We start from the raw sequence: 144,179 nt of genomic DNA on the forward strand, positions 1-144,179 counted from the left end.
ATATTTTTCATTTGAAAACTAAAAGCTTCATCATCAATAAACCTGCTTTAATAACTCCACACAGGGTATAATTTCTGCATGTTTTATGTTGCAGTTTTGTTTACATAAGATGTGGATAATGATTGTTTCATAACCACTCAGTACATCAATAAAAGCAAAATAAGTAATGTAACAGATAACATTGTGAATGATGGTTAAACCTTGCTCATTAAGGTTGTCATGGAAATGTGTTAATAAATAGGTTACTTGCATGAATTAAAGGTTCTGCTGACACTGTTCATTAAGTAGTGGACTCTTCACCCTTAGTGACAAAGGTTCATTATAAATACCTTTTGCTTAGCTTGAGGTCTTGAGCACTCTGATCATATACCTGTTGTTTTTCTCTCTTCCTGCTCACTGTGTAATTTTTAAGTATTGTTTGTACATCATGGTAAAGCTTGTGATTCCAAATCCAGGACTGGAAAGAAGGATTCAAACTTACCAAGAACTTGAAATATTAGAAAAAGAAGAGGCAAATGAGAGACCAAAATGGGATAACAAAGCTCAGTATATGCTTACTTGTATAGGCTTTTGTGTAGGACTAGGAAATGTATGGCGATTTCCTTACCTCTGCCAAAGCCATGGAGGAGGTATGTGTTTTCTTTTATCATATTGTTAATGATTCGTACTTCTTGTTTTATATTTTATAAACAATTAGAAAATCAAATTAATCACAGAAAAACCTAGAAAACATCTTATTGATGTTAAAGTTGTCATGTCATTAGGTAGAATGATTAAAGCTTAAACTTGATCTTGCAGGAGTAACAACTGCTTTTCTATGGGGCACCTAACTTTGAGTATTGACTAGTTTTGATGTTCATGTGTTTGTTCACAACAAGATATGAGATCCTCCTGTTTTGGGCATTTTATTTTTCTAGACATTGTTTCATACTACTAGTCAGTGATACAAGCTTTAATTGCGATCAAGTCATATAGGGAAATTGTGTCACCTAGTTTGACCATGTTATCCATTTCCCTTGAAGTATGGAAAAGTTCAAATATGTAAATGTATGTATTTTTATATTATGCTAATAACTGTACTTGGCACCTTTCAGAATAATTTTTAGAGATATAATTACAGTAGTCATGCTGACATTATGATCAGGATACAGTATTTGGCTATAGTCTAAAACTAGAGGGGTCACCTAAGACCATCGGAAAACACATATTTCACAATATATAATTACATATTGTTTTTGCGATTAATCACTATGCTTTAATTATGTTCAATTTGTAACAATGAAAATACATCCTGCATATCAGATATTTACATTACGATTCATAACAGTAGCAAAATTAAAATTATAAAGTAGCAACAGAAATAATGTTATGGTTGGGGGTCACCACAACATGAGGAACTGTATTAAAGGGTCGCGGCATTAGGAAGGTTGAGAACCACTGCCTTAGATGTAATATGAGGAAGTTATAAGTGCTAGACTTACTGCTGGATAGTCAGCAATTAGCAGCTAGTTTTTAGAATGAAAAGCTTGAATTAATTATTGAACAGTTAAAGAGTTAACAACAAACTACTATACCTAAACCTCAAGAAAATCTGGAAGACATTAAATCAAGCATTAAACCAAACAGACAATTAAGTTCATCTCTTAATATGTAATAATAAAATGTTATAGGGTTTATAAAGATACTGTTTATGTTTAAATGTACTAGCCATTGCTGGTTTGGAGACATATGAGGCGTATATAAAAGGGGATTTGTCATGAATTGTGAGATTTAATTTAAATGTTTGTTCTAAATAAATCTGAATATTATTCTGACAATAACAACCAGTTAACCAATATATATTATGTATTCTCCTTATTCTCCTTTTGAGATCAACGATCTCACATTTTACAGATAGAATGAAAAATCAGCACCTTAACAGATCTCACAGATTCCAAATTTGTTCTACATTGTTCTGAAAAGCAGACAACCTATTCCGCTTTGAATGTTGCATTTTCTTGCATTATTTTTATGTTTATTTTTCTTTAGCTGAAAACAGTGTGGGTGTTTGGGAGGGGGGCAGCAGCCATGTTTATTTGGTCAGTTGCTGGGCAACATCAGAGATGCCAAAAGGGTGTATACATCCCGTGCTTAGTCTGTATGACCTTGATGGAAATGTAAAACCCCTTGCAATATACCAGTGCTCATTTTGAGTGTTCCATATTTTTTTTATAAACAAGCAGGTGCCGATGCTGGCTCCTACTTTTAGGTGAAAGTCCAGGCTATCATCAGTCTTACATGCAAAACACTTATAGTATGCCTCTGACATTAAATACTGGCTCCCAGGAATGTAAAATATCAAGGATGGTTGTCACTTGTTCATTCATCATCATGATTTACCTACCTGTCCCTTTCACACCCCTTTTTCAGAACCCTCCCTCTCATTTCAGTCTTTCCCCTGAAAAGTGTTAGTTTTGATGAATTTTAGCATCTCCACACTACAATTGTAAAGACAGTTCTATAGTCATTAACAATGTATCAAACTGTATTAAGATTTGAGGGTAGCTTTACATCAAAATACAACCATGTAGGCTGTCATGCCATAAGAATTCAAGTGGCTTTGCACTACCTAGTGAACAGTTGTCCTGTATGTAAACAGTTACCATGGGAGCTGCTTTTTAACTACACCCTTACATGACAGACAGTTTGTTCTTCTTAGTGATTCAGATCCCTACTTTAATGAGTTTAATGAATGTTCCAACCATCATTTCATCAGGAGATAACAGCAGTAGCCATGCCCCTTTCTTTTTCTACAAACAAAAACGGAAACATATCAATGGCCAACATTTTAACTAGCAGTCCACTGTAATGACTTACTCTCAGATGACACTTGGGGTACCTTAAACCTTTGAAGTAGACTCACTGCCACCATAACTGGCAGTAGCAACCATTTGGCCAAAGCTTTGTGAAATCCTAGAAATTCTGGTTGGTGTAAAGCACTATCTTTTTTCCCTGCAGCTTCTGTAAATTCAGTACCGTATGTATCAAATTACGTGGAAATAAAATCTTAAAGCAAAAGTAGTTTAAAAAACCTGATACAAAGTTAATCTAAGAACTTTACCCACAAATCCTAAGAATTGATATTTGAATACATGTGCCTTATTAATGTATCATTGACTATTTATGTGATTTTTTTTTTCTGCAGTTGTTTAAGCAATAGGGTTTTATTTTTAGTTTTACCAGTATTTTAATGGGTTGGGGTATTACCCTAAACCCATCAGCAGTCTATATAGTGTTAACTGCCTGCTGGTGGATTATTTCATGCATAATCTTTAATTGGCAAATGGTAAAAAAAAATATGTTATAAGCATATTTTCTTCAAACTATATATGCAGTGGATTATTTCACACATTTTGTCCATTAGATTAAAAAAAGCATTTCTTAGAATCTTTTAGGCAGGGCCAGATTAAGAGCATCATAGATTTGGTGCTGAGGATTTTGGTGCCCTTTTTATGGAAATAAATACAAAAAGCTTTTCAACCTTCAACTTCAACTGTCAGGCAGGACTAGCGTCAAAGACAGCAGGAAACACAGCTCTTTGGGAACCTCGGCGGCACTGTAGTATATAGAAGCATAGCAATACAGTGCTTTACTGCCCTGGCAAGGGCAGCACTGAGGCTTACCCCAATTTTTTTTTGGAGAGCCCATGGTCGTGCTCTTCCGTCTCTACTGCCATGCATTTATCAATCGTGAAGAAGGTGATACGGAGTCCCCAATCTTCGTCTTCTGGGGCATGCACTCTCCGAAAGGATATGCATCCCCTTCCTTCCCACCCAGGCAAAAGCCTTGGGTGGGCCAGATCTTCGAGAATCTCCCTGAGAGGGAAACCACTGAAGTCTTCACGTCCTCCTTTATGAGAACATTTTCTAAGGGGAAATGGGGGCCAGAAGGCACACACCACTCCCCCCACCAATCACTGTGGCATCAGGCAACCCAATGGTGCTTAACTCATCCGAAAAGGGAAAAGTGTCGGTGCCAAAACAAGTGCCAGTGAAGGTATCAGCGGCCCCAACCAATGGATGGTAAGATAAAAAAAAAATCACCCGCCACAATCAGCCAATGGCCAGGGCAATTTAAGAGTGGGTATAAAAAAAGTGCATCATGAGGGGATCCAAGGTGAATACAACATGCTTACCAACCCGTGCAAAGTGAAAAAAAGTGTGCCCCACCACACACTCATCACAGTGCCAAGTGCCCCAGCAGATCCATGCTAGGGGACACTATAACACCTGTCAGGATCCACACTGCCTGCCAAGACTATGCACTAATTATTCACTCATGTTTTCCAACAACTACTAGTGGCTGCCCTTCTCTCTCTGGAGCACCCAGACCTCGTTATTGCAAGCAGCTGGGCCTTGTTACCTGGATTACCATGCCTTTTTAAACCTGCCCTTCAGTCAGGGCCTTTACATTGAAGTTATTTGTTTTGCTCTGGCCCTGTATCTGATCCTGACTTGTATCTGATCCCGAATTGTTCCTGGCTTCCAGCCGAGTGCCCTGCCAGTGGGTTGTCAAGCCGAGTGCCCTACCAGTGGGCTCCCAAGCCGATTGCCCTGCCAGTGGGCTCCCAAGCCGAGTGCCCTGCCAGTGCGCTCCCAAGCCGAGTGCCCTGCCAGTGGGCTCCCAAGCCTACTCCCGTCAGCCCTGCCATCTGGCTTCCTGCCGTGCGCCCTGCCATCGGGCTTCCTGCCGTGCGCCCTGCCATCGTGCTTCCTGCCTGGTGCTCTGCCATCAGGCTTCCTGCCGTGCGCCCTGCCATCGTGCTTCCTGCCTGGTGCCCTGCCATCGGGCTTCCTGCCTGGTGCCCTGCCATCAGGCTTCCTGCCTGGGGCCCTGCCATCGGGCCTCCAGCCGTGCACCCTGCCATCGGGCTTCCAGCCATAGAGACTTATTACCTGTATTTACTTGTCTTGCCAGATCCCTCAATATAGCCTATATCATAGTATCCTGCCTGTGGTGTCTTTCTTTGCGCCTGTCTGTATCTTCCCTCAGTTATGAGGCATTGTGGGGTACAGACTTAACTCCAAGTTCCCCTGCGACTGGGCTCGGTGTATGGTCTATAGTGACCAACAAGGGCCAGGCCTGAGCCACGTCCCGCAGCACGGGAAGAATCTTGTTGCGCAGCACCAGCACTTTCCCTTCGATGGTTAGGTATCTGAGGCTCCACTGTCCAAATTTCGTCTTTACTTTAGCAAGTCTCTCCTCCTAGCTTTTCAGGGCCACGCCATCTCTGCTGAACTAGACTCCCAGGATCTTTAGTAAGTCGGTTTTGATGGGAAACAGGATCGGGTCGGAAGTCAGGTCCCACTGCACGAAAAGCATGGTCTCTGACTTCCCGCAGTTGACCTTTGCGTCTGAAGCTTTGCTGAAGCTCTAGCACGGCTGGTAAGCTTTCTCGCTGGCGGCGCTCTACACAGAAGATGGTCACGTCATCGAAGTAGAGCAAGCACTTTATCTCTTTCTTGTCTCTGCCCGGTACGGTGATCCCTCTGATCTCCGAATTCCATCTTATGCACTTGGCAAAGAGCTCTATACAACAGACAAAAAGAAGAGGTGAAATAGGGCAGCCTTGTCTGACCCCAGAGAGGCTTAATGAAATTTGATGGGCACACGTTCACGTAAAACATACTCCCAATACTAAAATAATAAAAAAGTAGAGGATGTTAGAAACTATAGAACAATTTCTCTCATTAATGTAGATATTAAGATCTATACAGCAATTTTGGCAGAAAGATTGAAATTGGTGATAAGAACTATAATTCATTCCTATCAGATAGGATTTGTTCCCGAAAGACAGGCATATGAAAATATTAGGCGAACTATTCATATTTTGGATTTTGTACATTTAGAAAAAAACATTGTGCTTATTTGCACTTGATGCAGAAAAAGCTTTCGACCGGGTAAATTGGGATTTTATGTTCCAATCGATACGTGCCTATGGAATTAAAGGCCAATTTTTGTCAGTAATTCAGGCACTATACTCAAAACCCACAGCGAGAACAATTGGCCAAAATATTAAAGCAGACTGGTTTAATTCGAAAAATAGGACTCAGCAAGGATGCCCTTTATCACCTTTGCTAAATAGAATGTCTATGTTAACCCCTTCAATTCCAGGGGTTTTTGGTACCTCAAAGCCCGGAGCAATTTTGCCATTTTTGCGGTTTTGTCGGTTCAGCGATTATTCTCTTTTCCTGGGAATAGTGTACCCATGTAAACTATATATTGTATAGTTGAGAGATTGAGAGATAGAGCTTTCTTTTGATACCATAGTTGGATGATTAGCTGAAAATTTAGAATGAGAAATTTAGTAAAAACTAGCAAAATTAGAAAAAAAAAATAATTTTCCCTCTGAATCCTCACAAAATTAGGTAAAGTGATGGAAAATCCCCTCCAAGTTTATAAATTCAGGTGTCCTGATTTCAGAAATACCTAATTTATATAGATTTTCCATACTTTCCCAGCACCAGGGAGCATACTATAAGGTGTACATTTTTTGTATAATTTTTATGCCTATGGCTTAACGTGTTTGGGGGTTGTGAACGGAGGCAGGAGGGTTATACTGGCTAGATGCCATGCTAGGGCAATGGGATGTAAGGTTCTTTAATTTTTTTTTATTCTCTTTTTTATATATTTTTTTTAATTTTTTAATAGAAAAATCAGAAATTCTGCCACTAAATATCACAACACAAGTAAAAAAAATTAATTCAACAGGAATATACATTTAGATGGAAATCATCAGAGTTAAATTATTTAGGATTAAAAATTACAGCGAAAGAATTTTTTTTCACTCTTCGAAACCAACCATTCATTGTAAGAATGGAAGAATATGCAATTATCTTGAATTAATGCAGTTAACTCTTATATATTTCCCAAATGGATTTATTTTTTTAGACATGTGCCTCTAAAGATTCCGAGACCTTGGATTAATATGTTACAATCCAGTTTCAGTAAATGTATTAACAATGGTAAATGGTTGAGTTTGGGAATTAAATATTTGATTACAAAAATGAATAGAGGAGGTTTAAACTATCCTAGAGTTGAAAGCACATATGAAGTCTTTTAACCCATATATATAATGTACAACTTCAAACAAATTATGACCAACCCTGATTTAAGTTAGAAAAGTTTATGATAAATAATGAAAATGTATTCTCATATATGTGGCAATTCGATAGTAATGTGGAACATAAGCTTAGTGAAACCACAAATTATATAATTAGAGATATCTTTGGTGAATGGAAAAGGATAAAAAAACCTAGCCTTCGGTATAAGATCTTAGACAATGCAGATCTTCATCTTATAGAAAGTAATGTACCAAATATGAACCTTAAAAATTGGAGAAATTCAGGAATTATAAAAGTAAAAGATATTATGTATGATGACATAATAAAATCTTTTAATCAATTAGCTCTGGAATATAATTTACCTAACTCAGAACTTTTATGTACTTAAGAATAAAATCTTTTCTATATCATGCACGCTATAAGGCTGACAGAGATACACACGGAAAACTCGAATGTATATTTAGTAAGAGAAGTATAAAAAAAGTAATGTCTAAATCTTATGAAGTGATTAAAAAAAATAGATGAGACTACACAAGAGCTATTTTTAGCTAGATGGTCAAGGGATTTAAGGTCAGAGATTTCACAAAAAGATTGGTACACAGCAATAAATCAGACAAATAATACAATACATTCCATAACAATTAGGGAAAATTACTTCAAACTTGAAAGAAGAAAATTATGTATTCAAACTCATCGGATAAATGCTGGAGGTGCAGTGCGGAAAGGGGTGATTACAAGCATAGCTGGTGGTTTTGTAAAGAAATAAGATCCCTTTGGGATGATACATATGAAATATTGGAAAAAATTGATAATATTCAAATAAAAAAAATATGAAGATCGCTCTTTTACATGTTCTCCCCATAAATGTATCTTTAGAAAGAAAAATAATAGTTGTACACGCATTGGCGGCCAAAAAGCTACTAATTGCCAGATCCTGGAAATAAACCAATCCTAGTCTACCACACACCCCTCCTGACTGGAGCGTATAGAAAAAAAATCGCTGATTAAAAACCTGCTTAATGATGCCAAAACTCTGATCTCACTACATTGGGGAACCACTACACTTCCCTAGTTCTGGGAGTGGGTGATGCGTGTGGAGAGGACAAGAATCATGGAGGAAATGATTCTTAAGGCTGAGGACCAAACCGTCAAATACAACCACAAATGGTTCTATTGGATGCAGTTTGTCAAGGAGCCCAGACCCAAACATTAATAGCTGATTCTGTTTCTGTGGGCATGGCGACTTTGGTGTCTTGGCGACTAATCACAGCCTCGGTGTCGTACAGACTGCTCACTCCCCCTACCGTCCCCCAACACCATCCCAATCTATCCCTGCCCTTCCTTTACCTCTTAGCCCCCCTTCCCTATAGGATCTTTCAATTTTACCCTGATGGTTTACTTTTCAACTTTCAAATTTATAGTTCGTTGTTATGATGATCGAATGTTGTGTTTTTCATACCTAATTGTGATATTATTTTTTCATTTGAGTCTGCTGCAACATTTTTATATTTTTCATTTTTTATTTTCCATTGTTTTTTTTTTCCTCTGTACCCCCAGCTTGGGTATCTATTGATTTATTTAAAAAAAATCCAGGGAGACCAATTTTAATTGATGTTTTAAAAGGTTTAATGTTCATCTGATGAATGTATATGTTTCACCAGATAGGAATGAAATAGTGGAAACATATTTCCTTCTTTGCCACAGATTCTTTCCTTCTAATAATGGGAGGCGGTTTCCGTTATGTATTACTTGGCCACAATTGAAGTGGAGAGGATGAGAGTCAGAAAGTAGATAGGTCTTCCCATCAGCTTAAAACTGTTATTATTGATTTTGAATTTAAGGTTTTGTATAACTAAAACCTACTGATCCTGGTCTAATGGCCAGGTCAGCTCCCACGTCAATTTTATGTCCTCCTCTACTGGTTTTGTCTTCAGGATGTTTTTTTCCAGAAGATAATATATTCTCAGACCATAGGCCTTTAAAAACTACCTATAGTGAATCCACTATTAGTGAATCCAAAACTAAGATTGGTCTGTTGAAACTTAATTTTTTGTTGCTAGAGGGCGAACAAGTCACCAATAATTTTAAGGTCTCAAATGGGCGATGGTGAACCCAGAAAGGCACAAGTCAGAACTTTTTGGACTGGAAGGAGGAAGATAAAAAAAACTAGTTTTAAAGATCTTAAAGTGTGCTTACCAACGCTTTTTAAACTGAAAGAGACTGGTGTAAGCAGTACTAATGAACTGATTTATTAAGTTCCCCTCACCGGGGAATTCTCTCTGACAGCCGGGAAGGTCTGCGCGAAGGACGCAGACAACCCCCGCTGCTAACCGCACCTCCTTCCGTTTAGCAGCAGGGGTTATCTATGTCCATCGGGCAGACCTTCCCTGGTTGTCAGAGATCAGAGTTCCCTTCACTGGGGAATTCTCCGCTGCTAACCGCACCTCGTTCCGGCTGCAGCGGAAGTTGCCTACGCGAATCGCGTAGACGTCTACACACTGCCCGGACAACACACCGGGAGTCAGAAGCACCGGTAATTTTTTTTTTTTTCCGGGGTGGGTTAAATGGGGGGGCATAAGGCATTTCTGTAGGCAGAGTGCTCTATGAAATGCCTTTTAACCCCCTTAATGCCCCTCTGCCTCCAGAAATGCCTTTCAACCCTCTATACGCCACTTTGTCTCCTGAAATGCCTTATACCTCCCTATATGCCACTCTGCCCCATAATATGCCTTGGCTGGGCACCCTGTGGAGATAATCCTGTCTGGTTTACAGAGGGCATAGTGGGGCAGGAGGCTATTCTGGCCTGCTCAATAGTTCCAGAGGGAAAACCTGTATGTCCCGGTACTGGACCTGGAGGTGTAGGCAGCAGGGAGGCAGCTTCTGGGTCGGAGCAATACGAAAAGGGGTATAACATAAAAACTGGGTACATAGGGGGACAACGGACAACAAATGGTTCCAACACTTGGGGAAACTACACCGAATGCATATAAGGAATGTTTAGCAATATTTTTCCTTCCCAGTATTAGCGAAGGGGTGGTCGAGCCGGTATAATATCCACAGGCGTGTACCTGAGGGGACGAGTCCGTCAAACCCGGCATTCTACTGGGCTTGCACACAGCATGGCTGTCTTTCAGTTGTTTAAAATGTAAAACCGGAACCAGAGCCCATTTAGTACCTGCCAAACCTGTATTTTGTGGACATGTTGTTATTTTTTTTATCCTTCTATCTTCTCATCTATTATTCTTCATTGATAAATAAACATTGGTGACACAAACATATATATGTTCATTTGCTTTATTATCTTTCTATCATCCCACCTATTATTCTTTGTTGATAAATAAATCATGGTTATAAAACCAGACATTCTACTGGGTTTGCATACCATGTGACTGTCTTTATTTGAATAAAATTTAAAACCTGTTCCTGAGTAGTTTAAGACAGTTGCCCATTTATGCTAGTGCCATCCAAACTTGTAATTTGTGGACAAGTTAATATGTTTTATTTTCTTTCTATCATATCATATCATCTATTATTCTTCATTGATTAATACATGGTGACAAAACAAGGCATTCTATTGGGTTTGCATTCAATGTGGCTGTATTTTAGTTTAAAACCTGTTCCTGAGTAGTTAAAGTAGTTAAGAGCCAGTGTGTATGTAAAAGGTCCTTGACAGTGAAACCAAAGGGAATGGTCCCCTGAAGATCATAATGAATTACCATTAAATTGGGTTTCACAGACTCTGAAGATCCCAAACACCTTCAAGGTTTCTGCAACTATACCTTTGTAATATAATATGCAGATTGAAATAGAGTAAATAACCCAATACCTTTACATTTCTTCTCACTGATTTCTGGGCCTAGAAAGTTTTGTTCTTTTGAAGGGATCTACACATTCAGGAGGATGTTTTATCTCTGGAGAAGTAAAAATGAAATAGTTCAATGTATTCTTACAGTAAGTATAGTGCAATGAAATGGATGACCAAATACACACCAGGACAGGCTCTGACACACCGACACCCAAACACACACACACACACACACACACACACACACACCAGGACAGGATCTGCCACACCAAAACCCAAACACACACACCAGGGCAGGCTCTGCCATACCAACATCCACGTCAAGATGGGCTAAGCCACAACAAGGCTGAAAGGTGAAAGCACATTTCACCAATTCTGGAATTGATCAACGTCTATGTAAACACCAGCTTTGCTTGTAATGAAAACTGAAGGCATTGGTGACATCAGCAAACACACAACATGCGCCATGAGCAGCAGCTGCAAGACGAGGGTGTGGTGAGACCTCAGCCTTCTTGAGGAGAATGTGACTTATTCCCAGGGACTGGTAGGGCACAGACATCCACAGCACCAGCCTACCCTAGAACACTTTGGGGCTTTCCATTCAAGGGGCATGCCAAAGCAACATTCAAATAAGATGAAAGAATTGGTTAGGTTATCTCTGTTGTAGGTGGTTCTTTTACCATAATTGAGGGGGAGCCCTTCATGCAGTTGCTAGAGGCTCTCCCCACTACTGCCTCCCCTGTTGCACCACCTTCCTATTTGGAAGACAAGACAGGACCACTGTAGCCGGTGAAGACAGAGGCACATGGGGTGAAAGGAGGAGTGGCACTGCAGCAGAAGGGCAGGGATATAGATCCGTCCTACTCCCTGCTGTGGTTATGGTTATATGTGAGCAGCACACCTCAGCTCATATTTTGGCAGCTCTTAGGAAGTATTAGGGACTGTGTGTGTTTGCATTGTGCATGTGCCTTTTGCCAGTGCCTGCCTGGCCAGGCCCAGTATCTGTGCCATACTACTGCTGCTACACCTCTTTGATGGTCCTTACTAGGGCTGCAACTAATGGTTATTTTCATAATAGATTAGTAGGCCAATTTTTTTTTTATTATTAATTAATCGGATAAAAAGACAATATGCAAAGTTTTAATTTATTTTAAATCATTTAATGAACAAACTGGGTGTTAGAAACAAACAGCAGAATAAAAAACTTAAAATATTATACATTAACATGTGTCATTGTACTCTGTGCACACAACGCTGTCTATCACAATGGCTCTGAAAAAAAACTCATCTTATATTCGATCAAATCGATTCAATTAATCGATAATGAAAATTGTTGACAACAATTTTCTTTATTGATTAATATCGATTTTATCGATAAGCAGCCCTAGTCCTTAGTCTAGAGGAACCTTTCTTTTTAAATTTCTATAATACTGTGGAACTTCAGTAAAGCTCCATGGGGTGCATGTGCCTATCATCTTCCAGTGTCTGCCTGCCAAGGCACAGTGCCCAACTACTACTGCTGCTGCACCTCTTTAAACCATCCTTACTCTGGGGGAACCTATTTTATAAATTTCTATAATATTGTGGTGGGAATTCAGTCCTGCTCCACGGGGCTGCATTTGCTGCTGCCTGTCTGCCCAGGCCCAGTGGCCTACTACTACTACCACTGTTGCTGCTGCACCCCTTATTAGCAGTTCATACTCTGGGAGACCTTTTTTAAAATCAAGTCCAGAAGGTGTCAAGGACCCACAGGAATTTTGTCAGAGCCGATCAGCCAGGAACTAATTTTTTTTCCTGAAAACAAATGTGCCAAAAGCGTCGAAGCGTTATTGCTCACTGTGCACAAGTCTACTTATTACGCTTAAAAAGCTAAAAGTGTTTTACTCTAGGTCTGATACCTGTATGTACTATTTCTATAGCCCAGGTAGAGTAATTCAAAATGCTTGGCCACTAGAAATTTATGTTGAGGTACCCCTTGGGCATTTATATATCTTTTTTTTTACATCTTAATAGCTGTGCATTGGAACGATGTTAGCCTGTGAGTATATTATGGAGCAAATGAACACAAGGAACTAATTCTGCTTACCTGCATAAATAAACAAACAAGTAATACACCTTAGGCATGTATACTAGTAATTAATTATGTAAATAATTAGTAGCAGATGTGCTAGTTTCCAAGGAACTACCTGTGAATCAAGTCTTGGGAGCTTGCTGTTCAAATGCAAGTCTCAGGAGACTATGCTATATACCTAGATTCAATTTTTTAAATGACGTTTCCTTTTTCAAATGTATAAAGTATATTTTGGTATTTAAGAGTTGAGAAACAATATGCAACATAAAAAATATAATTAATGGTAACATATTTTTTTCTAGGAGCGTTTATGATTCCCTTTCTTATTCTATTGGTTTTGGAAGGCATCCCGTTGCTACACCTCGAATTTGCCATCGGACAACGCCTAAGAAAAGGCAGTGTGGGGGTGTGGAGTGCAATCCATCCTGCCTTAAAGGGAATTGGTAAGGCTTTTTCAATATTAATACTAATTGTTATTCACCTGATGTAAAATATAAGTGCAAGCATTATAAATGGGACCATTTATTCAAGCTACATATGGTGAAACCATTCCTTTTTTCCCTTGGTGTGTGTAATTATACATATTTACATACACAGTCCAAAGTAACTGTACAGTTCTAGGAGTCTAGATTTATACCTGGCTGCAAGCCAAGGCGATATAAAAAGAACAAAAACTTGATGCTTCAGCCATTAAAATATCAGAGTAAAGAGAGCACACCAAGGTTTTTTTTAGACAAGGGGCTTTAATCAAGAGATATTATTCTATGCATTTGTTTAACCAGCCAACACACAGGAGATACAGTAATTTCTCTGCTAATGAAAAAGGCTATAACTGGTCCTTGGAGCATGCAGACTAAAATAGCTGCTTGCTACCATGGCAACAGATGCTGTGGTATAAGGAGATTAAACTAGCAGAATGCTGCTAACGGATTTATTTTGGCTGGCATGCTTGAAGAAAAACTTGAGTCCCCTTTCAAAAAATGTCCTTAATGACTTTCTTTCAGCATAAGCACAATGCAATTGACCTTTTTTACACATAGCTATGAAGTTTGCATTTCTTCTGCAAACTCCAGGGTTACCAGTGATCTTCACAAACCAGTGAGGAATAATTATGTAACTGTTGAGAACAAGAAGTTAAGATTATTTCTGCCACTGCTAGTGTGTGTGTGTGTATAGTCTATGTAACCAGGCTAATACTTATTAGCATATGTGTGAATGCTCCGGGTTTGACCAGGAGTCTCTGAGAAGCCCTGTATCATCAGTTTTCTAGGTCAGCTTCTTCATTGTCTGGGCTGTCTGGGGCTAACTCTGCTCTATGCATAACTAAGTAGGAGAAGTAGGAGACCACTAGGTGTAATCATATATTTAATGTGTATTTATCAGCATTCCCCTCAATTCCAAAGCCACTGTCATCATATTTTATTGGGCTTTATAGGCATATAAAAGAAAATCCAAAATAGTATTAAAGAAGACAAATCAAAAGCATCTACAGCAGCCACATCAGTTACTCAACAGCTGTCTGACAACACCCTATTTCTGATCATTTTGGAGCAAATATCAAAAAGGTTTGTAGTTGGAATATTGAACAAACACCCCATAAACCACCAACAAAAGTATATATTTCTTCGAAGCAGACCACTTAGTCTATGTTTCTAGGAGCATTTGAACACTTGTCATATAGCCATTTGTCCTACAATCACTGCCAAAGAAAAACTCCTTGGTGTCAGGAGGTAAAGGTCTGTATGAGTGGACCAATTCCCGCTCCTGTTAACCCCTGCGATGCTGTGTAGACAAGGTAGGCTAGAAGGGGAAGGGACCAGGGAGATTAGTTAAGGGATATTAACGAAGATGATTCTTCGTGTTGTGCGTCTTCCTCTTTTTTTGCTGCCGCCATGTTCGTTTCTTTGAGTTCGTTTTCATGTTCGCCAAATACAAATGCACAAGTCTAGTAATTTCCTATGATTTTCCACCAACATTTCTGTGTTGCTTATGAATTTTTGCATGGGTTATTTGTTGTGGCAGAAAAAATCAGCAAACTTGTTCAGCTGCATCTCAAGATTAAGAAAATTGGTTTTGTGGAAGTTACAGGGCAGTAAATTGTTGAGAGCTTGGAATATTTTTGTAGGTAATATGCTAATTCCAAATACCCTCAATTTTCCCCTTGTTTTACTTGGCCTATGACTTGGTTGCAGGACCCCACAAGATAACAAGAGAACAAAGCAGAAAATGTAAAAAAGATTTCATAGTAAACTCTTATATGGCAATTCATAAAACTGTTGTCTGTTGTCAATGCATTGTCATTTTTGAGTGTATGGCGCCAGAGGCTACAGTGTCAAACATCTACAAATCCCTAAATGGTCCTCGGCTACTGTAGTAGTTGTCTACCCAGAGGTGGTGGTCCTTATTTAGAAAGGGCAACGTTATGTCCCATGTAGATTTAGCTCACTGTTTTTTCCTTCATAGATTCAGTGTGTATCCTGTACTGCTTTCACAATTTAGAAGAATTTTACCCAAATTTGACCTCTTAAAAGGGATTTATTGCCTCTGACAGGGCCACTCCAAAAGAAAGATTTTTTTAAGCCATTCTGTACTAGATTTACTTTGATGTTCAGGCTCATTGTCCTGCTGGATCACGCAACTTCTACTGCCCTTCAGCTGGCGGAAAGCCATCTTGATATTATCCTGTATGATACCTTGATAAAATTGGGAAAATTATTATCCCCTCAATAATGGCAAGCTGTCCAGGCACAGAAGCAGCAAAGCAGCCTCAAATCATGATTGGGATGATGTTTTCATGTCGGTATGTGGTGCCATTTTTACACTATACGAGATAACGCGTCAGCCGCTAGATTCTGCGTACCCGGCTGTCACAAACTGGGTGAACAAGTCTGATAGGAGCCCAGGTGCAGGGGATACGATGGGCTCCGTCTGTACCCCACGACACATGATGGCTTGGGGTCGTTACAGACAGGTGCAGGAAATAAATCACAGACAAAATATGCTGATAAGAGCTGTATTGCAGATGATGGTACTACAACATATACTGATAGAAAGTCTCTTGGCTGGAAGCTCTCTGGATGGGGCACACACGGCAGGGAGCCCTCTGGATGGGGCACACACACGGCAGGAAGCCCTCTGGATGGGGCACACACACGGCAGGAAGCCCTCTGGATGGGGCACACACACGGCAGGAAGCCCTCTGGATGGGGCACACATGGCAGGAAGCCCTCTGGATGGGGCACACACACGGCAGGAAGCCCTCTGGATGGGTCACACACGGCAGGAAGCCCCCTGGATGGGGCACACACACGACAGGAAGCCCCCTGGATGGGGCACACGACAGGAAGCCCCCTGGATGGGGCACACACACGACAGGAAGCCCTCTGGATGGGGGCCACACGGCAGGTTGCCCACTTGCAAGGCACTCGACTTGGGAGTCCGGATGCAGGGCACTCGTCTAGGGAGTCCACTAGTGGGGCGCTGGCCGCAACTCAGGAACAATACAGGAACCAAAACTGAAAACGGAAAATGAGCAGCACAGAGATTAAACAATTCCAGACTGCAAAGGGTGGACGTTACACCGGCACATGCGAACATCTAATAAAGAATTTATGATATAACGATAACCAAGTAAGTTTACGCATAAACCCCATAATGTGAACTGAGGATGACCTTCCTCTATTGACAATCTCTGCTGTGGCCATGTTATCCGTGAAAAAGGTGACTGTATCACCTGTCCACTTGCTGCCTCTATACAATGGGATAGATTTCGAACCGGGCCGAGGTGTTGTGAAAGCGGGGAATCTCAAGCATCTGAGAAGGCCACTTCTCGGCTAACCACTGAACCTGGCAAATAGCTCAAAACCCTAGGGACGGCATCGGTAAAAACCCTCGGGGAAGAAAGACTGGGTTGGGAAATAAACATCTGTTCCAAGTCTTAAGGAACCTGGCCCACATACGATACGCAGGTCGGACCTAGCTGACTGATCTATGACCACTGCCTCCTCAGAACTTTGGGACGCCGACAGCAGAGACAGGAGATGAACCTGCCTTGAGGAATTATCCGCATTGCAAAATTAAGATGACCTAAAAGGGATTGCAATTGAAGTTTGGAACAAGTATCAAATCTCATGAAACTCTGGATTATATCCTGAATTCTCTGGAGTTTCACACTAGGCATGCTGGCCTCCATCCTATTAGGATCCAGCACTATCCCCAGGAATTCTAAAGTGGTAACTGGCCCTGCCGTTTTATGTTGGGCTACCAGGATAAGAAGCCGTAGACTGCAAGGGGATAGATTGGGGGCCTCAACCGTTAAGAAATCATCCAAGTAATGAATAACTACAGGGCAACGGGAAGAATTCAGCAGGAGCCAAGCCAACATTTCAGCTAAGGTGTCGAAAAGTTTCGGACTACTTCTAGAACCAAAAACTAATCGGGTTGCGAAGTAGTAAGTCCCACCCCATTTAATCCTATGAAGATGCCACAAATCTGGATGAATCGGTAGTCATTTGAACGCATCTGTTATATCCGGCTTGGATAACCATGCGCCTCAGAACTCCTCGGCCGGAATGAGGGAACTAATGCTGGGACACGCCGAGGAATAAGGGGCAGACAAAATCCACAATGAGTCTCTTTTCATTGGAGAATTTGCTCACAGCAATACCCACCGGGCTAACCCTCCAAACCGGAAAGGGAGGGGAATGAAAGGGGCCGATGATAAACCCTTTAGCCAGTTCTTGGGACAGCAGAAAATTCACTGCCTCTGAGTCCGATAAGGCTGACCTGAGGTTTGGGCATTCCCAAGATTCCTGGGGCATGGCCACTACTGTCAGAACCCACGGCGGGATTCTCGCCGACACTACTCACCCGCTCCGGGTAGACGGTCCCGGGCCGCGTCTGTTCCATCCTCCTTCACCGGCCGCGTTGTCTGTTCTAGGCGCACGCGCGCCCTCACCAAACTTTATGTGTTCCCCGTCACAAACGGAACGCGTGCGATTGATGTCACGTCTATGGGAGAGGCGATCACTAGTGGGAAGTATAAAAACTGAGCACTGAGACTCATTCAGTGCTCAGTTATTGTGCTGTGTAGTACCCGTTCCTTGTGTTTTTCTTGCTGACCTTATCGTGTACCAGACCCTGGCTATCATGACGTGCTCTCTCATGTACCAGACCCTGGCTATCTTGACGTGCTCTCTCATGTACCAGACCCTGGCTATCCTGACGTGATCTCTCGTGTACCAGACCCTGGCTATCCTGACGTGTTCTCTCGTGTACCAGACCCTGGCTATCTTGACGTGCTCTCTCATGTACCAGACCCTGGCTATCCTGACGTGATCTCTCGTGTACCATACCCTGGCTATCCTGACGTGTTCTCTCGTGTACCAGACCCTGGCTACCCTGTCGCATCCTATATTTGAGGTGTGCTCCTGCTGTTACCTGCATTCTGGGTTTCCACCTTTGATTTCTGGCGTCGTATCTGCCGCCTCACATAATAACTGAACCCAATGCAACCCGCTGACTTATTAGAGGAAATCACGGCTCTGACTCAACAGATGGCTGTGATGAACCAATCTTTGCAAGAAATGCAATGCATCTAATCGTTTTGCCACCCTATTGGTTATAATAGATCAATTTACTAAGATGGCCCATTTCCTTCCTTTTGATCATCTCCCCTCAGCCATGGAGACAGCACGTTCCTTTGTTAAAGACGTTTTTCGACTCCATGGGTTACCAGAGGACATTGTTTCTGACCGTGGATCCCAGTTCACTTCACATTTCTGGAAGGCTTTCTGCGAGCAATTACACATCCAACGCTCTCTGTCGACAGCTTTCCATCCACAGAGTAATGGTCAGACAGAACGAACTAATCAAACAGTAGAACAATATCTTCGTCGTTACACCACGTATCTGCAAGACGACTGGAATCATTACCTACCTTTGGCAGAGTTTGCCTATAATAATCATTTTCACCATTCTATTAAAATGTCACCTTTTAATACTACCTACAGATTTCACCCATCTATGTTGCCTGGATCACCGCTTCCCAGTTCCGTCCCATCAGTCACCGAACATGTCAAGAACCTTACCAAAACCTACCATTCATCCAGTATTTCATGTCTCCTTGGTTAAACCGTGGACAGCCAACCCCTTCCCTGGTCGTTGACCTACTCCTCCTCCTCCTATCCTCGTCAACAACAACGCAGAGTACGAGGTCGAAGACATTCTGGATTCCCATCTTTATTGGAGACGTTTACAGTATCTCATCCGCTGGAAAGGATATGACCCTGAGGAAGACTCCTGGGAGTTTGCTTGCGAGGTCCACGCTCCTCGTCTTGTGTCCTCTTTTCACCATCACCATCCACCATTATTGCGCCATGTAGTACCCGTTCCTTGTGTTTTCCTTACGGCCCTTATCGTGTACCAGACCCTGGCTATCCTGAGGTGCTCTCTCGTGTACCAGACCCTGGCTATCCTGGCGTGCTCTCTCGTGTACCAGACCCTGGCTATCCTGACGTGCTCTCTCGCGTACCAGACCCTGGCTACCCTGTCGCATCCTGTATTTGAGGTGTGCGCCTGCTGTTACCTGCATTCTGGGTTTCCACCTGTGATTTCTGGCGTCTTACCTGCCGCCTCACAACTACTCCTGTATGGAAACCAAACGCCAAGCCCTGAACCAGAAAATTCACTAAATCGGGGGGGGGTGGAAATGCAACTTACTCAAAAGGCCCTCTGCATTGATAGGGGATAGTCATTGTTTAGGGAATAAAGACCCAGGGCACATGGTCTGGGGGTGGGCCCTATAGCATTTTGTGCAAATATGGAGAAGCCTACACTGACTGAAATGGCAACCAGTGGAGTTGAAATTGTTGCAGATACGGGACCTGCCTGGAAATGATATGGGTCTACCCAATTTATTGTGGGTTTTGGAGAGTGTTTTTTGGAGAGGGCAGACGGAGCGGCCGAGCTGGTGGAGAGTGGGCTGTTGGTAGCTTGACAAAAGTTAGCTGCGTGGGCCGTGGACTGGAAAATATGACACACTGGGGTTTTGACACCTGCAAAATGCCTGCAAAACAATTCCGTGTCTATTCGACTCCAGTCAGTCGCATAGTTAAGCTGGGCGAGCGCTGCAGTTGCTTTAGCGGAAAACGACCTGTGATAATCGTAAAAAGCATGACCCCCATATTTATAACCTAATTCCACCACTTTATATAAATATTGATCAAGCTCTTCCCTTCTGGACGGGAATACTGAACACAAGACACTCCTATAAATGCTAAAGGCGAGGACAAATTCCGGGACAGACAACTTTTTGGCCAGTCTGGGGTCTTTAGCTGTAAGCACTACTGAAACTTCGCTGCAGGAAAAGGCTTTATTTTCCGCCAGGTCACTGGAGCTTATTAGAAGGGAGACCAAGTTAACGTCTTTCCTTTCCAGTATATCCTTCCTAAGATTACCCTGGATAAAATGTGAAGGGGAAATCGTAGGAGAAACGCCAGATGACATACCTGACCCTGAGGTCCCCGGAGGGGCGGGCCCGAGCTAGGCAGGGCCTGAAAGGGGGGGGGGGAGGCACGGGACAGTTGCAGACTGCTGGGCTTCTAAATTGGTTAGCCTCTCATGGATTGACGAGACCGATGCCACCAGTGAGGTAAGCATATCTCTCATCTGGGCCAAGTCCACTGAAGTGGACTATCGCAGGCTAGATCTAGTAGGAGGAGAAAAGTTTCGCTTTTCTAGCGGAGGTCGAGAATGGATTGCCCCTCCTAGTTAAGTCGGCCATCGATTTTGGAATTGTCCATGCTCGGAGGGAAGGAGAGGTGGCCACGTCTGACCCTGGCGCAGATGAGCAAGGCATGGAGGACCTGTCCTCTTGATCGGATTGCAGTGACATTCTATGAATACATGGAAAGGAACCTCATTAGATCCCACATGCCCAAGAACCTATCTTAACTAACTTCTAGCTAATCAAGCTCTGCGATAGAGCGGGACAAAAACGTAGGGGGAGGCCTAGCTAACTACCTGTGAGGCACAAACTACTATCTTGAGGGGCGTAACCTCCAAACGAGGAGGGGATATTGCCTCGGGGTGGGGAGGTGGGCAACTGGCTAATGTAAAAGAGGCAGGCTACCTAGGCGGTGACGTAACAAGATCTAGAAAGCCTCCTAAATTGCTAAACCCGTTGTTAGGAAGATAAAAAGGGGTTAACACGTAGCAGAGTACTCAGCTGGAGAAAGAACACCAATTATATAAAAGTGCAATACGGGTAGATTGTCCCTGAATTGTGGGGATGATTTGTGATATAATATTGGATATGGATCCATTAAAATATGTAAAAGTAAATAGCAAGGTCAATATAACTGGGTTAGATGGAAAAACAGCAGCCTGGGACCATTTTCCTACTTATCTTACTACGTTTTGAATGTTTCCACCTCGGTTGTTGAACAGAAACAAAAGACTAGGGAAGACGAGGTGTGTATGGTGGATATTTACAGTAGTGTCCTGTCCCCTTCAATGAGACTTGACAGCATGTTCTACTGAGCAAACATAAACCGGTGTAGCAGACCCATTTAACAAACACACAGCTAAAATCACAGTGAACGTCACAGCTTTGTTGTCTGCCAAAGCAGAGAAAGGAGAGGTATGTCTGTCAAACTAGACTCTAAATGCAGACTTTACATTTGCTGGGAAAGAAATTGCACAACTGGATAGCAGACCTCAATTGAGAAACGGATTAGTTTGAAAATCGGCCAGCAGAGGGCAATGTGTAAATGCATTGAAACAATCCTTCTGGAAGGAATACGACCTAAGCTGCAGGAGTGAACCAGAGCTTCTCCCTGCTACAGCAACCGCGACGTCGTAGAACCGCCGTAGGACTGCTGGGAGGAACCGCCGCCAGAACGCACGGAAGAACCGCCGCCGGGAATAACCACCGCCGAGACGCCAGGAAAGAAACCGCCACTGAGACGCCGGAAAAGACTGCTGGACCACCGGGAAAAAAACGCCGAAGTGCCAGGAGAAACGTAAGTGTCACTTCTGTAAAGCGTCCTCAATGTCAGCAGCTGAAAGGGAGAGGCGTTGGTTAAATAACCATAGCCCCTCCCACAACTACAGGCTAATATCCCTTAGCCTTAGTCCCCAACCTGCCCCTGTCATGTTAGAATAATTTGAGAATTTTTGCTTTTTAGAAAATATTAGTCATGGCTTCAAGATCCATTGGCTCTGTTTTATAGAAGTTACTAAAATAGTCCACAAACATCTTCTCAGGATCTTCTGAGATTTTTCTCAGGGTCTGTTATCAGGGATTAGTTACCTTTTCTTTTGTAACTTGAAATTTGATTAAAGTACCATTCAATGTTTCAAGTACGTATCTTTTTGCAATTCTATATGTACAGTATGTCCAGCACAATAGGCATCTTTGGATAATTAAGGTATGATAAACCTTAATGGTATTATGGATTATCGATACAATTTGAAAATAAAAGAAAACCAAATTAAAGACATTAAATTATGTAGCAGAGAAAGAGCAGCGGTGCATCACTGTTTTAGTGCCCTGTAAGAAAGAGGTTTAAGAATCACTAATAGCCTGAACGTACCAGAAAGTATGATGGGATAAACTGGCGGAATGAGACCATAGTGTCTGTCATAGAAGTCATCCCACAAATTCCACGTGGGATGAAAAACTGGAAGTGTATTTGTCGTTTTATGGCATGTACTTACTTGTAGTGGCAAGAACGTCATGTATAGTTGAAGGTAGAGTTGTTTCATCTTCTGGCGATACAAGTCTTAGCCATGATCAGGCCACAAGATCTAATTTCTGTTTATAATTATAAAAAAACCCAAGCCTTTTCTATGGCCCATACATCATACATAGGCTTGGGCTCTACAGTGTAGCTGTATCTTCTGAGTTATTTTGGGCTCAGAGCAGACACTCTTTGTTAAGAAGTAAGAGCTTCCCGTTGGCCTACCCTCCTTTGGCCCACTACAAAGGCTATGTAGATGCTTGAGGTTATCATCAACATACTTAAGTAATTCCCTTTCCTGTAAGGACCTAAAAAATCTGATTGGAGGAGATTAGAAGAAAATTGGCAGGAGGTAAGTATTGCAAGGTCCAGCCACACCGGTGTGTGAACAGATATAGCTATAGAACCTATTTGCATGTCTCTGACCCAATGCAACAAAGTATCAGGGATGAAAAGGTAATCCAATCTACAAAAGGTGTCACGAGGGTGAGAATAAATGTAAAATACTTGTCTATAGGGTGGGAGTGTCTCCAAACATCTGTTAAATTGTAATGGTCCAACAAAGTGTCACACCTACAGTTGACCGGAGCACTCACCGCAGAAGTTTTTCTCCCAGAAGAGCTGTACCAGAGGTTACCCCTAGTAAAGCTCCTCAGATTTTCGATGATCCCAACAGTGAGGAGGCTCTGAACAAAAAATTTTTGTTTTCTGGGCAGAATAACTCCTGCGGTGAGTACCTCTAGTGATACAGACGCGCCAAACAGACTCCATCTACCTCATTACCCGCCGGGGTGGGTATTCACCTACTTACACGCAACTTACACTTAGTTGATCCTTGGCGAGCAGCTCATCGAACAACTCATCAAACAACTTGTGATTACACTCATGTATCTAGCGCACATCACACTCATCATTATTACACCTACTACTGATTCTAATACTCCTTATAGCTCCAATATCTCACTTGGACTTCAGCTATTAACTCTGGGGTAAGAGAATTGTACTCACCGGTATAAATCTGCCTACCTGCTTTCATAAGGTCCAATTGGATTTACTCCTAGACTTCATGTGATCCAGAGGGAGCCGTGGTTGGGTAAACCCTGGTCCTAATGATGGGTAATAAAACTAGAGTTCCCAAATGAGCTCCCTCCCCATAACCACCCCAAGTGTTGCCCACCATGAGCATAGTGTAACCCAAAAGAGCAATGTGGTGGGATAACAGATGTCCTTTCTATCTTCTCCCTTTTCTTCAATCTTCAGTACTTCATTTTCTTTCTTCATCTGCATCTCTGCAGACATAACCAGGCAACTTCCAACAAAATCACAATGATAGAGTAAATTGGTAATGTCACAGAGCTCAAAAACATGGGATCATTATGATTGGCATTTTGGCACAGCTTTGAACAAGGTTAAAATCTATTCCCAAATGGGTGGGGCACTCTTAGATATCCAGCATTCAATAGATCTCTATTAAAGAACGCTTATCGACAGAGATTGGCTGGTGAGTACCATGGAGGAGCATTGCATCTGTGCGATAGCAAAGGTCTCTTGACCTGCAGTTTTTTGGTAGAATGAATATTCTAGCAGTAGGTATTTGAGCAGGTAGCCTTTTCTCTGTATGCATAAAAACTGACATGGCGTCTTGCTCCCCAAAGGAGACCAACCTTCATATGTGTAACATTGCTCCAGTGTGAGCAAGAAAAGCATTGAAGACAAAGGGTATCCCTGCCATATCCCGTTAGATATTTAAAATGACTGACCTCTTATTAATCCTAACTGTTGCTGCTGGAATTTAGGATAATACAAAATCCATTTTTAAACAATTATCCCCAAGTCCATCCTAATTGACTATTAAACTGCCACCTCTGCTAAATGAATTATATTCAGATCCTCCAAGGTATTATCCCTTGCCTCTTACCCATGGATAAGTCCTGTTTGGTCCAGATGTATGATGGATGGTTGGATTTTCTGCAGACACAAAGCCAACACAGATCTACATAAACCAGAGATATCGGATGGTAGGTTCTTCTTTCTTAGACAAGGGTTTGAGGATGGTCTGTCCCATATGGAATTAAACGTAGCATCAAAATGGTATACTAGCATCTGCCACATAGCTTATAATACCATAAATGGCCTTCAGGTCCATGGGTTCCCCCCTCCTAAACCTCCAGCTCCACCTGAGCAGGATCCACTAGTCTCTCACCTGCTACACCCTTTCGGTCTCTCTAGAGTTAACCTGTAACTGCAGCAGATTATATAGGGAGCTACAGTAATCTCAAAATATTTTAATTATCGCTGCTAGTTTATACACCTAATCAGGAGAAGAATTTAATCTGAGTACATATGATTACTTCTGGGGTTTTTTTTTTACCAGAGGCTCTCCCACATAGGAGTCCTTGTCTAAAACTCTACCTGTTAATAAGTCAAAAATCCAGAGAAGGTCTTACACTACCTGACTACCCTATATATTTCTGTGCATCGCACCTATCGCTGGTGCTGGAGGGGGGATATCATCCTCCAAATGATATTCATCTAATATACCATACAGAAAAATAACACTTGGGACTTGGATTTATTTATGATGAAACCCACAGCCCCACCAAACTTATCGAGTATTTGAAATATATGCGGTTTAACCAATTGTGGATGTGCAGTATATAGCAAAACATCATCTGCAAACGCATTAAGTTTAACCATACATGACCCTATCTGAATCCCCAGTATTTCCCTAGAGGAAAGAAGCAATTTCAAAAGAGGATCCAAAGCCAAATTAAACAGAAGGGGTGAGAGAGGGCATCCCTGATGCACCCTTTGACCCATGACAATAGGGGTCGACAGGGCCGGCCTTAGGGGTGTGCGACCTGTGCGACCGCACAGGGCGCCATGGTTGCAGGGGCGCCTGACCGGGACTTAGATTAAAGCATCGTTTTTTTGTTTTTGTTTTTTTTTTAAACTTTATTTAACATCATTGATGTTAAATAAAGTTTAAAAAAAAAAAAAACGATGCTTTAATCTAAGTCCCGGTCAGGGGCGCCGAGCGGTTGCTCGTGAAGTTCTCGGCAACCGCTCGGCGCCCCTTACTGTCCGTGACTCCGTCGCGGTGCCAGCATCTCATGTTGAGCGCCGGACTATACCGGCGCTCAACATGAAATGCCGGCAGAGCGAGAAGACGGATGCCTCCCGCTCTTACCGCAGGACTCCGGCAACAAGGTAAGTGGGGGGGGTAGTTTGAAGGGGCAGAGGGGGGGTAGTTTGAAGGGGCAGAGGGGGGGGTAGTTTGAAGGGGCAGAGGGGGGGGGTAGTTTGAAGGGGCAGAGGGGGGGGTAGTATGAAGGGGCAGAGGGGGGGTAGTTTGAAGGGGCAGAGGGGGGGTAGTTTGAAGGGGCAGAGGGGAGGGGTAGTTTGAGGGGGGGTAGTTTAAAGGGGCAGATAGGGCGGGTAGTTTGAAGGGGCAGAGAGGGGGGGTAGTGAGGGGGGGCGCCAGAGGAGTAGTCCACACAGGGCGCCACAACGCCTAAGGCCGGCTCTGGGGGTCGAGTCCAATCCATTGGTGCAGATGACAGTAGTGGGGCGATCATACAGTCGGTGGAGTAGAGTAAGGAACGTCAGCCCAAAGTGTTGGCGTTTAATAACCCTAAACAAATGCGGCCATGAAACTTGGTCAAAAGCCTTCTTGGCATCAAGACCCAAGAGGGTGTTACACAAGGTAGATGGCTGGGCCTGAGCCACCAACATAGCTCCAATCGCAACCCTAATACCCTTCACCAAATGTTGATCACGTAAAAAATCCAGCTGTTGGGGGGCACAAGATATCAGGTAAAAGCCCTGCAGCCAGTTTGCATATACCATTGCCAAAATCTTGATATCCTGATTGAACAGGGTAATTGGCCTATATAAGAACCAATCTGGCTTGGATCTTTATCTTATTGATTAATATGGTTCGAGCCTCTGTGAGATTGCCCAGGGAAGAGCCCTCATGCAAGACACTACAAACAGGGAGGTTAGAGTAGGCACCAGGTGAGGTTTCAATACCTTATAGAATTCTACAGGGTACCCATCTGGACCTGGGGCCTTCTTATTATGTAATTTAGAAATAACAGACTGGACCTCCGCTTCCGTGACCCGGGAATCCAATATATCTCTGTGGGCTGGACCCAGCTTTGACAGGCCAGCCTTATCAAGCAGTTCCAACCCCAAGGGGAAATCATCAGGGTCGGCCGTGTAAAGCATAGCAAAATAGTCCCGGAAGGCCTCATTGATACTTGTCGCGCTGACACCAACTGATTTGGGGAGACCTCCAAGTGTGTAATATTATGCCTAGGGATTTCTGGGCCTTGCCAAAGCTGCCAAAAGTCTCCCTGACCTGTTATCCCATTTAAAGAACTTCGACCGGGTATATTCTATCTGAGACTGTGCTTTTTCCTGTTTGGTGTGTGTGTAGAGGTGTTTGTTTTCCGCTGTTGGGTCTTGTACGTACTTAAAGAGCGCTGCTGCAGCATCCCCTGTAAGGCAATTATATTTAGCATTCCACTGTTTAGACTTTAGTGCGGAGTATGAAATGATGTGCCCCCTAATCACTGCCTTGGCGGTTTCCCCAAAAAAGCACAGGGTTCTCCACATGCTCTATGTTGTCATCAACAAAATTCCCCAACGTTGTCTCCAAGGACGTAAAGTTATCAAAAATTAGATATTGGGAGGAATCACCAATGTCTAGTGTAAGATGTCGTGGCCTGAAGATCCAGGTGAAGTAAAACGGGTGCATGATCGGAGATAAGGATATCACCAATAGAACTATGTGAGATATGAGGAACAAGAGAGGGGGAGACCAGAAAGAAATCTAACCGTGAGGAAGTGTGATGTGCGCTAGATACATGAGTGTAATCACAAGTTGTTTGATGAGTTGTTCGATGAGCTGCTCGCCAAGGATCAACTAAGTGTAAGTTGCGTGTAAGTAGGTGAATACCCACCCCGGCGGGTAATGAGGTAGATGGAGTCTGTCTGGCGCGTCTGTATCACTAGAGGTACTCACCGCAGGAGTTATTCTGCCCAGAAAACTGCTGTATAGGGAGAAGCCCCAACAGCGGTAATCCAGGATTTAGATGATCCCAACAGTGAGACAGCCTCCGTGAACACAGGTAAGTACTGAGTATGAAAAACAGGTACACAGGAGCTGGTAGTCAGGCAAGCCGGGTCGGTACACAGGAGCAAGTAGTCAGGCAAGCCGGGTGGGTACACAGGAGCAGGTAGTCAGGCAAACCGGGTCGGTACACAGGAGCAGGTAGTCAGGCAAGCCGGGTCGGTACACAGGAGCAGGTAGTCAGGTAAGCCGGGTTGGTACACAGGAAACACGGGCAAAAGCACAAAATCACTAGGCAAATGGAAGGTCAGGCAGGAATCCCTGTCAAAAACAGGAATCAGCAGTAATCTCAGGAACATAGGTAAAAGACCACAACAGGGTGCCTGTGAGAAGCACAGCAAGGAGGATTCACTGCGCCCCCAGTGGACGGACCGGAGACCGGACGGCAGGTAAGGGAACCCTTCCGGGAACTCCTGCATTGCCCGTCGAGGAGTTCCCGGGAGCAACCTCCCCCGTCGGGAGTTGGTCTGCCTGCCGCCGGCACGAAGAGAACGTGATGGTTTCTCGGGTGCCCAGACAGGGACAGTGTCACGTCCTCGGGACCTATTGGCCGCGGGTGGGGGTCTGCTTGCGGATCACGGGGACCCGATACTTCTCTCTCCAGTCCTAATTACCACTTTTATTGTAAATTGTTTGATCTGCTCACGAATACTGTCTTCACAGATGTTTTCGTTGGTGGAGATTTCAATACGGTGCAGGATGTACGACTTGACAGACAGGGACAGTGTCACGTCCTCGGGACCTATTGGCCGCGGGCGGGGGTCTGCTTGCGGATCACGGGAACCCAATACTTCTCTCTCCAGTCCCATGACACTGTCCCTGTCTGTCAAGTCGTACATCCTGCACCGTATTGAAATCTCCACCAACGAAAACATCTGTGAAGACAGTATTCGTGAGCAGATCAAACAATTTACAATAAAAGTGGTAATTAGGATCATTAGGAGCATAAATATTAACCAGCAGTAGACGTTTACATTCAAGTGTGACATTGAGCAATATATATCTACCCTCTGGGTCCAATGTTGTGGAATGCACTTGACATGATAATGACTTATGAAGCAAAATAGCCTCCCCCCATCAACTTTGTTTTGTATGGGGCCGAAGCACACGTTCCCACCCAAGGTGCTCTGAGCGTGGATGCATCTGTATCTTTCCTGTAGGAAGACCACTTGGGAACGCAGTCGCCTAAGATGACTCAGCACCTGTTTGCACTTAGCTGGAGTATTAAGTCCATTAACATTCCAGGAGCATGAGGTTTAGTTATGCGTCATACATGGGTCTGAACTAGCCAATACCCTGTTTCACCAGGACATATGAAAGAAGATGCGAGATAGGTTCACCAATACCTGTGTCCCAGCCCCCAGGGGAGTACCAGAGATGAGGACAAGAGCGTGAACCATGAAAGAATATGCAAGACATTAGCAACGCAAAACCAGGAAGGGGAACCATGAAGTCATAATGATAATCAGAACAAAAACAAAAAATATAACAAGAACTATTACCTTCACCCTGGCTAACAATCGCCATCTAAACTAGCACATACCAAAGGGTTCCCTACCTGTGTGTGGAGCAGCATAGCTCCCAAGAAGGAAAACCCATGCCAAATCAAGAAAAGTCAATAGTATAACCCTTATGTTAGTATTTTAACCCTTTCCATGCACTAATTGTACTACCACCCTTTATCAAACTTTGTGGTAGTAATTTATTTTGTGTTCACCAAAAAATGCATTTCATGTATGGATTTACAGCTCCTGGTATGTGCCACTGTCAAACAACACCCCATATGTGCTCAGCAACATCTCCCGAATACAGTAAAACCCCCATGCATGGGTTTGTTTGGGAGGTAAAATGCAACATTTGAGAAGTGCGCTTTTTCCATTTTGGTCAGTCTGTGCCTATGCCCTATGAACCTGACCACTCCAATTTACCCCATTTGTAAAGTAGACACCCCTTGGGTATTTGAAATGCTTTTATTTTAACTCTTTCCATGTCATAATTTTTTAGCACTTGCTTGTTTTTTTACATTTTGCTGGAATTGGATGGTACCTCTGATGGTGAGATCACTGCATAATTATTTTCAGTTGTTACCACATTTATTTTTTTTATTTTTTTCATATGTAAAATCTGAACAGAAACACTAATTGAGGTAGTCAGCTAGACCTTTGTCCTCTTCTACATACCTTCTTTGTTTTGTTTTTAATCTTACCACTCCTTGGTTTACTTTTCTCATTTATATATGTAAAAAAACATTTTATGTCCCTTTTTACTGACAAGCAATTTTCTCTTCTGTGTGTGCTTTGGCAGCGCTTATAGATCTGTCTATGGGGTTTTTTGTATTTACTAAATGCTAACTTTTCTGTTACCTTCAATAATTCAATTTTTAAATAATCCCATTTCTCCTGCACTCCATTTCATTTTTTTTTCACCTACAGTAATATCTGGTAACAAATCTCCATTTGTGAACATGAAATCTAATATGACCTCCTTACAAGTTGGTTCCTCAACTACTTGTTTTAAAGATAATCCCAGTAGGGAGTTAGGAGTATCTGCACTCTTGGCACAACCAGCTACTTTGGTTTTCCAGTTCACATCAGGAAGATTAAAGTCATCCATGATTATAACCCCCCCCTTCACTTTTAGCTATTTCCTCTATTAGTAGATTATCTAGCGCTTCTATTCCTCCAGGGGGCCTATAAATTATACCTACACGAGTTACTGTACGCTTACCAAATTGTAATGTAACTCAAACTCAGGGTCGGCCTAAGACATAGTGCCGCCTGGGGCTTAGTTTGAAATGCCCCCCCCGCTCATTATCTACCCTTCCTACCCCCCCCTTTGTACTTCACTTACCTTCCAGCAGTCCTGCGACGAGTCTCCCTGCTCTGCCGCGGTGCGCGCTGCTTCACTGCTGAGCACCGGAAATGACGTCATATTCCGGCACTCAGCATTACAAGCTGGCACCGAGACCGAGCTAGAGGAGAGGGGCGCCAAGCAGGTACTGAAAACTAAAATCTCCTCCAACTGTCTAGCCATCCTCTCCTCAAGCACATTGGACCCACTTGCGTTTAGGTGCAATCCATTACAACTATAGAGATCATACCCCGATGCAAAATCAGCCCAGTGTTCTAAAAACCCAAAGCCCTCCTTCTTACACCAAGACTTCAGCCATGCATTTAGCTGCCTTATCTCCCGCCGTCTTTCTGGTGTTATATCTTTCCCCCTAAATCCCTAAAATTACTTTTAAGACTAACTTCCTCTTACTATGTGATTGGTGCCGATGTGCAACAAGACAGCTGACTTCACACCAGCCCCTCTGTTTTCTCCAATCAATGAGGATACGGAATGACAGCACAACACACAGCAATTTGATCATGTAAAACTTTAATAGAACTCTTACTACAGCAGATATAAAATAGTTATGTGTGTCAACTTATATATCTATATATCTATATAAAGATATGTGTGTGTGTGTGTGTGTGTGTGTGTGAAACAAGTTAACCCATTAAGGACCAGGCTGTTTTTTACTTTCTGTACCCTTTGGGACTGAGGCTGTTTTAACACTTTTGCGGTGCTCGTGTTTAGATGTAATTTTTTTCAGTGGGCGTTCCCGTTGACGTTTTAAAATACCTTGAGGTGTCTAGTTTTCAAAAATATATGGTTTGAGGGGGTAAATTGCATTGGCTGGCTTCAAAGATACCTGAAATAGCACATGGAGCAGAATGACCAGCTTTGGGAAAAAAAAGGTTTTGAAATAGCAAAACGCTACTACGTTTTTTCATTAGCTTTTTTGGATGGGTAAAAGATTTTTTGGGTAAAAGAAAATGTGTTTTTTTTTCAATTTTTCCTCATATTTTATTATTTTCTTATAGGAAATCAGATAATATGATAAAAAAAATCTGAAGAAAGCCTTTGAAGCCAGCCAATGCAATTTACCCCCTCAAACCATATATTTTTGAAAACTAGACACCTCAAGGTATTTTAAAACGTCAACGGGAACGCCCACTGATGTCAGCAGGACCTCCCACTGACATCAGGGGGAACTCCCGCTGATGTCACGGGACTGCCCGCTGACGTCAGTGGGCAGTCCTGGCCGCGTCCCGCAAGGGAAGGCTTAAGGTAGCCGTAGCCCAGAAGTTCCCAGGTATGCTAATCCTTTTTAAAAAGCTATTTTTGGGCCTAGAGAGGAAAAACCTCTAAAGTGATAAATTCAGGAGGCATTTTATCTCTGCATAAGTAAAAATTAAATAGTTCAATTTATTCCTACAGTAAGTTAAGTGCCAGGAAACAGATGACCAAATAAACACCAGGACAGGCTCTGTCACACCGACACACCAAAGACACACACCAGGACAGGCTCTGCCACACTGACACCCAAACACACACACCAGGACAGACTCTGCCACACTGACACCCAAATACACACACCAGGACAGGCTCTGCCACACTGACACCCTAACATACACACACCAGGACAGGCTCTGCCACACCGACACCCAAACACACACACACCAGAACAGGCTCTGCCACACCAACTCCCAAACACACACACTAGGACAGGCTCTGCCACACCGACACTAGGGAAAATGACCCACCTACCTTTAAAAAAAAAAAAAAAACCTACACTTTTATTAAAAGTAAGTAACACACTAAAATTGGACAACAAAATTCAATATTAATCTATATATGATTGTTAACAGCAGTCACACTCCTATCATGCCCAGGCAACCAGTACATACAATCATTAGCAATCATTTATATATATTCATATTGTTATTGCATTTTTTGTCCAATTTTGATGTGTTAACCACACTTATTAAAAGTAGACAACACACCAAATTGGACAAAAAAAATCAATATATATATATGTGTATATATGTATATATATATATATATATATATATATATATATATAATTGTTAACAGAAATCGCACTGCTATTATGTCAAGTCAGGCAGTACATGCTAGAACCTGGGCATGATAGGAGTGTGATTGCTGTTAGCAATCATATATATTTAATACAGCAATCACACTCCTATCATGCACAAGCCTCCCTGTGCCATGCCCCCCACTTACACATCCATGCTATCTATCACACACACTCATTCATTCAGATACTACTCATTCACAGATACTCATTCATTCCCTCATTCACAAATACTAATCATTCACAGATACTCATTCATTCCCTCAATCACGCATACTGTTTCACACACTCTCCCTCACCCCCTTACCTGAACTGCAGATCCGTGCGAACAACTTGTCTTGCCCTCCGAGGGAAAGCAGAAACGGAGCGGAGTCATGTGACGTGACGTAAAGTCATGTGACTCCACTGGGTTCCTGCTTCCCATAAGGTAAGCTGCAGGTCCCTTGCGGAAGTGAACATTTATCCTGCCCTGCATCGGGGGTCATGTCTGGGGACATAATTTGCCCGTGGACTGTCCCAGGAAACCAGGGAAGTCTGGTCACCCTAAAGTAGAGGTAAAAGTTTCAATCCTGAACCTGTGCTTTTGGGGTTAATGTTAAAAGTTATTTATGTATAGTATAGCCAATAGTTCTTGGGACGCATACAGACAGATCACATTGATAATGCAATATACTGAATTAAATGCAGCACAGTGCATATTATTTATAGATAGACTTTCTGGCATATTTTGACCTAGACAGAGTAGGCATGTCCACTTTGTCCAGGAGGTGGCTGCCCCTCTGCTGCATAACTGGGAGCCAGTCACCTTAAAAAAAAAAGTGTTCCAAATTATTTTCTTTGGTAGAATGGGTATAGACTCTTAATGTTTTTCCTTGTTTTTCAGGTATTTCTTCCATGATGGTATCATTTCTTGTTGGTTTGTATTACAACACTATCATAGCCTGGGTGATGTGGTATTTTTTTAACTCCTTTCAAGAACCATTGCCATGGAGCAATTGTCCAATTACGGAGAACAGAACAGGTATAGTATTTATTTCTTCATTTTTGTAAAATTACATATAAAGTAATCATTTACGTACAGATCTCTTAAGTAGTGACTGCAAGCATAACTCAGGATTTAAAATCTTTAGCTATAAGGAGGCCAGACATTAGTTCTACATGGCTGCAGTTTTTGGTGGCTACTCGTGGTTTTACAGTGTTGTCAGTCATGTCCAGTCTCCAGTATTTGACCTTGGCTGGGCCTCGTTTATTCTGACCTCCAGATTCCTGCTAAACACCCCAATATGTGTTCAGCAACATCTCCTGAATACAGTGATACCACCCATGCATAGGTTTGTTGGGTTGTTTGAGGGCTAAAAGGCTACACAAATTTTTCAATTTGGAATTTTGACACCTGGCCATCCCTTCACCCATTTCCTATTTGGGACATCTCTGAAGCAGGCCAATTCAATTAAACCCCATGAAACTATATATATTTTAAAACTTTACACCTCAAGGTATTTCAAATACTGGTATTTAATTGCAATTCTTGGGAAAAACAGAGGGTATGCTGATAAATAAAAATTGAGAGTTTATGTGATTTTCTTCTTTCTCATTTCATGCTCCCACACATATTATATATTGGTTTTTTTTCAGGACAAACAGGGCTTTCTTTAGATACCATTATCACATCATCTAATTTACTGTAAAAAAAATTATAAAATATGGTGATTTTTTGTTAAACAATGACTTTTTCTCATCTGCAAAAAAAAATAATGAAAAAACCTGCTAAATAAATTCTAATATTTGTCCTGAGTTTAGAAATACCCAATGTTTTTATGTTTTTTTTGCTTTTTTTCTGCATGTTGTGGGGCAATAAGTACCAGTAGTGTTTTGCTATTTCAAAACCATTTTTTCACCAAAGCTGGTCATTCTGCCCCATGTGCTATTTCAGGTATCTTTGAAGCTGGCCAATGAAATGTACCCCATCAAACTATATATTTTTAAAAACTAGACACCCCAAGGTATTTCAAATGCTGGTATTTTAACCACTTCCATGCACTAGTTCTACCATCAGCCTCTGTCAGACTTTATGGTAGTAAAAATAGTTTTTATTTTTTTTCACACACATTGTACTGCCAAACAACACCCCAATATGTGTTCCGCAACATCTCCTGAGCGCAGTGATACCCCACATGCATGGGTTTGTTAGGTTGTTCGTGGACTAAAAGGCCCTTTTTGAGAGGTGTGCATTTTTCAAATTGGAATTTTGACTTTTCAAAAAGTCTGTCCACATATCCTATTTCAGGTGTCTTTGAAGCCGGCCAATGCAATTTACCCCATCAAAATATATATTTTTGAAAACTGGACACCCCAAGGTATTTGAAATGCTGGTATTTTAACCCTTTCCATGCACTAATTTTACCACCAGCCTTTGTCAAACTTTATGGTAGCAGCAGCCGCCATGGAGGAGAGGGAGCCCCCCTCCACAGCACGTCCTCTGCCACAGTCCCCCGAAAGGCCACGCAGGAGAGGGAGACCTCCTGCTGCGTGGTAATCCGCTTAGGCGCTCCCAAACTGCAGGACTTTATAAGGGGAGATTACGCCACACACAAGATGGCTGCAATTCCTGACACGGAAGTGAAGTCATGACCGTTTTGGCGGCAAATTCGAACTTCCACTCCGGATTCCTATTTAAACCCATCAAACTGAAGTAACCTTGTCTTCTGATGGTCTTTTGCTAGTTCCACAGACTGCGTTTATTCATTTCTGACCTTTGTGTTGACCTTGGCTTGTTCTTGACTACGTTATCTTCTGGCATCCTGACCTCGGAGTGTTTACCGTTTATCCTGTCCTCTGGAATCCTGACCTCGGCTTCTTTGAACTTAATGTTCCTTCGGGTCGTGCCTGACTCAGGTGTCTCCAATACCCCTTGTTACGTGACAGTAATATACTATAATGCAAAACAGTGTGTACTTTACATCTTTCATTGTTGAACATAACCTGCCATTCCAGGTGTGTAAGCACACCGGCAAGCTATTCAGGAAAATGTTTCCACATTGTGGAAACTGTGCTTGCTCATCAACCAAGACAGCAGCTATTGTGAACATGGGACTGGATCCTGAATGTTCAGAGGATCTGTACAAGTTCATCCTGACAGAAAAAAAGGCCATACAGTATTTTGCTTGAATGTGCTATTTTAGCCAGGTACTTTAATGAAATACAGGATAAGATAGCAGTTGGATTTGTAGACATGCCCGTGTGCAATGATGCCAAAGCTGAAAACATATTCAACTGTATTGCATCATCCATACATGACAAAGACATTGAATGGTCTAACTGTGTAAGATTTAGCAGTGACAACTGCAATGTGATGATTGTCAAAAACAACTCTGTATTGTCAAGAGTGAAAGCACCATTTACAACGGTCAACATTTGTGCCAAAACTGTTGCTAAGGAGCTCTCAATGTCACCTGAAGAACTGCTCATTGGCATCTACTACTACTTTGATATATATATTGTTTGGCACAAAAAAGTTTTCTTTTCATCACTTAATGATAACTTATAAAAATAAGAATTGTTTACATAAAAGCCATACAGGAAAAAAAAGGAAATACCTGACTCCTGTCTGTATTAAAATTCCAATTATTCAGGCACTAGGGCTAGAATAATTCCTAATTTTAAGGCAATACAGGAGGCTCATATTTGCAATTTTAACGCTCCGAAACCAGACCTAGAGCCGCAGAAGGTAATGGGTGAAAATCAAGTGACAGATGACGAGTGGGTCTTGGTTCGTCCACGAAAAGTAAAAAAAACCCACGCCCTGCAGGGGGAAAAGTTGTTGCATCCGCCTTTAACGCGTGGACATCCGAAATGATAGGATAGGATAACAAACAGCACAAGAGCAGAGAAAGCTTTGCCGATAATTGTTGTAGAGACAACAAATCATTATCTGGCAATGAGCACAAAAATCAAGGACAACTGCCGCATCCCAGATTGTCTAGCGAAGAGCTAGGAAACTCAGAAGGCGACATACTAAAGGGCCCGTCCCTACAGGTTCACCCATGGAACCTACGTGGTCGCTAGAAATAGCTGACCGAAACAAGTTAATAAAACAATAGGATTTATCAAAAGGATTTATCAAAGAGACCTGCCAAGAAATTCAGGACATAGGTCACATGTGCCGAATGTGCCAAGCACCTAGAATGCAAGACTCTCCAGGCCGCATTATAGGATTTATGCCTGGTGCTCAGAGCAAAGTCTCAGCCATTTCCTATAAGCCCCGGTCAACCCCTGAGATTGTCCAGGAGACCAAGGACAATCACCCTTCTAGGATTATAGGATGGAGCTGACCTTCTGGACCTGAGAGAAGTGGAGGGAAGACTGGCAGCGCCAGTGGACCTCAGATGGAAGTTTCCAGGAGAGACGGAAGAAAAGGCTGGGACAGCCACAGATGAGCCACCTGAATCAGCAATGTCCTGCTGTGCTGGAGATGCTGAATAACCCAAGGGATAAGGATGAATGGGGGGAAAGAGTAAGCCTCCTCTTTGGCCAATGCTGGAGAAACACATCAGTCGCCAGCTGAAGAAATCCCTTCAACCTGGTGGTTGGTCCTGGAAGCAAAGAGGTATAAGGACACGGGACCCTGCAGACGAGGGAGATCAAGAAAAACTTGTTTCTGGAACATCCAGTCCCTCCAATCCACAAACAGATTCTCCGTACCCAGAAGATACTCTGGAGGAAGATGTTGCGGTTGAGGCAAAACACGAATATTTCTTTCATCAACGCCTTGAGGCCTTTGGACTGTGTCCCCCTAAACAATTGATTTTTCTCCCTGCTGAAATATTGTCCATCCAAAGGAGGAGATAACAATTCGTCTGATATTTGGACAGGCTGTATATGAGCCTGCGATCAGCTCCAGGCAAGATGATGAGCCTTGAGACGCTGTTAGGACACAGGAATATGGACTGAATCGAAGAGGAGAGGAGGCCTGGTCCGTATCACAAAATATGTGTGGTCGCAAAGGGTGTCCCTCTGTTGACAGCACCTCAGTGATGAGGGGGCTGTGGTACTGGGGGAAAAGACGGTTAGAGAGTTGGAAGAAATTTTGAACTAGAGTGTGTGTGGGGGGGGTGAAGAGCCTTAAAAGGGTAGCTGAAGTAGGTTCAGGCCAGGGCAGTTGGGGAAGGAATGGTGGGATCAGTTTAGATATAGAAAAAGCTAAACCACAACATTTGTGACACATAGGTTGAAAAATAGCTTGGTGGTGATGTGTAAAAATGCCCATAGTTTAAAGAATAAGATCCTTCATCGGGACTTTCATTTCATTTCTTCAAGTTGTAGATTGGCAAGCTCCTCGGCTTGTCTAGGGGTCCTTTACATCACACCAATGCAAACAACCACTTTGTCACAAAGTTCTAAACTTGCTCAAATTAAATCTAGGTTGTCCTTTCTAAATTGTATAAGAGTTAAGCTATTTTTACATAGCTCCCCCTCCCTTTCTGCCATCTCTATCCTAGATAGAGGATATCTATCCAATCTAGTTCTTGCTGCTTTAGTGACAAGTGATAATGGTGATTTAGTCCCGGTTACAAAGACCTGGTAATGAGCAAAATGACTGCCATACCAGGATACATGTTATATAGATTGGATATCTGGGATAGAGATGGCAGAAAGGGAGGGGGGAGCTATGTAAAAATAGCTTATTGGTAACTCTTATCCAAAGTAATAGAGAGAACCTAGAAATCATATGAGCAAGTTTAGAACTTTGTGACAAAGTGGTTGTTCGCATTGGTGTGATGTAAAGAACCCTGGACCAGCAGAGGAGCTTGCCAATCTACATCTTGAAGAAATGACTAACATGTCAATGAAAGATGAGGTTATCATTATGGAAGACTTTAATCTCCCTCATGTAGACTGGGAAAAAAACAAACTGCTGGGTCAGCCAGGAGTGGAGTTATCTTAAATTAGATTGTGTCTAAAGCAGTTGGTAGAGGAGCCATTAGTATTTACTAATGGAGACATGATTTTGGATGTCACTGTAGGAGAGTGTTTGGGCTCCAGGGGTTACATTGCACCACACTAAAACCAAGGTTTTTGATTTTAGAAATTTGGATTGTCCAAAAATGGAGAGACTGGTAGGTGAGTCTTTGGTGGTCTGGAGATCTTTAGATGGAGTCCAGGAGACATGGGGCTATTTAATAGATTGCCTGTTAAAGGCAGCAGAACATTGAATGAGAAGAAGAGAGTTTTAAGAAATATAAGCAGATTCAAAATGAGGACGTTGGGAGCAAATACAAAGCTAAGCTTAGGGAGGCGAAGCACATTATTAAATGTGCCAAATACAAACTAGGGGCATGCACAATATAAAAAGCATACCCAGCAAATACCATTCAAAAACACTTAAGGCATAAATATTGCCACGCTATATGGCCATATGTTGCTTAGACCGCCACTTCATCAAAGTACCCTAACTTTGGCTACTACTATCTAACTTCTTATGACTATATTGTTTACCAAGGAGCTGAATCAATGGGTATGCACTGCATTGTAACCCAAATAAGAATTTAAAGCCTTCTCTGTGCAACATTGCAGTCAATATACCGTATTTGCTCGATTATAAGACGACCCTGATTATAAGACGACCCCCCAAAATCTGAATATTAACTTAGGAAAAAAAGAAAAAGCCTGAATATAAGATGACCCCAAAGGAAAAAAGTTTTACCAGTAAATGTTAATTCATGTAAACTATTTTTTTTAATAAAAGCTATGATTGAGAAAAATATTTTTTTTGTTTTTATTTCTTGTACCTGTCCCCCAGTTACGCACATCTGCCCCTAGGCTTGCCACTCCAATATGGCACTGTGGCCCATGATATGCCTTTTAACCCTCTATATGCCACTGTGCCCCATGGTATGCCTTTTGACCCCCTATGTGCCACTCTGCCTCCAGAAATGCCTTATACCCCTATATCCCATTCTGGCATTTAGGGGGTTAAAATGCATATTATGGGGCAGAGTGGCATATAGGGAGGTATAAGGCATTTCAGGGGGCAGAATGGCATTAAGGGAGTTAAAAGGCATTGTATAGAGCACTCTGCCTCCAGAAATGCCTTATACCCCTATATGCCACTCTGGCATTTAGGGGGTTAAAAGGCATATTATGGGGCAGAGTGGCATATAGGGAGGTATAAGGCATTTCAGGAGGCAGAGTGCTCTATTAAATGCCCCCTTAACGCCACTCCAGAAATGCCCTATGCCCCCATTTAACACACACACACACACACACCCTATACCCCCATTTAACTAACACCCTATACCCCCATTTAACTAACACACGCACACTCTCTCTCTCTCACCCCCTCTCCCCTCTCTCCCCTCTCTTACCGGTGCTTCCAGCCGGGGCAGCGGGTTGACGTCGCCTTCCGCGGCAGCCGGAAGGAGGTGGAGTTGGTAGTGGGGGTTTGTATGCGTCCGTCGCGTATACTTTCCCCGGCTGTCAGAGATCAGAGTTCCCCGCACCGGTGCAGCACCGGTGCAGGGAACTCTGATCTCTGACAGTCGGGGAAGGTCCACGCGACGGACGCAGACAACCCCCGCTGCTAGCCACACCTCCTTCCGGCTGCAGCGGACATTGTCTACGCGGATCGCGTAGACGTCAACCCGCTGCCCCGGCAACACAGCAGGAAGCACCGGTAAGTGTGTGTATGATGGGGGGGGGTGAGACAGGAGGATCCAGGTCCCCTGCAGCGGTGCGGGGGATCTGGATCTTAGTCTCCTAATCAGACCTCTATTTGAGGTCTGATTAGAAGACGACCCCGATTAGAATCAAGCAAATACGGTAAATGTAAAAATTTATGTATACACACAGAACTTAGACTTAGTTGTTTTGGTAGTATTTTGGATATTTGCATAATTTGATTTGATTAAAATGACCGAAAGACAAGTAATGGATCATAAAATCCATATTGTCACTATTTAGAAAATACACTGTTTGTAAAACTAAAAAAAATTAAATATTATTATGCTGCTAGAACAGTATAAAGCACTTTTAGTTTACGTTTTAATTTTTCTCAATTTCAGAATACGTTACTGAATGTGCAAAGAGCTCTCCTGTGGATTATTTTTGGTACAGGGAAACACTAAACATTTCCACATCAATAGATGATTCAGGCAATCTCCAATGGTGGCTTGTACTCTGCTTAGCTTGTGCATGGGGTGTTTTGTATGTGTGTACCATCAGAGGCATTGAAACAACTGGCAAGGTAATATTTATATGCTTTTTTTTTCACAAAAATCTGTCATATGACTATACTGTTTTATAGTGCATTAAACTTAATTCAGAATAGCAATGGCTGGATCAAATATCTTATTTTGATATCTATAGGATATTCTCAAGTAGGACTGAGAATCTGCATTAACATCTCCCTCCAAAGTATATCCCTTTTATAGACCTTTTGGTGTCTAACTTATTTAACTGTTTTTCTTTCAGGCAGTATATGTGACATCAACTCTTCCATATGTGGTACTCACAATTTTTCTGATTAGAGGCCTGACTTTAAAAGGTTCTGTAAACGGTATTAAATATTTGTTTACCCCAGATGTAAGTAAAGTACTAATGTATTCATGCAAGTTAAATTTCATGCAAAATATCATTGAAAGCAATATTTTTGTATTAACATGTTATTAAATGTTGCTTAGAAGTGTTCTCACTGTAGATATATTTATATTATTTTATAACTGTAGACTTTGTATTTATTTTAGTGTTCTCACTGTAGATATATTTATATTATTTTATAACTGTAGACTTTGTATTTATTTTATTTTTTTCTTCAACTGATATGTACATAATATCAGCTTCAGTAAATGGTAAAGGACAGGTTTATATGCATAGGATTTACATCCTATAAACAGGATGTACAGTATCTCACATTTTTGTAAATATTTTTTTATATCTTTTCATGTGACAACACTGACGCAATGACACTCTGCTACAATGTAAAGTAGTAAGTGTACAGCCTGTATAACTGTGTACATTTGCTGTCCCCTCAAAATAAGTGGAAATGTCCAAATTGGGCCCAAAGTGTCAATATTGTTGTGTGGCCACCGTTCTTTTCCAGCACTGTCTTAACCCTCTTGGGCAGGGAGTTCACCAGAGCTTCACAGGTTGCCACTGGAGTCCACTTCCACTCCTCCATGATGACATCACGGAGCTGGTGGATGTTAGAGACCTTGCTCTCCCCCACCTTCTGTTTGAGGATGCCCCACAGATGCTCAATAGGGTTTAGGCCTGGAGACATGCTTGGCCAGTCCATCACCTTTACCCTCAGCTTCTTTAGCAAAGCAGTGGTCATCTTGGGGTTGTTATCATGTTGGAATACTGCCCTGCGGCCCAGTTTCCGATGGGAGGGGATCATGATCTGCTTCAGTATGTCACAATACGTGTTGGCATTCATGGTTCCCTCAGTGAACTTTAGCTCCCCAGTGCCGCCAGCACTCATGCAGGCCCATGACACTCCCTCCACCATGCTTGACTGTAGGCAAGACACACTTGTCTTTGTACTCCTCACCTGGTTTCCGCCACACGCGCTTGACACGATCAAATAAGTTTATGTCAGTCTTCTCGGACCAAAGGACATGCTTCCAGTAATCCATTTACTTAGTCTGCTTGTCTTCAGCAAACTGTTTGCGGGCTTTCTTGTGCATTATCTTTCGATGGGACGACAGCCATGAAGACCAATTTGATGCAGTGTGCGGCGTATGGTCTGATCACTGAAATGCTGACCCCCCCTCATTTCTGCAGTATTGTCACATGAAAAGATATAATAAAATATTTACAAAAATGTGAGGGGTGTACTCTCTTTTGTGAGATACTGTATATTCCAAAACAGACATACAAATGGAGTTGAAAGTAGCTAGTCTTATGAATCCCAGTAGAATGAGGAGATGACAGCTGAAGTTTAAGGCTACTTTGAGTTTAAACAACTTTTAATCAAAGAAAATTCTCAACTGTAACTTGGTAATGGCATTGAATGCTTTGAGGTGGTGGGGGCAAACTGTTTAGCTAGATGTGTATGTTTACACATCCAGTAAGGCGACCGATGAGTGACCCAAAAGGGCTGGATTTTTGTTCAAATTTTTCAATTTCACTTTATTGCTTTTAGGTTTCAGAGCTGGCAAACCCAGTTACTTGGCTAGATGCTGGTACCCAAGTTTTCTACTCCTTCTCTCTTGCTTTTGGAGGACTCATATCTTTTTCCAGTTACAATTCTGTCCAGTAAGTTGGATTTCATGTGCAGTGCCTTATTTGATTTTCTTCCTTGCCTCTTTTGTTATAATTTCCCATCTGCCTAAACTATGCTGGTAGAATATTTACCAAAATTAGATGTGCCTCCTTTAATTTAAAACATTCACTTGTCCATACTTGACACATATTCCTGTCAAGGTGGTTTGATAAAGTGGAAGTTTAAAAGTGAGTTGTGAATTATTCAGTGCAACCCAAGCCATCTTGCAGGATTGAGCTTTCATTTTGTATAATGATGTATTTGGGCTGAAATCCTTAAATCCTTGCATCAACGTATAAACATCAGCATTGAGGTATTTGTCAACAAGAGTTAACTCCATCCACAACAATAAAAATTGTGACACCTAATTATAGCGTTATCTGAATACAATGATTATAACAGTAAACTAGGCTACAAGTGGTAGAGTATATCACAATTTGACAGCAAATGCTGTCTGCTGCAGTTAATCTACACTGTAGATAATATATAGGGCGCAGGGCCGGGTTAAAAGCATCATGGGCCTGGTGCTGAGGATTTTGGTGGGCCTTTTTATGAAAAGAAATAAAATAGGCAGGACAGACAGAATCTTAACTCCTCGGCTCCTCAAGTTGAAAGCAGCCGTCGTGCGGCTGTAAGACCGCATCCGCCGGCCACCTAATGAGGTTAAAGCGGGCGGCGGAGGTGGTCTTACAGCCACACTACGGACCTCCCCCGGGTTAGCCCCCCCATATTAAATTTTTTTACAAAAGATCATGGCATTTGTTAGATCTTTGTTAGATCAGGTTTGATCAACTGTTTTTTTCGTTAGATCTACTCTAAAATAGGCAATATTAACAATCTTTTTCAGGGGGGGCTAACCCGTAGCCAGCCCCCCCTCAACAAAAATTTCAACAAAATGTTACTGATTATGATAGCTCTACGTTAGATCAGGTTTGATCAGACAAAATTTTTGTTAGATCTAGTCTAATTACTGAGATATTGCATATTTAATGAGGGGGGACTGGCCCCCCCTCAACTGAAATTTGGATTTTTTTTAATGGATCTTGGTAGATATTCGTTAGATCAGGTTAGATCAACAGTTTTTTTCGTTAGATCTACCACGCAGGAGGCGGTATTCACAATCCTATTTTGTGTGCGGGGGATGGGTACACATACGGTCTGGCCCCCCCTCAACTGAAATTTGGATTTTTTTTTATGGATCTTGGTAGATATTCGTTAGATCAGGTTAGATCAACAGTTTTTTTCGTTAGATCTACCACGCAGGAGGCGGTATTCACAATCCTATTTTGTGTGCGGGGGATGGGTACACATACGGTCTGGCCCCCCCTCAACTGAAATTTGGATTTTTTTTTATGGATCTTGGTAGATATTCGTTAGATCAGGTTAGATCAACAGTTTTTTTTGTTAGATCTACCACGCAGGAGGCGGTATTCAAAATCCTATTTTGTGTGCGGGTAATGGGTATACATAGGGGCTGGCCCCCCCCTCAACTGAAATTTGGATTTTTTTTAATGGATCTTGGTAGATATTCGTTAGATCAGGTTAGATCAACTGTTTTTTTCGTTAGATCAACCACGCAGGAGGCGGTATTCACAATCCTATTTTGTGTGCGGGGGATGGGTACACATACGGTCTGGCCCCCCCTCAACTGAAATTTGGATTTTTTTTAATGGATCTTGGTAGATATTCGTTAGATCAGGTTAGATCAACAGATTTTTTCGTTAGATCTACCACGCAGGAGGCGGTATTCACAATCCTATTTTGTGTGCGGGGGATGGGTACACATACGGTCTGGCCCCCCCTCAACTGAAATTTGGATTTTTTTTAATGGATCTTGGTAGATATTCGTTAGATCAGGTTAGATCAACAGATTTTTTCGTTAGATCTACCACGCAGGAGGCGGTATTCACAATCCTATTTTGTGTGCGGGGGATGGGTACACATACGGTCTGGCCCCCCCTCAACTGAAATTTGGATTTTTTTTTATGGATCTTGGTAGATATTCGTTAGATCAGGTTAGATCAACAGTTTTTTTCGTTAGATCTACCACGCAGGAGGCGGTATTCACAATCCTATTTTGTGTGCGGGGGATGGGTACACATACGGTCTGGCCCCCCCTCAACTGAAATTTGGATTTTTTTTTTATGGATCTTGGTAGATATTCGTTAGATCAGGTTAGATCAACAGTTTTTTTTGTTAGATCTACCACGCAGGAGGCGGTATTCAAAATCCTATTTTGTGTGCGGGTAATGGGTATACATAGGGGCTGGCCTCCCCTCAACTGAAATTTGGATTTTTTTTAATGGATCTTGGTAGATATTCGTTAGATCAGGTTAGATCAACTGTTTTTTTCGTTAGATCAACCACGCAGGAGGCGGTATTCACAATCCTATTTTGTGTGCGGGGGATGGGTACACATACGGTCTGGCCCCCCCTCAACTGAAATTTTGATTTTTTTTAATGGATCTTGGTAGATATTCGTTAGATCAGGTTAGATCAACAGATTTTTTCGTTAGATCTACCACGCAGGAGGCGGTATTCACAATCCTATTTTGTGTGCGGGGGATGGGTACACATAGGGTCTGGCCCCCCCTCAACTGAAATTTGGATTTTTTTTAATGGATCTTGGTAGATATTCGTTAGATCAGGTTAGATCAACAGATTTTTTCGTTAGATCTACCACGCAGGAGGCGGTATTCACAATCCTATTTTGTGTGCGGGGGATGGGTACACATACGGTCTGGCCCCCCCTCAACTGAAATTTGGATTTTTTTTTATGGATCTTGGTAGATATTCGTTAGATCAGGTTAGATCAACAGTTTTTTTCGTTAGATCAACCACGCAGGAGGCGGTATTCACAATCCTATTTTGTGTGCGGGGGATGGGTACACATACGGTCTGGCCCCCCCTCAACTGAAATTTTTATTTTTTTTAATGGATCTTGGTAGATATTCGTTAGATCAGGTTAGATCAACAGTTTTTTTTGTTAGATCTACCACGCAGGAGGCGGTATTCAAAATCCTATTTTGTGTGCGGGTAATGGGTATACATAGGGGCTGGCCCCCCTCAACTGAAATTTGGATTTTTGTTTATGGATCTTGGTAGATATTCGTTAGATCAGGTTAGATCAACTGTTTTTTTCGTTAGATCAACCACGCAGGAGGCGGTATTCACAATCCTATTTTGTGTGCGGGGGATGGGTACACATACGGTCTGGCCCCCCTCAACTGAAATTTGGATTTTTTTTAATGGATCTTGGTAGATATTCGTTAGATCAGGTTAGATCAACAGTTTTTTTCGTTAGATCTACCACGCAGGAGGCGGTATTCACAATCCTATTTTGTGTGCGGGTAATGGGTATACATAGGGGCTGGCCCCCCTCAACTGAAATTTGGATTTTTTTTATGGATCTTGGTAGATATTCGTTAGATCAGGTTAGATCAACAGTTTTTTTCGTTAGATCAACTACGCAGGAGGCGGTATTCACAATCCTATTTTGTGTGCGGGGGATGGGTACACATACGGTCTGGCCCCCCCTCAACTGAAATTTGGATTTTTTTTAATGGATCTTGGTAGATATTCGTTAGATCAGGTTAGATCAACTGTTTTTTTCGTTAGATCAACCACGCAGGAGGCGGTATTCACAATCCTATTTTGTGTGCGGGGGATGGGTACACATACGGTCTGGCCCCCCTCAACTGAAATTTGGATTTTTTTTAATGGATCTTGGTAGATATTCGTTAGATCAGGTTAGATCAACAGTTTTTTTCGTTAGATCTACCACGCAGGAGGCGGTATTCACAATCCTATTTTGTGTGCGGGTAATGGGTATACATAGGGGCTGAAAAAATGCATGTACACAGACCTAAACAAAAATGATCAGTTTTCTGGGGGTTTTTTAATAAACAGTTTACTTAGTATAATAAAACTAAATATTGAAGTTATTTGCATGGTCTAAAACACAACTAAGTAAATACTGTAGAAAAAAATGTGCAGTGCTTTTACAACAATGTCTAAAAATGGAAACATGAAACATCTTGAACATCCATAATAAATGCCCATAGTGTACAAATCCTATCTAATTTGGAAAATCAGAAAAAACATAGTTTTGGTGTATGTAAACCAACATGTAGCTCAATTAAGAGGTGTGGGCCACATTTACATCCCATTGTAGCATGTTGATTGCATTTATATGAAAATGGTCTATGAATGACCTTAGATTAACTTTATAAAGTGTGTTTAAAACTATGTCTTACATAATTTGTTACATCTGTTATGTTAACAGAAAAAGCTACACCTTAACATATACAACTACCTCTGAAAGTCCACATACTTTGTTTGGGTCAACAGTTTTTACAGTGCGCACCATATCATCGTATACCTCCCAAAAATTGTCTTTTCTTCTACAACATGAAATGTAATGGCCTCCTTGAAATTATACACTGAAATTATACAATGGAAATTATACACTGAAAGTAGTATATATATATATATATATATATATATATATATATATATATATCCCATCAGGGCTGGCCCAAGGCAAAATGCCGCCTGGGGCGAATTTTAAAATGCCGCCCCCCCCCTTCCCTTATCGTCCCTGCCGCCCCCGCCCCTGCCCTCTTGTACTTACCTTTCAGCAGTCCTGCGGCGAGTCTCCCTGTTCGGTCTCGGTGCCGGCTTGTAATGCTGAGCGCCGGAAATCTTCCGGCACTCAGCATTATAAGCCGGCACCGAGAACGAACAGGGAGACTCGCCGCAGAGGAGAGAGAGAGGGGCGCCGAGCGAAAACCACTCGGCGCCCCTCTCTTTCGCTTTAAAAAAAAAAAAAAAAAAAAAAAAAAAGGGCTTGGGGCGGTCAAGTGCCGCCCCTTCAAAAGTGCCGCCTGGAGCGGTTGCCCCACTTGGCTCCATTGTCGGGCCGGCCCTGTATCCCATATACAGTAAACCAATACCCACCTTAACATTGAGTTAGTGGTCACACAGGATGTGTTTCTTTAACAACTGTTATGACTGGAGGGAAATTATTATCCAATCAAAGAAGATGTCATACACAGCATTATTCAAATGTCACTAATATCTTCAGGCTGGACATATGCTGACCTCAGCCACGTTAGTTCACCAATATTAAAGCAACTGCATCACCTAAACATTGCTTATACTGTGAATGCAGAGAATAAAACAATATTGAAAGTTATCTATACATTGTGTTAGGCAAACTGCAAGAAAATGCCTAAATTCGGAGAAAAATGTGTTTTAAATGTGTCTGTGGAGTCTGTTATTTATGACATCGCCTCATACCTCCCAACTGCGCGCTAGTGCTGTCACTGAAGCTGGCAGTGTTACTGCGCATGCGTACAATGCTGAGCATGTCCAGTAGTCGTTTTCTGGTGACCCAGGCACCAGAGAACTAGATCAGGACCCGCAGGATTCTGAATCCCGAATTCCATGGAACAGAGGTAGAGCTCAGCGGGACAGAGCCTCCAAATCGTGACTGTACTGCATTAATCGAGACAGTTGAGAGGTATGCACCTGTGGCTTGATCAAAAGAATCAAAGGAAGATTGTGAGTAGATAGATCTAACGAAAAAAACTGTTGATCTAACCTGATCTAACGAATATCTACCAAAATCCATAAAAAAAAAATCCAAATTTCAGTTGAGGGGGGGCCAGACCGTATGTGTACCCATCCCCCGCACACAAAATAGGATTGTGAATACCGCCTCCTGCGTGGTAGATCTAACGAAAAAATCTGTTGATCTAACCTGATCTAACGAATATCTACCAAGATCCATTAAAAAAAATCCAAATTTCAGTTGAGGGGGGGCCAGACCGTATGTGTACCCATCCCCCGCACACAAAATAGGATTGTGAATACCGCCTCCTGCGTGGTTGATCTAACGAAAAAAACAGTTGATCTAACCTGATCTAACGAATATCTACCAAGATCCATTAAAAAAAATCCAAATTTCAGTTGAGGGGGGGCCAGCCCCTATGTATACCCATTACCCGCACACAAAATAGGATTTTGAATACCGCCTCCTGCGTGGTAGATCTAACAAAAAAAACTGTTGATCTAACCTGATCTAACGAATATCTACCAAGATCCATAAAAAAAAATCCAAATTTCAGTTGAGGGGGGGCCAGACCGTATGTGTACCCATCCCCCGCACACAAAATAGGATTGTGAATACCGCCTCCTGCGTGGTAGATCTAACGAAAAAATCTGTTGATCTAACCTGATCTAACGAATATCTACCAAGATCCATAAAAAAAAATCCAAATTTCAGTTGAGGGGGGGCCAGACCGTATGTGTACCCATCCCCCGCACACAAAATAGGATTGTGAATACCGCCTCCTGCGTGGTAGATCTAACGAAAAAAACTGTTGATCTAACCTGATCTAACGAATATCTACCAAGATCCATAAAAAAAAATCCAAATTTCAGTTGAGGGGGGGCCAGACCGTATGTGTACCCATCCCCCGCACACAAAATAGGATTGTGAATACCGCCTCCTGCGTGGTTGATCTAACGAAAAAAACAGTTGATCTAACCTGATCTAACGAATATCTACCAAGATCCATTAAAAAAAATCCAAATTTCAGTTGAGGGGGGGCCAGACCGTATGTGTACCCATCCCCCGCACACAAAATAGGATTGTGAATACCGCCTCCTGCGTGGTAGATCTAACGAAAAAATCTGTTGATCTAACCTGATCTAACGAATATCTACCAAGATCCATAAAAAAAAATCCAAATTTCAGTTGAGGGGGGGCCAGACCGTATGTGTACCCATCCCCCGCACACAAAATAGGATTGTGAATACCGCCTCCTGCGTGGTAGATCTAACGAAAAAAACAGTTGATCTAACCTGATCTAACGAATATCTACCAAGATCCATTAAAAAAAATCAAAATTTCAGTTGAGGGGGGGCCAGCCCCTATGTATACCCATTACCCGCACACAAAATAGGATTTTGAATACCGCCTCCTGCGTGGTAGATCTAACAAAAAAAACTGTTGATCTAACCTGATCTAACGAATATCTACCAAGATCCATTAAAAAAAATCAAAATTTCAGTTGAGGGGGGGGCCAGACCGTATGTGTACCCATCCCCCGCACACAAAATAGGATTGTGAATACCGCCTCCTGCGTGGTAGATCTAACGAAAAAAACTGTTGATCTAACCTGATCTAACGAATATCTACCAAGATCCATAAAAAAAAATCCAAATTTCAGTTGAGGGGGGGCCAGACCGTATGTGTACCCATCCCCCGCACACAAAATAGGATTGTGAATACCGCCTCCTGCGTGGTAGATCTAACGAAAAAATCTGTTGATCTAACCTGATCTAACGAATATCTACCAAGATCCATAAAAAAAAATCCAAATTTCAGTTGAGGGGGGGCCAGACCGTATGTGTACCCATCCCCCGCACACAAAATAGGATTGTGAATACCGCCTCCTGCGTGGTAGATCTAACGAAAAAAATCTGTTGATCTAACCTGATCTAACGAATATCTACCAAGATCCATTAAAAAAAATCAAAATTTCAGTTGAGGGGGGGCCAGACCGTATGTGTACCCATCCCCCGCACACAAAATAGGATTGTGAATACCGCCTCCTGCGTGGTTGATCTAACGAAAAAAACAGTTGATCTAACCTGATCTAACGAATATCTACCAAGATCCATTAAAAAAAATCCAAATTTCAGTTGAGGGGGGGCCAGCCCCTATGTATACCCATTACCCGCACACAAAATAGGATTGTGAATACCGCCTCCTGCGTGGTAGATCTAACGAAAAAAACTGTTGATCTAACCTGATCTAACGAATATCTACCAAGATCCATAAAAAAAAATCCAAATTTCAGTTGAGCGGGGGCCAGACCGTATGTGTACCCATCCCCCGCACACAAAATAGGATTGTGAATACCGCCTCCTGCGTGGTAGATCTAACGAAAAAATCTGTTGATCTAACCTGATCTAACGAATATCTACCAAGATCCATTAAAAAAATCCAAATTTCAGTTGAGGGGGGGCCAGACCGTATGTGTACCCATCCCCCGCACACAAAATAGGATTGTGAATACCGCCTCCTGCGTGGTTGATCTAACGAAAAAAACAGTTGATCTAACCTGATCTAACGAATATCTACCAAGATCCATTAAAAAAAATCCAAATTTCAGTTGAGGGGGGGCCAGCCCCTATGTATACCCATTACCCGCACACAAAATAGGATTTTGAATACCGCCTCCTGCGTGGTAGATCTAACGAAAAAAACTGTTGATCTAACCTGATCTAACGAATATCTACCAAGATCCATAAAAAAAAATCCAAATTTCAGTTGAGGGGGGGCCAGACCGTATGTGTACCCATCCCCCGCACACAAAATAGGATTGTGAATACCGCCTCCTGCGTGGTAGATCTAACGAAAAAAACTGTTGATCTAACCTGATCTAACGAATATCTACCAAGATCCATAAAAAAAAATCCAAATTTCAGTTGAGGGGGGGCCAGCCCCCCTCATTAAATATGCAATATCTCAGTAATTAGACTAGATCTAACAAAAATTTTGTCTGATCAAACCTGATCTAACGTAGAGCTATCATAATCAGTAACATTTTGTTGAAATTTTTGTTGAGGGGGGGCTGGCTACGGGTTAGCCCCCCCTGAAAAAGATTGTTAATATTGCCTATTTTAGAGTAGATCTAACGAAAAAAACAGTTGATCAAACCTGATCTAACAAAGATCTAACAAATGCCATGATCTTTTGTAAAAAAATTTAATATGGGGGGGCTAACCCGGGGGAGGTCACTACGGCTGCTTTGAAATTCGTGACCGAGCGGCAGTTTTGAATGTTGGTCTGCCAGCATGAGCTCTTTTTTTGCAAACATGTACAATGATATAAAACTTTAAACACTGGTAAAAATAATGTACGTTTAATACATTAAATATAGGAAAAAACAGCTAATCTTTGTAACAAAGAAAAATTGTACCCTAGACGAGCATTTCCTGGGCCCTGCTCCACGCTCCCTAGCATGCAATCACTCCCTCCGCTCCCAGGTCAAAAAAAAAATATTTGCCACACTGACCATAGATTAGAGGAAGACTGTGAGAGTCAGTGCAGTCTTCCCTCCTTCTGACCCTACCGTGACTTTGAGAGGTCCTCTCCCCTCCGTAATCATCCCTTTGTCCCCTCATTCACTAAACCACACCTCACTTTTACTTACTCCCTGTAGTTCAGGTATAGATCAAATAAACAACACATGGAAACAGCACTGCAGGTATAGATCAACTGAATAAGACATACAAACCCTGTATTTGCAGGTATATATAAATAGCGTATGGAAACATAACATAGCAGATACAGATCAACGCACAGAATAACACACAAATCCATCTTTGCAAATATAAATTGACTGGAATTCGCATAAAAACTCAGGATTAATAGTATAGCTAGGAACCCCCTAAATTACAGGCATAGATCACAAGTTGCACACCTCAAAGGCCAGCCTTGGCATCCACGTTCCCCACATAGAACCTGACCAACACTCAGATTACACAGATTACAGTCCATAGTGAGCCAACGTTGTCCCCAAACAGCCCAGTGTGAGCCAATGTTGTCCCCAAACAGCCCAGTGTGAGCCAACGTTGTCCCCAAACAGCCCAGCATGAGCCAATGTTGTCCTCAAACAGCCCAGCGGGAGCCAACTTTGTCCCCAAACAGCCCAGCGGGAGCCAACTTTGTCCCCAAACAGCCCAGTGGGAGCCATCTTCTTCCCATAAACAGCCATCTTTGCCTTTCCCTAAATCACATCCATGATACACGTATCCATTAATGCATTCTCACAAATAATGCAAGCAATTTATCCACACATTAATTTATTCTGTCACTCATTCACACAATTTATCCACATATTAATTAATTCATTCTCACTCTTTATTTCAATATTCTTATTCTCACACTATCTCCCCCCTCCCCCCTTCCCACACTATCTACCCCCTCTCCCCGTTTCTCACACTATCTACCCCTCCCCTTCTCACACTATCTACCCCTCTCCCCGCTTCTCAAATTATCTACCCCTCTCCACTTCTCATATTATCTAAACCCTCCCCTTTCTCACACTATCTACTCTGTCATTACCCATCATGCAAGTCCTTAAGAGGGGTACACTGTAATATGACACCATATCTTGGCTATTAGCAGGAAGGTTGGGGTCACAGAGATAGCTCCAGTTGGCAGCTGGAGTGGTAAATAATTGATCATAAAATGTTTAATTATGTATTTGCATTTTATAATCTATATAATCTATATAATCTATATATCTAAATACTGCCTATATTAGCATTTCCACATTAATGTATCAATGTAATGTATAAATTATTTTTATTTCTAGTAATAATTGTGAAAAGGATGCAGTTATCATATCAGTTGTAAATGGATTTACATCAATATATGCTGCCACTGTGATATACTCAATCATTGGATTTCGTGCCACAGCCCAATATGATGACTGTTTAGACAGGTAAGGAAACTAATAGCTCAACTTATATCTAATGAAATGGACACTCCAGGAGTCATATGCACATGTGCAATATTTTTTTTTATTTTCTTCCCTGACTTTTTTGTTATAATTTTCCACTTCCCAAAACTATGGTCGGAGACTGTATACCAAATACAAATGTGCCTCATTTATTTTCAAATTCACTTGTCCATATTGGACACATATTCCTGTTAAAGTGGTTTGACAAAGTGTAAGTTTGAAAGTGGGTTGGGGTTGTAGCAACCAACTTACCCTTTGTTATAAAGAACCACCTCCTGTAGTCCATTTTGCAAATGCATATTGGGGATTCTGCAGAACCCCATGCATTTGCCCCTTTCCACACACCCCAGCTACATGCCTTTGACATTGAATACTCACCTTCAGTTAGCTTCAGTGTGTGTAGTGCAGCCACTGATTTCAGTGGTATCACTTTACTGCCACTGATGGGCTGCTTCAGATCATGAGCCTTTAATTTTATTTGAATTTTGGAAGAATGCATATTAAAGTACTCTATACATTCTTCTTTAGAGGTGTTGTCAGGGATATTAGACTCTACATTTAAGATGATGATTAAGACTAGGGATGCACCGAAATTAAAAAATTCTGGACTGAAACCAAAAATTCAGGATGCACTTGGCTGAAACTGAAACCCACCTTTAAAAAAAAATAAAAATAACCATTAAAATTAACACACTAAAAATTGGAGAAAAAAAAATTAGGAACAATATATATAGATAAAATGCTGCTACAGACTCCCTGTGCCATGTCCCCCCACTTACACATCCATGTTATCACACACATATTCATTAATTTACTCTTTAACAAACATTATTATTATATTTTATTTATATAGCGCCAACAGTTTATCCAGCGTTTAATACAATACATAAATCCAAGGGGTATGACTACAAGAACTGACAGACTAAGACAAATTGATACATTAGGTGGAGAGAGCCCTGCTCGCAAGCTTACAATCTTGAGGGAATGGGGTGACAAACATAAGGCACAGAGAAAGGGTGAGAGGTAGTGTGGTGGTTGTATCAATGACAAGGAAGTTCTAGCAGCTAAGATGGTATGCTTCTCGGAAGAAGTGGGTTTTGAGATGTTTCTTGAATGTTGGGAGGGAGGGTGAAAGCTGAAGGTTCCTTGGGAGTAGATTCCAGAGATATGGGGCAGCTCGAGTGAAATCTTGTTGACGGGAAAAGGAAGAGGTGATAAGTGAGGAGGAGAGCCTTAGCCCATGGGAAGAACGTAGGGGTTGAGTAGGAGAGTATTTTCTTATGAGGGCAGAAATGTATGGAGGAACAGTATTATGGATGGCCTTATATGTCAGTACCAGGATTTTAAATTTAATTCTAAAGGTAATTGGGAGCCAGTGAAGGGTTTCACAGAGTGGGGAAGCAGAAGAGGAGCAACATGCAAGGAAGATAAGCCTAGCAGCGGCATTTAGGACAGACTGTAGAGGAGAGAGTCGAGACAGTGAAATGCCAACCAGTGGAGTGTTGCAGTAATCAAGATGGGAAATGATAAGTGAATGAACCAGAGTTTTTTGTGGATTCTTGGGTGAGGAATGGGTGGATACGAGAGATGTTTTTTAGGTGCAAGCAGCAGGATCTGGCGGGGGACTGAATGTGAGGGATGAAGGAAAGGTTAGAGTCAAGGATGACCCCAAGGCATCAGGCCTGGTTAGTAGGAGAGATAGTCGTGTTGTTAATGGTGATAGATAATTCAGGTACTGCAGATGGAGGGAGCAAAGATAATGAGTTCAGTTTTAGAAAGATTAAGTTTCAGGTAGCATTGTGACATCCATGAAGAAATAGCAGACAAGCAATTGGTAATACAGGACATGACAGATGGAGAGAGATCAGGAGAAGACAGGTAGATTTGGGTATCATCTGCATATAGATGATACTGGAGGCCAAATGAGTTGATTAGTTTGCCAAGAGATGAAGTATAAAGAGAGAACAGCAAAGGGCCAAGGGCTGAACCTTGTGGGACACCAACCGAAAGGGGAAGGGGCGATGATGTCTTGCCAGAGAAGTTGACAGAGAAGGAACAGTTAGACAGATATTATACTATTTAGTAGTAGTATACTATTTGCAATGACTATATTAATTTTGTAAATGCAAACTTGTATGTACAATGGAAAAAAATACTAAATCTAGGATGCTTCCTGCCCCCATAATCCCTTCATATTTCAAACTACTACAAACTACTATATTTAAAAAATTGTTTAGCAATTTAGCAATTCCACACCCTATAAATAGTAGAAATTTTAATTTAATTCTGTCTCTTCTAGTCTACAATAAAATATACTGGTGATAAATATGTTTGTTTTGTATAATTGCATTGATTTATGTTTTTTTCCAGTAACATCCTTTTATTGACAAATACTTTTGACTTGCCAGAGGGAAATATATCACAAGATAACTATAATGACATGCTAGCTATGTTAAACCAAACACAAACAGACGTAATTGAAAAGCTTCAACTTCAAACCTGTGATCTAGATACCATTCTATCGGAAGTAAGTGAAACATTTTTAGTGCTTATTAATTTTACTGTCATTTCTGTACACATCCATATGTATAGCCACTGTAGTAAGGTGTAATCAACTATTCGTTTTAAGCCCAAGCTCTACTTCAGGGACAAAAATTTGTATATTGTCTATAAATCGTGTTTTGTAACAGTACTGTTAATGCATATGACAGCCTAGAGGTCCCTTTAAAGTTCTATGGTGTTGCCCTTGCAAACGCATGCGAATTATGCATAATCCCCTCATATGCCCCTGATTTTCCTTGCAGGAGATGTTTTTGGCCAAACACATCTCCTTGCTCGTGATATACTTGCTCCCAGTCAGGTCCAGGACTCAGGGCTGCCTTTAATATTACGTGAACCCTGGGCAAGCCGAGTATTTGCCGCACTGACTCTTTAGATTAGGAGGAGACTGTCACGGTCAGTGCGGTATTCCCTCCCCCCACAGGCGCAGGGCAGGGGATGTGCACAATACTATGCCGATCACATAGCAAATAAAAGATGCGGGTCTGGCGAGTCACCTGAAAGGAGTATGTGTGTTATGATCAGGGCTGGCTTTAGGTGTTCAGGCTCCCTGTGTGGGACACCCCTAAGGTGCCCATCTCCCATCTTAACCCCCTGAGGTTCCTTTTGTCCCCTCCTTCACTGTGCCACACCTCTCTTTTTGTTCCTCATGTAGCTCAGGTATAGATCAAATAAACAGATGGAAACACTGCATTGCCGTTATAGATCAACTGAATAAGACACACAAACCCTATATTTGCACGCATTAATAAATAACCTATGAAACACAGCATTGCGGGTACAGAGCAATTAATAACACACAAACCCAGCCTTCCAGGTATAGAGCAACTGGAAATTGCACCCAGATTGTATCCACAGGACCTGCATAGCACCAGATTGGACTCATAGGACTTCCCATCTTTGCCCCACAGAGCCTACCTGTGCAATCTTTGCCCCAGTCTACCTGTGCCTTGCTTAGTCCATACAGCCTGCCTGTTGTCATCTTTGCCCCCCCCTTACACATCCATGCTGTCACACACATACTCATTCATTCACTCTTTCACAGGTATTCATTTACACATATTCATTCACAGATTATCATTCATGACAGGGAAAAGCAATTCCCAGGTAAGACTTCACAATTGAATTGCCATTCCAGGTGGCACTATGAGAAAGTTAGCAAAACGGGAGTGAAAACAGCAATTGAACTTGGAATCCTCTGAAGAAAGAAGGTTGAGTCTGTAGTGCCTGGCAAAAGTATGCTAGGTCTTCCAGATGCCAGCTTTGTAGATGAGAGCAGGATCCACACAAGCTAGTTCAACCCAGGAGGTAGAAATAGCTCATGTAGAATGCGCCTTCAGCCTATAGAGAGCTTCCATCCCTGCCCGTGAGTAACATTCAGAAATGGCAGCCTTGGTCCATCAACCTATTCTGAAGCACTTGGAACTCTGCCCAGAGATAAATCCGGCCTGTCAGGGACTGTAGTCTGTTGCTTGTAGTCTGTAGTCTGTTCCTCCCTTGTTTGTTTATAAACTCTTCCACTGTTGAATTGTCTTTTAAAATTTGCAATGCTTTGTGCCAGAACAAAAGGACCCGGTGTTGGAGTTACTGGCTGATTGATAGTAAGGTGAGACTCCTGCACAGACAGGTTCCCTGTCTTCCAGAGTGGCCCTTTTAAACAATAGACATAATTGACATGTAGTATATCAAATAATTTTTTGCTTGTTACGCTTATTTGTTCTTACTTTGTCTTGCAGGGTGTGGAGGGAACAGGCTTGGCTTTTATTGTCTTCACCGAAGCCATTACAAAAATGCCTATTTCTCCTCTTTGGTCTGTTCTATTCTTCATTATGCTTTTTTGCCTAGGACTTTCCTCTATGTTTGGTAACATGGAGGGGGTTTTGGTACCATTGATGGATTTAAAAATAGTACCCAAGTCTTGGCCGAAAGAAATTGTAACAGGTATGTTTCTGTGTGTTTTTGAGTGAAATTAACCCTTTTAAAAGGCGATGCTTAGGCATTGCAATGCATGCCATTTAGGTAGCCTGGCATTTCAACCCTAGGGGTTGTTGCACCATAGATGAACTATGTTTTTGTTGCCCCCAATCCCCACATGCTCCTGCTTTTTATTTAAGGAAATGATGTGGTACCTAATGCTAGGAGTTCAGTGCCCAAAGCAGTTGTTTAACTTGTCTAAATGTAAGGACAAATCCACAATTTAGTGAAAATGTTGCAAATATAAATGTTTGATGTGTGAAATAACTAGCTTTAGATGTCATTAATTGAAAAAGCTCTCACCTTATTTGACCATAAATCACTTGGGCAGGTCTATTCACCAAACACGTGTACATGCAATTTGGTGGAAAATTCACATTTCCAACAGCAACCTAAATTACATCTCAAGAAATCACTATTGGCAACTGGTATTTACAGTCATAACAATTCAGTTAGCACACAAGAACATGATTCAAGACAGTTTTGTGAGTTGAAAAAAGTTAGCAACTAGCAAATTCAATAACCCATGAGTTGCATTTAAGCTCTATATATGTTTGAAGGGTGGCAGCCTCCCTGCAGTAGTGGTGGAGGCTAATACAATGAGAGAATTTAAACATGCATGACATAGGTATATGGCTGTCCCAAATCTAAGGACTGACTGGTTTGATCTTTACAGACTGGAGAGCAGAATTCCCAACACATTCTATTTTTCCAGTATGCATTTACTTGAACCTCACGCATTTCACCTCATATTCTTTTCATCAAGAGCATAAGCAATAATCACTGGGCAGTGATAGTCACTGGGGGTAATAATATATCCCCACCCCATTCCCACAAATTGTCATAGAAACAATGCAAACATTCTAAATTAACACAAATCTTTGTATTTGACACTGGTCGCTACAGGTAAATTTACTGTTAACTAAAACTCCTAAGTCCTTTTCCATGTCAGTCGTCCCCAGTGTTTCCCCATTTAATACATATTCTCAGCCTGGATTTTTCTTCCCCATGTGCATAACCTTACATTTATCTGTGTTGAACCTCATCTGCCACATCCCAGCCCAAGCCTCTAACCTATGCAGATCCATTTGTAATCGTGCACTGTCCTCTATTGTGTTAACCATGTTACAGAGCTTAGTATCGTCTGCAAAGATTGATACTTTACTATACAATCCCTCTACAAGGTCATTAATAAATATATTAAAAAGAATAGGAACCAAAACTGACCCCTCCCTTACAAAAAAATTACTGCCGTTTTTCTGAAGTAATACTGCAGTTTTTTGGACATGAAAAAACTGCAATACTGCACTTTTACTGCAGTATTACTGCACATTTACTGCAGTTTTACTGCATTTGTACTTCACTGTACTGCAGTTTTAATGCAGTTATTTTTGTACGGAAGTACAAATGCAATAAAGCTGCAGTACAACTGTAGGTTCGCAATATAAAAAAAAAGTGCACTAAATGTGCAGTAAAACTGCAGTACAACTGCAGTACAGTGAAGTACAAATGCAGTAAAACTGCAGTAAATGTGCAGTAATACTGCAGTAAAAGTGCAGTATTGCAGATTTTTCATGTCCAAAAAACTGCAGTATTACTTCAGAAAAACTGCAGTAATTTTTTGTAAGGGTGTGGTACCCCACTAGTAACAGTCACCCACTCAGAGTATGTACCATTAATAAACACCCTCTGTTTCCTATCACTGAGCCAGTTACTTACCCACATACACACATTCTCCCCCAGCCCAAGCATTCTCATTTTATGTACCAGCCTTTTATGTGGCACCGTATCAAATGCTTTGGAAAAATCAAGATATACAACATCCAGCGATTCTCCCCGATCCAGTCTTGAGCTCACCTCCTCATAAAAGCTGATCAGGTTAGTTTGACAGGACCGATCCCTTGTAAACCCATGCTGATATGGAGTCATACATTTATTTTCATTGAGATACTCCAAAATAGCATCTCTTAGAAAACCCTCAAACAGTTTACATAAAACAGAAGTTAAAATAACAGGCCTATAATTTCCCTGGTCACTTTTTGTCCCCTTTTTGAATATTGGCACAACATTTGCTATGCGCCAGTCCTGGGGAACAGACCCTGTCCACTGCCGTTATCCAGATATTAGGTAAAAAAAAACACTTGTTACAAAATGGGGTTGCTCTCTACCTGCCCCAATTTCCCATATTCACTGTATACAGTCTGTATAAAAACATTTGGCATATGATAGATAATGTTTATCGAATTTTTTTGGAATATTTTAAGCATCCTTTAAAGGAGAACTCCCACTATCTATATTATTAGTATTAGGTGAAAAATATTGTGCTACAGTTCCAATTTTTGCATAATAAAGTTGGAAGCAGAACATAGTCCACAATGTCTGGGTATGCTGAAGGGAGCGTACCTGAGTCCAATAGGGCAGCGTAGTCACTGCAGCGCCACCATTTTGGTGGAAATTGCCGGATTATGTCTGCATAGATGCAAATGATGACTGAAGTTTGAAGAGAAGAGAGACGATTGAAGAGGATGCGGAAGGGGTCAGCAGAGAAGATAGGGAACGCGAATGAGAGAAAATGAGTGAGTTTGTGGGAGTGAATGAAGGTGAATGTGGGCACCGGGCAATGAATTTGGTTCCCGAATTACAATTTTCAGCCAAACCGAATGAGCATAGAACGAAAATTGTTGCTCTAAAACGAATGGGCCAGAAACAAAACGAAAAAGTTGTCCAAATTGTTTTTGGACTATTTGCACATGTCTAGTATATGTGATGTCATAAAATTGCCTGTTCATTAAAGTTCAGGTGCCCCAATACTTTTGTTCATATAGTGTATCTGTCGAGCAATTTGCCATCTAACTAGGTATAAATCATCGTTCTTTAAAATTATTTTAAATTGTTTCTTAATGATAACAAAATACCACATTATTTTTAAAATTCCGGGAAGAAAAAGTACTAAAAGGCCAAAATAAGTACATGAGGAAAAGACAGAATCTTAACTCATGACACAGATGATATCAGTGTTAGGCTGATATTGTGGAATTTGATTTTATGTAAAAGGATTGTGACAGCACAGATGCTTATGTTAAGCAATGCTTATAAACTTTGCAAAATGTTTTAACCTTATAGTTTCAAACACTCTTTCAAGAATTGCAATAACAAGCTCCATGACTACGTGATTCTGTTAACTATTGATGTTTTTCCCCATCTCATCTTTGGTACTTTTTTTTAATGTAAATTGAGGACTTCCGTTTGGAAAGGATGGGTCTTCAAAAACCCGACAAACCAGTTTTTCAATAATTACCATTACATAAGTTATGGTGGGTAAAGGTGATGGAAAACCTTTCCACTTAAATTTAGGGGTATGTAGAAGCATTATTAAACACTCATCGACAGACACCAGAAAAGCCAGGAGGCTTGTTGTTCCCTCAGAAATCTCATAGTGTTGCCACAACCACAAGGGATTCTGGGTAGACGCATGCAAATAAGGTCAACAATCATAACCTTTTGCCTCAATATCCACTGGATATACAAACAACTACTGTACGATGAACACAAGGAAGACTTACAAGACGGCACCAGTGCCAGCTCGTGGTACAAAGTGAGGCCACTAAGCACATTATTATAGAAGCTTGTATTGATCCACAAGGTGATGAATGTGAGCTTGCAGTTGAGTTTATTGAAAAAAATATTGGTGAAGGTGTCCATGACATTATTGAAGACATTATTAAACACTCATCTACAGACACCAGACAAGCCAGAAGGCTTTTTGTTCCCTCAGAAATATCATGGTGCTACCACAACCACAAGGGATTCTGGGTAGGCGCATGCAAATAAGGTCAACAATTATCACCTTTTGCCTCAGTATCCACTGGAATGGGTAAGTGAGTGAATGTATAAGTGTTTAGGTGCAGAAATGGTACAGGCAGGCTGCTAAAGGCGCAGAGGTGACACAAGCAGGATATTTCAGGGGCAGAGGTGGCACAGACAGGCTGCTTTCAGGGGCAGAGGTGGCACAGACAGGCTGCTTTTAAGGGCAGAGGTTGCACAGATAGGCTGCTTTCAGGGGCAGAAGTGCCACAGACAGGCTGTTTTCAGGGGCAGAGGGGCAGTGTATAGTGATGAGGGCTTTTCTGCACTACAGTGAAAGGTCTGGCTCAGTGTATAGTGTTAGGAATTAAATTAGTAAATGTTATTTATTTAAACTTTTTTAAAACTAGTTTTCTAGTTTTTCACAGTTGGCATACAGTTAACAAATGTGTGAAATAAATATTCTTGCCAACATTAATTTATCTTATGGGCACCTTTACATTTTTAAGGGTGGGGTGCCACATACAAAATCTGCCCTGGATGCCAAGATGAATAGTCACCTTTAGAGCATAGTGAATTTAGACCTTACTATTGTACCTTGGAACTTCCTAGCTCCGGCTACCTGGAGCCTTTCCTTACGGGACACAACGAGGACTCCCTGCTGATGTCAGTGGGCAGTCCCACTGATGTTGGGGGCATTCCCGCTAATGTTGGAGGCAGTCCCCAAACACCCCCATTTAAAGGGAAAATGGGCGGGGAGCGGGGCGTGTCAAGACCTCGCTCCCATGACCTGGAGGATTCGGGTCTTGAACCAGAGAAGCAGTGCTTCATCCTGAGATCTCCGGGTCAAACCGGGAGAGTTCCCAGGTATGCTTAGTATTGAATTGGGTTTCACTGGCTCTGAAGAATCCAACTGCCATCCAAGTTTCTGAGAATAATCCTTTTAATAAGATCTACATATTTGAATAGAGTAAATACCACAATACCTTTTACTTTTCCACTCTGTGGGTCTAGAAGGTCTGTCCTCTGAAGTAATCAGATGATGCGGAAGCATACACATCAGGACAGGCTCTGCCACACCAACACTCAAATACACACACCAGGACACACTGTGCCACACCGACACCCAAACATGGGTCCTGCTGTGGCAAGCTTAGAATCCACTCTGTTGAGATGTAAATGGAACAGTAGGAGAAGACTACTTTAATGAGAATGAGTTGGTCGAGTCAGGATGAGCTGTTGAGGTTGTTGATTGTTTAGATGGCTTTGGCAGGATGCTGGGAAGAAAGGTTGTATGCTTCTTAAGAGAGGTTTGTCTTCAGAAAGCTTTTTAAATTTGCATATGAAGGAGAAACTCTGACAGAACCAAGAAGGGAATTCCAGAGAAGGTGTACAGCACGGGTGAAATCCTGGATGCGGGTGTTGATAGAGGTAAAGATCATAAAAGAGAGAGAGAGCTCATTAGAGGAACAAAGAGGGGTGAATTTGTATAGGAAAATATATGGGGCTGCATAATTTTTGAGTGCTCCATAGGGGGCCAGGAGTTTTAATTTCACTGTGAAGGGTACGGGGAGCCAGTAGAGGGATCGGCAAAGAGGAGCAGCAAAACCAAAACACACGTGTCAGGACATACTAAACAAGTTATTTTTCCATTTTCATTTTTTTTCCCACTGTCATCAGTACAATATGGATAAAGATTCCCTTAGGATCTCTCGTACATCTTATGTATGCCAGTGATGTCACAATGACATCCCTGAGCTCACTGTATTGTTTTTTAGTTATTTAATTTTCCATTTTTATTTACGTTTTCCCTTTGTGGAAAGAGGGAGAAACGTTGTCTCTCATTCTCTTCTCTGCATTGCATTAATCATGCAATGTGTGTGATCGGCCAGCAGGGAGGCAACAGCATATCCCAGCATGGTCTAGACAGACCCTGCAGGGGATATCGATCCTCCAGTAAACTTATGGTTGATCCCAACAGTGATGTCTACCGTAAACATCACAGGTTCCTTCATTCCTTAAGTAACGGCATATGATGCTTGCTTGACTTCATAGCACTTTTTTTTTAGTACCTATCGGTACTTGCTGCAGATTTTGCAAATCCCCTGTTCCCCCGCATCCCAAAGATGCTCAATTGGATTAAGCTATGGTGACTGTGGAGGCCATTGGAGTACAGTGAACTCCACTTGTCATGTTCAAGAAACCAGTCTGAGATGATGTGAGCTTTGTGACATGGTGCATTATCCTGCTGGAAGTAGAAGAATGCCCCCCACGCCACCACCACCAGCCTGAACCGTTGTTTCCTGTTCTTAGCTGACAAGAGTGGCACTCTGTGTGGTCTTCTGCTGCTGTAGCCCATCTGCTTCAAGGTTTGATGTGTTGTGCGTTCAGAGATGGTATATAACAAGTGGTTATTTGAGTTACTGTTGCCTTTCTGTTATCCCGAACCAGTCTGCCTATTCTCCTCCTCCTCATTCTCCTTTACTCGCCTACATCAACAAGGCATTTTTGTCCACACAACTGCTGCTCACTGGTCTTTTTCGGACCATTCTCTGTAAACCCTAGAGATGGTTGCGTGTAAAAATCCCAGTAGATTAGCAGTTTCTGAAATATTCAGACCAGCCCGTCTGGCACCAACAACCATGCCATGTTCAAAGTAACTTAACCCCTTAAGGACCGGTCTTATTTTTTCTTTTTGTACCCTGTGGGACCGAGGCTGTTTTAACACTTTTGCGGTGCTTGTGTTCAGCTTCTTCTTATTTACTATAAAAAAAAATAATAAAACACCTTTTATGACTTTTATTTGAAAAATCCTTTACTCGCCTACAAAAGGAAGTAAAACAACTAGCTAAATAGATTCTACTATTTGTCCTGAGTTTAGAAATACCCAATGTTTTTATGTTTTTTGCTGTTTTAGGGCAATAAGTACAAGTAGAGTTTTATGATTTCCAAACCTTTTTTTTCCAAATCTGGTCATTCTGCCTCCATCTCCTCTTTGGAACATCTTTGAAGCCAGTTAACTCAACTTACCCCATCAAACCATATATTCTTGAAAACTAGACACCCCAGGGTATTTCAAATGCTGGTATTTTAACCCTTTACATGCACTAATTATACAACCACACTTTGTCAAACTTTGTAGTAGTATTTTTTTTTTCTCACAAATTGTAATTTAGTTATAAATATACAGGTCCTGGTATATGTCACTGTCAAACCACACCCCAATATATGTTCAGCAACATCTTCTAAGTATGGTGATACCCCACATGCATAGGTTTGTCAAATTGTTTGGCTGATAAAAGGCTACTTTTGGGACATGCGTAATTCAGGTTTTCAACACAGACTTTTAGCATTTGGTCATTCTGCCTCTATCTCCTCTTTGGAACATATTTGAAGCCAGCTACTTCAATTTACCCCATCAAACTATATGTTTTTTAAAACTAGACACCCCAAGGTATTTCAAATGCTGGTATTTTAACCCTTTTTATGCATGATATTCTACCACCAGCCTTTGCCAAAGTTTGCGGTGTTTTTTTTTTTTTTTTTTTACACAAATTGTACTTCAGGAATGAATTCATAGCTCCTGGTATGCGTCATACAACACCCAAATATGTGTTCAGCAACATCTCCTGAGTTCATTGATACCCAACATGCATGGATTTGTCGGGTTGTTTGGGATCTAAAATGCCACATTTGGAGAGTGCACATTTTTCAACTTGGAACTTTATTGTCCAACTGCCCTCATGTCCTAAGTGGGCCATCTTTGAAGCTGGATAATTCAATTTACCCATCAAACCATATATTTTTCAAAACAAGACACCCCAAGGTATTTCAAATGCTGGTATTTTAACCCTTTTATGCATGAGATTCTACCACTTGCCAAAGTTTGTGGTAGTATATTTTTTTTGTATTTTTTTACACAAATTGCACTTCAGGGATGAATTCATAGCTCCTGGTATGCAAACAATACGTGTTCAGCAACATCTGCCAAGTTCACTGATACCCCACATGCATGGGTTTTTCGGGTTGTTTGGGATTTAAAATGCCACATTTGGGAAGTGCGCTTTTTTCTCCATTTTGGTGAGGCTGTGTCTATGCCCTATCTTTGAGCCTGGCCACTCCAATTTACCCCATAAAACCATTCATTTTTTATTAAATTAGCCACCCCTTGGGTATTTGAAATGCTTTTACACATGATATACTTACCGCCAGTCAGCTTCAATGCTGGCTTGGCAAATGCTGTGGGTGGAGGCTGTTTACCTCTCCATGTACATATGCGGAAAGTAACACCCATTGATTTCAGTGGGAGTGCTTTCCTACCACTGATTGGTCACTTCAAACAGCCAAACAGTGCTAGGAAGTGTGGGACCACAACGGGGAAGAGGGCAGCTGCAATCTAAGGTAAGTCTATTTTATTTATTTTTTTATCTTGCTTATTTTTTAAAAACTTTTTTCAAAAGACTGGGCTATTTATTCACCTTCCTGACCAAGGCTGTTTTTGCAATACCATCATGTGAAATACCCTGTCTAGTTTTCAAAACTATATGGTTTGATGGGAATAACTAGAAATGGCTGGTTTCAAATGTGTCCCAAACAGGACATGGGCTCAGCAGTGGCGTCTCCAGCTTTCATATTTAGGGGGGCACATGGGGGCGACAGGGACCAAAGTAGGGGGGCAGTTATAAAATGCTACATATACACTATATATCTGTATGTGTGTATATATTTATATATAATAACTACATAATATGTACTTATCTCTTTGAAGTAAAGACTGTGATTGAAATATCAAAATAACAGCTAAACTGTTATTTTTAATTATTTAATATTAGACCCTGCTGCCAATATATATTAATATTAGACCCTGCTGCCAATATATATTATTATTAGACCCTGTGTCAGGCTCTAGTGGACTGGTTGGGAGCGTAGAGCAGGGTGGCCCAGCAGGAGGGTAGGAACAAAAGACAAAGTCCAAGAGGCGAATCCGAATCAGGGCAGGCAGCGAAGGTGCAACAACAGGAGACGAGCCGGGTCAGGACAGGAGAGATACACGAAATCCAGAAGACAAAGCCGAGGTCAGGTGCGAGGAGGTCAATCAAATAGGAAGGGCAGGATACGCAAAGGAACGAGTCAGAGCAGGGCTAAGGGAACCAGAGAGCTCAATAACTAAGCACAGACTGAAGGGTGTGCAGGGTTTTTATAATCCACAGGCTCTCACTGACTCCTAGATGTTTCTGCCCTCACCTGTGAGGTTATGCAATCCCCCTAAGGGATTACCAGCCTCTCTCTCCGTCTCCCCCATCTCCACCAATGGGATGGGGTCCATGGAGGGCAGGACACTCCCTCCTGCTATCCCCACCATGGGGGTGCGTGTGGGACGCGATACGCGGCCCACTAGGGACTGCTGATGCAGCCTGCACTGCAGCGTGCCGGCGTTGCGGGTGGCTGCGATGGAGTGACGGAGTGTGGTGCACGGCCGACGCCCAAGGAAAGGGGTAAGGAGAAGGACCGGGGCCCTGACATCCTGCTGCCGATATATATATATATACCGTATTGGCTCGAATATAGGCCGCACTTTTTTTCCCCCACTTTAAGTCTTTAAAGTGGGGGTGCGGCCTATATTCGGGGTCTGACGCCCGGGACATGCAGTCCCGGGCGCCGGGCAGGCAGCGGGGTTAGGATACAGATCCCCCGCAGCGGTGCAAGGGACCTGCATCCTACTCCCCGATACGCTCAGACAGCCTCCCCTGCCAGCACTTCCCACGGGGGGGTGCCGGCACTTGAGGTTGTCTAAGCGCATCGTGCGGACCTCCGCACGATGCGTTTTACCTCTGCCCCCCCCGGACTTACCGGAGAAGACTCCCGGGTGTCTTGCGGGGCCGGCGGGGGACATCTACGCAATACAACTTGTTGTATACGGAAGTTGTATACGCGTATTGCGTAGATGTCCCCCGCCGGCCCCGCAAGACACCCGGGAGTCTGCTCCAGTAAGTCTGGGGGGGGGGCAGAGGAGGACAGTAGCAGCATATCTCGGGGGGGGGAGGACAGTGGCAGCATATCTCGGGGGGGGAGACAGTGGCAGCATATCTCGGGGGGGGGAGGACAGTGGCAGCATATCTCGGGGGGGAGGACAGTGGCAGCATATCTTGGGGGGGAGGAGGACAGTGGTAGCATATCTCGGGGAGGGAGGACAGTGGCAGCATATCTCGGGGGGGGCAGAGTGGCAGCATGTTTTTTTGGTGCTTTTTTAAAGAAAAAAACTTTTTCTTTAAAAAAGCACCAAACTTTTAGGGTGCGGCCTATATACGGGGGCGGCCTATATCCGAGCCAATACGGTATATATTAGACCCTGCTGCTAATATATATAAATATTAGACCCTGCTGCCAATATATATTAATATTAGACCCTGCTGCTGATATATATAAATATTAGACCCTGCTGACAGTATATATACATAGATATTAGACACTGCTGACACTACATTTTATATTGAAAAAAGTGACCCCGCACAAGCATTTCCTTGGGCCCCCTCCATGCTCCCTCTGCTTCAAAAAAAAAAAAAAAATATTTGCCACACTGCAGATTAGGTGAAGACTGTGGGAGTCAATGCAGTCTTCCCTCCTTCTGCCCCTACCGTGACATTGAGAGGTCCTCTCCCCTGTAATCATCCCCAGAATCCCTTTGTCCCCTCATTCACTAAACCACACCACTCTTTTACTTACTCCCTGTAGTTCACGTATAGATCAAATAAACAACACATGTAAACAGCACTTCCATGTATAGGTCAACTGAATAAGACAATACAAACCCTATATTTGCAGGAATACATAAATAATGTATGGAAACAGCATAGCAGGTATAGATCAATTGAAATTCAATTGTGAACTCAGCACTGAAGGTATAGATCAAATAAACAAAATCAGACATACAAATCCTGTATTTGCAGGTATACATAAATATGTATGGAAACAGCATAGCAGATATAGATCAACAGAATAACACACAAACCCAGCTTTGCAAGTATAGATCAATTCGAATTCACATAAAAAAGCATTAAAGGTATAGATAAAGACCCCAAAATTACAGGCATAGATCGCAGGTTGCACACCCCAAAGCCAGCCCTGGCATCCACATTGCCCACATAGAACCTGACCAGCACCCAAATTACACACATAGGAAGTGCCATCTTTGTCTCTAAAGAGCCCAGCCTGAGTCAAGTTTTTCCCCAAACAGTCCAGGCCATAAACACGCTACTGGTGCCATCTTTGTCCCATAAACATCCTGCAGGTGCCATCTTAATCCCCAAGGCTCAAACACTCTGACTGTGCCATTGTTGCCTTTCCACAAATCAATTATACATCTATGATACACACAAACATGTTTACAGTCACTCACTAATTCACACTTTCATTCACACAATTCATTCACAGAATCATTCACACATATTCATTAATGCATTCTCACAAATCATTCAAGTAATCATCCACAAATGAATGCATTAATTCTCTCACTCATTCACACTTCCATACTCTCACTCATTCACACAATTCACACACACATTAATTCATTCCCTCATTCATTCACACAATTCATACACACATTGATCCATACTCTCACTCATTTACACATTAATTGATTCATTCTCTCACTCATTCTCACTCTATATTTATTTCAATAATACAAAATTCTTACTATGCCCCCTCCCTTCTCATGATCTACCTCTCCTTCCTTTTCTCACTATCTACCCTGCCCCCTCCCTTCTTGCTATCTACCCTCTCCCCCTCCTTTCTCACTATCTACCCTCCCTTCTTACTATCTACCCTCTCCCCCTTTGAAGTTCACTTACCTTGCAGAACTCCTGTGGTGGGAGCGTAAGGCCTCTGTCTCACTGCTGTGACGTCACGTCATATTCTAGCGCTTAGCATGAAATGCTTGCCCCGCGACCGAGCTAGAGGCCTCGCGGAGGAGAGTGAGGGTCACCGAGCGGTTTCTGAAAACATATTCATGAGTGATTGCTCCTCTCTCCTCTGTGTCAATTAGTGCTCTCTCAGCTGCAAAAAAAGTACAGCGTTTCAATTGGGGGGTGCACAGCATGATGTAGGTGGGGCATAGCTCCCTCTGGCGCCCCTGCTGATGCCACTAGGGCACAGGCTGACCAGGCCCTGTCCTACTCCACTCCTGCGCAATACCTCCTGAACTCCATCTATGGGCGCGCTGGGTCATTACAGTCGTCTGTATGGACCCAGTCCCTGACACCAGTACTGTACACAATACTCCAAGTGAGGTCTCACCAGTGATCTGTACAACGGCATGAGCACTTCCCTCTTTCTACTGCTAATACCTCTCGCTATACAAACAAGCATTCTGCTAGCATTACCTGCTGCTCTACTGCATTGTCTACCTACCTTTAAATCCTCAGAAATAATTACCCCTAAATCCCTTTCCTTGCACGTTGAGGTTAGGACAGTATCAAATATTCTATACTCTGGCCTTGGGTTATGCCCTAAATGCATTACTTTGCATTTATCCACATTAAATGCCAGTTGCCATAGCTCTGACCATTTTTCCAGTTTGCCTAAATCATTTGCCACTTGGCTTCTCCCTCCAGTAACATCAACCCTGTTGCTAATTTTTGTGTCATCAGCAAATAGACATACCTTTCCATCAAGACCATCTGCAATATCACTAATAAAAATATTAAAGAGAATGGGTCCAAGTACAGATCCCTGAGGTATCCCACTGGTAACCTTGCTCTGAATATATACCATTGACTACAACCCTCGTTTGTCTGTCACTAAGCCACTCCCTAATCCATTCAACAACATTGGGATCTAAACTCAGAGATTGCAGTTTATTTATAAGTCTTCTATGTGGCACAGTGTCAAAGGCCTTGCTGAAATCCAGATACGCAATGTCCACTGCACCTTGATCAATTACTTTAGTCACCCAATCAAAAAAAACAATAAGATTAGTTTGGCATGATCTTCCTGAGGTAAACCCATGTTGTTTTTGATCTTGAAACCCATATGATTTCAAATGTTTAACCATCCTGTCCTTTAACATTGTTTCAATTAATTTCCCCACTACAGATGTAAGCCTAACTGGCCTGTAGTTGCCTGACACCTCCCTACTGCCTTTTTTTGTGAATGGGCACAACATTCGCTAATTTCCAATCCCCTGGGATGACTCCTGTTACCAATGATTCATTAAATAAATCAGTGAACGGTTTTGCTAGTACACCACCAAGCTCTTTTAATAACTTGGGGTGTATCCCATCAGGCCCCATTGACTTATTTGTCTTTACCTTAGACAACTGAAGTAGAAGCTATGCCTCAATAAACTCACATTTTTCAAATGTCTTTTTTCCTACCTGAGGTCCCATTCCCTCATTTTCATTTGTAAAAACTGAACAGAAATATTCATTGAGGTAGTCAGCTAGACCTTGATCCTCTTCTACATACATTCCTTTTGTTTTTAATCTAACTAATCCTTGTTTTACTTTCCTTTTCTCATTTATATATCTAAAAATGTTTTATTTCTCTTGGACTCCATTTAAGTTGCCCGAGTCTGATAATGACTCCTCAACACATATTCTTATTTTAGAAAAGTTAGCTTTTCTTAAATCTAAAACTTTTGTTTTTGTGTGGTGCGACTCAGTCACTGTTTGTATATTAAACCACACACTGGTGATCACTAGATCCCAAATTTTCACCTACAGAAATATCCGTTAACAAAACTCCATTTGTGAACACTAAATGCAATATGCCCTCTTTATGAGTTGGTTCCTCAACTCTTCCTCAAAGATAATCCCAATAGGGAGTTCAGAATATCTGCACTCTGGTCACAACCAGCTACTTTGGTTTTCCAGTTCACATCAGGGAGATTAAAGTCACTCATGATTATAACATAGTAGATTATCTGGTTTTTCTACTTGTCCTGGGGGTCTATAAATCACACCTACAAAAGTTACTTTACTTTTGCCACATTGTACTGTAACCCAAACCGACGCTATGTTCTCCTCACTAACTAACACTAACTTGTTAACTTAGATTTTATGTTATTTTTCACATATAGGGCCACCCCTCTGTCTTTTCTATGTAAAGAGTACCCCGGTATTAATATGTCACAGTAATTTTTCTCATTATACCATGTCTCAGTAACAGCCGCTACATCAACATTCTCTGTTGCCACTAATGTTACAAGTTCATGGCTCTTATTCCCTAAACTGCGAGCATTTGTACACATGACCTTTAGCTTGCCATTTAACACTAATGCTGCAATCGCTTTCTGTCCTTGTTTTGGGAGGCAAAATATATGCTTCTCCCTATTATATGTATGTACCAAGCCCCCAGATTCACCCACCTGGTTACTAAGTAAATAGCCTTCCCTTTTCATACTGTTTAGCCTGGTATTTATTCCCCCCATCCCTAGTTTAAAATCTTGTCAGAATTCTATCCTGACTGCAGGATAGTTTAAGTTTAACCCTTCTTTCGCTTTGTATTTAATCCCCACTTGAAGCCTATGCCATTACTACACCTGACCTAACCAACAGGCTTTATTACCCTGCCTCCCTTACCTAAAGCCTATGTCATTCACACTTGACACTCCCCTGCTTGTTAGGTGCCTTTTCATTGAAGTTATAGGACCGTTTTGCTCTGGCCTTGTACCTGATCCTGACTTGTACCTGATCCTGAATTTTCCCTGCCTTCAGCCCTGCCAAGTGGGCTCCCTGCCTTCAGCCCTGGCAAGTGGGCTTCCTGCCTTCAGCCCTGCCAAGTGGGCTTCCTGCTTTGTGCCCTGTCCAGCGGACTTCCTACCTTGTGCCCTGTCCAGTGGGCTTTCTACATTGTGCCCTGTCCAGTGGGCTTCCTACCTTGTGCCCTATCCAGTGGGCTTCCTACCTTGTGCCCTGTCCAGTGGTCTTCCTACCGTGCGCCCCTCCAGTACTATACAATACATAGCATTACCTGGAATTCTGCCTGTGATGTATTCCTTTGTGCCTGTCTGTCTTATCCTTCGGTTACCATGCATCGCCGTGTGCAGACAGAACCCCAGGTATCCCCTGCAATGAGGCTCCTACCCAGCCTGATCACACGGCCCTGACATAATGCAATGGCCATTACAAGGAGTCTGGGGGGTTGCTGTCGGTTATCAAACTGATAAGAAAATGTTTACTTGAACTCAAATCATTAATGCAAATGAGGGACTCCAACTCCAATCACCCTCATGAAAACAAATCTCCTACGTCTGTAACATCAACTAAGAAATCCAACAAACCTAAAATCCGTACTAAGAAGGAATCTCCTAGGACATCCAAGAAATATGAACCCCTTACCACAACTGAATTGCAACAAAGAAGTGATGAAGAGTCTTGCTTTTACTGTGGTAAAAAAGGACACTGGATACCCAATGCCCTCTGAAACCTCCTAAACCCTCTGTACCCTCTGAACCGATCAAGCAATCGATGCCACAAGCACAGAGCTTACTTGACTGGGGATGTAGCTTTATTCCCCAGGATAGTGAATCTATTGAGTATCTACCAACCCCTGTGAATCCTAATGCTCCTCAGACTCCAGAGGATGTCCAACTAAAGTCTGATGATGACTCTTATGTGATGGACTACAACTCCTATGATTCTACATTCTGTAATAATGAAAACTACTCCCATATGGATGAACTTCCTGAAGCTTTCTGTTCAACCATGATTACAACCCCTATCACTCCTACCAATAAAAAGGGGAGATCTGCTAAACACCCTCTGGGTGCCCTGTGCGTAGTCCTAGCCTCTGATGGGTCAGAGATGCCAAGAAAAGGACTTGCTATATATGAAAACTACCTCCAAGTAACAAAGTCTGCCGTTGAGGAAAAGTCTCCCTTATTTTCCTTGAATTCTATTCCAGCCAAAGGTGTTGAGAATAATGAATTACCTACCAGCTGTACCGCTGTACCCCCTCACTACATTGTCACTGTAAGTCCTACCTTTGAAAAGAACCCTGTAAAAGCATTGTCAGTCTCTCAAATGCCCTGGCAAGACCTTACAATGCAACAGTCACATGATGTCAAGCCACCGAGCACTAACAGCACTACTGTACAATCTCTCACTGTTGGTCCAGTACTTCCTACCTCATCAAAGCCTGAACACCAGAGACTACCATAGCCCCTAATATCTCCTCTGTACTGGCAACAACGTGACCCATGGTACATGGAAAGAGAAAGCACTGAATCATACCATCTCATCTATTTTTCCAGCATCCAGTTCTGATTTGACCTGTAATTGCACCGCAGATCACCTTTCCTTTGATTGTGTCATTACCTCCAATGGCAATATTATAGGAAAGGAAGACCTGAAAATCAACGAACAAGTCTTGCAAAAAAGAAGAAAAAGTCATGTTAATTTTGTGTTTGGCTCAGTTCTCAGTCTGTTTGTTTATTACTTGCATACAAATTTTATTCTCAGGCTGTTCGCAACCCAGTGGCCGCTCCTTAAATGGGGGGCTGTGTCAGGATTCATACCCCAAAGCAAAATCAGCCCAGTGCTCTAAAAACCCAAAGCCCTCCTTCATACACCAAGACTTGTATGTAGCGCATGGCACAGGTGGAATCTCTGAGAATACTCCCTTGGAGGTCCTTTTTTTAATCTTACTCCCTAAATCCCTAAAATTACCTTTTAGGACACGCCATCGTCCTCTTACTATGTCATTGGTGCCAATGTGCACCAAGACAGCTGGATCCTCACCAGCTCCTCTCTATCCACTCTGTCTGCAACATGCCGAACCCAGGCACCCGGGAGACAGCAAACCATTCGTTTGCTGCTATCAGAGCTACAGATTACCCTGTCTGTTTTCCTAATTATAGAATCCCCTACCACCACAACCTGCCTGGACTTCCCTTCCTGTTGGATCCCCCGCACACTGGATGAGCTGCTCTTCCGACTGTTAGGGAGAACAGCTTTTTCCGGCAGCTGCTGCTGAGGTGCACAAACTGGCCATTTACGGAAAGCAAGTCACTTAGAGAATAGCAAGCCCCTTCCATCCTGTGGTGGGAGCGTGAGGTCTGTAACTCCAGGCCTCTGTTTTAGTGCTCCCTCATCACTATGCACCGGCTATTCATGCAGAGCGCTATTCATGCATATCCCAGTGCTCTGCATCATTTGCTGAGAACAGCAGCCAAGGTCTGAATTGACATACCTCGCACTCCCTAATGTTGGGCCGGCTAGAGGACACCTCCTCCCCAGACCAGTGCGCTGATGGTGCCTGGGTGCGCACTGCCCATGGGGTGCCCGATGAGCAGGGCTGGTTGGGAAGAGCACAATTGCGCAGCTGCCTCGGCAGTCCCCTGAAGACCGGCCCAGGGGAGGTGGCCTCTGTGCTTGTCCCCTTCCCAATAGAATCACTACTATTGTTTAGGGGCTTTGTGGTGAATCACATTGCTGGCAGCAATGTGATTCACCACGGGGCACTGTTGAGCTGGTTAGGGAGATCCGTGATCTCCCCAACCAGTCCTGGAAGCTGCAGCTCCTGATCAGTGCGCCCCCCTTGCAGCTGCGCCCGATGCAAGGACCCTTCCTATGGCCCTGAGACATAGCAATAGCAGGGTACTCTTTTTTATAAAAAAAAAAAGACAGAGAAGGTAAGAAAGAGTGAGGTGTGGCCCTATATGTGAAAGATAACATACAATCTAACCGAATACAAGTTGATGAGGAGAACATAGAGTCAGTTTGGGTTACATTACAATTTGGTAAGCGTACAGTAACTTGTGTAGGTGTAATTTATAGACTCCCTGGACAAGTAGAAGAGCTAGATAATCTACTAATAGAGGAAATAGCTAAAATGATGAAGTGAATCAACTCTAGTAGAAGGTTAAAATATCTGTACTCCTGACACAGCTACTTTGATTTTCCAAACTACGTATTACCCCTTGACCAAAATTGACATGCCAGGCACCTCACAGAAATACATCCTCTTAAAGACAATGATCCTCTTAAAGACAATTAATGTGCTGGTGTTGCCGCAATGCCTCTACCCTGAGGAATTCAACAACAATTTAGGGGCCTGTTAGACTGCTGGTATTCACCATATTGGGTTCATTCAAATATGGCATTGCCCGTCGGCTGAACAAAGTGGATAGCTCAGCCAGTGCTGCTACTTCAGCAGGTACTTCGCCTCAATATAGAGGCATTAAGCAACACAAAAAAGTCAAGGGCCTTGCTTGGTTGCTCCTAGAAGTGTTTCAAAACATGCTGGTGGTGCCGATTCAAAATAAAAAAACTTCTTAGAGGATCTCTTTAGAGCTGTAATGTAGAAACGCAACACTACCACAAGCTTTTACAAAGGCTAATGGTAAAATGATTGCATGGAAAGAGTTAAAATACCAGAATTTTAAATACCCTGAGGTGTTTAGTTTTCAAAAATGCATGGTTTGATGGGGTAAATTGAACTGGCCGGCTTCAAAGATGTCCCAAATATGACATGAGCACAATCTGGCCAGATGTCAAAATTCCAAAACAAAGATCCACACCTCCCAAATGTGGCCCTTTAGCTCCCATGCATGGGTGGTATCACTGTACTCAGGAGATGTTGCTGAATACATATTGTAGTGTTGTTTCACAGTGACAAATAACAGGAGCAGTAAAAGTATACCTAAAGTACAATGTGTATGAAAACATGTTACTACTACAAACTTTGACAAAGGCTGCTAGTACAATTAGTGCACAGAAGGAGTTAAATGCTTGCATTTGAAGTACCCTGGGGTGTCTCGTTTTTGAAATATATGGTTTGATGGGGGTAAATTGAACTGACCAGCTTCAAAGAAGTCTTAAATAGGAAAGGGAGCAGAATGACCATCCATCAAAATTCCAAGCTGAAAAATGTAATTGCACATGTCCCAAAAGTGGCCTTTTACCCCCCAAACAACCAGACAAACCCATGCAGGGGTAGTATCACTGTACTCAGTAGATGTTGCTGGACACAGTGTGGTTTGACAGTGAGATATACAAGATTTTGTAGATGAGTAAAAAGATTTTTCAAATTAAACCGAGAAAAGTGATTGTTCTTTAAAAAACAATTACCATATTTTATAATGTTTTATAGTAAATTCGACAATACAAAATATGGTATCTAAAGAAAGACTTCATTGTCCTGAAGAAAACAATATACATTTATTGTAAATGAGAAAAAAAGAAAAAATGGCGGCGCTTCCTTTAAAAAAATAACACAGTTGGGAAAGTTCGCTAGAGGGTCGCAGTGATGTCACCATTATAGAAACCATCCAGTTCCAGCAAAATGTAAAAAAGTCCAAAAAGAATAAAAAGTAAAGTTTATTATGAGCATGTGCTAAAATTAGCGCTGTATCTTCCCAAAAATCTTGACATGGAAAGAGTTAAAGTAAAAGCATTTCAAATACCCAAGGGGTGTCTAATAAAAAAAAAATAATGGTTTGATGGGGTAAATTGAATTAGCTGGCTTCAAGGATGGCCCTATCAGGACATGGGGGGAGTAGGACCAGATGTAAAAGTTCAAAGTTAAAAATGCGTACTTCCTAAATGTGGCATTTTACCTACCAAACAACCCGAGAAACGCATGCGTGGGGGGTATCACTGTACTCGGGAGATGTTGCTTAACACATTTTGGGGCCTTGTTTGAAAGTGACATATACCAGGAACTGTAAATCCATATCTGAAATGTAATTTTTGTGATAAAAAAAACACAAAATAAATTACTACCATAAGTTTGACAAAGGGTGGTAGTAGAATTCCCATGGAAAGGGTTAAAATACCAGCATTTGAAATACCTTGAGGTGTCAAAAATATATGGTTTGATGGGGTAAATTGCATTGGCCGGCTTTAAAGATACTCAAAATAGCACATGGCTCAGAATGACCAGATTTGGAAAAAAAAAATTTAATAGCAAAACGCTACTTGTACTTATTGCCCAATAACTAGCAGAAAAAAGCAAAAAAAACATTGGGTATTTCTAAACTCAGGACAAATAGTAGAATCTATTTAGCAGGTTTTTTCATTAGCTTTTTGTTTTTTTCAATATTTTATTATTTTTTATAGGAAATTAGATGATATGATTAAAAAATGTATCTGAAGAAAGCCCTTCATGTAGTCCTGTAAAAAAAAATAACTTGTATCGGTACACTAAATGGGTAAGTAGAAAATTACATCTAAATATGCGCAATGCAAAAGTGGGCTGCCCGTGCACGTTCTTGCAAATACCACAGGTGAGGTTTCAAGGTTGTGTAAAATCATGGGCCTGTGTGTACCATCTACATACGTGTACAACCACACCTATATGATCATTTTACTCAAGTTGGACTTATTGAAAGAATTCATTCAGAAAAATATATTCATAAATAAGTTTGGTTTCAAATTTATTTGAAAGAAATGCACATGTTGTTTTCTGTATATCACGTGGTAGAATGAAAGGTTTACCATAAACTAGGTATCTATGGGTAGCTTAACTGTTCCAGAAAAAAACAATATATAGGTTTCTGTATTGAAAGTGTAAGCTGTTTAAGTAGATTATTTCTTAAATGTAACTATAGCAGAAGTCTGGAAATTGGGCATGCCCCTGACAAGGAAAAACATACCCAACCCCAATCACTCAAAGGGTTAAATGTACACTATTTTTTGGTAATAAAGAATATACAGGGATATAATTGGTTATAAGGACAGGATTAGTTGTAGGGTATTTGCCTTCAGAAGCAACAGAGGGTTGAATTTGATGGCTTTGTTTGATTTTTCAATGTTTCATTACTGTGTTAAGTGTCTTAAGCAGTTAAGAAAATTTGATTCATGACAGAAATTTGCTAAACTTGTGTTGGTTGGTACTTTGGATACCATAAATCTGTAGGTCCCATATTAGTCAGCGCGTGTAATATTACGAAATTGAAACTCTATACATCCTATTGTCATTGTCTATTCAAACTTGTATATAGTACAAGTACAGCAAACAGCAATATAGAACAATAACGCATGTATCACTGGGTGTAAAGCTCAGTGGAACACACAATAAAAAACGCCTGTTGTACAGTAATCGGGTTGATAAACCACTCTACAAGGCTATACAATGTCACATTGACACAGAAACTCATTGTGGTAAAAATGGAGTATATATATATATATATATATATATATATATACTTGTCGTGGTACAGTGTTTACAATTGAGAAAGATACCAGAAGGATACCTAACTCTAAGGAGGATCTGCCTTGCCATCAGGAGAATGAAAATGACTGTGCAATGTTTAAAAAGTGGGAAAGAGGGCCAATCCAAATTTCCCAAAACGTCAGTAGGGGTATGTGCATAAATGGATAGTGATAATGGTTGTAGTTTGCGGGGGGTACGGAGATGGGGGCCAAGTAATACATGGAAGTCTGGGTAAGATACATGTCATGCCTCCAGAACCATCTCCTATTGTCTATTCAAGCTTGACCCAGGAGAAAACCTTGTAAAGCCCGTTCCTCCTCATCAAATTATGTTCTGTGTTCATTCCGATTTCCTGTTCTCACCCATCATTCAACAAATGTCATCCTTTTTTTTGTTTAAAATGTGCTATACAGATGGAATTAACTCAACAGTTCTTTGATACTTGGTCACTCTTAACAAAACTGGGCCTTTTAGTTATATAGCAGTGGTTGGTAAGGATAGGATGGAGAAAATGAAACTCAACAGCTACTTTTCTACTGTTAATTTGAACTAAATCATGACTGAACTTTAAAAACGAACCATGATGGTTAATACAGATGTTTTGTTCCATATTCATCAAGCTGCACAAAAGCATTCCCCATTTACAAAGTATACTGAAAATGAGGTTTTTTGTCTCCTTCTTTTTTACAGGCTTGATATGTGCAGTTTCATTCCTCATTGCACTTATTTTTGTCTTGGAATCTGGAAACTATTGGCTTGCACTATTTGACAGCTTTGCTGGATCCATTCCTTTGCTAATAATAGCGTTCTGTGAAATGTTTGCAGTGGTGTACATATATGGAATAGACAGGTAAATATAAAGTTCAGCATTTTAAAGCATTAGCTCCTTTATTCATAACTAAGTTCCTTAAGTACAGCAACAATTAGTATGCAAAAGACATCTGTACTTGACTACGCAAACACGCCGTACACCAGGCATTTAAGTAACATACTTGGTTAAAAAATATGAAACAGATCTCCTCAGAGCCGGACTGAGAATAAAAACCAACCGTGGAAATAACCGAATACAAGCTTCATTTTTCAGAGTGCCATTATTGTGCATTTGGTGGGGTCCTTGCCCAGATTTGTTTTGTGCAGAGTCAGGACAAACTATGCATTTATAAAGAAAACATTTGTCATAAATATGAAAACAGTTCTTAATATCACTGTGGTCCATAACATCATGCATTGGGTTGGGACAATCTAGGAGAGCTCAGTGTAGTCCAAATAATGCTAAATAATAAGTACGTTTGAAATTTATCGTTTTCAAGCTCACGTAAAAAAATTCCCGAATATAGAAATCAGAACTCACAGTAGAAATCAGAGTGAATCATAAACAAGCAAATAAACGATTAGCTCTTCAAAAATGTGCAAAATTATTTGCTAAACAGTCGGCAAAACAGAACACATTATTCTTTAGAGTTAAGCATGTGCAAAACATTTGTCAAACAATAATTACTTTTATAACAGTCCTAATAACCCTTTAATGTTCAATATATTTTTTCTAAGCTGTATTGCTGTATTGTCCAAAAACTTTTATAGGCCAAAATATACAAATATAATTTGTAATGTCAAAAAGTAGGACTGCCTTGTAAACAAACAGTTGTAAATCAACTAAATATCATACACATTCTCTGCATTGTGGGTATAGATCACATGAGAACTGCATGGAAACATAGAGATCAACTGAATATCACATGCAAACCCTGCCTTGCAGGTTTAGATCAAATGAGAAATATACAGATTAACAACAATGCCTATGTTTCAAGAACACAGGCCTATGCATAAGTAACCTCTGTCATTATGCAGAGCTATCTAAGATATCCCAGGAGCAGAAGTCTACAGAAGATGGCCCTCCATAATAAAAAGTTCCCAACTGAAAGCCACAACTCTCCTGAAAACTCTGCTGTCAACTCTTCCTTCAATGAATATACCTCATTGTTTCTAAAAAAAAAAAAAAAAAAAAAAAAAAGACCAAGATGGTAGACTCTTCCCCTAAAAGAGTCCACCATCAATGGAGTCCCTCCAGTCCCTGGAGATTGATTGCCAATTATGCCCTCGATTCTTACCTATGATTTGTGCTATGTAATGTATATGTGGAGCCTTTCTATGTGCTGTGATTTAACTTTTTTATGTATACAACCATATTTTGTTAGTTTAGGTGTTTCTAGTTGTGTAATATAAATGCGGGTGGTAGTCCCTTTCTCAGTGCTTAACATTTTTACATATGCTCATATATATACAGTCATGTGAAAAAGAAACCACATCATGTTTTAATCCTATGGTTTTACATTGGTTATGATTGTTATGTCCTGAAATGCAAAACCATAGGATTCAAAGATGGTGTACCTTCTTTTTCACGCAACTGTTGATTTCAAACAAAATGATAAACAGTATATTTACATAATGATATATATTTTCCAATCCTGGATCATTTCTTTCTAAAACTTAAAATTAGCATCTTTCTTTTCCTGATTTTGTCATTCTAGATTGTGTATTAACTGGCTTCTTTTGAGTACTGCTAAGCGTTCTTATACGATGTTTTATTTCCCTGTCTAGGTCACACAGTCATACTGTAGATCAAGGTCACATTTTACCAAAACAACCGAAGCAGACTTACCAACACTCTTTAAATACAATGAATCCATTATTAGTGTTGGATGCTACCTCGGTATAAATTAGACGTGCAAATGGGCCAAAAACGATTCCGACAAATGTTCTGGTTAGTTTTTGGCCCATTCGTTTTTGGGCAACAAATTTCATTTCCTGAGCATTCGGTTCAGAAAATTTGGGGGCATTTTTGATTTGAGAATGAAATTTGTTGGCTGGTGCCTAAATTTACTCTCATTTACTCTCTCACACTCTCGTTTACTCTCTCTCACACTCTCTAAATGTTTCCCTACATTTTCTGCAAACCACTTCCACTTCTGCATCTTCTTTATATTATTTCTGCTATCTGCTCCTTCTCTCTTCTAGCTTAAATCTTCAACACTTAATCTGGTATCTTCTTTCTTAGTCCAAATCTCCACGGACATAACCTGGAGACTTCCGCCAAAATGGCCGCTCTGCTGTGATGTCCTCCCTGATTCTCCAATCGGGAAAGAGAACGTCACCGAAAGCACTTACAGAGGGCAATATGGTGGTGCTTGCTGTCCCCTCCCAATCATCCAATCAGAGTAGATGATTGGGAGGGGACGGCAAGCCTTGCAATATTGCCCTCAGTTGGTGCTTTTGGTGATGTCCTCTTCCCCGATTTGAGAATCAGGGAAGACGTCACTGCAAGCTCCGCCATATTGGCGGAAGGTCATGACAGGTTGCACGTTATGTCCATGGAGATGCGGACAAAGAAAGAAGATAAAGCAGAATAAGGATTAATAAATAGTTTAATAATTTGTTTATGTCATTATGTTATTATCCTTTACATACTGTATATAGGATATGTCATGTTATGTTAATAGTTTGTATATCACTATGTTTTTTTGTTTGTTTTCAGATTCAATGAAGACATCCAGTTTATGATCGGACATAAACCGAATATTTTCTGGCAGGTTACATGGAGAGTTATAAGCCCTCTCATTATGTTAGTCATATTCTTCTTCTACTTTGCGGTAAAGATTTCTCAAGAACTCTCATACATCGTTTGGGATCCAAATTATGTAAGTAATTATAGAAAACATGACTATATAAGACCTCACAAAGTCTTTGCTTATGCAGATGACCTGCTATTCGTGGTCTCATAACCTCTGGCGTTTATGCCAAACATTCTCGCCTAACTGAATCGGTACAGGGACCTCTCTAACTATAAATTTAACCGGGACAAGTTGGAGGTGTAAAACCTCTCTTGCTCTGACCCCCTGGTCTCTTCTCTTTTCTCCTGCTTGCCCTTCTGATGATGCCAGGGGAAACTAAAATATCTGGGTTTGTGGCTTACAAAGGACTTGATCCTTCATCTCTCTTGGTACGGTTGTATTAAGACCCTTAAAATGAAGTTACTGCCCAGACTCCTCTATTTATTCCAAACAATTCCTATTTGCATTGCTCATTTCTTTTTCAGCGAGCTAAATTCAGTAATGCATACATTTGTCTTGCTGGGGTCCTCCTTGAGGTTGTGTTTCGGGGTCCTAGCCTAAGCGGAATGGTGGCCTAGCTCTGCCTGATACCCAAAAATATTACTGGGCTTTGCACCTACTTTGGACCCTTGAGTAGTCTTTTGGTTTGTGGAGTAAACTCTGGACACCAGGTCCTAATCTCGCTGGGAAATTGCCTGTGAATTTAGCCTTAAGCAGTCAATGCAGTCGTTGATCCGCAGCCATTTATCTGGGCTATACTCCATATCTGGCACTTGGGGAAGGTAGGAGGGCGCTTCTGTCCCTTTGTCCTCTCACTGGTGGACTTGCTGAGTGGTTCAGTGGACTTCCTTCAGTTTCTTCCCCCGATTAGGGTCTCTCAGATCATATCTATTTTGTATAGATCAAGGTTCTTTTCCTTATTAGCCAAAGACCAACCTCTTGCAGTGTACGGTTGTGCTCAAAGCTCTTATTTCAGAGTCAGGTATGTCTTCCCTCCATGACCCTTGATATTAAGAGTTCTACAAAAGACCAATGAAGAGAGAGGCTACTTCATCCTTATTGCTCTTTACTGGCCAAGTACTGGCGCACTATGGTTTTCGTAACTTCTATACCTATGATTCTCAGTCCCCATCAGGTTAGCTCAGAGATCAGATCTCCTCCTCCAAGGTCCAGTTTGGCATTCATTCCCCACCAAGGTTCATCTAACAGGGCCTGCAGCCTCCTACAATCAAGGAACAGATTGCAACCATCAGCGCTCCCAGGATTTGGATCTGGTACAACAGAGCTGTGTTAAAAGATAAATAAAAGCTATTGACAGAATCCACCCTAGAACATCTTCTAAATTACTGACCTAGGACCATAACACAGTCCTAAATTACCTTACCAAGGATCCATTAGAACCATTCAAACAAGCTTCTATCCAGTTTTTGTTCAGGGGGACAGCATTGCTGGTTGCTATTACCTCTGGTAGGCATATTACAAGCTGATGAATTTTCAAGAACGTTTTCTTTAGTTTCCATGTCACGAAGTAGTTCTGCACTTACCACCAGAATGTATCTATTCGCTTTCTGTAAAACCTATGAAATTGCTCTACCTGTCGTTTGTGATGATTCTTTATTGGATGAAGGGAAGAGCCTTCCCACTTTCGACCTAAAGAAATGTCTAAGCAGATCTTAGGAACAGAGGAGATAATGCTAGTCTCTCGATGCTCCATTTTTTTGATGGATTCTTCAAGCCATCAGAGCCTAAACACTAATCTGCAAGCAGTGGTGACTCTAGAAACAATATATAGGGGGGCACAAAAGATACCACAGTCAAATTGGGGGGGCATTAATAATTTCCACCATTAGGTCATACCACTGAAAAAACATATATAATGTGCTATGGAATGATACTTTTGTTATTGGACAATACAATACTTGATCATTCAACATGGGAAGCCTGAAGCCACAATTTAGTACGACTAATCCTTGAAATAAATATTATAGAGTAAACAACACAATACCTTAACTTTTCCACGACATGATTTCAGGGCCTAATATTAGACCCTTCTGCCGATATATATAAATATTAGATCCTGCTTCTGATATATATATATAGATATAGATATATTAGCCCCTGCTGCCGATATATATATTAATACTAGTCCCTGCTGCCAAAATATATATAAATATATATATATAAATATTAGACCCTGCTGCGGATAGCAGGTATAGATCAACACATTAACACACAAACCCAGCTTTGCATGTATAGATCAATCCTGTATTTGCAGGTATACAATAATAATATATGTAACGTAGCATTGCAGGTATAGATCAAATAAATCCATGGAAACAGCATTGCAGGTATTAATCAACTGAACAAGACATACAAACCCTGTATTTGCGGGTATACATAAATAATGTATGGAAACATAGCATAGCAGATATGGATCTACAGAATAACACACAAACCCAGCTTTGCAGACACAGAATTCACATAAAAACTTGGCATTAAAGGTATATTTAAAACCCACTAAATTACAGGCATAGATCACAGGTTGCACACCTCAAAGTCAGCCCTGGCATCCACACTGCCCACACAGAACCTGGCCAGCACCCAGATAACACACATAAGATTTGCCATCTTTGTCCCCAAATAGCCCTGCGCAAATCAACTTTGTCCCCAAACAGCCATCTTTGTCCCATATACACTCTGCCTATGCCATCTTGGTCCCCAAGGCTCAAACATCCTGCTAGTGCCATCTTTGCCCTTCCACAATTATACATCTATGATACACACAAACACATTAACTCATGCTCTCCCTCATTGAGACAATTCATCCACACATTAACTCATGCTCTCGCTCATTCAGACAATTCATCCACATATTAACTCATGCTCTGCCTCATTCAGACAATTCATTGACATATTAACTTATGCTCTCCCTCATTCAGACAATTAATCCACATATTAACTCATGCTCTCTCTCATTCAGACAATTAATCCACACATTTACTCATGCTCTCCCTCATTCAAACAATGCATCTCACTCATTCACACTTTACTTCAATTCAATATTCTTACTACTCTCTTTCTCACTATATACCCCCACTCCCTCCCTTATCACTTTCTACCCCCACTCCCTCCCTTATCTCTTTCTAACCCCTCTCACTCCTCTCCCCCTTTGTAGTTCACTCACCTTTAAGTCCTGCGGCTGGAGGACGAGGCTTCAGTCTTCCTTCTCTGCGGCGACGGAGGTAGAGGCTTCGTGGAGGAGACTGAGGGGGCCGAGCGGTTGCTAGGCGCCCCTCTCTCTCCTCCACGTCAAAAAAAAAAAAAGCGTTTGAGGCTGCGCCCGGGACTTAAAGTCCCATTGCGGGACTGTCCTGGGCAATCCGTTGGGTGGTTCCAAATTTGGCGGGGGGGGGGCAACAGGGGGGGCAAGGAATAACCTGTAGTGACGCCACTGTCTACAAGTGTCTGAGCTGTGGCCACAAACTATACGTTCCGTGAAAACACATCCCCTTAAATTTTTTTTGGGAAGAGCGGATTATTGAAACAAATCAGTAGAGTACAGCGCAGTTGTAGCAAGCACATTTTAAAAGCAGATGTTACAAAAGTACCAGTGAAGCTCCTCACTGAAAGTCTATCTGGGAGATTATCCAATCATTCATGTGTAGACTGAACTTAGGTTTCAATTTATACGTTTTCGTGGGTTACCAGAGAAGTCTTCCTGTGACTGTGGTACAAAGAGCTGCCTTAATATAGGTGGCCTAACATATGGTACATGTTTCAATATTGTATATGCCAAAAAAACACGTTAAATCAAACATGTCACAGACCGATTTCTTATAATCTCCTGAAGATTTTAAAGACACTCTTCTTATCATTCTATTTTGCCCACTGCAAACATAAATCTAATGGGTTTACAAAATTTCAGGGTTTTTTAAATGAAAGCAGATTTATCTTTTTTTAAGTTGAGACGAGGAAGGAGCATTTCATGATTCGAGTGGTAAAATTACCCCTAAACATCAAAATAACCCCCATAAACTATGTATTCCCTAAAAACACATCACCCAATGACCTCAAAAACACCCACTTGCCTTTATAAGTGGACTGCCACATCCACTAGATAGGAACATAAGATATTGATGTTTTTTCCTTCCACCTTTCCACATTTTTTGCATTTATCAGGGTGGATGCTACACATCAGTCTTTCCTTTTTTTCTTACACTTACCGTATTTGCTCGATTATAAGACAAGGTTTTTTCCAGAGCAAATGCTCTGAAAAATACCCCTCGTCTTATAATCAGGGTCGTCTTATAATCAGACCTCAAATAGGTGCTTACCGGTGCTTCTGAGTCCCCGGTGCTTAGTCCGGGCTGCGTGTAGAGCTCTACGCGATACAATCGCGTAGAGCTCTACACACTTCCCGGACTAAGCACTGGGGACCCAGATGCAGGGGACCTGGATCCTCCTGTGTTAACCCCCGACCCAACTTACCGGTGCATCTGAGTCCCCGGTGCTTAGTCCGGGCTGCGTGTAGAGCTCTACGCGATACAATCGCGTAGAGCTCTACACGCTGCCCGGACTAAGCACTGGGGACTCAGAAGCACCGGTAAGCTGGAGGGGGGGGGCATAACACAGGAGGATGCAGGGGACCTGCATCCTCCTGTGTTATGCCCCCTCCAATTTACCGGTGCTTCTGAGTCCCCGGTGCTTAGTCCGGGCAGCGTGTAGAGCTCTACGCGATTCGCGTGGAGCTCTACATGCTGCCCGGACTAAGCACCTGGGGCTCAGATGCAGGGGACCTGGACCTTCCTGTGTTATGCGCCCCCCCAACTCAGAAGCACCGGTAAGTTTGGCTTTTAACCCCTTTAATGCCACTCTGCCTCCTGAAATGCCTTAAACCTCCCTATATGCCACTCTTCCCCATAATATGCCTTTTAACCCTCTAAGTGCCGAGTAGCATATAGGGTTAAAAGGCATATCATGAGGCACAGTGGCATATAGGGTTAAAACGCATATCATGGGGCACTGTGGCATTTAGAGGGTTAAAAGGCATATCTTGGGGCACAGTGGCATATAGGGGGCAGATGTGCATAACTGGGGGGCAGGTTGGAAAATAGAAGGAAATAAAACCAAAATATTTTTCTCAAGCATACCTTTTATTAAAAAAAGTGTTTAAATGAATTAACATTTACTGGTAAAACTTTTTTCCTATAGGGTCGTCTTATATTCAGGCTTTTTCTTTTTTTCCTAAATTAATATTAAGATTTGGGGGGTCGTCTTATAATCAGGGTCGTCTTATAATCGAGCAAATACGGTATTATAAATAAGAAGGGAAGGTACATTCACAGGTCATATCTTTTCTCTCCAATCTCCACCAATCCTCTCAAATCTCCACCAATACTGGCTGGTGGGTTATTGCTAAGCATGGCAAAAAGCTATGTATTCCTTTTGAAGTGTAATAAAAATATGTAAACATGGTTCTGCTGGCACTTAACTATTAACTTCTTAAATTCTTAAATAGATTTTTATTTTCTGTTTATTACTGGGGGGGACAGTGTCAGAATAACATAACCTTAACTTAGGATGTCTACCTTTCTGCCTTTGACAATGGATCTTTGTTATATATTTCTTGTTACTCTTGTTTGCATAAATATTGCACATGCACTATATGACCAAAAGTATGTGGATACCTGACCATTACACCTATATGAGCTTGATGGACATCATCTCCTAAAACTATGGGCATTAATATGGAGTTGCCCCCTCCTTTGTGGCTTTGTGACTCCACTTTTCTGGGAAGGCTTTCCACAAGATTTTGTTGTGTTTGTGTGAGTTTGTGCCCATCCAGCCAAAAGAGCATTTGTGAGGTCAGGTATTCATATTAAATGAGAAGGCCTGGCTTGCAATCGGCAATTCATCCGAAAGGTGTGTAGTGGGGTTAAGGTGCAGACTACTTGAGTTCCTCCACACCAAACTTGTCAGACCATGTCTTTATGGACCTTGCTTTGCGCATTGGGGCATAGTCATACTGGAACAGGAAAGGGTCTTACCCAAACTAATGCCATGCAGTTTGAAGCATACAATTATCTAAAACGTCTTTATATGCTGTATACATTACCCTGGACGGGAACTAAGGGGCGTAGCCCAAACCTTGAAAAATAGCCCCGGATCATTATCCATCCTCCACCAAATTTACTGTAGACACTATGTATTCCGATAGGTAACATTCTCCTGGATTTGGACATCCAGATAGTGAGGCAGTTTGGAACAAGCTATGGGCTCCAGCACTCGGCAGCCCTGCTCTATGAGGGCTCGCACTACCACTTTGTGGCTGATCTGTTGTTAATCCTAGCCACTTTCATTTCGCAATAATATTTAGTGTGCGTTCTTGACACCAGGACATATCTAGTGGGTCAGGAATTTGTCTACAGAGATGGCATGTGCTTTATCTTATACACCTGTTGGCATTGGCTGTGGCTAAAAACACCTAAACTCAATAATTAGGAGGGATGTCCACATACTTTTGGTCATATAGTGTAAATATAAATATAAACATACAGAATGATGTGTGTTCATACTGACAAATGGACTATTACGCAATTAAGGGGTGAGAGGTAATCTGTTTAATTTGAGGTTGCTTTCATATATTTTCAATAAAGTAATTGTTGTTGTTTTTTTATTACAGAAAGAATTTCCAAAAGCAGAAGAAAAGTCTTATTCAGGATGGGTATATGCTATAATTGTAATTCTAGCTGGAGTGCCAAGTGTAGTCATAATAATTTATGCAATTTATAAAGTCATTAGGAACAGATGGAGAAAAGATGATGACCAGAGAGAAATAATCAATGCTACATCAGTTGCATCAATCAACGGAGAAGCTAAAAACCATGTGTAACAATTATTAATTAAATCAAATGGAAAATATGTTGAGTTTTGAAACTGTTAAAATTGTATAGTTAGAAGGAATGTTTTAAAAACAAAACGCTCTGGCAAGATTCTATTTGATTTTCTACAAGAGTAGTTAAATCTTGTAAATCAAATAGAAGGAATGTTTTAAATACAAATGACAATGTGAAATATTGCCAGCTTGACAAAATAGATGGTTCTTATGTTTTCCATCTCTAACAAAACAATTTGACTCATCTCACTGCAAATATAATAGGTGGAAAAACTATTTGTAATACATTGTAATAACCATATCTGTTAAACTTAAAATAATGTGAAATGTGCCCCTAAACAAAGATATTCTGAACTAAAACTCAATCTTCAAATGATGATAATGTCACTGCTATCCTTTCCTTATTAATATGATATAAGACTTTCCCAGCGCAATGTTAAAATGTTTTGGGGTTAAGATAAAGAAATACAGTTTTTGTGTGTATTACTAAAAGTTTTAATTAAATATACATATATTAGAATCAGACCTTTCGTGTCAGTTGCGTATTAAGGATAACTACCATAAATTGTATTCTCATTGTATATTATTTTGTGGCATATTGTATTATTACATAACGCCACCATATTCCACGGCTTTGTACAATGTGTAAGCAGGTTATAACAAGTATTGTATAAGATAATTTAACTTGAACTTGCACTCTAGAAGGAGTTACGAGGCATAACACACGAGGTAATAGCACCATTCATAAGGATAAACCAGCCACACTAGTATAAGTATTGGCCAAAGGTAGATGAGGGATTAGGAAAGGTGAGGTAAAGTAAAATGGGAGGAAGGGCATCAACGTGTAAGTTTGTAGGAGCCCTTCAAGAAGTGGGTCTTGAAGGATTTTCTGAAGGACCAGAGGAAGAGTTTGATAGGTAAGGGGAGGGCATTTCGGAGGATGGGGGATGGTGTTTTTTTTGAAACACAATGGATTTGGGGGCTTAAAGAAAGGTAGTCAATGGTGACACCTAGGGGACAGGTACATGATTGCATGGAAACTGTTAGCATTAGAGGGACATCGCGTTAAGGAGAGAGGCAAGGTAGTTAGTTGCACAATCTAAGAGAGAGGGAGATGGGGAGATGATAGGTAGATCTGGGTATCATCGGCAACACAAGTGATATTGAAATCCAAAGATTAGGATTAGTTTGCCAAGTGAGGTAGTGTAAAGTGAGAACAGAAGGGGTCTTAGAACTGAGCCTTTGGGCTTTTATAATAAATATACCTTTCTTCACTATGTTTGGTAGCATATAGGATATGTAATAAAGGAAATTACAAAAACAAATAGCTGCTTGCAAAATAATTGTCTGATGAAAATAATTTTTCACTGAACATGTAGGCTCAAGTTTGTTACCTGTTCCATTCTTGAAGGACAAATGTCCTTTATGTAGTGCTATCAAAATAAGTCCCTCAAATTTGTACATGTTGAAGGAATAAGACTGGATTTGACCCAGTTTATTATCTACCACTTTTCTTGCAGTTTTTAATGGATATGTGTTCTGACAGCATTACTTCTACTTTTACATTAATTAATCAGTAAGGTACAGTATGGCTATAATGCCCTCTTATCCAAGCCTCTATAGGAGGTTAATTGTCTGATCTCCAAAATCTGGGGATAGTGGTTCTGGCCGCATTAATGAGGTGGTAAGTAAGTGATCTCTTGTATGATCTGAAGGACAGTGAAGTATGCACTAATTCGGGGGTGAGTCTGGTCTCTGGGTCGACCACCTCCCTGATGACCTCCTCTACTTTTCCCCAGAAAGGGCGGATCTAGGTGCACTCCCACCATATGTGAAGGTAAGTGCCCCGAGCTAAACCGCATCTCCAGCACAGGGGATAAATTTGGGGGAGAAAACGGTACAGGTAGCTTGTACCATCTGGATAGAAGTTTGAAAGCTGTTTCCTGTGTCTTGCTTGAAATAGTCCCTTTATGCGTCAGAAGGACTCCTTCTAGTGGAAAAAGTCGTACCTAACTCGTGTTCCCACAATCTATAATAATATGGCTTATCAGGACCAAACCAACATTGCATACAGTCTGGATAGGAGGTGGGTTGGTTCCGAGTCGACCTCACAGAGTGTCTCAAGGACCGTAAGCGGTCTATGAAATATCGTGTTAGTGACGTGGTTGGTTAGAAAGTGGCGCAACTGATGGTAAAAGAAAGTCAAAAGTGCGAGCGTGATAAGTCTGACAGGGGTCTAAGGCCCCCGCTAGCGATCACATGTGACATTCGCAGAACCCGAGACCCAGCTGGAAGCAATCATTTTACAATGGGGTTACCCATACCTGGGGCGAACTCTGGATTGCCCAAGATCGGAAATAGGGGGCCAGGGAAAGAGGACAATATGCCCTTGGAGTACATCCGGGAGATCACCCTGAGGGTTGGAGAGATAGTGGGGTGTCTGAGTGTACTGGGGGTTCGAAATCTCTCCTGGATCCACGGAACTACCAAGACGACAACCGAGAAGAGGGAATTTTCTACCTGAATCCATGGTTTAGCGGAGTGTAAGGTCCATTCAACCACCCTGCGGAGGTGGGAAGAGACCCAATACATTTCTACATCAGGGAGTCCCATACCCCCCTGAAGACGAGGCCTGGAGAGGTGACAGTATGACAAGCGAACCGATTTATTATCCCAAATATACTTTGTGAACAGTCTGCGACACGATGTGAAAAATGACCTGGGAAGGAAGATTGGGAGCGACTGGAAGAGATATAAGAACCGTGGTAAAATGTTCATCTTTAGTACTCCCATGCGCCCAAACCACGATACACGGGGAAGGCCCATCTCTGGAGATCCCCACGGACGACAGACAGCAGGGAATGATAATTGAGAGATGCTAATTCACTCACATCCTTTGAGAGATGTATGCCTAGATACTTAATGGAGGTAAGTTGCCAGCGAAAAGGGAATTTACGTCTAATCTTTTTTTGCATGGAAGAGGAAATATTAAGGCCAAGTATCTATGATTTCTGCATATTTATTTTGAAATTGGAGACCGAATGGAAAAGATTCAACACCGCAGCAACATGTTCCAGGGAATTCAGGGGGTCTGATAAGGAAAATCATCTGCGTAGATGGATAATTTGTGAGAGGCTTCCTCAACCTCAATACCTCTGATAGAGTCATCAGCATGGATGGCATTGGCCAGGGGCTATAACGAAAGAATGAAGAGCAGGGGGGAGAGAGGGCAACCCTGCCTGGTGCAATTGGAGATCGTCACCGGCTCTGACAGGGTCCCGTTAACTTTAATCTTAGCCGTCAGATGGGTATATAGAGAAGTGACAAGGTTTAGAAAAAGACTGCCAGTTTTCTGAGAACACCAAACAAAAAGGGCCACGCCACCCTGTCAAAAGCTTTCTCCGCGTCCATGGAGACCAACAGAGACGGACCCCCCCCGGTCGCGGATATGGACCAAAAGATCCATGGCTCTTATGGTGTTGTCCCTGGCCTCCCTGCCCGGGACAAACCCGACCTGATCCAAATGGACCAGACCCAGGATTATCGGTTGTAATCTGGTTGCCAAAATTTTTGCAAGAATCTTAAGATCTGTGTTTATAAATGAGATCGGCCTATAATTCCCACAGTAGTCTTTATCTTTATTGGGCTTTGGAATCACCGTAATGTGTGCAGTGTTGGTGTGAGGATGAAGGGGAATCCCGCCTGCTAGGGATCTAAACAAGGTCAACATTTGTGGACCCAGGACTGGCAATAGTTTTTTGTAGTATAAGGGCATTTCCCTAGCGGTAGTGCCTTAAGGGCCGTCTCAATCTCTGCCAGCTGAATTGGGGCGTCCAGTGTAGACTTGTCATCCTCTGAAATACGTTTCTTGAGAAATTTCAGCAAGTAGGCGTCTGTAGACATAGCCGCCAATGGTGAAACTCCCTCCGAGGGGGGAGATTGTATAGCGAATGATAGTAGAGAAAAAAAGCCATCAGTGATTTTGGCGTCACGGAAAAGTCAAAGATCTCTTAGCCCTTAGGGCTCTGGCTAACATTTTCCCAGGTTTATTACCTAGTTCATAGAAGTGGCTTTTTGTCTGTAATAAATTCCATCTAACTTTGACATTTAAAAGGGACGCTAGTGAGATGCGTATGGCCTGTAATTGTAAGAGAACGCCAGGGGAGCATGTAGCCCTATGCTGGGCGTCCAGACAGGCCAATTTCTGAGAGAGTAAGAGAATGTTAGCCCTGTCCAACCCTTTTCTCTGAGCCCCCACCTTGATTAAATAGCCACGAATGACTGATTTATGTGCCTCCCAAGTGGTCGGAAAATCGACCTCAGGGGAGATGTTTTCGTTAAAAAAGTGTCGCAGATGTTCAGTAAGCCTAGCAACATTATTAGTCTCCAGGACCACGTCCTAGGGGGCAGGGACGTGATCGCTAAAGAAATGTGTATTGGGGCGTGATCACTGATCGCCGTGCCAATTTCCAAAGAGATAAGAGAACATAAATGATAATGGGACAAAAAAACAGTCAATTCTGGTGTGCCTGTCATGCATTGGTGAATAGTAGATGTAGTCTAAATCCGATGGGTGTTGTGCATGCCAGACGTCAGTTAACTGATTAAGTAAAAGGCGTCTCTTGATTGTATTAATATTGGAATAGGATAAATGAGAGACCCTGGCTGAACAGTCAAGTAAAGGGTTAAAGACCATGTTGAAATCCCCCCTTGTAACGTCACGCCTTCCTGAAAATCCGCCAGTTGACTTAGAATGTGTTTAAAGAATGAAATCTGTGAGGGACCAGAGAAGATCGGCCCTGACAGGGCGAGACATAGGTGCGGACACCTATATCACCAGGGGAAGCTCATGACTATGGGGTGCACAAACCCCTAAACCGTAGTTATAAAAACATTGATAAAATCCAACCTCAAGAGATAAAAATAAAAAACAAAGACCTCCATGGGAGAGTGAGAGTAGACCTTAGGAGTGTCGAGAGCATAAGTGTGAGTGTGCATGTGTGTCAGTGTAGAGGAGGTCTGTGCCGGGCCCCCTGAGCTCACAATGATTCATCGAGGAAGCATCAGGACACTGTAAACCTCAATGGTAGAATGAGAGTAGACTGCAGTAATGTAGGGAGTGTGAGTGAGTGTGTGAGTGTAGAGGGAGACTGTGGTGCGCCCTCAGAGCTTGTGGTGAGTCATCGAGGGAAAACAGGAACATGGTAAACCTCAATGAGAGAGTGTAAATAGATTTTGACATTAGTCGGAGTGTAAGTGTGTGTGTGAGTGTAGATAGAGTCTGCATCGTGGTGGGGTATCGAGGGCGCATATGAACATTGTACATATATTGGAATTGGTACGCAGAAGAAACTTCCGTAATGACTAAACCAGATGCAGCGTCACCTGGCATTGCAGTGGAAGGGTTATGGAATTGAACAGGTGTTTGAATGTGTGTGCGAGTGATGACCATGGTAGACCCACAGGTCTTGTAATGGAGAATAAAGAAAAAGTGATATCAGTGTACCTGTATGTGAGCGTAAAAGTGAATTACGGAGCCAAAGCGGCATTGACAAATGCGGCATTGACCTGCCGGGTATCTAAGGGAGTATGTCAACTGGTAACCAAATAAAATAGAATAACATTTCGCCGAAGATAATGCAAAGTAAAATAAAATAAAGTAAAACCTGGAGACCGGCGTGCAAACCGGTAATCGGCGTAGGAATTAATGAGATCGCTCTCCTCAGGAATTCCAGCGTGGATCTCGTTAGTGGGAAACAATAAAAGAAGGCAAAAAATTGTCGAACTCGAAAAAGGACAAAGTCTGAAGTCCAATGAAGATGGTGTGAAGGAGAGGTATGATCCAACTCCAGCAAAGTGAAAAAGTACAAATGAAGGAGATCCAAAATCGAGTGTCATTACAAAATCGCGGTTCATCCTGTACGGAGTGTGAGTCCTACTTGCTTGCGATGGTGCGGCTTCAAGGTCGTTTCTTGGATGGGTCGAACAGTCTCGACGGGTGAAAGATTCCCAATCCGGTATAGCGGCCGTCGGTAATCCAAGCGCCGATAGGAAGGGTGGCACATCCCCATGTTGACGGATAGTGAGTCCTTCCGCACGATTAGACCAAAGGGGAAGCCCCACTGGTAATGTATGCCGGCCTGGCGTAACACTTCTTTGATTGGTTTGAGGGCCTTCTGATATTGCAGAGTAAGAGGTGAGAGGTCTGGGAATATGAGGATGATATGGCCTTCCCATAAAACCGAGTTAGTAGGCCGATATTTCTTGAGAATGGTTTCCTTACGTGGGAATTCATGTATTCGGCAAATAATGTCTCTAGGTGTTGAGAGGCATTCAGTCATGGTCTTAAGGCTCTATGAGCCCTGTCAAATACAATTTTCACGTCGATTGGGCGCTGCAAGACCGTTTTGAAAATGGCCTGCAAGGACAATATCCACCTGGGTGACAGTCTCTGGCACTCCCCAGACACGCAGGTTGTTCCTTCTGCCTCTGTTATCAACATCATCTAATCTACGGGTTAGTGTGATAATGTGACTTGCCCGGTCCCGTAGCTGCGAAGATATGTCATCCACTGCCTTGCACACCTGTGAGTGATTGGAGCTGACCTGATCGAGCTGACCTGATCGCCCACATGTCTAAGGTCGGATTGTATGTCGGTTAAAATATCATGGATGCCTCATGTGGCCCCCTCCACGACCTCCGTGAGTTCAGCTCATAAATCAGCCTTGGTGGGTAGATGGCTAAAGGCTTCCTTCCATGATGTATATTCTTGGGCTTGTGAGGTGCGGTCGATGTCAGCAGGCTCCCCTGAGAGTTCACTACTCTGGCTGGACGGGGAAAGTTGCGGCCTAGTCAGTGGGTTGCGCGGTTCAGGGTTCACGTTGCCCTGAAAGTAGGATTTTACGGAGGTGAGTCCCGATTTTTCACGATCCTTACTGCCCTGGGGTTTCGGTGTGTGGGTGCCTTTTGAAGCTTTGCCCATTTTGGCGATTAATGGCAAGATGAGGTTGGATTAATTTCAGGGGTCTGCAGAGCCACGCTCTTAAGCATCCATCTTGCTTCCCTGTTGGCCACGCCCCCTTGAATAAACTTTTAAACCCCCGTAACCAGTTCTGCTTTTTCATTGTAAGACCTTGGTAAATGTTGAATTTAATATTTAGGTGGTGATGTACTAGTGTACTAGTGAATTCTATTCCTTTAAACAATGTTTAGTACCCGCAAATCTTATCTTAAATGATGCCATTGCTGAACTCCTAAAAACAAGACTCAACTAATTTCTGCAATTCTCCAGCTGTGATCCTTGGAGATTTTTTGGCCACTCGAACCATCCTCTTCACAGTGTGTTGAGACAATATAGACACACGTCCTCTTCCAGGTTGATTCAAGATGTTATTTTAAAGTTTTAGTTATCCCCTCCAAATCACAAGGTGCGTGGTTTTGGTTCAGCTGTAAAAATTTCTTGGCTTGAAACTACCTTAGACACACACAGTATTTTAGAGCATATGTAATATAACACACATGTGACATCATGTTATTCAAATCTATCTCTCCACCCCAATCTCTCTGCATCTGTCCTCTCTCAGATCAGCAGCTGCCTATCTGGCATCTCTTCCTGGGTGGCCTTTACCACCTCAAGATAAATATGTCTAAGACTGAGCTACTTCTAATCCCTCCCTCTAACGCTATTCCCCTCTCTGACCTTTCTATCACTGTTGACGGTGCCACTATCTCGCCATCACCACATGTCCACTGCCTCGGAGTAACCCTAGACTCTAACCTATCTTTTATCCCTCACATCAAATCTTGCCACTTCCAACTGCATAACATTTCCAAAATTCATCCTTTCCTGAATGCTTGCACCACAAAACAACGAATCCACTCCATCGTAATCTCCAATCTAGACTACTGCAACAACCTACTTACGGGCTTCCCTCTCTCCCCACTATCCCCTCTTCAATCTGTGCTTAATGCATCTGCCCGGCTAATCTATCTCACCCGACGCTCTGCATCTGCTGCACCTCTCTGCGAGTCCCTCCACTGGCTCCCCATCCATAGCAGAATTAAATTCAAAATACTCACTCTATCCTACAAAGCTGTGAGAGCTCCCCTCTACCTATCCTCCCTCATCAGCAAATATACTCCAGATCCAACAATGACCTGCTCCTTGCATCTTCACTTATCACCTCCTCCCATGCCCGCCTACAGGACGTCTCTCGCGCAGCACCAACCCTCTGGAACTCTCTTCCCTGTGCTGTCCGACTCTCACCAACTCTACCCTCCTTCAAACGCTCCCCAAAAACTTTTCTCTTCAGGGAAGCCTACCACTGACACAAACTCCCCCTACATTAACATGATTCACTACCATGCAGTCCTCATCTCCTATTTCTCACCCCTTATCCACCTAGAATGTAAGTTCCTGCGGGAACAGGGCCCTCCATTCCTCTTGTATCTGTATGTCAATTGCTTGTCATTTTGTACTTGTCGTTATCTGTAAAATATTTACCTTGTACAGCGCTGCGGATTCTGTCAGCGCTTTATAAATAAAGTATAATAATAATAATAATAATAATAAGCTATTATAAAAAATCCTTTGTCGTCTTGGGTGCCCATTTGCTAGCTGTCAGGACCCGGGCGAGCAGGTCGGGTAGGAGTCCATGTGCAGGGGATACGGAGAACTCTGTCTGTACCCCTGTATGCATGGTGACACTGAGATAGGTACAGACAGAGTAGCAGGACTGGATAGGACGAGAGACAGAAGCTGAGGCAGGTACAGGCTGGGGAGCTGGGGCAGAGAGACAGGAGCTGAGGTAGGTACAGGCTCGGGAGCTGAGGCAGAGAGACGGGAGCTGAGGCAGGTACAGGCTCGGGAGTTGAGGCAGAGAGACGGGAGCTGAGGCAGGTACAGGCTCAGGAGCTGAGGCAGAGAGACAGGAGCTGAGGCAGGTACAGGCTCGGGAGCTAAGGCAGAGAGACGGGAGCTGAGGCAGGTACAGGCTCGGGAGTTGAGGCAGAGAGACGGGAGCTGAGGCAGATACAGGCTCGGGTGCAGGTACAGGCTCGGGTGCAGGTACAGGCACAGGCTCGGGTGCAGGTACAGGTACAGGCTCGGTTGCAGGTACAGGTACAGGCTCGGGTACAGGTACAGGCTCGGGTGCAGGTACAGGTACAGGCTCGGGTGCAGGTACAGGTACAGGCTCGGGTGCAGGTACAGGTACAGGCTCGGGTGCAGGTACAAGTACAGGCTCGGGTGCGGGCCCACTGGCAGGTAAGCCCACAGGCAGGTTCAGGCACAGGTACAGGCTTGGGTGCAGGCCCACTGGCAGGTAAGCCCACAGGCAGGTTCAGGTACGGGTCCAGGCTTGGGTGCAGGCCCACTGGCAGGTAAGCCCACAGGCAGGTTCAGGCACAGGTACAGGCTTGGGTGCGGGCCCACTGGCAGGTAAGCCCACAGGCAAGTTCAGGTACGGGTCCAGGCTCGGGTGCGGGCCCACTGGCAGGTAAGCCCACAGGCAGGTTCAGGTACGGGTCCAGGTACAGGTTCAGGGACAGACGAGGCCCACTGGCAGGGCGGACGGGAACAGAGGCCCACTGGCAGGGCGGACGGGAACGGAGGCCCACTGGCAGGACGGACGGGAACGGAGGCCCACTGGCAGGGCGGACGGGAACGGTGGCCCACTGGCAGGGCGGACGGGAACGGAGTACTACCGGGCCAGGCCCGTGTACAGGTTCATGCACGGGTACAGGCTTATGCACGGGTACTGGATCATGCACGAGTACCGGCACAGGCACGGGTTAAGGCACGGGTTCAGGCACAAGCTCAGGTACAGGTAGCGGCTCAGAGCAAAGCAGTCCTTACGTCAATGCCAAGGCCCTGACTGAAGTATAATTCAGCCATGGTTCAGGCGGCAGAGAGTGGACCCTGCATTAGCGGTTTAAAATACTATCTTAGACGGTGCGTCTTTCCATCCCCATACTCGGGCCATATCCCTTTTAGACATAGATCTCAAGCTGTTCGCAAAAATTTTTGCTTTACGGGCCGGTCGGTTTCTGCCAACACTGATCCATTCAGATCAATCCGGCTTTGTCCCCGTTAGGGAGTGTGGGAATGGTGCTATCCGCGCCCTCAACCTCATTCACTTACTTAAACACACGGGTTCTGGGGCTGTGCGTCTCTCCACGGACGCAGAAAAGGCGTTCGATCGCCTTGACTGGTCCTTCATGTTCGCTGTTCTTAAAAGTGGATTGCCTCCCTCTACGCTGTACCCTCAAAAGTTAGGATCAATGGTGCGCTCTCCCCCTCGTTTTCCATAACCAATGGTACTAGGCAGGGCTGCCCCTTTTCCCCTATGCTTTTCGTCCTTTCTTTGGAACCCTTTCTTGCAGCAGTGAGAGATAACCCTGATATTAAGGGAGTGCAGTGCAACGGTGTTCATCATAAGGTAGTTGCCTTTGCTGATGACTTGCTCTTTGCCCTTACAAACCCCAGGGTCTCCTTGCCGGTGCTCATGGAGGAATTTCGCAAATATGGCCACCTGTCCAATTTGAAAATTTTGAACGTCTCTCTCCCCCACGTTGAAGTGGAATCTCTGTCCTCTGCATTCCCGTTTCGATGGTGCTCTTCCAAGATGCGGCATTTGGGCATGTGGTTGGCTGTTGACGCTTCCCTTCTGTATACTTTTAACTTTCCTCCTCTTCTTGAGGCGATAAGGAAAGATATTTTGGCTTAGAACTCTCTCTACGTTTCATGGGTGGGACGTTTTCAAAATGAATGTGCTCCCCAGAGTATTTTTCTCGTCGCTTAGGACACTATTTATTTCTTTCATCTGGGCGGGTAAATCCCCGCGATTGGCGATCTCTTTGCTACAAAAACCTTTCCTAGTCCCTCTCTTGCAATACTTATAGCAGTGTGGCTGCTCCATCCCTAACTTCAGCACCTTTACCTTTTACCTATTGTGTAATACATCCTAAATCCCTCTAGATTTTAAACTCGTTTGAGCAGGGCCCTCCTCACTTCTTGTTTCTGTAAGTCAAATTGTTATGTTACATACTACTTGTTATGTCCTTGTTCTGACCCATTGTACAGTGCTATGGAATTTGATGGCGCTATATAAAACAATAAATAAAAATACTACTTGTTATGTCCTTGTTCTGACCCATTGTACAGCGCTATGGAATTTGATGGCGCTATATAAAACAATAAAGGAGCATGGGAGGGTGTTAATGTCAAATATTTAAAGTGTCCTTAAAGAAGTGGGTCTTGAGGGATTTTTTGAAGGAAAGATGGATAGGGGGAGGGCATTCCAGAGGATAGGGGCAGCCCTTGAGAAATCTTGTAAGCACGCATGATCACCAGTTTTGTACAGGGCTCCCAGCCAGGCAGCAACAGCAAAAAAGAGCCACCACAAGCCCTTTGATCATTCCTACAGGAGTGATCAAAGAGGCTCCTCCCCACAATGACGGTTTCCCAGCCAGAGGCAGCTTCAGGGAAAGGGGTTAAGGTTTCTTCGCTTAGCCTGGGACAACACACTCTTTCCTTGGTTTCCCAGTCACTAGCCGAGACTCAGTGTAGGATATAAACCAAAAGAAGACTGATTTATTTTTCACAGACAGAGCTGGATATATCCAGCAAAACACACATTAACATAAAATAAGATATTGAGATACAAACTGCCCCCTTAATCTGCCTCCCAGAGACAACAGGGGCAGTAACGGGATTTACAATACAATTGGGTCCCAACCTCCACTATCTATTACTGGCTGAAACCAGTTACAGGGATCGTCGGGGGAAATGTCAGTAGTGGTGGAACTGGGGGGAAGGGGGGGGCAACATAATAGTGCACCATTGGGTGGAGAGGTCTGATATTAAAGTAAAACAATGGCGGTCATTCTCTGCTTGCAGATCCTGGCTAATGGGGCGCACATCCACATAGGGGAAAAAGAGATTTTTGACAAAAAATAGTGTAACTCTGTATGCTAATGAGGCTTAGCAGTATAGCAAGTAAGTATTGCACTCACATTTCCAAGGACATAAATGCGCTCATCATAAAATATTCTTTAATTCTTCGTAGCTAAAAAATATAAAAACACAGCAGCAATGGCACATGACTGAGTGCAGTCATGTGGATAAGGTAAAGTACTGCACTTACAACAGATGAAATGTACAAAAGCGTGTACAAGGTAATCAGCATTAAATCAGGCACAGGAAACCACTCTGGATTTGTTGAGTCATAAGGAAGGTGGTCTATGTTATATCTTTGGGCAAGCTGCAAAAGAAAATCCTGATTCATCTCCTGAGGAAGCCGGTTGTCCGGTGAAACGCATGAGAGAGAGAGAGAGAGGGATATATTGGGAAGTTCCTGCTGCTGGACGGTGTACTTTCGTGTGCCTGATTTAATGCTGATTACCTTGTTGCATACGCTATTTTTTGTCAAAAATCTTTTTTTCCCCTATATGGATGTATGCCCCATTTGGAAGAGTTGTATAGATTATTAAGTGTTGGAGGAACGCTTATTTGGGTGCTGCTGCCTAATTAGGGAAAGTATTATTTATTCATTTACACCAGTGGTGTGTGTTTGTTTTTCTTGTGTTTTTGCAGATCCTGGCTGTCTGCCAGAGATAATCCCCTCAGCAAGTGATGGGATGATATACTGCTGGGGGTAGCCACAGAAGTCTTTACAAAGTCAGGGCCCATAGTCAGTAGGGAGGAGGCAGGCAGTCAGGCCTCTCCAGGGGCCCCGGAGGGTTCTGTCACAGTCACTTATTGATCCATCTTACTTCAATAACCAGGGACCCAATCTGTAACCTAACTATCCACCAACACTATCCTAATGCTACCCCTTATGCTATCAACTACCCCCTATTTTAACTAAATTGTGACTTTGAGGTCCTTGGGCTTTGTGCTTTCAGGGAATAAATAGTTTTATGGGGTTAAATTGATATGTGGGACCTTTACTGTTTCTCAGATGAGACATGGGCCCAGTAAAGTGATCTGTCAAAATTCCAAGTTTGAAAACTGAAATGTGCATGTTCCATTATTGACTCCACAATGTCTGAGAAACATTACTTATCCATGTATGTGGGGTATTGTTGTACTCGTGGTTACTGAACAAATAAACAAACACATAATACCTTTTTTGTTCTTTCGCATATCCAATATGGTGAAACTGCAAAGTGGAAGCGAAAAATGTTTTCTTTTTTTTGTTAGACTAACTTTTTTTTTGTTAGACAAACTTTGGAAGGGGCATGGTGTTGCATGGGACAGGCCAATATGCCCCTAACTAGATACTCCGAGCTTTCTAGTTTCTAGAAATATATAAATTTTAGGGCGTTAAATGAAATATGGAACCTCTACTGTGTCTCAAATGAGACCTGGACCCAACAAACTGATCTGTCATAATTCCATGTTTGAAAATAATGCGCATGGTCCAATTTTTAACCCGCAGTGCCTAAAAGACATGCATATGGGGTATTCCTGTACTCGGGGGGTGTTTCTGGATACAAATCACAAGTTGTTTCAGTCATTTTGTGTACCCAGGGAAAGAAATGAACTGAAATACTATGTTTGGATAGAATGGATTTGTAAAAAAAAATTAAAAAACTACATTTTACTGCAAGACAGATTGGCACTAAAATGGTTAAATCAAAAGTGTTAAAATGCCCCTAGTAAAATACTTTAGGATGTCAACTTTCAATAAATCTATAATTTTATTTAGCACTTTTCTTTTTCTGGTCGCTATTGGAGCTCAACTCCCAGCGCAACGTGGTATATGTTATATCTTATTCAGAAACAGCGATGCGCATCATTCATATTTAACCCTGTAAGTGCCAAAATAAATGAAAATACCAGGCATATGAGGTGTTTCCAAAACCAGGACAAATGCCTAAATACACTTTTGGCGTTTTATTCCCATTTGCACTGGTTATACATAGTTTTTATAGGTGAAACTGTGAAAAATATTCCTCCCCCCCCCCTAATTTTCCCCACATGTTTAGATATTTGTCATGCTAAATGATGGTTTTTGTATACAATTATTATTTCAAAAGAAAGTCCTACTTGTCCTGAAAAAAAAACCCATATATATTGTGTGATTGTGTGGGGGTGCACTAAATGAGTTAGCGGGCAATCACAGTTGAATAAAGACAGACCAAAAACTGCTCTGGTCATTTAGTGCAAACATGGTAACACACCCCCCCCAGTCCTGAACGGGTTAAAGTATTATGCTACAAGGCAAGTTGGACAATACTGTATTTTGTATCATGATTGTAAAGGGACGGACAACAAACTTTCAGTTGGAATGTACACTATACAGGCCTAATCAAACCTAGCTCATCTTTCAGCTATTCACACGAGGGGATGCAAGAACATTTTTATGTTAGGGCAGTCTGTCCTCCCTAGACATTGCAAACTGTATAACCAGGGTCAAAAGTGTTTCAGATGTGGCATTCTCTTGGAATAGTCTACTTATCTCATGAATCACCTTAACAACTAGCATATATTTCTGGTCTAAAAGACCCCATGGATAGAAGGGCAGAGACTCCTTGCAGGCGTATATATCACAGTGCAAGGCAGCGGTAGCCAGTGCGGCGGTGGCTAGAGCTCAGAACTGTTGAACTTAGGCCATCTGATGACTCAGATACTGAGATTACAAGACTCATAAAAAACTTGAAACTCTCCAACAGTTTTTTGATAGCTTTGTCTCATGAATCTCTGAAACTATCAGCTAAGAATATGGGTTTGTCCTCTGTGGCACGGAGAGACCCTGTGGTCCTGGACAGCGAACGTATAGCACATTATATATGTTTTTTCAGTGGTATGACCTAATGGTGGAAATTATTAATGCCCCCCCCCAGTTTGACTGTGGTATCTTTTGTGCCCCCTATATATTGTTTCTAGAGTCACCACTGCTTGCAGATTAGTGTTTAGGCTCCGATGGCTTGAAGAATCCATCAAAAAAATGGGACTGTTTTGTGCTTTATTCTAACGCATGCCATTGTAACATTGCTTTCTGTATGCTATGTACCTTGGATATGTGGCTATGCCTTTCTTTTAACCCCTTCAGTCCCCTATGGACATACCGGTACGTCCAAAACATGCATCCCAAGAATCCCCTATGGACGTACCGGTACGTCCAGCCCTTCTTGTAGCGGCCGGGACACATCCCTGCCGCTGCACGGGAGATCAGAATCCCCTATGGACTCCCAAGAATCCCCTATGGACTCCCCCCTGACAGCAGCTGCCGACATCGCCTGCTTTCTGCTGTCCGAAATCCTGTAACAGCTTCTGGCACGAAAGCCGGAAAGCTGTTACCTTTTTAAATGCTGATCGTGCGATCAGGCATTCCCTTCCGGGTTGCGTCACTGCTGACAAAACCTGGAAGTTCATCGGAGGACAGGATATCCCCTGCAGGGGATATCCTGTCCTCCGATGAGGCACAGACGCTGCAATCTTTATGCACAGTGTGACTGGTGCAGGGGGATCGCGGGGAGGAGAGTGAGAAACCATGTTTCTCACCCTCCTCCCATGCCAAAACAGAAAAAGAGGATAAAAAACGGTTATTCATTTTAAAAAATAATAATAATAAAAAAAAATCATTAAAATAATAATATAAATAATAATTAAAAAAAAATAAAGTGAGCTAAGTGACATCATTGTTACATCACTGGTCTTAATAACATGTTCAAGAGGTCCTTAAGAGGACCTCTACCCATTTAAAATTCAAAAAGATTCTTCATAATCAGCGCCAGTTCCCCATATGTGATGCAGAGAGAGGTTAAGATCATTCATACAATGTCAGAGGCCTTAACACTCCCCACAAAAGAAGGATGGTTTTGCGCTACTACCAACAGCACCATTGCGACATAATAATGCTTCAAGAAACACACCTACGTAAATCCCACATTCCGGCATACTGGCACAAGTCCTTTGAAACGCACTTCCACGCTACACATCTGAGACAAAAAAAGAACGGAGTTAGTATTTTCTTGAGAACATGAGGTAATATCAGACAAATGGGGATGATATCTCTTGACGGAACTCAATACTTGAATTGAACTCTCTGCAATCAACCTACTGCGATCCTAAAAGTATATGCTCCCTCCGCCGGAGATTAATCATTTTACAATCGTCTAACTGACATTCTATTACCATATCGCACTTACCACATAATAGTTGGAGGAGACTTCAATTCGATATGGGACCCGTTTCTGGATACGAAGGGAACTAACCCCATGACATCTGCTTTACCAAACACGAAACACCTAAAGGATTTTGCTCAGACCTCGGCATTAGTAGACATCTGGAGACTTCTTCACCCTAAAATGCTAGCTTTTTATTCCCATCCTCACAGTTCCTACTCCCGCATAGACTTTATTTTTTTGAGTCAGAATATAATCACTTCTGACATGTCTTTGACAATTCATCCCATTACATGGTCAGACCATGGAGCAGTAGAATGCTTGATCTTACTTACCGACACTAAACCTGCCCTGTGAAATGACTAGATGAATTTTTGCTGTCAGATCCGTCAGTGGTGGAAGAAGTTCAAAGAGATCTTCAAGAATGTTTTCAATTGAATGAGACACCTGGAATAGATCCTCTCCTGATCTGGACAGCCCATAAAGCATTTATACGGGGATCCTTCCTCAAGATAGCGGCACGACGTAAACGCTTGCGCCAATTGGAAGTGAAATCACTCACAGACAAACTGTCCCACCTTGAAGCTCAACATAAAAGAACTCTGAGTGCTTCGACACTACGTGATATCATACAGACTCGAGAAGAATAAAATTTACTGCTTAGCAAAGCAGTGCTTCACTCTCTCAACCTCACAAAACAAAAGTTATTTGATAAAGCGAACAAGCCGAGTAAGGTGCTGGCAAGGCGTCTATGGTCGGAGGAAATCACAAAATATTGACAAAATTATTGATGGCCAGCGGAAAGTCTGGATAAACCCAGCTGATATCGCAGAACAATTTGCTAATTAATACAAATCACTATACGATGGTAACAAAGCCCCCATTAATAAATCAGGAAGGGAACATATTTCCTGCTTTCTTGATTCGATACCACTTCCACATTTATCCGCAAATCAGATTAACTTTTTAAGTGGCCCCCTTACGGAGGACGACCTCAAACACGCCTTTTCCTCAATTAAAACCTCTAAAGCTCCAGGTCCAGATGGTCTGCCCGGCACATATTATAAGAAGTTCTCGTCGACTCTGAGCTGCAGATTATTGACATTCTTTAACAAATTTATGGACGGAGAGCCTGTTCCGCAAGAGATGCTCGCGGCTAGAATTATAGTAATACATAAAGAAGGGAAGGACCCGGCGAACTGTGGGAGTTACCGTCCCATATCCCTCATTAATGCAGATACAAAACTGTATGTGAAAATTTTGGCGACACAGTTGAGTTTGATCATTTTGACCCTGATACACCCAGACCAGGTCGGTTTTATACCTCAAAGAGAAGCTCCGGATAATATTAGAAGAACGCTAGATCTGATTGAAGTTGCTGTATTGACTGACCAACCGGTGATGCTCTTAGCGCTAGACGCTGAAAAGGCGTTTGACCACATCAAGTGGAGCTACATGTGGGAAGTATTACAGTTTGAAGGTCGTTTTCTGAGAGGCATTAAGACTTTATATGACTCTCCATTGGCAACAATTGCACTTATGGGTCATGAATCGCTACCCTTTCAAATACAAAATGGCACCAGACAGGGATGCCCGCTGTCGCCACTGTTGTTTGCAATCTGTCTTGAACCTCTGGCGATAGTGGTAAGAACTAGTCCAGATGTGACGGCCGCCAATACAAACTCAGTCTGTTTGCTGACAATGTCTTACTTACCATAACGAACCCTCTCATATTGATTCCCAATTAATACTCTATACTACATACGTTTCCTCGTATCTCGGGATACAAAGTAAATGATTCTAAATGTGAAGCTTTAAACATCACCTTGGGAGACTCTGTGGTGCAGTCCATTGCTGCTAATTTCAAGTTTACCTGGAAATCCTCATCTATAACCTACTTAGGCATCAATATAACCAACTCCCCTACAACATTGTATCAGATTAACTATACGCCACTGCTGAACTTACGCCGCAAAGAAATCACGCAATGGTCCCGGTACTCCATATCAAGATATGGAGTACTGGGACCATTGCGTGATTTCTTTGCGGCGTAAGTTCAGCAGTGGCGTATAGTTTCGGTTTATTTGGGACTTTAAAAGGGCTAAAATCAATAGGCGAACGATGTACATGCCCAAACACAAAGATGGCCTGAATGCACCAAACTTGTTTCTTTATTATGTAGCTGCCAGAATATCACAATTGGAAGCCTGGTCCCTCCCGGATCCCATGGGTCGACATTGAACGTAGCTTTGTTTCGCATTATCAACTTCAACTGATTCTCTGGACAGATGTTTCAGCTATCCCAGATGTTACCTCTTTGTCTTTCCATATGGCAGTCCTGCCGCTATACCCTGAATCTCACAGATCACACTTCTCCATTAACCCCTCTGTTCTTCAACCCAGCATTTCCAGTAGGATTGGTGCCGTGGCAATTCAAGTGGTGGATTGAGACGGTCCTTGTGTGGGCAGGTCTTCTAGTGCATCAACATAAAGTAATGTCGTTTCAAGCACTGCGAGAATCTATGCATATTCCTTCCACGGAATTATTTCGATATCTCCAGATCAGGCACTTTGTGCTCTCCCTGTTGAATAACAATCATTTAGCCGACATAACATTGTTTGAGAGACGATTTCTGACATGTAAGTGCTTGAAACACGCAACTTCTACTTATTACGATCATTTCCTAGCGATTAAATATAGCGACCCTCCTTCAGACACCGCTGGCATTCAGACTTGAACCGAGAATAGCCAGCTGAAACCTGGGACAAAGCGGCGTCCACTGCACATAAAATTACAGCTTGCACAGTTGTGAAAGAGAGGCTTTACAAGGTCATAGCACATTGGTACCTTTCTCCACTACGGCTATCCAATATATTTCAGTCTGTCGATAAGAGCTGCTTCAGAGGTTGTGGTTTGCCAGGTACTTATCTGCACGCATGGTGGTCTTGTGCAATTATCCAACCGATATGGCAGGACTCCTTCTATAAGCTCTCCCAAGCCTTAGATATAACGATTAGCGGAACACCGGAGGTAGCTTTGTTAGTTATGGAGCTGAGATTGTCTGTCCCCAACCAAAAACTTATCCATAGGATATGTGCAATGATCAAACTAACTCTTCCGAGGAGATGGAAGGGGAGACCTCCTACTTCATCTGAAATCCAATCCGCCATTTGGAATCTCATTGTTATGGAACAAATCACAGCCAAATTGAGAGATGAGATGCACAAATTTGAAGCTATTTGGGAGCCATGGCTCACTAAATATATGGATGTTACCGTAAGATCACCCTTATTACATTTATAAATTGCTGCGCCACCTCAGCAGTATCGACACCTCTTCCTCCTCCCTGTCTTTTTCCCCTTTCAGATCTTTCTCCCCTGTTTCTATGATTTACTTTGTTTACATACAAAAAATGCATTTGTGAAACTTGGCACTCTTGTATTAGTGTACTGCTCTGTTCGCACCGAAGGTCATGTCTTACTACATCTGTACATTTGAAACATTGTAATAATCTGAAGTGTACGCTACTTTGATATGTGTCTCGATATGGTGTTACATCACTTTGTTGTCAATTTGAAACATGACTTCCTACATGTATGTACTTTGTATGTATGTTTCATTTCACAAATGCCAATAAAAATGATTTAAATAAAAAAAGAAAATGGGGAGATAAAGGGAGGTTGTTTGGGAAGTAAAAACACCACTTTTAGGAAGTGTGCATTTTTTTAACTTGGAACCTAGAAGAGACCACTTTGAGTGCTATCTGGGTACCGGGGCAAGTTCTTATGTACAAATTATAGAGTTAAAACTGGATATCTAAAGCAAATAGAATTGACATATTTCACAGAGGTGGTGGCCTGCAGCTGAAGGGAGAGGATGCACGGCTGAGCTCTTCTCTTCACAACCCTGATAAGCCTGGCACAAATCAGCTCACTGACCGGCTGAAACACCGGCACGATCGGTCTAGGACCGCTGCTTGTCTAAGAGCAAACACCAGACCGTTTTTTCACCGCGTTCCGCACTCTCCGCCACGAAAAAATACACAAAAAAGAAGACAGCGGCTCCCCAGAGCGAAACGCGCGAAGCGGACGCCATCTTACCTCTCCCCTTCCCTGCTCCACACTTACCATCTGCTGCCCTGCAAGGAGAGTGTGCCGGCACATCCAGACAGCGGCCGCATCAGCTTCGCAGCTCTGGTCGTGGAAACGGCAACCTACGCTCAAATACAAAACCGAAACGGAGTGATAAGCTATAAGGGTAAGGGACATCTTCACCCCCACCCTCCGCCATTTTACACTCACCATAGCTCCGGCTCTCACATAACGGGGGGATAGTCAATTCTCGGCTGGATGAAACAGCACATCCAGAAGTCCCTGCCATAAAGAAGACACCACCTGCAGGTTTCTAGAGCAGAAACACGCTTTGTGTTACTGGGCAGATAGTTGTCCGGTTACAGTAGAAAAAAATATATATATATATATATTTGCGTTCTCTTCAATCATACTGCATGAATTACCTACTACCACAAGAGGGCAGCATTGCACAATAAATGCCTCTATATAACCACATTTCTATACTTGACAACTGAATGGCATGTGAAATTATCTAGAAAAAACTGTTACTGTAAGGACTTACCTGCCTCTCCGGTCCCGCGCCGTGGCCGGTCCCGCGACGCTGCCTCCTCGACCGGCTTCCCGGGCAGCTAGTACCACCGCTACCCGGTCGGCGTCTTCACCGCGTGGCCGACCACGCGTCAAACAGGTAGCACAGCGCCACCGTGTGGCCCAAAAGTAATATTACACGTTACATACGTAACGTGTTTTTATAACCTCGGGTGACCTCCTTAATGCAAGACACACCTCCACCTGTCCCTATTTAAACCTGGACTTCCTCTTCTGGTTCACCCTTGGTTGGTGTATTTTGCTATTTGCTTGTGCATTGATTGTGACTACTGCTCCGGTTTGACTTGGCTTGTTGACCTCGTTCCTGTCTCCTGATTCGGCTCCTGATTCCTGCTCGTCTGGTATTGATTCGGCTTGTTGACCTCGTCTCTGGATTCTGATTTGGCATATCCTGATTACCTGTCTGACCCGGTTGGTTCTCTGACTTTCTGGTTCCTGTTTGGCCTGGCTACCTCCGCCATCTGGGGTCCTGCCTCATCATACCATTACAGTACCAAGGGTCACCATGGACCCCGCGGAGATTGGCCAGAAGATGTCTACCTGTGAAGCCCGTATTGAAAGTCTGGATCATCGCATGGACCAGTTTTCTCAGGCTTTGCAAACCCTGGCGAGGACTGATCCAGCATGTGGTCCTCCTCCTGTGCCCGCTGCTGCACCTGTTGCTGTTCCACCGCCTGCTGACCCAGGTCTTCATACCCTCCGTTTACCACCTCCTCCCAGATATGGAGGAGATCCTGCTACCTGTCGTGGATTCCTCAATCAGTACTCCATTCACTTCGAGATGTCTCCCTACTTGTTTCCTTCCGACAGAGCCCGTGTGGGGTATGTCATCTCCCTACTCATTGACAGGGCTCTGGCCTGGGCAACTCCTCTTTGGGAACGCAACTCTCCAGTGGTCAACAATTATAATGACTTTGTAACCACTTTCCGTCAAGTGTTTGACAGGCCAGGTCGCGGCCATATTGCCTCGTCAAGTCTCTTCTCATTGCGTCAGGGTACACGCAGTTTGTCGGACTATGCCATTGAATTCCGTACCCTGGCTGCAGAAGTGGCATGGAACAACGACGCCTTGGTTGCTGCCTTCACTAATGGCCTGTCTGACCGCCTGAAAGATGAAGTAGCAGCCCGAGACCTGCCCACGGACTTGGAAGAACTCATCGCCTACATTGGCCACATTGATCTACGCCTCCGGGAACGCCAGGTACAGCGAGATCGCCAAAGAAGGGGTCCAGTGCGTTTTGCACCACGTCTCGCTGCTTCTGACGCTTCTCTTCCGCCTGAAGAGCCCATGCAGATCGGCTCCACACATCTCTCCGAGGAGGAGAGAACCCTCCGGCGCCAACAGGACCTCTGTATGTACTGTGGCAAACAAGGTCATTACGTGCGCTCCTGCCCCGTGAAGCCGGGAAACTACAGGGCCTAAGGAGGATTGGGGAGTCTCCTCTAGGCCTTCCTGCTGTTTTTTCCCACAACCGGACATCGCGTATGTTTGTGCCTGCTGCTCTCACTGTCCAGGAGAGAACCATTCTAGCCCCAGCCCTTATTGACTCTGGGGCCGCCGGAAACTTTATCGACCGCGACTTCTGCAGGCTCCACAACATTCCCTTGCAGGAGAAAGCCTCTCCAGTTTTTGTGGAGGCAATCGACGGGCGGCCTCTCCTACCTGCAGCGGTGACCCATGACACTACACCGCTTCGTCTCCAAATAGGGGTTCTCCATAAAGAGACTGTGGTTCTACATGTAATATCTTCTCCGGCTGCTCCCATAGTGTTGGGCTACCCTTGGCTGCAGCTGCATAACCCTGACATCGATTGGTCTACCCGTGAGATCACTTCCTGGCGGTGCTCCTCCTGCATGTTCCCTCAACCATGCTTAGTGAAAATCGCCTCTTTAGATACCACCACCCTGCCTCCGCAATACCAGGGATATGCTGACGTGTTTGATAAGAAAGAGGCTGACTCCTTGCCTCCTCACCGTCCCTATGATTGCCCTATTGACCTGCTTCCTGGCACCGTATCCCCAAGGGGCAGAGTGTATCCGTTATCCCCGGCCGAGACTGAGGCCATGGAGGCCTATGTCCAAGAAAACCTCCAAAAGGGCTTTATCCGCCGCTCCGCTTCTCCCGCCGGTGCAGGCTTCTTTTTTGTGTCTAAAAAAAATGGCGGTCTACGCCCGTGCATAGACTATCGGGGCCTCAATCGAATCACCATTAAAAACACATACCCCTTGCCACTCATTACCGAGTTGTTCGACCGCCTGAAGGGATCAAAGGTGTTCACTAAATTGCAGAACGATGAGTGGAAGACAGCTTTTAATAACCGCTCTGGCCATTACGAGTATACAGTAATGCCATTTGGGCTCTGTAATGCCCCAGCAGTATTTCAGGAATTCGTTAATGACTGTTTCCGGGACTATCTTCACCAATTCGTTGTCATCTACCTTGATGACATACTTATCCACTCGCCGGACCCTATTTCACATCGGATACACGTTAAAAAGGTCCTGGCACGCCTTCGTGAAAACCGTTTATACGCTAAATTGGAGAAATGCGTATTTGAAGTTTCCCGCGTACCCTTCCTTGGTTATGTCATTAGCGATACAGGGTTCGAAATGGATCCTGACAAGCTGCATGCCATTCTGCAATGGCCTCAACCACAAGGACTGAAAGCCCTCCAGAGGTTCCTCGGCTTTGCTAACTATTATAGGCGATTTATCCGAGACTTTTCTAAGGTTGTGGCTCCCATGACTGCACTCACTAAAAAGGGGTCTGACTGTCATAATTGGCCTGCCTCCGCTGTTCAGGCCTTCCAGAAATTGAAGAATCTGTTTGTATCTGCTCCGGTCCTCGTTCACCCTGATGTCTCTCAACCCTTCGTTATAGAAGTAGACGCTTCAGAAATCGGCGCTGGAGCGGTCCTATCTCAGCGGAAAACAAACGAAGGGCCGCTACATCCTTGTGGGTTCTTTTCCAAACGCTTTTCTCCTGCGGAGAGGAACTATGACATCGGCAACCGGGAACTACTGGCAGTCATCCTCGCCCTTACTGAGTGGCGTCATCTCCTAGAGGGTTCCCGCATACCTGTTACTATTCTCACAGACCACAAGAACCTCCAGTATATTGCTGATGCCAAACGTTTAACCCCCAGACAAGCACGATGGACTCTCTTCTTATCCCGTTTTAATTATGTTATTTCCTATCGCCCGGGGTCTAAAAATACCAAGGCCGACGCTTTATCCCGTATGTTCTGCACAGCCACAGAGGAGAAACCAGACCCGGAACCCATCGTCCCAGCTAACCGTATTATCTCCGCTGTATCTCTAGCCGTTGCTTCTCCCCTCCTACAACGCATTCAAGCCAGCCAACCATCTGCTCCAGCCCATACCCCACCTGACAAACTGTTTGTGCCTCCTGTGTACCGTGAAAGGATACTTCAGTTACACCATTCCACAAAGTTTTCTGGCCACCTTGGTCTTCAACGCACCTGCCAGGCCCTAGGCCTCTGTTTTTGGTGGCCCTCCTGGAGACAAGACGTGGCTGATTACCTCAGATCCTGCCGCATATGTGCCACTTCCAAGACCCCCAGGACTCCTCCAGCTGGTCACCTACGGCCCCTTCCGGTGCCTTGTCGTCCCTGGACCCATATTGCCATGGACTTCATAGTGGAACTTCCTCTATCCCGCCGCTACACCAGCATACTCACCATCGTGGACCGCTTTTCCAGGATGGTTCATTTTGTTCCGCTAGTTAAACTTCCCTCGGCCAGAGAACTCGCGGACATCTTCATGAGAGAAGTTGTTAGACTCCACGGAATTCCCCAGGATATCGTATCTGACCGTGAAGTCCAGTTCATCTCCCGGTTCTGGAGGTCCTTCTGTAAAGCCATAGGTATCACCCTGTCCTTTTCCACGGCTTATCACCCCCAAACCAACGGGGCAGCGGAACGTTCTAATCAGCGCCTTGAACAATATCTACGAGCTTTTGTTAACGACAACCAGAACGACTGGGCTGACCTCCTCCCACTTGCGGAGTTCGCCCTCAATAACTCCGTGCAAGGCTCCACCCAACACACTCCCTTTTATTGTGTCTACGGTTTCCACCCGGTTGTTTTGCCTACAGACACCCCAGAGGTAGGGGTACCTGCTTTGGACGCACACCTAAAACACCTGTCTTCTGTTTGGTCCTCTGTCCGCTCTGCGTCCATAGCTGCTTCTCAGACACAAAAGAAGTATTATGACCGTAAAAGGTTACCTGCCCCTTCCTATATTCCTGGAGACAAGGTGTGGCTCTCTACCCGTCACATACGCCTTCGCTGTCCTTCGCAAAAACTAGCACCGTGCTTTATTGGACCATACTCCATCCTACGCCGTATTAACCCTGTCACATATGAACTGAACCTGCCACGTAACCTTCGTATTCCCCGCACGTTTCATGTCTCCCTCCTGAAGCCAGTGTTGTTCTCCCGTTTTACTCGTCCTCTGGCCAGCCCTGGTCCCGTTTCGGTCACCTCCTCGGAGAACTACGAGATCCGTTCCATCCTCGATTCCCGCATCTCCCGGGGTGCTCTGCAATATCTGGTTCACTGGAAGGGTTATGGGTTACATACGTAACGTGTTTTTATAACCTCGGGTGACCTCCTTAATGCAAGACACACCTCCACCTGTCCCTATTTAAACCTGGACTTCCTCTTCTGGTTCACCCTTGGTTGGTGTATTTTGCTATTTGCTTGTGCATTGATTGTGACTACTGCTCCGGTTTGACTTGGCTTGTTGACCTCGTTCCTGTCTCCTGATTCGGCTCCTGATTCCTGCTCGTCTGGTATTGATTCGGCTTGTTGACCTCGTCTCTGGATTCTGATTTGGCTTATCCTGATTACCTGTCTGACCCGGTTGGTTCTCTGACTTTCTGGTTCCTGTTTGGCCTGGCTACCTCCGCCATCTGGGGTCCTGCCTCATCATACCATTACAGTTACGCTCTCTCCAATCTTGTCTCAGCTCAAACTATGCCCAGCCAGCGATCTAAAAAACAAACCCCTCTCAAACTTACTACATGTTATTCTCCAAAAGACAACAATCCACCGTTATCTAACTTAGCTTCTTCAACGGAAACCAACCAAAGTGACTACCATTCACTATCACCTTTCCACTATTCTACGCATTCAAATATGCCTCACAAATCCACTCCAGCAGCCTCTAATACACTTCTGGACGAAGCTGCCTCAACCGCACCACTGGAAGACTCTAAACTCTCACCTACTATAGAAACCACCATTCGATCCCTATTTCAAGAATTCAGAGAATCTTTACAGGAAGACTTCATGTCCTCCCTCAGTACCTTATCCAAAGAAGTTACCAACATAGGAGAACGGACTGCACACCTTGAGGAAAAGATGGGGGAATTTACTGATGCCCACAATGCCCTTGTAGACAACCAAAATGAAATGACAGATGATTTATTTGCAATCCAATTGAAATTAGCAGACCTAGAAGATAGGTCCAGGCGAAATAATATCAGATTCCGTGGAATTCCAGAATCCGTTCAAGCTTCTGACCTTAGAGCCTTTCTCATCGATTATTTTACAATTCTTACACCTCAAGCGGATCAGAGAGATATGACCATTGACAGAGTTCACAGAATTCCAAAACCATCCCATCTCTCCCAAGACATACCCAGAGATGTCTTAGCCAGAATTCACTTCTTCCACTACAAAGAAGAAATACTTAAAACCGCCAAAAAGCCTCCTACCTTACCTGAACGCTTCTCTAAAATAGCGTTATTCACTGATTTATAAGCAGCTACTACCACTGCAATTCTGAGAGAAAAAGGAATTTCTTACCGTTGGGGATTCCCAGTAAAATTTCTTGTAACCAGGAATGGAGCCACTCACGCACTTCATAACCCCAATGAAGCACTTCATCTAATCAGCAAATGGTTCCCTGACTCCATACAAGTGACTTTCCTACCTCCACACAAGAAGAGACCTTTCCCCCTCCACCAAGAATGGACAACTGTCAGAAAATCCTCATCCATAGATTCCTCATATGGACAAAGACGTTCTCATTCAGGATCTCGATCTCCTACTTGATCAGGACACCTCAAGACCTATATGGACACACGTTAACCAAAGTTTGTGACCTTGGCACGTGACGTATTTCATCAATGAACTTTCTTTCCTCTATGTTTGGCCACAACAATTCGGTTCATGATTCACTACTCCTAATCTCTCCCCCCCTCTCCTTGACCCTTCTCCCCCCTCTTTATCCTTTCCTCACCCTTCCATAATTGTGCGACTATTTGTTCGTGGCGTGGTCTTTCTGTTTTTTCATTGCAGTTTCCAGAACTACAGATCCTCTGGATTGTACATCCACCACACCCGGCTTATTCACCAAATACCTTCGGTCGAAGCTCCTGCTCCTTCCTGAATGGACATTCTTTAGCCATGTATGGTTAGTGACAGTTACATATCCTAAATCAGGGTTGGGCAGTCAGTTATACTCTCTGCCTCAATGCCCTCACACATTCCACACTTATCCACCCCCTTGTTTGCCATTGTAAACCTATTGGTTTCCGCATGTTCTCACAGAACGTTATTGTTGTTACTTAAAGTTGATTGTTTTATGCTTCTGTTGCTCAATTTGTTGGAAATACTTCTATACAATTAATGTTGTTGATGGTATGACTCGGGCAAGTGCGACATTTCACCCACACCACCTAAATTATCAATATGGTTGTTAAATTATCCACATTGAATGTGAAAGGCTTGAATAGCCCTTTTAAAAGAAACTTATTTTGGAAGGAATGTCGCAATTTACAATGCGACATAATTTGCCCACAGGAGACTCACTTGCTCGACTCTGATACCTTTAGGGTTAAACATAAAAACTTTTCTAATATCTTTTTTACACCTAACACAAAAAAAAGGGGCGTACTTATAGCTATTAAGAACTCAGTGGCGTTCCGCATGGTTGATGTCACTTATGATGCTAATGGACGATACATAATTTTAAACTGTGACATTAATAACGAGAAGTTTTCTATTGTTTCACTTTATGCTCCCAACAGGCGTCAGGGGAAATTCCTTTCTCACTTACTAACAGTTCTTAATAAACATAGATATGGGGCGATTATACTGGCTGGGGATTTTAACAAGGTTCTCTCCCCCCGAATACATAAAAATCCTCATAACACATTGGACAAAAACACGGACATTTATAACATATTATTTAAAGAGGACTTCTATGACTCATGGAGAACCCTTCACGCTGACGAGAGAGACTACACGTTGTACTCTAATCCACATCACATGTACTCGCGTATTGACCTAATTATGGTGGACAAATGACTTCTCCAGAAAATTGTCTCATCCACGATTGGTATTATCACGTGGTCAGATCACGCCCCCGCATCAATAACTATTAGAGAACAATTTAACACTCCGCCTACTGCCCCCTGGAGACTCAACCATTCTATTTTAACCCCTTAAGGACCGGGCTCATTTTTCGTTTTGTACCCTGTGGGACCGAGGCTGTTTTGACACTTTTGTGGTGCTTGTGTTCAGCTGTAATTTTCTCCTCACCCATTTAGTGTACCCACTAAAGTGAGTAAAAAAACTAACTAAATAGATTCTACTACTTGTCCTGAGTTTAGAAAACCCAATGTTTTTATGTTTTTTTGCTGTTTTTTGTAAGTTATAGGGCAATAAGTACAAGCAGCGTTTTATGATTTCCAAATCTTTTTTAACAAATCTGGTCAGTCTGCCTCCATCTCCTCTTTGGAACATCTTTGAAGCCGGTTAACTCAATTTAACCCATTCAAACCATATATTTTTGAAAACTAGACACCCCAGGGTATTCCAAATGCTGTTATTTTAACCCTTTCCATGCACCAATTATACAACTACACTTTGTCAAACTTTGTAATAGTATTTTTTTTATTTTTGTTTTCCACACAAATTGTACTTCAGTACAGCGATACCCCACATGCATGGGCTTGTCAGATTGTTTGGCTGGTAAAAGGCTACTTTTGGGGCATGCGTAATTCAGGTGGTCATTTGGTCATTCTGCCTCCATCTCCTCTTTGGAATATTTTTGAAGCCGGTTAACTCAATTTAACTCCGTCAAACCATATATTTTTGAAAACTAGACACCCCAGGGTATTGCTAATGCTGTTATTTTAACCCCTTCCATGCACAATTATACAACTACACTTTGTCAAACTTTGTAATAGTATTTTTTTTATTTTTGTTTTCCACACAAATTGTACTTCAGTACAGCGATACCCCACATGCATGGGCTTGTCAGATTGTTTGGCTGGTAAAAGGCTACTTTTGGGGCATGCGTAATTCAGGTGGTCATTTGGTCATTCTGCCTCCATCTCCTCTTTGGAATATTTTTGAAGCCGGTTAACTCAATTTAACTCCGTCAAACCATATATTTTTGAAAACTAGACACCCCAGGGTATTGCTAATGCTGTTATTTTAACCCCTTCCATGCACAATTATACAACTACACTTTGTCAAACTTTGTAATAGTAATTATTTTTATTTTTTTTTTCACACAAATTGTACTTTAGTTATAGATATACAGGTTCTGGTATATGTCACTGTCAAACAACACCCCAATGTGTGTTCAGGAACATCTCCTGAGTGCAGTGACACCCGACATGCATGGGTTTGTCGTGTTGTTTGAGATTTAAAATGCCACATTTGAGAAGTGCGCTTTTTTTCTCCATTTTGGAAAGTCTGTACCTATGCCCTATCTTTGAGCTCGGCCACTCCAATTTACCCCATCAGCCATTTTTTTTTTATATTAGACACTTTTATTTTAACTCTTTGTTGAGATTTTTGAGAAATTTTAGCACTTGCTCAAAATAATAAACTTTTTTTTATTTTATTCTTTTAATACCTTTTTTTATATTTTTTTACACATTTTGCTGGTACTGGATGGTTCATCTAGTGACATCACTGCATAATTATTTTTAAATGTTAGCACATTTTTTTCCATTTTTTTTTATTTTTTGAATATTTTACTAATCACATTGTGATTAGAAAGCTGGGCTCCATTGACTTGCATGGTTGAATGCAGTACCTGTATTCAACCTGCAAGTGGAGCCAGATTTCTCTAGAGGGTCTGGAGACCTTCTAGCGAACTTTTAAAACTTGATCTTGCTGATGGCGAAGAACACCGGCAGCTGCGGCCACAGCCAATCCAGAGGTCCTGGATTTGTTTGGTGTCGCTGGATGCCTCCTGATCGACAAACGCACAGTGATTGAAAGAAAAAACACCCCCACCCAGAACCTCCAGCCACCTTACCACAAACCCTTCCCTATCCAACCCCCCTCCCTTCAGGCCCAACAGCCATCTCACCTAAGCCCCCCCTAACAGCCGCAAGGAACCCCCCTCCCTCCCACAGCATACCTTCTTTCCCTCACCCCAGACCCTCCTCGTAAAAACAGAACTCAACAGAAATAAAAATGCGTCAGACATAATGCGAGAATAGCTCCAAAGCAATCCCAACCCTTGACCATGAAGAACAACTAGGCACCAGGAGTCAAGGCACCAGGAGGAAACCACGAGGGTGGGAATATCAAGCACACTGCAACATATCAACAGTCTCAAAAATAACGTAGAAAAACACAAAAAAACATGTGTCAAGTCAACAGGTACCTCCAGCTTCTCATATCAGTGGAGGGAGAAAAGTCTGGATATCTGCGGGGGTGGAGCAGGTCCCAAACATTGCCATGAACCAGAGCCCTGGATGGAAGGGAATGGGCCCAACTCTAAAGATGGAACACATAGGTATGGGCCTGGGGACAGCAAAAGGCATCACTGTCTCCCCTCTGGAACGGCAAAGAACAGGGACCACCAACCTACTTCCACACTAGCACAACTCCCGGGAACCATCGCTAATCTCCCACAAAGTTCACTCTTCCGCAGCCACAGCTTCAGGAACCACTGCTGCCGCCCTCCCGCGCTGGGGAGCACAACCCGCCACCTTCGCCTCCCTTCTTGAAGACCTCGGACCTCTAGATTCAGCTCCGCGCTCCCATGGTAAATCAGGCAGACTCCAGTCTACGATCAGAATATCGGGTAAGTTCAAATTCTGGAGGAAGGCTGATAACTCCTGATGGTATCGGAGTGTAAAGGTAATGCCCCTAGATCTGACATTGAGGCTGTTACCGTAAATTCCTTTTTCTTTAATACAGTGGCAGTACGAGTGGGTTGTGTTTCTTCTTAGGGACAAGTAGAATCTATAGGACAATAAAAGGTTAAATGAACCCAAAGCCCCTCCTCCTTACCCTTAAAACCGGAACCGCTCCGAAGGAATCCAGTAAGTAACAAGAACACACAAAAATGCTTGCAAAAAAAAACAATTTATTTCACCAAAAAGGGGAGGGAAACCTGTACTGCCACTGTATTAAGGAAAAAGGAACTCACGGTAAGTAAAAAATTTCCGTTTTTCCTGGCATACAGTGGCAGTACGATTGGGATGTAGTAAGATCCCGGAAAATGGGAGGGAAAAACCACTTAGGAGACCACTGTATGGAGCACCTTATGCCCAAAATCTGCCGCAGAGGAGGAGAAGATGTTTAGCCGATAGTGCTGAATGAAGGTGGTGAACGAGGACCAGGTAGCCGCCTTACAAATTTCTTCAGGTAATTCCTGGGCCTTTTCTGCCCAGGAAACAAACATGGCCCTGGTGGAATGGGCCTTGACGGGCCATTGCAGTGTAAGGTTATTGGCCTGGTAGGCCATATGAATGGTGTCCACAAGCCATCTAGAAATGGTAGATTTTGAGGCAGCTTTCCCAGCTGAACGACCAAAAAACAATTTATAAACAGGTGGTACGATGGCGGAGGTACGGGCAATATATGTCTCTAAAGCCCTTTTAACATCCCATGTGTGCCATGTAGATTCCTCTGGGGAGGAAGGACACAGAAAAAAAGAGGGAAGAACCAAGGGCTGATTGATTCTTGACCTGGAGATGACCTTAGGGAGAAACGAGGGCTTAACATGAAGAACAACTTTATCCTGATGGAAAATGGTGAAATCCGGAGAGGAAGAAAGAGCTTGGAGTTCCCCTACTCTCCTGGCCGAAGTAATCACCACCACAAAAACTGTCTTGAGCGATAGAAACTTCAAGGACACCTCCTCCAAAGGTTCGAAGGGAGCCAAACACAGAGCCTGCAGAACCATGGTCAGATCCCAGGAAGGAAAATGAGACCTCCTCGGAGGACGTACCAGAAGGTGAGAGGCCAAATCTGTAACAAAAAAATGACTAAGGGCCGAAATCTGCCCCTTAAATCTGTAAAGTCATTTCATGTATGTATCTCCAAAGTGGGTTGATCTTCTCTCCTCTGATTTATAGGTATTTATAGGGTAAGTCACTGCCATATTTCCCAGTATTTGTGCATTAGCTCTATAATAACCATATTCCATGTTCTTTTGATTAAGAATCTGATTTTTTACATATATCCCGATGATATGATGGAATGAAAAGCTCCACGTCTTTCGCTGTCATTTATCCTGAGGCATCCAAAAGACAACAACTAATAAAGAAAAGAGGAAAAAAGAAAAAAAGACTAAACGTGATGACGTAAACAGAAGAAGACGGCGAGCGGGAGCTTTAAAAAAACCGCGAAGATACAGACGGGATACATACTGACTTTTGAAATTCTCCTGAGAAAGCCGACATTGAAGTCGGCGAAACGCGTTGAGAAACTTTTTAATTTCGATTATCGATCTTTGGACTTTGCTGATCATCATTTCTACTACTGTTCTCACACTGCTTTTACGCATAACTTATTCATTATGCCCATCCACTTGTAAGTCAAAAATCCAGACTCTTTTCTGTCTTGGAATTTCTGTGATGAAGATCAGAAAACGAAATAGTGCAATAAAAGTTGATATTTCTTTAATAAATAATGGTAAAAACCATTATTTATTAAAGAAATATCAACTTTTATTGCACTATTTCGTTTTCTGATCTTCATCACAGAAATTCCAAGACAGAAAAGAGTCTGGATTTTTGACGAGCGATCACTTTCAAGTACGCTTGTGAGTGCAATTAATATCACATTTTAATTTTTTGTTGAGACTTATTACACTATATTTGTTGAATTTTTTTTCCCACATATCTATGCGCCCCGGTTTTTCTACATACTGTATCAAATATTTTCATAAACTTTATCACATGTTCATCTTTATTTTCCTCAACAAGAGAGTGAAATAAATAGTTCTTAATTCTCATGTAATTAAATATTTCTTTATTAGTAAGACCGAACTCGATACACAAGGTAGAAAAATCTTTAAGTTTATTTCCTATCATAAGTTCCTCTATTCTTTTTATCCTACATTTTTCCCACTCGTTAAGGTTTATATCCTGCCAAAATAATAATGTTGAATTAAGTAGTGTCCCTTTGAGATGTTTCGTATATTCCTTTAAATCTCTTTTCTGCAACCAAAGGGCTATTTCTAGATCTTTCAAGCCCAAAATAGTTTTTTCAATTAGATACCAGTCCGACTCCTTAGATTGCAACAGTTGCATTTTATATATATGGGATAGCATAGATGCATACCAATAGTTAAGCAGTTTAGGAAGACCCAGTCCTCCCCGACTCCTAGGTAGAAATAAAGTTTTTTTTTGGATTCTAGGGTGTTTATCACACCATATAAATTTCATTAATTTTTATTGTAATATGTTAATCCAATCTTTAGTCAGCATATCCGGGATCATTCTGAATCTATATAGCCACGCTGGTAATATATATGATTTTATAATATTAATTCTCCCCATCCAGGATATAGGAAGAGACTTTAAAAGGACTTGACAATTTCTTTCCATTATTTTAGTGCCTTCTGCCGAGATTTTTATTCCTAGGTAATCTATACCTGTATCTGGCCACAAGAATTTGAACCTAGATTTTATTAGATTTTTCTCTTCTTCTGACATTGCAATACATATTGCCTGTGATTTCCCCATATTTAACTTATAATTAGATATAGTACCATATAATTCAATCTCTTGTAGTAGAAGTGGAATCGAGACATTAGGTTTATCTAAAATAGTGAGAATATCATCTGCGTAAAGAGACATTTTCATTTCTAATTGACCAATTTTGATTCCAGCAATGTTGGAGTTATATCTTATTCTAGAGGCAAAAGGTTCTAAAGAAATAATATATTATATAGGGGCTAAGGCATCCCTGTCTTGTGCCGTTAGATATATTAAGCCATTGAGATTCAAATCCCTGCCCCACTATTTTAGCTGTGGGAGTAGCATCAATTAAACCCGGTCCAAAGCCCATCTCCTTTAAAGTCTCTTCCAGGAACTCCCAGCTGACCCTGTCAATTGCTTTTTCAGCGTCTAATGACAGGGCCAGCAAGGGGGCCTGGGTAATATTTGCATAATTACAAATGTCTATTATCTTTCTGACATTGTCACTAGAAGATCTTGATTTTATAAAACCTGTTTGATCTTTATGTATTAGTACCTCTAAATTAGGTCTAATCCTATTTGCTATTATCGCAGAATATATTTTAGTATCTAAATTTATCAGAGATATTGGTCTATAGTTTTTAATATCCAGGGCAGATTTATCGGGTTTCAAAATAGGGCTTGTAGCATTTCTCGTGGGAATTTTTTCTGACTTTTTATTTCATTAAACATATTGCACAAATAAGGAGTCAGACTGGTTTCCAAACTTTGAAAAAATTCAGCGATATATCCATCAGGGCCCGGCGATTTACCCTTTATTATTTTTATCACTTCATTTTCTTCTATAGGGCGATCTAAGATTTTAGCTTGAGCTGTCGATATTTGTGTTATTTTAGAAGATCTTAAATACTTCTTAATTATATCTCGCTTATGGCTATTATCATGAAGATTATATAATTCTGTGTAGAATATACGAAAAGCTTCTCCAATATGTGCTGGTGAAATGCAATTTTTATCTTTATAAATAATTTTATGTATTCTAGAGTTAGCTGTTAGTATTGATAATTGACGGGAGAGAAGTTGATCCGGACGATTCCCCAAATAATACCATTTTTGCTTATATTTAGTTAATATCTTATTAGCCTTTTCCATCAGTAGCTCATTAATTGTTTTTTTTGTTAATTCAATTTCAGATTTTAATTCCGAATCTAACCGTACGTTATTTCTCCATCTTCAAGATGGATATATAAATCAGAAAGTGTTTTAGATTTTATTTTATTTAGATGTGCTGTTCTACTAATCAAGTGTCCCCGAATAACACATTTCTATGTACACCAAGTATTTGCGAAGGACGTCTCAATAGGATTATTTTCCTCAAAGAATTGTTTAGTAATTTTTTCCAATTCCTTCTTATATAATGCATTCATTAATAGATTTTTATTTAATCTCCATGGAGGTCTTATACTTCTATTGGTTCCTTTTAGTATTATCATAAGTGAGTCGTGGTCCGACCAAGGGATTTCTTTTATCCATATTCGCTTACATTCTCTTATTAATGGTGCATTAACTAGAACCAAATCTATTCTGGAAAATGATTTATGGCAACTTGAATAGTAGGTATAATCTCGATCTTCTGGATGTAATGATCGCCATAAATCATATTATCTATTTCTCCCTAAGAAATTATTGAAAGATTTTACCTTTTCTAATCCTATCCGGTCTTTTTTTTTATATTCAGTGGTCGATTTATCCATGTCTAAATCTACTACACAGTTGAAATCACCTGCCACTATTAATGTACCTTGAATATATATCTGAATTTTTTTCATAAGGCTATTGAGAAAAGGAATCTGTTTGCTATTTGGAGCATATATATTTTTTATCGAGTATATTCTATCATTCAATCTACAAATTAAAATTAAGAACCGACCTTGAAAGGTCTTTCATATAACAGATAAGTATAACTTTTAAGATAGGAATACAGAAAAAGAGAAAAAAAAAGGAGGGGTTTAGCTCCTTACAATAGTTAATGTAAATTTTTCATATATACTGTAGTACATCCACATGAGAGTAAAAAAAATTGGGCTTAAAGACAAAATATTAGAAACAGCAGGACTTGATATTATTGAACTTAATCTACCAGATATATCATTGACGAAATGGAAAAATGCGAGTATTATGAATCTTTTTTTTTTTCAATTAATTTTTATTGAAAGGTTTTTGATATAACAGATAAGTATAACTTTTAAAATAGAAATACAGAAAAAGAGAAAAAAAAGGGAGGGGTTCAGCTACTTACAATAGTTAATGTACATTTTTCATATATACTCCTTCTAGAGAATCGGGCGGGGCACGTGGTCGTGCAACACATTTAATATAACACAGTATAACCCATAAACAGCAACCGATACAACCGCGTTCGCGCAGAGAACGTGTTTGGGGTGGAGAACAGGGCTCTGCATACAACAGAGCATATAACATTGCTTAAGAGCTTACAACATAGCATATAACATGACATAAGAGCTGTAGCATATACAAACATTGAGTAGAAGGCTACGTCCCAGAGGGAAACGTCAGCGAGCATGGCGCATCGCCGTAAAACACGTATACATTAACTCCTACAGTCGACAACAGGGTAGCAGAGCAAGGCAGTGCGCCGCGACTCGAGTGCCGTGCGTAGTCAATGAGGCGGCCACGACGACAAGGGCTCGTGAAGACCCCAATGTAGCCAGTGCCAAGGGAAAGGGCCAAGCAGGGCCAAAAAAAAAACGCAAATAGAGGCCGTGCGTATGTGGAGTAGGAGCCGCGGCGACAAGGTCGGCTAAGTGGCCAGTACCACGTTGTGTGCGTAGGAGCATGGCCGTGTACTGTGTGTGGACGTGCAGTGTGTGTGTGTGGGAGCATGGACAAGAACTCTTACGCATGCATGAGCATGGATGTGAACTGGTGTGTTGCGGGACCATGGATGTGGAGTCTGGTGGAGGAGTGTGGATCCGGAAGTGTAGAGACGAGAGCAAGGATGGTCAATTGTGTAGGTGCGGTGAGACGGAATGAGGCACAGATGTAGTAACTCCATTAGTACGAAAAGAAAAGAAAAAAAAAACAAAAAAAAACAAAAAAAAACCCCGAATTGTAGCACTTCCATAAGGAATCATGCGAGCATGCCGCCTAGGCAGCAGGAGATACGGACAGCCAAACACCCCCCCATGCAGACAGGAGAAGGTGAATAAGATACCCAGAAAGATTATCAGAATTAGGGTTATTTAGTTTGGAAAAAAGACGGCTTAGGGGGGACTTAATAACTATGTATAAATATATAAGGGGGCAGTACAGAGATCACTCCCAGGACCTATTTATACCCAGGACTGTATCTATAACAAGGGGACATCCTCTACGGCTGGAGGAAAGAAGGTTTCTACACCAGCACAGACGGGGGTTCTTTACAGTAAGAGCGGTGAGACTATGGAACTCTCTGTCAGAGGAAGTGGTAATGGTAAACTCAATAAAAGAGTTTAAAAGGAGCCTGGACGTGTTTCTTGAAAGCAATAATATTACAAGTTATGGATATTAGATTAATAGGGACAGAACGTTGATCCAGGGATTTATTCCATATTTGGAGTCGGGAAGGAATTTTCCCCCTGGTATGGGGCAATTGGCATCTGCTTCATAAGGGTTTTTTGCCTTCCTCTGGATCAACACAGTAGGGACACAATATGTATATAGGTTGAACTTGATGGACTTTGGTCTTTTTTCAACCTTATGAACTATGTTACTGTCTTACTAAGATAGGTGCAGTGTGGTGTAAGAAAGCCAAATGTGTCAAAGTGCAGCCTGGACCGCCCTGGATGTCACAAGGGCAAGTCTCATGCTGCAATCTGCAGGGTGCAGAAGGCATAGACAGCCAGACGTGGCCCATACGTGTGTATAGGTATATGTATAAAAAAAAAAAAAAAATGGAGTGTTGTGCAGCTACAGGTGTGTAGGTGTGCGTGCAAAAGAACGGAGGGTGGGCATTAAACAAACCCCCCCCAGGTAGAGGCAAATAAAACCGATAACAGTGTCCAGCGTCCCTAGGGAGAGAACCCGGAGTCAACAAAAAACATTAAGTCCATGAGGATACAGAGATACCTCCAGGCCCATGCAGCAAGCGAGGGGTGGCATCTCACGGTGAATGGCGAAGCCCGGGGCGCAGCAGTCATTCCTCGGCGTCTCTCAGACGGACACGGAGCAGGGGCTCCGGTCCCCGATCTCCGCCCGGATGGTCTGAGGGGCGGCGGGAGCGCGAAGCGCAGCGAGAACCGCGAGGGCGCAGCAGCCGGGTCCAGGCCCGCCAGAGACCAGTCTGGGACTCGTAGCTCAGAGAGACCGAGGGCCGTCAGGACGTCAGGGAGCTCGTGGTAGTGGCGGAGGTACCATCACGGTAGCCGCGCCCCGGCGAATCAGTAGGGCGAATGGATAGCCCCAGCGGTACGAGATACGCAGCCGCTGGAGCTCGGACGTCAGGGGCCGCAGGGCCCTGCGGGTCTGCAGGAGGAGGTCCGGCAAGTCGTTGTAGAAGGAGATCGGGTGGTCACACAGGGACCACGTGCCAACCTTCCGCGCCCGCGCCATGATGGCCTCCTTCAGCGGGAAGTCGGTGAAGTGGCAAATTATGTCCCTGGGTGGGCAAGTTAGGGTACCTCGGGGCCGGAGGGCCCGGTGCATCCTGTCGATCACCCCGGAGGCCTCAATCTGTCGGCCCATAAGGTCGGAGAGCAGGCGAGTCAGGAGAGCGGGCAGGTCTTCGGGGGCCTCGGTCTCGGGTACCCCCCTGATCCGGACGTTCTGTCTTCGGCCTCTATTCTCCACGTCCTCGAGGCGGCGTCGAAGGGCACCGATGTAGAGGAGGTGCTGGTCAGAGGTGCGCTGGGTGAGCTGCAGAGTGTGGTGATGAGCCGCGGAGGAGTCCTCCAAAGATAGCACCCTGCGCTCCAGAGCCGAGAAATCGGCGCGCAACGTGGCCACCTCATCCCTGACCACCTGCTTCAGCTCCAAGATAAGGGTGGAAAAGTCTGACTTCCATGAGAAGAGCTGCAGCACCTCTGGCGCAGGAGACTGTGGAGGGAGAGGTGGAACATGCCGATCCTCGTCGTGGGATGGTGAGCCAGTGGAGGAGCCGGCCTCGTGGTCGTCTGAGGCCTGTGAGGTAAGGTCGGCCGGTGTTCGAAAATATTCCCTCAGGGAAGACGAAGCCGGTTGAGACCGGGTCCCCGGGGTGGAGGGGTCTGAGCTGGGCTTTTTTGTGCGGCCCATCGTCGGAGTAGCGTATGATGGCTAATAAAAAAGGGCGAGCAGCGGCGGAGGAGAGGATTCAAGTAGCCATCTTCTCCGGGAGTCGGCCACGCCCCTCCCCAAAGATGGTTTTATTCAAAGTGATTCTCAATGTTTTTTTTTTGTAAATGTAGTTTTTATTAGTTTTCAACAACAGAAAAATAGGGAAAAAGGGAGAGGGCAAAAAGGGAAATAGGGAGGAGAAGCACCGGTGGATAGGACGGACGGGAGGAGGGCACAAGGAGATAAAACTGGACACAAATACCCGACGCAACGGGCAAAGGCAATACAAAATCAAATGTAACACAGGCACCTGGACAGCCATGTAGACACAGCGGTCCGTACAGAGTGGGAATAACCGACAGTCTTATCAGACATGAGCAAATAAGAAACAGTGGCAAAGGCAGCACAGAATCAACGGTAACACCGGCACCTGGGCAGCCACGGAGACACAGCGGTCCATACAGAGTGAGAATAACAAGCAGGCTTATCAGAACATGAGCAAACAAGAAACGTCTGCGTCCAAGTAAATAAAGGCGGTGTAATAAGGCCTAGTACGCAGGACACATAGACCTCCCCACCACCCACCCGGGAGGGAAAAAGGAATCAAGGTAAGGAACCAGAGGGAACAGCAAGAGGGAAAAAAGGAGACAAACACACAAACAAGACACCAGGGAGAGAGAAAGAGAGGAAAAGGAGAAAAAAAACAAAAAAAAACACACACACGGGGATGGAGGTCCCACCCGGCACCTATCAGCTCGCAACACAAAGCAGCGAAATCACTGCAGCAGGAGAGATTTAGTAAGAGGGTCCGCCAAAAACGAGAGCCAGTGAAACCACGTCCGGAGATATTGCGCATGACGGTCCTCGGATTGCAGCACCAGCTCTTCAAACACCCTGATTGACTCGACCCGTTCGATCCATTCACGAAAGGAGGGCGGAGAAGCGTCCTTCCAGTGGAGCGGGATAAGCGACCGTGCAGCAGATAGTAAATGACGGGTCACCAACTTTTTGAAGCCAGCAATGGACTGAGTAGTATGACTGAGCAAGTAAAAACTAGGCAGGAACGGTGGAGGGTCATCTGAAAGGCGTCGAACCGTCTCATGGACACTCGACCAGAACGAAGCAATCTTAGTACAGTCCCACCAGATATGGAGTAGAGTACCAGGAGCAAAACCACAGCGCCAGCACTTGTCAGAGGAGTCGGGAAAAGCTCTATGGAGCGCCACAGGCGGCATGTACCAGTCGGTAAGGAGTTTGTAGGAAGTCTCCTGCGCCTTCGTTTGTCTGGAGCACTTGTGGGTCAGAAGAAAGATCTTGTCCCAATCCGACTGGTCCAGCAACATCTGTTCCCAGAGACTTTGAAAACGTAATGGCTCGGCTCTCGGGTGCTGAGGTATGAGTTGGTAAAGTAGGGAAACATTATGTGCCGGGAGTTCAGATCTGGTGCACAGTGATTCAAAACGAGTAGGAGCCCTAGCGGGTGAGCCGGACCCCAGGAGGGACGAGAAATAACTGGAGAGTTGACAGTACTGAAAGCGTTCCAGGAGGGAAGGCGATGTCCAGCAAGAAACTTAGAGAGCGGGACGTAATCCGACAAGGCCGTCCGCAAGTAAGGGCCCGGGGCCTGTCCCGGGGGAATATCAGGGTTGTTCCGCAGTGGCAGCAGTGGTGATGGGTAGGACGTCAGACTCAAGTTAACATGGAGAGAATGCAGGACTCGTAACGACGCGGATATCAAGGGGTGAGCCCGAGCAAGGTCCCGGGAGTGATGCCGCTGCAGCCACGGGAGGTGACCAACAGGGATGCCCAGGAGCAACGACTCCATAGCTATCCACAATTTGTGCAAGGGACCATGTGCCCACTCCAGGACCCTCAAAAGATGGCAGGCGTGATAGTAAGTCCGGGGACACGGCAGGCCCATCCCCCCACAGGACTTGGGGAGGATTAACGTAGAGAATCTATTCCTGTTAGCCCACACAAAGCGAAGGAACATGGTCTTGAGAGAAGGAAAAAAGGACGGGGGTATCTGAATGGGGATTGTCTGAAGCAGGTAAAGAATCCTAGGCATCACATTCATCTTCAGGGCACCAATCCGCCCAAACCAGGACAAATACTGCGGGGACCAGCGGGACAGATCACGTTGCAGGGTAGCCAATAGTGGAGGAAAGTTGCTGGCGTACATACGAGACAAGTCACTTGTGAGCCAGAAGCCCAAATACTTCAGTTGACCGGCAGCCCACTTGAAGGGAAAAGTAGACATCAACCCGCCGACCTCAGACTGTGGCAGAGAAACATTGAGTATCTCTGACTTGGTAGAATTAATCTTAAAGTTCGAGAGCACCCCATAGAGCCGAAACTCCTTAATGATGTTAGGAAGAGAAACCCTCGGAGCAGTCACGGCAAAAAGTCGTCCGCATAACCAAGCACCTTATGATGCGTTCCCCCCAGCAACAGACCCCTGATATCCGGATTCTGTCTAATGGCCTCTAAAAATGGTTCAAGGGACAAGATAAACAGGAGAGGGGAGAGGGGGCAACCCTGCCTAGTGCCATTAGTGATAGGGAAAGGATCCGTCAGGGCCCCCGGTAATCATGACCTTGGACTCTCCCCTTCTCCGCCCCTCGGAGAGGACGTGGCGCCTGAACGACTCCCTCCTCTCCGATGCTGCGATATGTGACGAACTAACATCGGCCATTTCCCTTTACTTTGCCGAAAACCTGGTTGCGGATACGCCCCACCTCACGGTCTGGGAAGCGCACAAAAGCGTGCTCCGGGGACTTCTAATTCGTCTCTGTTCCCAGCGAAAAAAGGCTGAGGGTAGGGAGCTTGCCTCACTCTGTGAGCAGATAGCAGTAGCGGAACGGGCCCACAAGTCCACCGCATCTGGGGAGCTTCTACAGTGTCTTACGCTGCTCCGGGGCCAATTGGCTGTCCTCTTAAACCGCAAACACCATAGGGCATACCAACGTTTTCGGGCCCTCTTCCATGAACACGGCGACAAACCCGGCAAATATCTGGCCAGGGCCCTTCGCCGCGCGCGCCCACTCACTTATATCCCTAAGGTTCGATCCGCGGATGGCCATCTGCAATCTCTTCACTCCAACATCACGCATTGCTTTCTTGATTATTTCACTGGCCTTTACAATCTCCCTTCTCGCAGACGTGCGTCCCACTCCGGGGGTACACGTCTTCGAGACTACCTCGCCCGCACAGTTCACACCAAATTGACTCCGGACGTGGCGGCCGCATTGGAGGCCCCTATCTCTCTCCCGGAATACACTTTAGCGATCAAGTCCTCCCAATCCGGGAAGTGCCCGGGGCCGGACGGTTTCCCTCTGCGATATTACTCGCCCTTTCGTGACCTGTTGGGCCCTCGGTTCGTGGAAGCTTTTAACTCCATCTTGGGAGGAGGGCAAGTACACCCCCATACGCTGGCGGCGACCATCTCCCTTATCCCTAAGGAAGGAAAGGATCCCGCCTGCTGCGGTAGTTACCGCCCTATTTCCCTCCTCAATGCGGACCTTAAGCTCTTTGCAAAAATTTTAGCGAAGCGGCTGAAGCCCCTCCTGCCTTCCCTCGTCCACCCCGACCAGTCTGGCTTTATCCCAGGCCGCGAGGCTAGAGATGGGACCATCCGCGCTCTTAATCTACTTCATTATGCACGGTCCTCTGCCGCCTCGTCCATCTTCCTATCCACCGACGCCGAAAAGGCTTTCGACAGGGTGGATTGGTCGTACATGCTGGCCACCCTCCGTCACATGGGCTTTGGAGCAGGCTTCCTGACCTGGATACAATCTCTCTACTCTGCCCCCTCTGCACAGCTTCGCATCAACGGCATCCTTTCCGATCCCTTCCCTATCTGCAACGGGACCCGACAGGGTTGCCCCCTCTCACCGATGCTGTTTGTTTTATCACTGTTTTATCCCTTTTGCAGGCGATACGCCAGAACCCGGACATCTCGGGACTCCAGGTGGGGCGATCCCACCATAAGGTCTTGGGGTATGCAGATGACCTCCTTTTTACGTTGGCCCAGCCCCGCGTCTCCCTGCTCTATGTCCTGCAAGAGCTCGCGACATACAGTGACCTTTCCAACTTCAAAGTTAACATGTCTAAATCTGAGTTCCTGGGTGTTAATGTGCCAGATGCTGTCAGTACCTCCTTTCCCCTTCGCATGGTGCGATACTAAATTGAAATACCTAGGAGTGTGGATATCCCCCGATCACTCCCGGCTGTACGCCAGCAACTTCCTGCCGCTCCTTTCCGCTATACAGTCCGACTTCCGCAGATGGTCCCGGCTCACTGTCACGTGGCTGGGTAGGGTCAACACTATTAAAATGAATGTGATGCCCAGACTCCTCTACTTGTTCCAGACTCTACCCATACACATTCCCCCCTCCTTCTTCGCTTCTGTCCGCTCTGCCTTTCTCCGTTTTATATGGGGCCCCCGCTCCCCCCGCATTCGATATAATGTCCTGATCCTGCCCAAGTCGAGAGGTGGCCTGGCTTTGCCGTGTCCGCGTACACGAAATGGCCTCCACCTCTTAGAGCAGCAACTTACTCTTGGAATGCTTTATGTAACACACTCCGGCACTTACAGCTATAGCCCCGATTAAAACACCTGGAAATATTGACACAGATACATGGAACTCTTATGGATTTCATTATGTAAATGATCTTTTCTTGGGCAACACTGTTAAGGCATTTGACACTCTACAGGCAGAATACAATTTACCAGAAACAATGCGGATTCAATATGACATCATACTAAATGTTATTAGAAGTTCCATTGATTGCCCTGCAGAAGACATGAAGGACTGGTCAATACCCCTCACAAACCTAGAGAACATCTGCTTAAATCATCCCAATAAAGTGCTATAGTTACTTCTCATCTAGTCTTTCTAATAAACATTCTCATATGATTAGTTGGGAAAAAGAACTAGGTTTTGAAATGGATCTGTCAGAATGGTTTAGGATTAGAAATGGTCTACAAGGGGTCACTCAGTGTGCTTCACATTGGGAAAACCATCTTAAGATATTTTATAGATGGTATTTATATCCTTCTAAACTCAATGTTATGAAATCATCTCATTCCCCACTTTGTTGGAGAGGCTGTGGAGCAGTAGGACATATGGAACATATATGGTGGTCCTGTACCAAACTGACCCCCTTCCGGTCACATATTCTCACAATGGTCAAATTAATAACAACTTCTATTAACTCTCTGACCCCAAAGATGGTTTTAGGGTAAATCATTGTTTATTAAGGTTTTTCAGTTTTGTGGGAAGAGGCAGGGGGAAGGGTACAGAAAATCAAAAGAATCAAGGGGGGGGGTGAGCAGGTACAACTGACACTGTGCAGTGTACAGATATCACGTCGACAGAACATGAGTACAAAGGAAAATGGTCACAACATTTAAATATAGCGGAAAAAACGGCACGGCAGGAACAGGGCGCTCCAGAGCAATAGGACACATGGTTACAAATACTCCTTCTCCGCAAAGACAGAACACATGAAAAAGGGAGTGGGCAGACACTCCGGCATTCGTTACCCATAGGGGGAGAGCCTAGGCGTTGCGCCTACGTGCCAAGAGGAGCAGGGGCGCTGGCGCCGGAGAGCAGGGGGCAACCATGCTCGCCGAGGCAGACTTCTAAACCAGGCAAGCGGGTGCTACTGATGCGGAGACTGCATGCCATGTATGCACGGTGCGGGGATGCTGTAGGGTTGGATGACGGGGGAGCGAGGCAAGAAAACGTTGACACCCCCTGTGCAACCTCGAGTGAGCTCAGCGCGATAACCCACACGAACACCCCCAGCACCTAGCCTTGGTGGCCTAGCCCTGGACATGTAGGGAAGGAGGGCAGCAAGGATGCGAGAGGGAAGGGAAGAAGGGAAAAGCGAAAACAGAAAGGGCAAAGAATAAAAAATAAAAAAGAGAGGGGGGAGCTCGGTAGGGGGCAAAGTGACCACGTTTCGGAGGGAGGCAACTCGGAGGCCACAGCTCAGGAGGGCACGCCGTCAAGCAATGGGCGAATTTGGGGGCTAGCGAGCAGTTGCAACCAGTGAAACCAGATGCGGTGATGTTTTTCAGACCTCTCCGTGGCAGAATAGATCAATTCCTCAAGAACTCGAGTCCGCTCCACCCGTTGAATCCACTCCCGAAACGTAGGGGGGGAAGAATCACCCCAATGCAAGGGGATAAGGGCTTTCGCAGCTGTCAGAAGGTAGCGGACCACTGAATTCTTGTACCACGAAATCGGGTAGGGCATGTGGAGAACGAGAAGGAATTCCGGCGAAAAGGGAATGTCCCTGTCGGTGAGGGATCGAACATGGGAGTGAATGGCCGACCAATAGGGAGCTATGCTGGGACAGGACCACCACAGATGAAGCAAAGAGCAGGGAGATGCACCACACCGCCAGCACTCATCCCTGCTATCGGGACAGAACCGGGCTGTGGTCGACAGGGGCCATCAGCTTGTAGGACATCTCCTGGTCCCTGTTATTAAGGGAGCAACGGTGAGTGAGCACGCAAATCTTTTCCCACTGTTGCTCGGTGAGAGTGAGTTGCTGTGAGGCCTCCCACTTGACCTCATGAGGTGGGGGGGAGGGAAAAACAGCCGAGAGGAGGAGGCCATAGAGGAGCGATACGCCATGAGGTGGGGGCGAGGTCAGGGTGCACAGCGCTTCAAACCTGGTGAGGTCCCTAAGGAAAGTGAGCCTAATATAATTTTTTGTATGTATATCCACTTTGGCTTGTCAGAGTGAATATAAAATTTTATATTGGTGGCTGCGTTTGTGGCTAAATAATATTTATGAAAATCAGGGATGCCTAATCTGTAGAACTTCCAGTTTTATTCTTGGGAAAGATTTTCCCCATATATATATCTTCTGATATCTGTTTTTATCATTTTAAAGAATGTTGAGGGAAGTATTATTGGAACTGTGCGGATTATATATAGGAGTTTTGGAAACAAAGACATTTTAATGGCGGCAACTCTGCCTAGCCAGGACAGCTCATATTTTCCCCATGACCGGAGTTCTTCTCTTAGCAAAGGCCAAATCTTTTTAAAATTATATTCATAAAGATTAGACAAATTTTTAGTTAACTGTATCCCCAGAAATGATATGTCCTTAGTTTGCCAGATAAAACTGTACTTTTGTTTAAGTGAATTCAGTGTGTCAGAAGGTTTATTTTATTGTCAGAAGGTATGTGTCTTTGTGATGTTTAATTTATAATATGATATCGGGGCTATAGCTGTAAGTGGGGTGGCTCTAGAGCCTCTTTTGAGCCGGAGTGTGTTACATAAAGCATTCCAAGAGTAAGTTGCTGCTCTAAGAGGTGGAGGCCATTTCGCCTGGTTTATTTTATTGTCAGAAGGTATGTGTCTTTGTGATGTTTAATTTATAATATGATATATTTCCGAAATCATGCAATATTGAAAAAAGTGCATCTAGAGATTCTTCAGGGCGGGTTAAAGACAGCATTATATCGTCAGCATATAGACCTAGCTTGTAGGTATTGTCACCTAATCTGACACCATGTATGGTGCCGATAAGGCTTCTCTTATTTTATCTGCCAATGGTTCTAAGGCCAGTATGAACAAGATAGGTGATAATGGACATCCCTGTCTAGTACCATTTGATAAATGGAAAGGTGTGGAGATTGTACTTGGGGTGGAGACGACTGCAGCAGGGTGACTATAGAGGGCCATTACCATTTTAATAAATTCTATGGGGAAACCTTTGTAAATTAAGACCTGTTCTAAATATTTCCAGTGCACCCTATCAAACGCCTTTTATTCCAAAGAAAGGAGCAGAGAAGGCATCTGTTTTGAAGACATCCAGTAAGTGTGATCAATAAATTTTCTAGTGTTGTCAGATGGTTGTCTATCTTTCATAAATCCCACCTGGTCGTTATCAATGAGGTAAGTCACAATATTAGATAGTCTTTTTGCTATTACTTTGGCGTAAATTTTTGAGTCATTATTTATTAATGAAATGGGCCTGAAATTGGCACATGTGTCTGGTATTTTTCCTGGCTTGGGAACAGGGATAATTTTTGCCGTCAGAGATTCTTGTGACATCTGCCCTTTTGATTTGTATTCGTTGAACATGGATGTCATATGTGGTGTTAGTAGGGGTGTTTTGTAGTAATGCATAGTGTAGTAATAGCTGTTCCTACTTCCTCCTCTGATATTGGGTCAGTCAAGGTGGATATATCCTTTTGCTTCACTTTTTTATGAGTTATTGTTTCTAAGAAACCTTGTATGTCTGCTATAGATGGTTGAAAAGTATGAGGATCATCTTTCAGATTATAAAGGCCTTTATAGTAAGTAGCGAATTTTTGACCTATTTTAGAGGGGTGTGTGATTTTTGTGCCATCTTCATTTTTTAAGTATGCTATACGAGTTTGTGTCGACATATTTTTAAGCTTGGAAGCTAGAAGAGACGAGGCTTTGTTACCTTTTGAGTAGTATGTGATTTTTAATTGCCTAATCATTCTAGCTCTGTGTTCTAGTCTTATGATTTCAATTTTTCCTTTGTGTCTTTTATTATTTTAGACAAGGACTCAGAAGGACCAAATTTGTTTGCCTGTTGTAAGTTATATAGTTCCCTTTCAAGGGATATTAAAGAAGATCTAGCTTTCTTTTTTAGGAAGGATGCTCTTTGTATGAAGAGGGTAGCCTTATGGGCGTTCCACAGGGTTTCCTTTGAAATATCTTATGTGTTACAATGTGTTGTAGCATAAATAATTCGATCAAAATGTTTCCTCAATTAGTTCAACAATTTTGTTTACCACCCACTGAGGTATTTCCTTATTTAAGGATATTTTTTTTTAAAACTTTATAAAGTTGATCCTGTCATTCAATTAAAATTAGGCCAAATATTCAATGGGAAAGAATCCAAGAATATATTGACAAAAATATATGAAGTAATAAAAAAGCTAGATGAACAAATGAAGTAGACTTCACCAACACTAACTCTAGGTGGTCTAAAGAAACTCGGACATTGATTATAAAAAAAAATGGTTAAAGGCAATATCTTTTACTCATAATACCATACATTCAATCTCAATTAGAGAGAATTACTTTAAAGTCTTAAATCATTGGTATCTGACTCCTTCAAGATTATGTTCAATGTTTCCTGGCGTATCAGAGTTGTGTTGGAGATGTGCTAGAGAGAAAGGGGATTATATTCATATTTGGTGGTCATGTAGTGTGGTTAGCCAGTTGTGGGATATGGTCTTTGATGTATTTGCAAAACTTGCTAAATGTAGGATAAATAAATCTCCTGATATTGCTCTTCTTCACTTACTCCCACCTAACCTATCCATGGAAAAGAAAATTGTATTAATTCATGCCCTAGCTGCTTGCTAGACATTGGAAAAATGATCATGATTTCCTATGGATACACCCCCCACCAAGTGTCGTCTTTTTGGAAAGTTGCGCAACCTGTACATCCACTTTAGGGGGATAATCTCATGTGTATTCCCCTTGAAGCCTGAACAGATGTTTGAACTGTTTTGAGATGAAGGCTCTTTTACCTGGGTGCTTCCATTCTCTGTCAATAAGTTCGTTTAATTTGGGCAAAACAGGGAAACCTTTAACTCTATCCACATCTCCCTCCAGTAACAGATGCGTCACTTCCTTGGTGAACTTACGGAGCTCATGGGTATGAAAAAATCATCTCCTCCTCTGAACTGTCACTTGAAGATGAAGATCATTCTCTGCGGCACAAACCCAGGAGAAGGTAAAGACTGGGTCTTCACGGAAGTGCAAGAGGTCCAGGTAATTTTCTCAGTCAGACCTATCCTCTGGTGAGAACCAGAGGATAGGTCTGACTGAGAAAATTACCTGGACCTCTTGCACTTCCGTGAAGACCCAGTCTTTACCTTCTCCTGGGTTTGTGCCGCAGAGAATTGAAAAGCCTCAAACGTCTGGGCCAAGTTTTCCTGGAACCAACCAAGGAATGATTGTAAGTCTTTATGTTTTCCTGAAGCCAGTTGCTCTGCAGAGCAGGAGTTACACAATTTTTTCCTGCAGCCATCAGGAAGGGGAGTAGCACACTCAGAACAAACTATATGCTTGGCTTTAGACGTGGATTTTTTGGGAGCTGGTAAAGGCTTTTTATCCTTATCCGGATTCTCTGTAGACACCGGACTAGACATCTGGTAATAGAAAAAGAGAGTAAATAAATAAAGATTTTTTTTTTTTGGAGGGAAGAGGAAATGAAGAGCAAAGATAAAAGAATATCTTACCCTAAACTCCTCTGAACCATGTGGGGGGGCTGGTGACACGGTTGTCCTGTACTGACAAATGCTCCTGCAGTCAGACAGGCAAAGCGCACCTTTAAATCATTCAAAATTGCCGCCCTCCGGAAGATCCGAGTCACGCATGCTCAGTAACTCGATCGGATCTTCGTTGGAAGGCGCCAAACTGCGCATGCTCCCACGTCCTCGGCAACAAAAGGAACTCACCAGACATCCTCCATAACGCGAACCGCTACGGAGGGAAGACCTCTCTCTGCTCACTACCCAGGGAGCAATCGGAGGCTGAAAAACCCCCAGGCAGCAACCCGTGCACCTCACCAGATGATCCGTCCAGATCGAAGAATCCACTGTGCGTCCCTGAAAGGGACAAGAAGAAAACTGGCTTCCTTTGGAGCGGTTCCGGTTTTAAGGGTAAGGAGGAGGGGCTTCAGATTCATTTAACCTTTTATTGTCCTATAGATTCTACTTGTCCCTAAGAAGAAACACAACCCACTCGTACTGCCACTGTATGCCAGGAAAAATATTGTATTCCACATGTCCGGAGCTCAACAGTGAGAGGATGCAGCGCTCTATGGGCCTGGAGGGTGATGTCCGAGAGATCTTGATAGAAGGTGATGCCTGACCCATTATAGGTCCAGGAACCCACCACTCTTGCCCGGCGCATAATCTGCTCCTTCAACTGGAAGTCTGTGATGCAACATATAACAACCCTCGGCGGCACTGTTGGGGGACCCCTAGGTCTGTGAGTTCTGTGAGCTCTATCCAGCTGGAGCACCGCCTTGGGAGGGCTCCCCAGAAGGCTGTTGAAGAGGAGCACCACAAGACCCCCAACATCCTCAGGAGCCTCCGGCTCCTATTGTCAAGATCTTCCAAGCAAAGCGCCGCCGATATTCAGCCAGGTAATAGGCATGTTGGGCAGAGGTTCTCACAATTTCTGCAGTTCTCTGGGCTTGTTGAGCCGAATCTGCTTCCTGCGCTGCAATCTGACGTTCCACCCAAGTCAGATCTGTGCAGAGGCCCGCGATGGCCTCGGCCACGGTGTGCTTGAGCTCCGAGAACAAAGTGCTGAAGTCCACCAGCCATGGAGCCGAGGAGAAGAGCTGTTGGATCTCTGCTGAACAGGGAGGTACAATCGGCGCCCCAGGCAGTGAATCGGCACCCCTGTCCCCGGAATCGCGGGAACTCAAGGGCGAAGCAGGTTGGGACATATGATTTTAATAGGTAAAAGATCTAAAAGTAGGTAAGCAATAGCAGGGATCAAACAAGAGCAGCAACAAGATCAGGGACAGATACACCTGAAGTCAAAACCAGGGAATACCAACAACCAAATGCAAAAGGTTACAATAAAAAAAAATAGTGCATGCTCAGGTACATTTTTACCCCTACAGGTATTTTTTAAAGATGTACAAAAAAGCCATAACTTCTTCATAACTAATATCTTCCAATCCCCTTATTAATTTTGTAGCCCTCTATTGCACTTTTTCTAGCTCCATAATGTCCTTTTTAAGGACCAGTACCCAGAATTATAATGCATATTCAAGGTGAGGTCTTACCATTGACCTGTAAAGAGGCAAGATGATATCCTCCTCCCATGAATCAATATGCATGTCAAAAGCTTATTGGTCCTTGCAGCTGCTGATTGGCATTGGGCACTATTGCCAGGTCTGTTGTCCACCATTACAGAGGCTGTTCGTGTGACTGCGTTCAGAGATCTGGAACCTCACTGTGTGGGGCCTATGGTGCAGGCTTGAGTCTGTGGCTGAGACTAAAGGTGGGTGAGTCTGGCCCTGTAGATGGGCAGGGCCAGGCTCCCACACCCACCTTTCAGGAACAGCCACCTTGTGGGGTTCAGCTACAGAGGGTGGGTTAATGGGAGATGAAGTGGAGATCTTGCTGTCACAGCATAGACCTCAATTGATTGTACAGCTCCAAGGGCCACTCCAAACCACAGAATTTCCCCATGTGGCCACGATCCCCAATGCACGCAAAACCAGGACAATAGGTCAGTCACCTGGGACTGATGTCAGGGGTGTCAGTAGGGTGGCTACTGGGGCTGAAGCCCAGAATCTCAACTTTATAGCCTTGAATGGAGACTCTGGGGCTAAAGCATCCAGGTTAGACCAACCCTATAGGAACAATTAAGGACTGGCCCAAGTTAAAGTGGTTCAAGTAAGACTGCTCGCACACTGCGAGCAGTGCAGTGAGAGCAGTGTAGAAAATCTACAGATGAGCTTAAGGGGGGCTGAGGGAGGGAACGAGGGAGAGGGTAAGGGGGGGGGGTAAGTGTATGTTTGTGAGCATGCATGTATATTATATGGACAAAAGTATTGGGACACCTGACCATTACATCAACAGGAACTTTGATGAAGTTGTTCGCCCCTTTGCAGTTATAACAGCTTCCAATCTTCTGGGAAGGCTTTCATCAAGATTTTGGAGTGTTTCTGTTTAAAGTTTTGCCCATTCATCCAGTACTGATATTGGACAATGCCAGACTCAATCTACGTTCCAGGTTTTCTCAAAGGTGTTCAATGGGGTTGAGGTCAGGGCATGTCAAGTACTTCCACACCAAACTCATCCAACTATGTCTTCAGGGCCTTGCTTTGAGCACCACTATATGGACAAATGTATTGGGATACACCTTTTAATTACTTAGATCAAAGTTTGGGCTAGGGCTAGTGAAGGATAATCTTAATACTTCAGCATACCAAGACATTTTGGACAATGCTATGCTTCCAACTTTTTGTGAACAGATTGGGGAAGTCCCTTTTCTATTCCAGCGTGATTGTTCCCCAGTGCACAAAGCAAGGTCCAGAAAGACATGGTTGGGTGATTTTAATGTGAAAGAACCTGACAGGATCATAAAAGAAGATAGAGACACTTTCCTTATTTCATATACCTAAACTGGGAGGTGACATTAAGCTGGAACCTTCTCAGCCACTCCTATCAACACTCCCTTATTACATCCTGAGCTGGGCCAGGACTAATCCAAACATTAGTGTATAACATATGGTGTAAGGCCCTGGGATTTTTTAAATTCACTAGGGAGCACAAGTCTAACTTATTGTGGGTTATCATAGTCTATCAAAGCTTCCTTGTGGTAGATCTTGAATGTTTCTGTAATTAGAATCTGTCATTTTTTTCCTTTTATTTTTAATCTGTTTGTAAATTGCAACTTTTTTTGTAACATCCCTTTTTATACAAAAATGCACCTTGCATATTAGTTAATAATAAATCATTAATTCCTGTCTTTGTCTCATATCAGACACACATTTACCTGAAGAGACAATTTCTAATAATCATGATTTTGCACAGATGCTTGGCTAAATTGTATGTTTGGGTATCCTTATTGAGCTACTCAGGGACAGTAGATTAAACTGTGAGTTGTGAATGTTTTAACCAGGTTTGGTGGAAGTGCTATTGAAAGTGGAAGAAGTGAGTGGTGTGAAAGCGGCACTTTCATTAATTATGTTTTCTAGCCTCTTACCCACAAAGTAATTCACGTGCCCACTTGTAATTCAAGTGCACGCTTGTGACAATTGTGATTTCAGCCTTGAATGTTTTGTCCCCTGAAGTCACTACAACTTCAGGAGGGCATTTCATCTCTGGATAAGTATAGATGAAATAATTCCTACTGTAAGTTAAGTGCCAGAAAACAGATGACCAAACACACACCAACACAGGCTCTCTCACACCGACAGCCAGACACACACACCAGGACAAGCTCTGCTACACTGACACCCAAACACACACACCAGGACAGGCTCTGCCACACCGACACCCAAACACACACACACACACCACGTATTACGTTTGAACAGGTGAGGAAACCAGGATGCAGGGAATGAGGTATCAGTCTCTTTAGTGTGCTCAACAGGTATGGACGACTCTTGGGTAGGAGCGGAGCAGACAGCACAGTGCAAACGATAGTATTGTCCGGGTATCAGGAAGAGAATGGTCAGGCAATCCGGGTCAGGAACAGAGAGGTCAATGAGGTCAAAACACAAGCAAGGGTCGGTACAGGGTATCAGGCAGAGAATGGTCAGGCAATCCGGGTCAGGAGCAGAGAGGTCAACAAGGTCAAAACACAAGCAAGGGTCGATACCGGGTATCAGGCAGAGAATGGTCAGGCAATCCGGGTCAGGAGCAGAGAGGTCAATGAGGTCAAAATACATGCAATGGTCGGCAACAGAAATCAAGCAGAGAACACCGTTAAGCAGGTAAGTACCCAGCGCAGTCATTAGAACAACTGAGCACTGAACAAGTATCAGTGGGCATGTTTTTAAATCAGCCTCTCTTCTAGGCCCCGCCCCCAACTGTGACGACGTCCAATGGACATTTTGTCTCCTCCATGGGGGTGTGGGAGAGGAAGGGGTGGTGGTGTGCAACGTCGTATACGTCCTTCATTTAGCGGCGTTCTTTCTTGTGAACCGCCGTGTATGAGGACGCAGCGGCGTTGCAAAGACTCTGCCTATTGTGGAAGGATGGTAAGTGTCGAGTACCCGCTACCTGCGGGTACTCGGGAGACGTGCTCCGGACGGGACTGCGACGCAGTGGGTACTCGGGCGACCCGCTCTGGATGGGAGCGCAAACACCGCGGGCACTCGGGCGACGTGCTCCGGATGGGGCCGTGACACCAGGACAGGCTCTGCCAAACCGACACCAGGACAGGCTCTGCCACACCAACACCCAAAGACACGCCAGGACAGGCTCTGACACACTGACACCCAAACACACACCCCAGGACAGGCTCTGCCACACCCACATCCAAACACACACACAAACCAGGACAGGCTCTGCCACACCTACACACACCCCAGGACAGGCTCTGCTACACTGATAACCAAAAACACACAAACAGCAGAACACAATTTACGTCACAGACATCTACATCAGGATGGATTTTTCACACTGCATTGTCGTTTATACTCCCCTTAGTGTTTTGCCTCTTGTGTATTGATGCCCCAGCCAGCACACTTTTAGTATAGAGATTAATGTGGTGCCTCCACACACTTGTATGATCGCCTCCAGCCACCACTATTTGTATTAATGCTCCCAGCAAGCCCCTCCCTCTATTATTGATTTTTGTGATGGCCCCATCGCATATACGTGTTAGACATGCATTTTTAACTACATAATGAGTACCTATCTCTTTGAAGTAAAGACTATGATTGAAACATGATTTCAAAATTACAATTATTATTATCAAATAAACAGAATCAGACATACAAATCCTGTAATTGCAGGTATAGATCAAATAAATACATGG

At 43.1% G+C, this 144,179-nt stretch overlaps 1 protein-coding gene across 1 annotated transcript; it reads left to right on the plus strand.

The window, feature by feature from the left end:
* The first annotated feature begins 269 nt into the window (after positions 1 to 269).
* Positions 270 to 90,105, plus strand: SLC6A19 (solute carrier family 6 member 19). Its single transcript, XM_053467314.1, has 12 exons — positions 270 to 629; positions 13,282 to 13,422; positions 33,667 to 33,804; positions 40,844 to 41,025; positions 41,253 to 41,363; positions 42,925 to 43,037; positions 53,442 to 53,570; positions 55,959 to 56,115; positions 57,884 to 58,088; positions 79,770 to 79,929; positions 82,612 to 82,774; positions 89,370 to 90,105. Exons 1-12 carry the CDS (start codon positions 428 to 430, stop codon positions 89,577 to 89,579), a joined length of 1,911 nt encoding a protein of 636 aa, XP_053323289.1. The 5' UTR covers positions 270 to 427; the 3' UTR covers positions 89,580 to 90,105.
* Positions 90,106 to 144,179: the final 54,074 nt, after the last annotated feature.

The sequence above is a fragment of the Spea bombifrons genome, chromosome 5 (assembly GCF_027358695.1).
Source record: "Spea bombifrons isolate aSpeBom1 chromosome 5, aSpeBom1.2.pri, whole genome shotgun sequence".
Taxonomy (NCBI): Eukaryota; Metazoa; Chordata; class Amphibia; order Anura; family Pelobatidae; genus Spea; species Spea bombifrons.

Excerpts from the sequence above, each read along its gene's own strand:
- SLC6A19 (XM_053467314.1), top strand. The coding sequence starts at position 428 with ATGGTAAAGCTTGTGATTCCAAATCCAGGACTGGAAAGAAGGATTCAA. Across the intron at positions 58,089-79,769 it reads GCCGAAAGAAATTGTAACAG|GCTTGATATGTGCAGTTTCA; the intron begins GTATGTTTCTGT and ends TCTTTTTTACAG. Across the intron at positions 82,775-89,369 it reads TCGTTTGGGATCCAAATTAT|AAAGAATTTCCAAAAGCAGA; the intron begins GTAAGTAATTAT and ends TTTTTATTACAG.